This window comes from Saimiri boliviensis, chromosome 1 (genome assembly GCF_048565385.1).
Source record: "Saimiri boliviensis isolate mSaiBol1 chromosome 1, mSaiBol1.pri, whole genome shotgun sequence".
Classification (NCBI taxonomy): Eukaryota; Metazoa; Chordata; class Mammalia; order Primates; family Cebidae; genus Saimiri; species Saimiri boliviensis.
In genome coordinates, this window is record NC_133449.1 from 143,134,422 (window position 1) to 143,278,600 (window position 144,179).

General features: G+C 45.0%; 1 long non-coding RNA gene across 1 annotated transcript; it reads right to left on the reverse strand.

Moving 5' to 3' along the window:
- Positions 1 to 17,838: 17,838 nt before the first annotated feature.
- On the reverse strand, positions 17,839 to 55,560 carry LOC101036484 (uncharacterized). The gene is made up of 4 exons (XR_167563.3): positions 55,127 to 55,560; positions 40,832 to 40,838; positions 18,970 to 19,107; positions 17,839 to 18,565 (listed from the first exon to the last, which is right to left on the reverse strand). It is a non-coding gene; the product is annotated as an uncharacterized LOC101036484 (long non-coding RNA).
- Between the last annotated feature and the right edge of the window lie 88,619 nt (positions 55,561 to 144,179).

The window sequence follows — 144,179 nt, forward strand, 5'->3', positions numbered from 1 at the left end:
TTGGCACAAGTAGAGGTCCAGATAAACCGGACTGCAGGATTCCATTCTCGTAATTCCTAAACGCGCACTTCATCTCAAGATGAAGGTCAGTTGCAATAGCCCTCTGAGCTCAAAGGTAGCAAAAGGAGATGAACAAAACTGGCATGAAAAAACAGAGCCACTAATTCATCTCCCAGGTGGCTCTTTTAATATTCCAAACTGTGTTTCTTCATTCAGCACCCTGTTCAACTAAGGAGCGCGATCAGCATCACCCTTCTGCCGACTGACTCTTCTAACTTTCTAGCAAGTAACGCAGCTGATGGATTTCTTACCCCGCCTCTGTTGCTGACACTAGACCCTCAGAGAGTTTTTCCAGGAAAGAGAACGCTGGCTTCCATTAATATGCTTTCATATGGGGAGGAAGGCAAAAACCCCCAAGGTTGTATAGCCTGTGATGGTCTGAGACAGATGTGCTGCTCCTGTCCAAATCTCTATTCCTTCCTTTTTGCCTTGCTATTACTCCCAGGTTTGCACTCGCAGTGCTATGGGAGCTGCTGGCTTCACTGCTTTGTGCCTCTGTCACCTTTGTCTCTGGTCCTGGCTGTCACTTCTCTTGCTGTTTTGTGAGTCTGATTTTCTCTCCAGTAGAAAACACCGTCACTCTCTAGGTAGGTAGGAAGTTTCCATGAAGGAAATTGTTGGGGCAATTACCACACGATTTGTTCTCAGATTTTCAAGAGGATGCTGAAAAGATGGAAAGAGTTTGTAGGATCTGAGATTCTCATTTAATACACATTTAGTAATAATAATTAAGGGTCGTCATAAATATATGATTATTCCTCCACTTCACTATATCAGAAATTTTGCTTCATTCTTGAACTTTGTACGATCCAGAGGCAATGCATAGATGCGTAATGTAACTTGCATTTGATGTTTATTATTTTTCCCTGTCAACATGAAAAAGTATTAATCCATTACAATTTAAAATACACTTGGATGGTTCTTTCTTTTATCTAATTATGTGTGTTTTGTAACTTGCTTCTTAGGCTCTCTTTTTCTGATTTTTGTTGCTTTGGTTCAAATGCCCAAGATTGTATTTGAGACATTATGAGTTCATAGTGATTGATGGACTTATCCCAGTGCCTGCATTATCAGCATCCACCCTTCTGCAGAGAAACATCTTTACCAGGGAAGAGCCCATTTTTGTTTTCTTCCATTTGCTGTTAATCTGACTTTGTGATAATGTCATCAAGCCTGATTCTGTACTTTTTCTTGATGAGCTGAAATTCTCTGGAGCTACGAATTGCAGGCATGGGAGAGAGTGATAAACTGGAACCACAGAATTAGGCAAATACACTTTGACATTCCTCTGCCTTCGACATAAAATTGATGGACTCACATTTGCCATTTTTTAAGGTTTAGAGCAATCCCAGAACCACTTGACATTCAAATCAAACTCTATTAGAATACCCAACTCAAGAAAAAGAAACCAAATCAAAAGTTGAACGTTGATGTTGAAAGAGAATATCATCCTTACTATATTTGGTGTCCAGTGGTTTAAGAAAGTTGCATGATGATAAGAAAGACTACAGAGGAGTTTGCAAGGACCATTTTGGCTTTTAAATATTTTGAAAAAGTTGAAACACATTCATGCTTAAAGGGAAACTTTGCAAACAGGGCTTACATGGGAAATAGTGAGATGTGACTTTGTTTTGATTAGTATTTCCTACTTGGAAACAATTTTAGCCTCCACATACTTGTAAACATAGTCTTGTCCATGAAAATACCAACAATAACTATGTCATTTATATAGAAATTATAGATAGTCATTTTGACTATTTGGAACAAACTTAAAACGTCAAAAGTAGTGGGGAGAAATGTCTTATAGGAAGAAAAGGATGTCATGCAAAATGCACACACTGATATTGATTAGGTAAAAATCTTTGCGGTGCTCCCATTTAATGTATCTTAGGAATATTTCATTGAAATATTTAAAATAAAAATAGCACTTTGGGGCACGAAGGGATACGCTTCAATTTTCTACCACAATCATATATGAAAATCCCTTATACCGGTGTCAGATAAAAAGGCATGTAATACAAAACCCCTTTCCTGAAATTAATTAATTGCTACAGTACTTTTTGCAGTTTGGCAGTTAAAGATAGACATCAGCAAGGGAACTGAGCATTTTGCCCTTGCCTTTATTACTAGTTAGTTGTGTGACCTTGAACCAGTCAGTTAATCTCTCTAGCCCTGAGTTTTTTCATCTGCAAAATAAGGTATTAGGTTGGTGTAAAAGTAATTGCGGTTTTTGCCATTTAAAGTAATGGTGGGAGATGAGTGAATCATAGAGGTGGCTTCTCCCATACTGTTCTCGTGGTAGTGAATAAGTCTCATGAGATCTAATGGTTTTATAAGGGGCTTCCCCTTTCACTTTCCATTGAAAGTAATGACAAAAACTGCAATAACTTTCACACCAATCTAATATTACTCCAAAATTAAGTTTCTACTATTCGTAAGAAGTTGCGTGCTTCTACGCCTTTGAGGCTCCAGATGGGGGTATCGGACAGACTGCTGAGCTCCAGGCCTCCCCAGAGCCTGTCTAGCCAAACAGCTGAAGAAGCTTCAATCTGAGAGAAGCAAGACCAGCTTGAATCAGTTCAAGGCATTCGCGGAGGGAAGAAAGGTGTGATTTAGAACTCAGGGGAGTGTATGTCACTGGAGAATCCTGGGAAGCCCTATGCCTCATCCAGAGAGAAGACGGGGTTACGCTGGTGTCCATCTACCAGAGCACAGAAACAAACAGGCAGGAAGCCATTCCTTACTCCACCCTCCCCTGACTTCAACCAGGATGTCACCTGGCCTCCTTGCATCAAAGTCACAAAGAACAGTGCAGTCAGGGCAAGGGAGAGTACTGGTGAGCTGGTGGTAGCAGAATTCACAGCTCTCTGTTAACCATAGTAGCAGTGGCAGTGAGTGGGTAGCTGATGTGGTTTGGCTGTGTCCCCACCTAAACCTCAACTTGAATTGTGCTCCCATAATTCCCACGTGTTGTGGGAGGGACCTGGTGGGAGATGAGTGGATCATAGGGGTGGTTTCTCCCATACTGCTCTCGTGGTAGTGAATAAGTCTCATGAGATCTAATGGTTTTATAAGAGGTTTCCCCGTTTACTTGGTTCTCATTCTCTCTTGTCTGCTGCCATGTAAGATGTGCCTTTCACCTTCTGCCATGATTGTGAGGCTTCCCCAGCCACGTGGAACTATAAGTCCATGAAACCTCATCTTCTTTATCAATTACCCAGACTCAGGTGTGTCTTCATCAGCAGCGTGAAAATGGACTAATATAGCAGCCATCGCCAATGCGCTGGGCCGTGGGAGCACTCGCCACCCATTCAGGGAGCCTCAGCTGGTAACAAGGCTCTGGGGCAGACACTGGTGCTGGGAGGATGCCCTTGAGGTCTGCAGAGGCCACGCAGTAGCAGATGTCCCTGACCTCCAATGGCAGATTCCTAGGGTCCTGAGGGTGACTCACTGGTGAGTACCTGTGAGCCTCAACCCAGGACAGGGGAGAACTTGAGTGGAGGCCTGTGTTCTAGGACAGCAGGTGAGGCCTGAACGGAGAACTATGACTCATGACCATGGCTTTATCCCAGAGCTTCTCACCCCAGGCAGTTTTGCCCTTCAGGGTGCATTTGACAATGCCTAGGGGGTATTTTTGATTGTCACAAATGAGGGGAGAGAAATGCTACTGGCATCTAAGGACACGAGGTGCTACGGAGTACCGAACATCCCACAGCAAAGACTGAATTGGTTCAAAACAGCAAGAGTCCCAAGCCTGAGACACCTGCTTTACCTCCTTTGTGCCAACGCTTTTTGCAGGTGTGACCTGGTAAAACTCTGCCTAGGTGTACCTGAAAGCTGAACACAGTGCCAGCCAACCAGCCAGCTAGCCAGTTTAAAAAATAATGAGGATAGGCTGGGTGTGGTGACTCACGCCTGTAATCTCAGCACTTTAGGAGGCCAAGGCGGGTGGGTCACAAAGTCAGGAGTTCAAGACAAGCCTGACCAACATAGTGAAACACCGTCTCTACTAAAAATACAAAAATGAGCCAGGCATGGTGGCAGGCATCTGGAATCCCAGCTACTGGGGAGGCTGAGACAGAGAACTGCTTGAACCCGAGAGGTAGAGGTTGAAGTGAGCTGAGATTGCATCACTGCTCTACAGCCTGGGTGACAGAGCAAGACTCTGTCTCAAAAATAATAATAATAATAAGGATGATCCCATGATCCTCATAACATCAAAATACCGCTAATAACAGCTAACATGTATTGATTGCTGTTTACTGTCTGCCAGACACTACTGATGCATTTCAGAGCTATTCATTCATTGAATCCCCCCAGTAACTAGTAGGTAAGTGTGACTCCTATCTGCAATGCCCAGCATAAATAGCCATGCCAGCCACTGACTGGAAAGTGTTAGCCAAGCTGCTTATTTTGCCAGTTTGAGTGGGCACCTCAGATCTACCCAGAGGACTGCTAAAGTCACTGACCTTGCTTACCTTCCCCATCGTCCCATCAACTGGAGGACAGAGGGCCAGCCCCGCACTCCCAGCCCCCATTCCACGTCTTGAGATCATCCCCTGACATCACCTGACCACCTCCAAAAACATTGTTTTCTGCAGGAAAAAAAACAAACAAAAAAACGCCATCTGTAGATGAGTCAACAGGAGCCAAGTCAAGTGGAAAGGGATAGGGAGAGAAGTCAGGAACTTGAAATTTCTATTAAAATAGATCGTTAAAGTCTCCAGCATCTGTTTTTGCCTCAGTTATTCAAGTAGACGCAGATTGTTTTTAAATGACACAGATAATTGGGGCAGGGTAGCCCTCCCCTGTTTCCGTAGGATCTTAGTAGATAAACTTAATGAGATGGACTAATTAGTCCTCAGCTCCTGCTTCAGCGGCTTGGGTGTCCTTAGAGGAACACCATAGACCTCCCGTTCACCTTTCATCTCAATCAATCCTCTTGTATTTACTGAGGGCCCCAGGAGTGGCGCTTGAGAGGTGTAGATCATTCAATTTGTCACAGCACATATTTTCAATATTATGATAAGAAGACAAGGGACCCTGCATTTTGTCAACTTTCGAGTCCAAGATCGATCCGCAAATAGATGGGCCTCCCCCTATTCTGAATTACAGTGCGTATTTGGGCGGTTTATTGACAGTTGATAACTACTGACCACTAGTCCTGATAGAGTTACAAAGGTCAGGTCAAGGGAGGTCAGAGCCACAAAGGATGCTTCCTGTTCTTCCAGCTTCTCCTCCTCCCAGAAGGGACACGCAGTTCAATAACTAACCCACCTGTAGGGTCTGAAGCTTTTCCCAGGCTTTCTGCCTCTGGCTGTGCCATGACATAACCCCGGCACAGCCTCATCCTCTCCAGCTTTTACTTTGGCCACTGCTCTGGGAGTGACACAGGTGGCCAGAAAGCCACGGCTCACCCAGGAAGCCCCGTGCAGCCACAGAGTGGGATCAGCTCTGTCTCCCATGGCAGGGTCGCTCCTCAGGCCCTTCCAGAAGCATCATTGCCAGCACAGGCTGGGTTTCTGCCTCGCAACCTCAGAGAGTTAAAGACACACAGGGGCAAAGGAAGTGGCAGTCTTTATGGCTCCCCGAGGAGCGTGGTCCCCCTGTGTGTATGCAAACTGCTCTTAGCAAGCAAAAGTTTAATTAAAAGCCTCTCAGAATGCCTCTCCAGCTGGGGTGGGCCTTGGTTGCCAGGAGGGGCCTTTATCAAGTGGATTTCAACACTTAACAAATGATAGGCCTTGTTCCCAGGAAATGTCATCTGGTCTGCCTCATTGGGTGCCTTGCTGAGGAGGAGAGGGGGGGGATTGCGTGTGTCTTTGATGTGTTGCCCATTGTCTACCTGCAAGATGCAAATGATATTCAAATTTGGTTCCAGTGTATGGGCTGCGTCCCTATACCCCACAGCAGCCCTCAAGCAAGTGACTAATGGGAACATGTGTTCTTTCTATTTTTATAAGTCTGGGAGAACAAGGGGGGGGCGGGGAGGGCTGAGCTTGTGGGGTTTCCAATCTCTGTTTGCAGGGGATGTGCTGCTGTCTGGAGTGATAGTGAGACCCAGTGGCGGCTCCATGGCAGCGGGCCTGGACCTGCCTACCTGTTCTGCTCCACAGACGACCTTGAGCTGAATAAATGGTCCTTCCTGTCCCTTGTATCTACCCAGCCAGGAGAGAAACTCAGGGACACGGCAGGGCTCTTAGGACAGCGGCGAGGCCCCAGCCTCTCCCTCCTGTGGCTTGGCTGGGTGTTAGTCACAGCAGGACCTCAGCGGCAGCTGGTAGAGTGATCATCTCGATATAAGTCTAGTTGGTACTGCAATGATCTGTGTTTTTAATTAGATGATTCCTAACTGTCTCTATGTCAGGTCAGCTGTGGGGAGGCAGGAGAGCTTGAAAGTGACTTCAATAAAACCTGTCTATCTGGAGCCTCATGTACCGTCTTGCAGTCCAAGGTATGATTGATTCTAAGATGCTCTTATGATCACAAACGGTTTCTGCTGCTCAGTCCCTGTTGCTGACATTGCTGTGGGTACAGCAGTGGGTCTTTCTATATTTTAATGGCATCTGCTTATACCTCGATCCAGTGAACGGGAATGATGTGGCAAAGAGGCACGAGGTGACAAACAAGAGCTCCTGCATGGGGGAAACGGTCTCTTTGTATGTGAATAACAGGATGCATGAATCTTGAAGTGCTGGGATTTGGAGGGTTAAGAACAGATCGACTCAATCAGTGGATCACATAGGATGCTCAAGAATCTTTTCAGAGGGGAAGAAAGTGGGTTGGGCTCTGGACTCCTCACCCCTTCGTCAGAGGCTAGCTCTAGTTGAAATGGTTTGTATTGTGTGTTTCAATAGCCAGTCTGTCGAATGGAGTTATATGCTAACTCCAGCCACCTAACAGGGGCTGCCTAGATTGCTGTGCGGAAGTCTCCAAGTCAAGTCTAGGATGTAAGAGAGAGAGCTGTGACCAACAGGTACAGGACGGGAGGATAATAGCCTGGAAACCATGTATTTGCTATCCCCAGTGTCAAATTTCTTTTGAAAAAAGGGCTCTGAGATGGTAAAAGTTTGAAGACCACCAAATAAACTCTATTTATGGCACTTAGGAAACTTCATCCACACCTAGGCAGAGACGCATTTTGATTTTAAAGACGAACTTCGCCTGTGCTCAGGGTAACCTCGGTTCTCAGAAGTCAGAACTCAGCAGTTCTGAAGAACCTCTTGATGTAAGGAAAGCAACCACTCTTTCTCTGTCATTAGATGTCTGTCCTTCTCTATCAGGACACTTGCTTTAAATGTCCATTTCTCTCTGCTTCTGTGGAGACAGTGAAAATCCACACCTTATGTTCTACAGTGGCCATGATTGTGACCCACTAGCCAACCCATTCCGCCCCCACTGTGCGCCAACAACGTGCTGGGAGCACGAAGGTAATTAGTGCACCATCCCTTCCTTTGAGAGACTTCTTGGGCTAAGGGGGGCAGAGAAATGGAAACAAAGGATCGTGTCATGTGTCACCAGGTTCAATGCACCTGCCACCTACTTCATGCCAGACGTGGTCTTAAGCATGTATGTGTCACCTCCCCTGTTCATGACCTACAGTAGAGGCACTGTCACTCATTTCAGTGATGGGGACGTTAACACCTCACAGCCTCCGCAACACGGCTGGCAGGAGGTAGAGCCAGGGCTCCAACCAGTGCTACTTGTCCTTACTCGTCTTACAACTTTTGAGCCAAAATGATGTTGGAATAGAAAAGGAAACCCTCTCTTCTGCCTGCAGAGCAGAAGCGCCATGTGCAAAGGGATTTTCTTTTCTTTTTTCTTTTGAGAGATAGTTTCGCTCTTGTGGCCCAGCCTGGAGTGCAAGAGTGCAACCTCAGCTTACCGCAACCTCTGCCTCCCAGGTTCAAGCAATTGTCCTGCTTCAGCCTCCCAAGTAGCTGGGACTACAGGCACGCACCACCACACCCGGCTAATTTTGTGTTTTTAGTAGAGATGAGTTTTCTCCATGTTGGTAAGGCTGGTCCTGAACTCCAGACCTCAGATGATCTGCCTGCCTTGGCCGCCCAAAGTGCTGGGATTACAGGTGCGAACCCCTGCACCTGCCCAGGATTTTCTTTTGATTCATTTTGTTTCCTGCTATATCCCCAGCACCTAGAACAATGCCCAGAAAGAATGCAAGGTGGGTGTGGTATAGCCGAGGTAGGTTTGCCAGATTCAGCAGAGAAAATAAAGGACACCCACTTAGATTTAAATTTTAGATAAACAGTGTATCATTTTCAGTCTAAGTATGTCTGATACAATATTGAGGGCCTACTTTAAATCGATTCATTGTTAACTGAAATTCAAATGGCACTGGGCATACTAGTGTACCTGGCAGCCCCGAGCCAAGGCAGGAGATGGCACATTGTACTGAGCTGAGTGGAGGAGGGCCAGCATGGTGACCCGTGCCTGTGATCCCAGTGCTTTCAGAGACCAAAGCGGGAGGACCACTTGAGGCCAAGAGTTGGAGACCAGCCTGGGCAAAAGAGCAAGACCCCATCTCTACAAAAAAATGTAAAAAAATTAGTCAAGTGTGGTGTGCGTGCTACATCCCAGCCATTTGGGAGGCTGAGGCAGGAGGATCGCTTGAGCCCAATAGGTCAAGACTGCAGCGAGCAGAGATCACGCTGCTGTACTCCAGCCTGGACGACAGAGCAAGGCCCTTTGCCAAACAAACAAACAAGAGTGGAAGAGAAGGCTCTCGTCAATTACACAAGTCAGGGAAGCAGAGCCCAAGACAGCTGTGGAGGAGTGAGGATGGTTGGTTTTCCCAGAGCTGTGAGCAGACTACTAGGGATAACCAGACTAGTGAGCAGAATTCCCACCGGGGGCCTGTGGGTCGACGTGTTTTGTTCCAGCTTCGAATTTTAATTAGTTCTCAGCATTTAAAATCCGGCAATTTTACATTTTAAAAAATTGGCTCAAAAAAAATCTGAAGGTCTTGGCAGGGCATGGTGGTTCATGCCTGTAATCTCAGCACTTTGGGAGGCCAAGGCAGGTGAATCACTTGAGGCCAGGAGTTCGAGACCAGCCTGGCCAACATGGTGAAATCCCATCTCTACTAAAAATACGAAACTTAGCTGGGCATGGTGGCAGGCACCTGTAATCCCAGCTACTCAGGAAGCTGAGACAGGAGAATTGCTCGAACCTGGGGGGCAGAAGTTGCAATGAGTCAAGATGGCACCACTGCACTCCAGCCTAGGCAAAAAAGCAAGACTCTTGTCTAAAAAAAAAAAAAAAAAAAAAAAAAAAAAAAAAAAAAAAATCTGAATGTTTTTATTTCCAAATGATATTTGATAGGAGATGAGTAGCAGCTGTCCCTTTGGGCATGAGGGGAGGCTGGACTCTCCTGTCAGCTACACTCTCCTATAGCTGGCTTTATCTACTTTTTCCATTTGATCCATAGAACTTCTGTGCTGCTATCCTCAGAATAGGGCGATTGGGAGACTTTCTAGATATGGTCTATGAAATTGACAAAAGATGAAAAAGGAAGGCAGGCCCTCCCCCGGGTGTAAGAGCCTGTAAACCACACTAAGACTTTTACCACGGGGTATTTTGTAAACCAGGCCAGTGGCATACCCAGATGTCCTTTAGAATATGACTCTGGTGGCCTCGTGAAGGACAGACGGGAGCAGGCAGTGGCTAGAGTCAGTCCGGGACCCCCGTAGTATTCACTGGACATTTAATATGGTGAGGATGACATCGAGAACACAACGGAGAAGACAATTCAAGTAATTACTGTCTTCAGATCCTTCTCGAAGGACCTCAAACCCTCTGGAATCCACAGGATTGGATTCAACTCCTGAGCAGGTTGTAAACTTGTGAGCATCAGTGGAGAGCGTGGTAGGTTTAAGGGAGAATGACATGTAGTGATCCATATTTATTCCATCTCTCTCTGTCTGTCTATTAATTTATTTATGGTGGGGAGGGAGGAGGAAGGCAACAGATGGAATTGGAAATGGACATGACCCTGCATTTGTTCTGCTAACTCCCCTTGGTTTAAGGAAACGTGGCTGTTCCTCGGCCCTGCACGCCTGGCTGACCCAGGCCGTCCTCTGTGGGGGCTGGGGGCTGGGGGCAGATGCATTCGTAATGGAAGAGGTGAACTCACTGTTGGGGGTTGGAGGGAGTGCAGGGAGGTGTTTTCTTCTGCAGTAATAAGATTGTCAGGGCCCCTTCCTGGCCCGTGCGTTGCAGGGACCGATGCAGCCTGCCAGAATGGGAAGCTCACTCTTCTTAATTAGTCCTAATGCAGCCGAGGCTGTTTTCTTAGCCTGACCAAAGGGAATAGTAATTAATATGGTGGGAGAGACAGACGGAGAGTTCAAGGCCGGCATGTGTGCCCCGGACCCTGGGGTCACTGGGGAAGGGGAACCTGGAAGACAATAGCCCGGCTCCCGCAGGCCTGGACAAAGGCTGGCTCCAGTTCTCCAGCCTCCGCTCACTGTGGCCTTCCCATTAATGAGACATTCTGTCCTTTCACTCCTGGCAAAGGGACCCGGTTTAGTAGACCTCCCAAATCATATGTGTATGTCTACATTTGTGCGTTTGTGCGTGCGTGCGTGTGAGACGGAATCTCACTCTGTTGCCCAGGCTGGAGTGCAGTGGCACGATCTCGGCTCACTACAACCTCTGCCTCCTGGGTTCAAGCAATTCTCCTGCCTCGGCCTCCCAAGTAGCTGGGATTACAGGTGCCCGCCGTGTGTGTATGTTTTAAGGGGTAATTTTTCTTCCATTTAAATAAATTCACAAGGCCTAGGGGGAGTACCAATCTTATTGCTAGTCAGTGGCTACCGTTGCTGCTGGTAGGGCTGGATTTGTACCACCAACACGTAGGTCACAGGACTCATTCACCCTACATCTGGCATAGCATCTTGGAGCTAGGAGCTTGTAAATGAGCATGGCCTTTTGCCAGCTGGAAGAGACTGTCTGGGTGGGGGCAGTTAGCTGGTGCCCAGGTACTGCTGCCATCAGTGAGCTGGGTGGCAGGTAGGCCACCAATACACAGTGAGGACAGAAACCAGAGGCAGTGACAGCTCCACCTCCCAGTGAATCCCCACAGAGAGAGGGAAGGAGAGCCCTGGAATGATGGTGAATGGGATGCGAGCAACTGTCTCATTCATTAAGGATGACCTTACCACTGATGAGTGACAGGGAGACATAGCACCACAAATAAGTAAAAACACATTGCATTTGCAGTGCTCTTCCTTGTTTGGAGATGCTGATCTTTCCAGCCACAAAATTTAGTTCTTTTTAGATTTTGCCCTCTCCTTTCCTTTGGCTGCTGCTGCTGCTTCTCTCTCTCTCTCTTTTCTTTAATTAAATATTGCTGCCTAACTCTTTCAGGTCAGCAGCAATGTCACCAGCATCAGCCATGAATCACGGCTGAGCTGACATTTTAAAAATGGCATCGTCAGGGTAGCAAGTGCAGGCCAGACACCCAGGCACAATGGCTGGACCCCGTAAATTACACTAAAAGTCTAATCAGAATAATCAACACCCTGACATCTTTATGCATGTGGGCAGAACTCGGGGAAGGAAAAGGCGCTGACTTGGATTGCTCTGAGATTTTTGCTTACAGCAGACTCTGGCGCTTTCTGAGGATGCAGAGAGAATCTTCAAGGTGTGTCTTTGGAGTATGCAGTGACTGCTTTCCTCATGTGTACACATTGTGATTAAAAACAGGTATAATGAGTATCTGTCAATAGCATGTTGGTTTCTATGCAGCTCATGTCGTCTTCATTTTTTTTCCTACAAACCTCCCACATACACGTATTTCTTCATCAGTGCGTGTACACCTGAGTGACTCTCTCTGTCACACACACACCCTATGAATATGATTTGAAGACATTCTTGGGTGCTCTGGCTACAGAACTGCATTCAAACTCTGTGACCATCAGAATGGTTTTCATAATTCTGCCTGGTTCTTTCCTGATCCTCATTCACGTGATTTCCTGAGGCCAGACAGGGCAGCCACCCTCCAGCCCAGGCCATTTATCACCTTTCTTGCTCCATTTTTCGTTTTTGACCTTTTCTTTTTCTCGAGTCTCTCTCAAACCTCCCCCTACCCCTCCACCTCCTTTTGTCTCTCTACTTTGCAAACAAATAAACAAACCAACAAACCTTCGTAAAGCTTTGGCCTTCCTGACTCTAAGGGGTGCTCTTGGCCATATATAATGCAGAAAGAGCACCTCCTGGTGATTAATTGTCCCCACCAGGTCACAGGCACAGAGAGCCCATTTGTCACTAGTGAGCTCTGGCCATCACAACCAGGCTGGCCAGGGCTCGTGGGCAGCCCAGTGCACACCAGCTGGGGCTCGCCAGTTAGCACTCACCGAGGTGTGGCCAGCCAGGCCCAAAGGTGAATGCTGTGGGTTGGCCGGAAGGAGGAAGTGGGACACAAAAGGAAGAAAAATTGAAAAAGAAGAAGATCACAGTTGACAGATGAGAAGCAGAGCATTTCTTTTAAAGACATAGAAGTAGGCTTTGTTTTGCTTTCATTGGTTTCTCATTTATTGAGCACCTACTGTGTTCCAAGAGCGAACAAGATATGGTCCCTGCATCTGGTGCCAGAGGCTGGTGGTACTACATGTGCTTTGATAGATTTGACCCATCTGATTTTTGCAGTGATCTCAAGAGAAAGATATGGCTGATATGTGTCAGCAAATTTTTCAGATGAATAAACAGTGCCAGGATCTCTGTGATCTGCCCAGGGCCAGGTGATCGCACCTCCTCCACTAGAGCTTCTTTCGTTCTATCACGCTCGGGAGGGTCCATCAGATTGACCCATCTGCCATACCTCTGGGTCCTCCTGCAATGCCCTGACTACTGAACAGCCATCAAACTCATTAACTCCTGGATATAAACACCCAGGCTCTAGTATTTGCCTTTTCTACAAATAAGGCCTTGAACAAGTCACTTTAGTCCTTGGATCCTTAGTATTTTCATCTATAAAATGGGTTTCTTGTGCTTAGAATTATGACAGTTAAATGGGATTATAAAACTTGGCATATTGTGCCTGGCGTAGATTAAGCAATTAGTAAGTTGCTAGGTGTGTAAGGAACCTATGTACTTGTATAACCATTCTGTAAGGGCTGGGCCGTCTGGGCACCCTCAAGTTCCCCCAGCATCAGCAAGCATCCCAACTTTCAAGACTGGGTAGAGAGAAGACCAAAGAGATTGATGACTACAGAGCACTTCCCGGGAATGTACTTCCTCAGCTTCTCCCTCTCCATCCTCCTGCATCCATTCCCTCCTCAGCCTGGGCCACAGGGGTTCCTACAGCCAAGCATTTGCTCAATAAGTACTTGCTGATCATTCCTTTGGGAAGCACTGTATGAGGTGCCTGGTCCAGGCAGAGAGGGCAGGGGGCGGGGAGAGGACAGTGGCAGAAACACAACAGAAGAGAGGGTGGGAAAAGCAGGGCGCACTCCCGCTGGTGGTCTTTGGCCCAGCTGTGAGCCCGGCATAAACATCTCCTGCATTAGAAATCTCCAGATAGGGAAGTCCAGCCCAGTGAGCAATTTCAGGCAAGGGAGATTTCTATAGATTAACGAATTCTTTTTGCTTTAAAAAAAAAAAAAAAAAAAAAAAAGATGATGGTTACTTTTAGGTAGATAGTTCACACTAGTTCTTTTTTTCCCACTTATTTATCTATTTATTTTCTGAGACAGGGTCTCGCTCTGTCTCCCAGGCTCAAGTGCAGTGGCGTAGTCATGGCTCACTGCGGCCTCAACCTCCTGGGCTCAAGCATTCCTCCCATCTCAGCCTCCCAAGCAGCTGAGACTATAAGCATGCACCACCATGCTCCGCGAATTTTTCGATTTTTGTAGAGACAGGGTCTCGTGATGGTGCTCAGGCCAGTCTCAGACTTCTGGACTGAAGTGAACCTGCCACCTGGGCCTCCCAAAGTGCTGTGAACCAAAGTACCAGTATCCCAAATTGTTGAGCTGCTCTGCTTGCGAGTCCACAGGCAGGAGGTACAAGGAGAGCCATGTTCAAGCTGCTAGAAGCCCCTGGAAGAGCAAAAGCTAGAAGTGGCCTCTGTGTATTAGATACTTTCTCTTTATGAGGCTCTGAGCTGGGCACCTTGCCTGACACATTTCACTCACGTTGCGCAGTGATGCCACAGACTAAGTGTCATTACCTCTGTTTTACAAATGGGACAACTGAATCGGGAAGCATGAGTGGTGACTGAGCAGCAGCAAGCGGTTGGAAGCCTTTCTATTGGTGAGTATGCTTTTGGGGTGAAAGTAGTAAAAATCTGTTTCAAGTGGATTCAGTCATATGAAAAAGTTTTGTCTCACCAAATAACGAATGTAGCAGTAGGGTGGGCGGGCACTCAGATGGGTGGATTCAGTGGTTCATTGGTATCATCAAAAAATGTTTCCATCTCTTCCAGACAATGTTATTCTTGATGTGTTAGCGGGCCCTTTCTTCAGGTCCCCTTTGGATGGCAATATTGGCACAGAAGTTAACATCTCACAGAGACCCAATATTGTCTAGAGATACAAAGGAAGCATCAGTTTCTAGATCTCTCTCTCTCTCTCTCTCTCTCTCTCCCTCTTTTTTTTTAGATGAAGTCTCACTCTGTCTCCCAGGCTACAGTGCAGTGGTGTGATCTTAGCTCACTGCAATCTCCACCTTCCAGGTTCAGATGATTCTCCTGCTTCAGCCTCCTGAGTAGCTGGGATTATAGGCATGCACCATGGTCTACCAGGACTGGCTAATTTTTATATTTTTAGTAGACACAGGGGGTTTTGGCATGTTGGCCAGGCTGGTCTCAAACACCTGACCTCATGATCCACCTGCCTCGGCCTCCCAAAGTGCTGGGATTACAAGCATGAGCCACTGTGCCCAGCCAATTTCTAAACCTCTTAACAGCAGAATTTCCCCCCAGAAACCCCCAGCAGACCTTCTTCCTTCCATTGGGACACATGACCAGACCTAAACTCATCACTGACAAATGCATGAGATCATGGTCTGCCCAGTCTCACCAGCACCCAGCATGGTGGAATGTGGAGGACAAGACCAGGGCAAGTTGAAAACGGAAGAAGGGAAATTGGAAGTTGAGGCGACAGTTACCATTGTCAGCCACAGTCAAGACTCCAACACTCTCTGATAGGAGAAGAGGAAATCTTAGTCTTCTAGCTGTAAAACTGTGTCTATACACTACTCAGCAAAACGGATGGAATTCTGATTACTTTTTTCCTAACAGCTCTTGAATAGCAAAGGGTGGTGTTATGGGCTGAATTTTGTTCCTCCCCAGCCCCTGCAAAAAATCGTATGTTGAAGTCCTAACCCTCCGTATCTCAGAATGGAACTGTATTGGGGGCTGGAGTCTTTGCAGAGGTAATTAAGTTAAGATGGTGAGCCCCAATCCAATGTGACTGGGATTCTCACAAGAAAGAAGGGAGATGTGGGCTCAGAGGGGAGACCATTTGAAGACACAATCAGAAAACGGCCCAGGAGAGAGGCCGCAGGAAAAACCAGCCCTGCGAACACCTTGATCTCAAATGTCCAGCCTTCCAGAACTTGTAGGCTTCTTTCCCCCAGAGAAGATGAGTTTCTGTTGTTTAAGCCCAGCAGCCTGAGCTACTTTGTTATGGAAGTCCCAGAAAACTAACCCAGAGGGAATGTCTGTTTCACGTTGTCCTTCAACTGCGTCATATTCACTGGAGATTGGGAATGACAGAGATGGTAGCAGGAGTTGGGAGGATGACTGCAATTATCAAGAGGAAGGAGGGCACATGAGTATCAAAGAGGAAATGTGAATGCCTTTGGAAATTTGACTCATCGGGCAGTAAATCTAGACATAAGTCTGGGTGCCAGGAAGAGTCATGAGGCCGCTGACTTCTGGCAAGTTGAAAGGGAAAGTTGAGGCCAAGGGCCGTGGCTGACACCTGTAATCCCAGCACTTTGGGAGGTCTAGGTGGGCGGATTGCCTGAGGTCAGGAGTTCAAGACCAGCCTGGCTAACATGGTGAAACCCATCTCTACTAAAAATTCAAAAAGTAGCCGGCCATGGTGGCACATGCCTGTAATCCCAGCTACTCAAGAGGGTAAGGCTGGAGAATTGCTTGAACCCAAAAGGCAGAGGTTGCAGTTAGCTGAGATCATGCCCCTGCATTCCAGCCTGGGTGACAGAGCAAGACTCTGTCTCTGGAAAAAAAAAAAAAAAAAGTACCCCCCCAACACCAAAAAAAAAAAAAAAAAAAGAAAGGGAAAATTGCTTTAGGCAGAAAAATGACTTTGTTTTTGGAAAAGTCTCTTGACTCTTCATTAACTATGAAATCAGTAATTTATATGTTTTCTGCATGCTAGTCACTGTGCTTGGGCTGTGAAATGGATAGACAGAGCCTGGAGTGGTGACTCACACCTGTAATCCCAGCATTTGGGAGGCAGAGGTGGGCAGATCATGAGGTCAGGAGATCGAGACCATCCTGGCCAACATGGTAAAACCACGTCTCTACTAAAAATACAAAAATTAGCTGTGCATGGTGGTGCGTGCCTGTAGTCCCAGCTACTCGGAAGGCTGAGGCAGGAGAATCACTTGAACCCAGGAGGCAGAGGTTGCAGTCAGCCGAGATTGTGCCACTGCATTCCAGCCTCATGACAGAGTAAGACTCCATCTCAAAAAACAAACAAACAAACCAAAAACAGGAATAGGTATAGATAGACAGGGAGACCCCTGACTTCAGGGAATTGGTATTTACTAAGAGAGAGTAAGTTTAGCATGAGTGGTGGGAGGAGGATTAGATTCAGACATTTGATTGCCAACCTCCAAATCTCTGTTGTTGGGAAGTTTAGGATGTGCCAGAGCCATTGATTTGTGAAGACAAGTGACCCCATCGCAGGGTTGAGCAGAGGAAAGTGTCCACAGAGGTGGCCTCCCAAATAGAAAAAAAAAATTTTTTTTTTCTGAAAACATCCTGTTTTATTTCCACAAATTATCTCCTTCGGCTTCTTAAATGAGAAGAAAAGAAAAAGATGCTTGGATTTAAAGTGGAAATAGGTAGAAAGCATGAAAATCCAGAAAATAAACTACGCTGCCTGTTTGCCCCTGGAGCGTGGTAGAGGAAATGTACCTTTCTGATGGGGAAGCTCCAAGCAGGTGCCAAGTGTCATTGTATGTTGTGATTTGTCCTGGAATCTTGTAGACCTTACTGGCAAACGTCAGGAGGTTGCTCAGACGGGAGGAATCGAGGTGGGTTTCATGCAGGCTATTCTGAAGTTCTATGAAATCTAGGGCTTTATGCCCTCATTGTAGGTCAAGGCAGGGTTTTGCCTCAAGTTTTGCCCTGGGCATGTGTGCTTCTGAAGAGAAAACCAACTCCTACCCAGCAAACCCGTCCCCCACCTGGATGGAAGCCCTGGAGAGATGAAACAAGGGTGGCCCATCTATCAACAAGCCTCGGTTCTGCCACCAGTGCGGATTCTCTGTCAGTCAGAGGGGGAGGTTTATGCAGATCCTCAAATATGACAGGGTATGTAGGTTCTCCTGCCTAGAATTTGTCTTTTTTTCTGTTGATTTTTATTGGCATAAAATGTTGTACGTTTACTTTTGTACGTTTATCACTGTGGCATGGATGTTTAGATGATGACTGTAGATGACATATGTATGTATCCTAAAGACATTTATGTAATTTAGCAAAATGATTTTGCAAGTTCATTCAAAAGCATGTGCTCAGTGCATGTCTTCCTAGCATCACCAAACATTTCACAAATCACGCCTTAATGTGGGAACAAGTACACATTACTTAAACATACCAAATTTGTGAATGTACAAATAGTGTTTAAGATATCTTACACAATACATTGCCATCACTGTGTTAAAATACAAATTTCTAGAGAAAATTGATTTAAGAAAAATACCTAGTTACGGTACCCCTTGGAAGCTGCCTTTTTTCAGTATCATTTAATTTTCAAGCCAAGAGATTTGGACGGTTGTCTCATTTTGTGTGTGTTTTTTCCCCCATTCATTTGCTGAACAATCATCTTCTGAAACATCCCACTTCTGCTGTGGTATCAACTGGCATGTTACCAAAAAGATGTAAATGATTTAATTGAATTAGTTTAATTAGGTAAATTAACAGTTAAGCATATCACACACAAGCTTGTTCTGTTTATACTATGTTATGGAGATAATTTAGTGCAGAAGGAGAATGGGCATGACCAAAATTCCAATGAAAGGAGCCAGATTAGCTGGCAGAGGGGAAAAAAATACAAAGATAACAGTTGCTGGAATTAAATCTGGGTAAATAATTTATGTGCTGGATTCATTATGTAATTTGAGTTGTAGACAACCAGTTGATAGTCAATGAACGTGAAAAACATTGCCACTGAGCGGAAGTGTGAAGGCGACAGAAAGTCCTTTCCCGAAACATATTCCCAGCAAAATTCCAGCAGTCCTTAGTAATTGAGACAAATCGACACAACGCTAGCCAGTTTGGTTAATCAGAAATCTGGATTTTAAAAAAATGAGCCATAGTTTGACTACCTTCAAGTATATGCCACTAAATCAAACAAAACAGGGTTTTTCAATCTTGGCACTGTGGCCGTTGTTTGGGGTAGAGGGGGTTTCTAGGGCATTGTAGGAGACTTAGCAGCATCCCTTGAATCTGCCCAATAGATGCCAGTGGCACCTCCTTCCCTGGGTTGGTGACAACCAAATGTCTCAAGACGTTGCCAAGTGTCCCCTGGGTGGGGCTGTCAAAGTAATCCTGGTTCAGAACCACTGAAATAAAACCATTAAATATTATCTAATATGAATCTTTAGTAATTCTCCTTCAGTAAATTTTTCACAATGAGTTGTAACATTCATAGCACTTACATAGAATGTTATATAAAATTTAAAAGTATTTATCACCTCAAGTGTTTGAAGCATTTCCTAGCTGGGCACAGCAGTTCATGGCTGTAATCTTAGCACTGTAGGAAGTTGAGGCAGGCAGATGGCTTGAACCTAGGAGTTTGAGACCAGTCTGCACAGCATAGCAAAACCCTGTCCCTATAAAAAGTTAGGCCAGAGTAGTGGTGGGTGCCTTTAGTCCCAGTTACTTGGGAGACTGATGTGGGAGGATTACCTGAGCTCAGGAGGTCGAGACTGGAGTGAGCCTGATCATGCCTCTGGATTCCAGCCTGGGTGACAGCGTGAGACCCTGTCTCTAGAAAAAAAAAAAAATCTGTTAATTCCTATTCATTCATTCATTCATTCATTTGGCAAGAAGCAGGTATTAACCACTAAGCATGGCCAGGCGCAGTGGTGGCTAACGCCTATAATCCTGGCACTTTGGGAGGCCTAGGCGGGTGGATCACCTGAGGTCAGGAGTTCAAGACCAGCCTGGCCAACATGGTGAAACCCCATCTCTACTAAAAATACAAAAATTAATGGAGCATGGTGGTGTACACCTGTAATCCCAGCTACTCAGGAGGCTAAGGAAGGAAAATCTCTTGAACCCGGGAGGGGGAGGCTGCAGTGAGCCAAGATTGTGCCACTGTACTCCAGCCTGTGTGATGGCAGTGAGACTCCATCTCAAAAAAAAAAAAAAAAAAAAAACAACAACAAAAAAAAAACACGACTAAGCACATAGTATCATTTCATTGAAAGAGTATCAGCGTCCACGTGGACAAGGAGTTCCAGGCAGACTCGTGAATGAAGAAACCACATAGCCAAAGCTTGGCACAGAGGGGCGCACCTATGATTCCAGCTATGTGGGAGGCTGAGGGGGCAGGTAGGACTGATGGCTTGAGCTCAGCAGTTCAAATCCAGCCTGGGAATCATAGCAAGACCCCGTCTCAGAAAAAAAAAAATAATAACAAGGCATAAATAAATGCTGGCAAAGGTGGGAAGAGGGAACCACATTCTTAAGAGAGTGCCAGCCTTAGGTAAACAGCTTTTAGTTCTGTGTGTGGCGGCAGGGGTAACCGCCAAGGCTTCGAAGGCTGAGCTGGGACATTCACTGATCTAGTGGCTACGAGAGCAATTGGGAGGCTTTAAGCAAAGTAATGTTACATACAGTTAATGTTGACTTCAGGAAATAGTAAAGGTTTTAAAGTCACATGAGTTTAATACTGATGTTGTCACTTGCAAAGTGAGGCAAATTGCAGATTTCTGAGCCTCATGTTCTTATCCATAAATAATAGCTACCTCATTGCAAATGGTAAGTGAGACTGTGGCAGTAGAGCACTTTGTATACTATCTGCCCCATCAAAGTCACTCAATAATGATGAGTCCTTTCCTTCATTAGCGGGTCTGTCCCACTCACCATCTTGCTCGTACGAAATGCAGTGGAGAGCTTACGTTTACAAGATTTGTACTTCCCAGCATCTGGGTTGAGTTGTCAAACGTTGCTGAAGTTGTCCAAAACCTTGCCACTGGATTTTGTTTACTCTAGAGCTGAGTGTTTAAATCCCTTAAATTGGTAACGTCAGTTAGACATCCATGTTCATCTTCATGAGACTTTAGGATCTGGAATCTGGAGGTGGCTTTCTCTGCCACATCCCCAGGTTTGGAGCCAAATGTGGTCATTATTACCGCAAAAATCAGGGAGGACGTGGAAAAGTACCCATTGGAATAAATGATTTTTAAAATATATATATAAAAAAGGAATGTCAGTGTTTTGCCAAGTAAGTTTCTGGCAACAATGTCGCCAACGCCGGTATTTTTGTTCTGTTAGGAAACAGCAACAACCAAGCGAGGGGAAGGGAGACCTGTTTTACATTTGGAAATCCCAACAAAACCACATTCCCACCCCTTCTGCAAATTTATCACTAACGTACACAACGCTTTGTGTCTATAATGGAATGCAGGGCTAAGCTGTTTTCTCTGGGATTCTGACATGTCTCTTTCGCTTTCTCACACACACTCTGGAGTGATACATCTATAAATGAAGGGGACATTTCCAAGAACACATTTCATTGTCAGAAACATATACACACAATGTAGAGCAAACACAGCCTGAATGAAGATGTCCTCTTCCCCCCGCCCTCCTTCCCCGGGTACTGTCTTCTCATCCTTTCCTGTGACAATGGGACTCCCCATTCCAGGTGATCAGGCCAGGTAGTGTCTGGAAGCTCAGCCTCTAGGGTGGCTGCCCCAGAGTCACTCGAAGTACAGCAGTCCTGGTACCACCATTTACCAGCTGCAACTGATGAGGAAATCAGACTCTTCCTTAATCCCTTTCGTGCCTTGAAGCTTATTCTCAGAAGTTTAACTTGTGAATGTTGTGGCTATAATAATGTAATAATGTACAAGTTCAGATTAACCCAGAAGGGAAATGGTGACTTCCCAGTGGCCACTGTCCATCTTTTAGGATTTAGAAGGTTCTAGAAGGAATGGTCAGCTGCTGTGCTGTATAGCTGCATCCCATTACCAACTGCCTTTCCTCTCCTTGCATCCCACAGCCTTTTCTTTTTCCTTTTTAAAAACTGACTTTGAAATTATTTTAAACAATAGTAAAGTCACAAAAATTGTTGAGTGTTCGTGTATTCCTCATCCAGCTTCCTTGATGATACCATCTTAGATAACCATGGTGCAACTATCAAAATTAAGAAATTAGCTGGGCATGGTGGCACGTGCTTGTAATCCCAGGTACTCAGGAGGCTGAGGTGGGAAGATCACTTGAGCCTAGGAGTCTGAAGACAAACTGGGCCACATAGCAAGACCCTGCCTCCAAAAAAAAAAAAAAAAAGCAATTGCTTTTCTTTTTTTTTTTTTAAATATATATTTTATTGCGTTTTAGGTTTTAGGGTACATGTGAAGAACATGCAAGATAGTTGCATAGGTACACACGTGGCAGTGTGGTTTGCTGCCTTCCTCCCCATCACCTATATCTGGCATTTCTCCCCATGTTATCCCTCGCCAGCTCCCCACTCCCCACTGCCCCTCCCCTAGTTCCCCTCAACAGACTCCAGTGTGCGATGCTCCCCTCCCTGTGTCCATGTGTTCTCATTGTTCAACACCCGCCTATGAGTGAGAACATGCGGTGTTTGGTTTTCTGTTCTTATGCCAGTTTGCTGAGAATGATGGTTTCCAGGTTCATCCATGTCCCTGCAAAGGACACGAACTCATCGTTTTTTATGGCTGCATAGTATTCCATGGTGGGTATGTGCCACATTTTCTCTGTCCAGTCTATCATTGATGGGCATTTGCGTTGGTTCCAGGTGTTTGCTATTATAAACAGTGCTGCAGTGAACATTCGTGTGCACGTGTCCTTATAATAGAATGATTTATAATCTTTTGGATATATACTCAGTAATGAGATTGCTGGGTCAAATGGAATCTCTATTTCTAGGTCCTTGAGGAATTGTCACACTGTCTTCCACAATGGTTGAACTAATTTACACTCCCACCAACAGTGTAAAAGTGTTCCTATTTCTCCACATCCTCTCCAGCATCTGTTGTCTCCAGATTTTTTCATGATCGCCATTCTGACTGGTTGGGGATCGTATCTCAGTGTAGTTTTGATTTTTCTTTTCTTAATTAATGGGTACAATACTAATACCAAGGTACAGATTTTATTTGGATTTCACCACTGTTTTCACTCGCGTCCTGTTTCTTTTCCTGGATCCTATATGTAGGACAGCTCTTAGCTGGGTTTCCTTCGTCTGCCCTAATCTATGACAGCCCCTCAGTCTTCCCTTGTTTTACATACCTGGACACTTTTGGAAAGTATTGTTCCATGACTGGATGGAACGTGTCTAAAGTTTTTTTTCTCATGATTTGATTGAAGACATGCATGCGTTTTGGCAGGAACGCTAGAGGTGGCATGCCCTTCTCAGCATGTTATATGGGGGAGTGCGTGATGTCAGTGTGGATGTAACTGTTAGTCACTTTGGTCACTTGCTTAAGGTGGTGTCTGTCAGGTTTTCTTGCCGTAAAGTTACCACTTTTCCCTTTGTAACTGTTAAGTATATATTGGGAGATACTTTGAGATGGTGATAATATCCTACTTCTCAAACTTTTATCTGCTAAATCGAGCGCCCCTGGCAGCATAGGTCTTGCCTACAACATTTATGACTGTGGTATCCTCACAGGGTCTTTACCATTGTGCTCCCTAAAGTTAAGAAATTAATTTTCTTAATAAATGAGTCCAGTACTTACTTTCTGGTCCCCGTGTTCCATCTGCGTTGATTCATCCGCACTCCCACAACTTTGGGCTGACTGTCTACGTTTTTATTTTCACCTTGGAGAATTTCTCCTAATTTCCCACCCTGGTTCCTAGAAAAGATTCTGTATATATTTTCAGAAGTAGAAAAGAAGAGCAGAAACAAGGCAAGTGAAGGAATAAAAGCGCCCACAGTGATCCTAGTCTGCGCTCACCATGTGACTTTGAACAAATCACTGTCCTTTGAGCTTCTGTTTTCTCTCTCTCTCTCTTTTTTTTTTAGATGGAGTTTCACTCTTGTTGTCCAGGCTGGAGTGCAATGGCACGATCTCAGCTCACTGCAACCTCTAACTCCCGGGTTGAACTGATTCTCCTGCCTCAGCCTCCTGAGTAGCTGAGATTATAGGTGCTTGTCACCACACCCTGCTTTTTTGTATTTTTAGTGGAGACAGGGTTTCACCATGTTGGTCAGGCTGGTCACTCCTGACCTCAGGTGATCCACTCAACTTGGCCTCCCAAAGTGCTGGGATTACAGGTGTAAGCCATCACGCACGTCCCCATTTTCTTTTCTGAAAATGTCATCTCTACACCCCTGCCAGCTCTAAAATGCTGTGATCCTATGACAGGCGGCTGGGTTGTGATGGAATCTGTGGCTGGCATCACCAAACTGCCCAACAGTGAGACGAAAGAACACAGGGCAGCGACACGATAGACAGGAATTCCGGAAGGGGAGGAAATGGTCTATGAATCTTTTACAAGCATGAGTGATACTGACATTATAATACTTTCCACGCAGAGAAATATGGTGGAGAGGATGCTCAGGTTTGAGGAGGAAGCAGCTCCATTTGGGATGAAGTCTTTTATCTTTTCCTGGCCCTTGAAACAGATGAATCAGCCCTTTTCTCCCCAGATTGAAGAATCCTTAGTGTGTGTTTCCATCATCTGTTTCATTACTTTGAATCAGGCTTAATACCCATTTCAGACTCAATGGTTGCAGAATTACACTGGATGTAAATATAGTTTTTAACAGCATGGTTTAAAAGCTAGAGTTTCACTTTTTTCCTCTATCTAAAGCTCAAAAAACATGCAAGCCTCAAGACTAAAAATTTTCTTAATGTCACATAAGCTAAGTCTGTTTTTTCTAGTTTGCAGCCCAGAGCTAATTTGTCTTGATATTTTAAATACACAATTAGAAATGACTGATTATTTTGCTTATCTTGCTAGCTAATTTTAGAATATTGGGAATTATTTTAAAAACAAACAAAAATGGAGAGAAACATCTGGAACTATAAAAGGGAAATTTGGCTCCCAGGAGTGAACTGTGAATTCTGATTTGGGCTGGACACCGAGGAGTTGATCATGGGTAGTGGTCTTCTTTGTAAGTTACAGAGAGAGAAAATCCAGAGATGAGTAAAATCAAAATTTGTCCCCAACTGGGGTTATTTGAGCTGGTTCTTATGCCACTCTTTTCCCAGCTAGTCTGTTCTCACATCTGCTGGCTGATGGAGGAATGTGCTGGTTTGGGATCCAACCTGTCTGGTTTGGTTTTGTTTCGAGATGGGAACTCACTCTGTCACCCAGGCTGAAGTGCAGTGGCACAATCGCAGCTCACTGCAGCCTTGACCTCCCAGGCTCAAATTCTTCCCACCTCAGCCTCCCGAGCAGCTGGGACCACAGGTGCGTGCCGCCATGCCTGGTCGATTTTTTAAAAGATTTTGTAGAGACGGGGGTCTCCCTGTGTTTCCCATGCAGGTCTTAAACTTCTGGGCTCAAGCAATTCTCATCTTGGCCTCCCACTTACCCCTGTGGGAGTCTACCTTTTAATTACCCTTTTTAAATAGAAAACTTTTGAACTATTGCGGTAGTAAAACTGCTTTGGTAAATATAAGTTGAAGAATCAGAGGGAATGTGAGGGTGGGAGAATGAGCGGCTGGTTTGTCACACACTGAGTGAAGATTCTGTGTTACTGATCAAACTGTGAGTGGAGTGCTTTACAGACAGGGCTGTACGTCTCTCGGTGACTGCTGGACTGCGAATTCCATGCATAGTGCCCGTCACATAGTAGATGATCAATAACCCGTGATGCATAAATGTTTAAAGATAGAAATGGTCTCTGTGTGGGTCATACCCTGGATTATGGTCCCTTTCATTTACCTTTCAGGTAATGGTTGGACGTGGAAGTGATCTGAAAGGCATGATGACACTTGAAGGTCTATATGTACTACTTTGTAACAATATTTTTCATAATGTGTTTCTTGGGAGGTTAGTAGGTATTATTCAGTAAAAGAGTCCTGTGGTCAAACTGTGAACTGTGAAAGGTTAAGCAAAATATAAATTTTGTTTACTTTTGTTTCTAACTGCAGGACTTGTCAGGGCCTTTGATCATTTGCACAGGTGTGGAGATTTACCAAAGGAGGCATAAACACTTTGAATATTGAATCTTTGTTTTCTTAAAGTATGCTTCATTCTAGTGATCAAATGATCATCACTTGAGAAACATTGTTTATAATATTCAGAACATTTTACTTGGGTAAATCTTCCTAGAACATTTGGGTTCTCCAGTCTTTGACCTTGAACTCATTACATATGTGTAGAAACATTTCCAAATCCAGTGCATAATGTGAACAATGCCCCTAGGTACACAAATACTTGTTCAGTAGATGGATAGATGGATGGATGGTTTAGTGATAATAGTGGAATAATGTTAGATAAATGGCATCCTCAGCACTAAGGTCTGGGAGAGTTTTTGAGATTTCCCCAAAACCACAATGTTCTCATGTGTAACTTTTATTGCCATTATGATTGTCTCTCTCCTCTGCCCCACTCCCAGCATAGAGCTACTCATTGCCTTTTGCTAATTGCAGTAGCTTCGAAGGGCTATTTCCACGTCTGGTCTCACTGCCCTCCAATCTGTCCACACCCAGGCTGGCCATTTGGTAAATGTAAGTTGGAGAATCACAGGGAAAGTGAGGGTGGGAGAACGAGTGGAGAGTTTGTCACGAATTGAGTGAAGATTCTGTGTTAGTGATAAAACTGTGAGTTGAGTTCTTTACAGACAGGGATGTACATCTCTCAGTGACTGCTGTCCTGGGAATTCCATACATAGTGCCTGGCACATAGTAGGTGATCAATAATCCGTGATGCATAAATAAATGGTTAAAGGTAGAAATGATCTCTATGTGGGTTATACCCTGGATTATGGTCCCTTTCTTTTACCTTTCAGGTAATGGTTACATGGTCAGGGTCAGTTACATGGTCATGGTCAGTTACATGGCAGTACTTCCACAAGGTGCCTGGAGAGAGTCCCAACTCACTCTTCCAGCCATATCCTCCCTCACTCCCTTATGTACAGGTCACATTTCACCCAAACCAGCCTTCCCCCACCCCCACCTCCACCCCCCACCTCCCCCCACCCCTATTTCCGAGTGTCCTTTGAAATTTCTCACTCCTGTGCTGTTCATTGTTCTATTTCATCTCTGAATGCCTGGGGAATCCCACATCATTGATGGCAAGGGCCTCTTGAACTATTACCTATTTTTTCACTTTCATTCCAAACCATCTTCATACGAATGTCTCTAGTCCTGCCATTTTCTGAATCTCCATGGCCTTCTCTGATATCACTCATAATCGCCTAGTAATTCCTCTGTTTGCACCATTTCCACCCCCTGCCCACCCTGCACACTGTACTGTGAAGTCCTAGAAGGCAGCATTTTATACTTTTTCTCCCCAGTACTTTGTACACAGTGGGTGCTCAGCTAACAGTTGGTGAGTTGAGTGTGCCTGTTAAGATCTATAAATGTGCCGGGCGCAGTGGCTCACGCCTGTAATCCCAACACTTTGGGAGGCTGAGGCAGGCAGATCACCTGAGGTCACAAGTTCAAGACCAGCCTGACCAACATGGAGAAACCCTGTCTCTACTAAAAATGCAAAAAAAAAAAAAAAAAAAAAAAAATAGCCAGGCATGGTGGTGCATACCTGTAATCCTGCATACTCAGGAGGCTGAGGCAGGAGAATCGCTTGAACCAGGGAGGTGGAGGTTGCAGTAAGCCAAGATCGTACCATTGCACTCCAGCCCGGGCAGCAAGAGTGAAACTCTGTCTCAAAAAAAAAAAAAAAAGAAAAAGATCCATAAATGCGCCTGTATTATTGCTCTTCAGTAGAGTAGCACAGAGAGATAGACATAGATCTTGCCCTAAGAAAACATGTGGCAAATGAGAAAGCCCGATTATCTTCTGGAATTTGGAAGAATCAAATGTACTAATAGGCTGTGATGTCACAGAAGTTCATTTTAAGTCTGTTGTTTGGAACCCGGGTTAAATGTTCCCCTAGAAACCGTATTAGGCATGGTGGTTGAGTCTCCCAGCCAGCCCGCAAAAGCCTATTTAACTTGTAATGTGTCTAAAGTCCGATACTAATAGCAGCCCCAGGGGTTCACCGGCCTCTTCTCTCAGGCCATCCGCAGTCTTAACACTACGGACCTTGCCCTGAGGCAAAGTAGGAGGCTGGGATGAAAGAGGATAAGGTGGATGATGGAGGGAAAGGAAGGGGAGGGGAGGGAGTCCTGTCCTGTAAGCAAGAATGAGGTAAGCACAAAGAACATGGCCGTGAGAAACTGAGCAAAGGGGTCCGGAGGGTCTGCCACGGCAATTCGGGCAGAATGAGTATAATGTGCGCTAGTGCACGGACTCGAGGGGACAAACATGTTCCCTGACATTTACATTTATGTTTTTTGAGATAGTGTCTCACTCTGTTGCTGAAGCTGGAGTGCAGTGGCACGATCATGGCTCACCATAGCCTTGACCTCCCAGCCTCAGATGAGCCTCTCCTCTCTGCCTCCTGAGGTAGCTGGGATGACAGGGGTGTGCCACTACACTGGCTAATTTTTGCAGTTTTTGTAGAGACTGGTTTTCGCCATGTTGCCCAGGCTGATCTCAAACTCCCAGGCTGAAGCGATCCACCTGCCTTGGCCTCCCGAGTGCTGGGATTGGAGACACGAGCCACCGATCCTGGCTGATACTTATTTTTACTGGAAAGTCTTTGGAAAGCTGGCTATCTCTGCCTGTCTTGGAGGTTTTTAAATGCTCTTCCTTAATTTTTAGCCCCAGTAGAAACTAAATACATCCACCAAGAAACCAAGGAAAGACTTATTTCAGCACATGGAAGGACCTACTATCATGTCGACTGAGTCACAAACTCAAATGTCTAAGGGGCAAGGCAAGCTACGGAAATTCCTGAACTAGGACAGGATAAAGAACGCTGCGTGCTGTGGAAACCTGCTGAGCACATGCCCCGTGTAAAGGACCGACTTGAACTAAGCTGCAGTCAGATGTCTACCCAGGGTTCAAAATAGTCCCTGTTTTCGGCCGAGCACAGTTCGAGACCAGCCTGGCCAACATGGTGAAATGCCATCTCTATGAAAAATACAAAAAAAAATAGCTGGACATGGTGGTGGACACCTGTAATCCCAGCTACTTGAGAGGCTGAGGCAGGGGAATTGCTTGAACCTGGGAGGCAGAGGTTGCAGTGAACCGAGATCGCACTACTGCACTCCAGCCTGGGTGACAGGGTGAGACTCCCTCTTAAAAAAAAAAAAAAAAAAAAAAAGTTCCATGTTTTCTAGAATCTCCCGGATTTTGTATGCTGATAGTTAATTTTCAAAATTTCAAAAAAAGAAAAACGTAGATACACACTCCCGACACCCTCACAGGCATACAGACACATCGTGGGTCTTAGCTATGACATCTTTGCTGCCTATGGTCATATTTCACTTAATGTGGTCCTAAAAAAAAAAAAAAAGTATAAATGGAATTTTTGTGGAGAGAATCATATATTCCCATTTGATGGCCATTAAAATTTCAGAAAGGCATTCCCACAGATAAAGATTTTTATTCACCAACACTCTTGAAAAATCATACTTCAGGGAATAGTTTATGAACATATTTCAAAGGGCAGGTGCCAATTTCTGATGAAATTTTAACAATAATGCACCAATCTTCTATTACATTTAATTGCTAACCTCTTTAAAGCCCACTGTACAAGTCAGAAAATTGAGGATAGTTTTTGGCCAAGGACAGAGATTCTAAAGATGGAAATTCACATCAGCATTTCTGAAATCAGCTCCAGCATGTGGTTATTCCCAGTCTCTTTGGATTCTCTATCACAGGGCCCTGTCTTTAAAATTCCAGCAGCATGACAGCTGTCCAGTTGGTGGCCATCCGTGACATATTCAGAAGTGCTCAATGCCACCGGCAGCTCTTGGAGAGCAGCCCATATCCATCTTACATATCAGAGCCCTGCGCCATGTCGGCAGGATGACAACTGGTTGTGAACAGCCTGGCATTCTGATGATTCGGTCCTGGGCTATAGTTCTAGGGTTGCCTCTGTGAACCTGGGCAGGTTGCTTTGAGTCTTTGGGCTTTAGTTTCCCATCACCATGGATTGTTATGGGGAGATGGAATCATGCTTGTGTGTGTAGCACACATGTTTTATACTCTGTAGATAGTAAGCACTGTAATTATTCCCTCTTAGGAATACCATCTGTTTCATCAGAGGATGCAGCCTCTCTTGCTGGTCCTTCCTCCTTCTACTGGATACAATCCTTTGAGCTCACACTGGTCCGGGAGCAGGAGATGGGACAGCACTCATCTGGGCTGTGGCTACAAACTGAAGACGTACTTTTTTTTTAAATTTGTGGATACATAGTATGTGTATATATCTTTGGGGTACATATTTTTATACAGGCATACAGTGTGTAATAACCATATCAGGGTAAATGGGGTATCGGTCACCTCAAGCTCTTAACCTTTCTTTGTATTACAAACAGGCCAATTATACTCTTGTAGTTTTGTTTGTTTGTTTTGAGACAGAATCTCTCTCTGTTGCCCAGCCTGGAGGGCAATGGTGCCATCTCAGCTCACTGCAGCCTCTGCCTTCTGGGTTCAAGTGATTCTCCTGCCTCAGCCTCCCAAGTAGCTGGCATTCCAAGCACCTGCTACCATGCCGGTTAATTTAGATATTTTTAGTAGAGATGGGGTTTCATCATGTTGGACAGGCTGGTTTCAAACTCCTGACCTCAAGTGATCCACCTGCTGAGCCTCCCACGTGCTGGGATTACAAGTGTGAGCCACCACGCCTGAGTTCTTGCAGTTATTTTTAAATGTATGACAAATTATTGTTGACTTAAATCACCTATGGTGCTATCAAACACTAGATCTTATTCATTTTATCTGACTACATTCTCATACCTATCAACCATCCCCACTTCCCCCCTACCCCTGATTACCTTTTCCTGCTTCTGGTAACCATCATCCTATTCTCTTTCTCTCTCCATGAGTTCAATTGTTGATCATTTTTAGCTCCCACGGGCAAGTGAGAACATGTGAAGTTTGTCTTTCTGTTCCTGGCTTATTTCATTTAATGTGATGCCCTCCAGTTCCATCTATGTTGTTGCATATTATAGGATCTCATTCATTCTTTTTTATGGCTGAATAGCACTCCATTGATTGTGTGTGTGAACCACATTTTCTTTATCCATTCAGCATGGACGTGTAGGTCGCTTCCAAATCTTGGCTGTTGCGAACAGTGCTGCAGTCAACATGAGAGTGCAGATATTTCTTTGATCTAGATGTCCCTTCTTTGGAGATTATACCCAGCAGTGGGATTGCCGGATCCTATGGTAGCTCTATTTTTAGAGTAACCTCCAAACTGTTCTCTGTAGTAGTTGTACTAATTTGCATTCCCACCAGTGGTATATGACGGTGCCCTTTCTCCACATCCTTGCCAGCATTTGTTATTGCCTGTCTTTTGGATAAAAGCCACTGTAACTGGGGCGTGAAGATAGTTCTTAAAATGAGAGACACAAGCCTGTTCCAGGAGTCAAGATTTCTTACTACTTTTCCAAGTCATGGCTGCCCCCGGACCAAATGAAACCATTTTTTCTCATCTTTGGCACCACATCCAGGGTTGATGACTCAGCCAGGATATATATTCTCCTTGCTGAGCTATATCATTGGGGTCTCCAGGGAACCCTAACCTTTTAAAGGTCAGGACATGTCCTCCTGTCTTACTGCCTGCAATGCCGTGTCTTAGCACTGTAAACCAAAAGGTGCTGATAGTTGGCTTAGTAGCAAGTAAGGTACTGATTTTTTGGGTGAAATGCTCATCTAGCAGGTAAGTTAACACTTCTACTTTACTGTGGCTGCTTCTGACCAAATGGATGAATCCCCGTATTGAATGCAGAGAAAGAACTGTTTAAACTAACAGTGGGAATCCCTTGCGCAAGGCCATGCTGACATGAATGGGGAGAGAGCCAGCCTGTTTTTTGGCAGGGTTGTAGGGGGGCGGTCATCTCTGGCGCTTAGCTTATGTCTGTAAAGTGTGAGCAAGTGTGGCAGCTGAGGAAAACTTGGGTTGTCTCGCTGGAATTTGAGGCCACTTGTGGTCCTCTTCCATGGGGCTATTTGGCGAACACACGAGTTCTATGCAAGGTCATGACTGTCTCCCTTCTGAGCAGGGGCTCAAACCCTGGCACACAGCAGCATCTGGGCCAGTGACCCACCCCTCTGGCCACTCCCTGGAAATGTCCAGGCCACTGCTGTCCTGATTTCAAGCCTAGAGGGCCCCAAGTTCAGCTAGCTGGGAACCGGATTTCCAAAGTCCCACTCCACTCGTGTTCCTCTCATTCTCAAAGGAGTAAGTATTCCCAGCCCAGAGGCTTCTAGACACTTGCCACATATGGAACCGCATATGTGGTTGGGATTCCAGCTGTTGGGATTCCGAGCTGCCTTTCTTTCTTGATTGGACTGCCCTGGGATGAAAAGGAAGGGCGGCTGTGTCAATGAGGAACCAGTAGCAGCTGCAGCTGCTGCTGGTTACAGTTATTGGCATCCAAATCCCTTTTTATGTCACCCCATTGGCTTCAGACCTCAAGACCCTGTCAGGGACTCCGGCTTGTCCGGGTTGATTTCTTCTGCCCGAGTTCCCCCTCTCTAGTCGATTCCGCTCCAAGATCATTTCCTCTGCATGTCTGTTTTTACGGTGGACACAGCAATAGACTTCTCTTTCCCCTGTATCCATGCTCATATCATTTAATGCAGAAATGCCTATTGGGGCCTGAGAATGAACATCCATCTGTTTGGGTCCCAGGCCAAATCCCTCTACCGAGCAGAAAACAGCAGCCCCACAGGCGTCTGCGACCAGAACTTCTTCTCCGCCCACCCCCCTCCACTCCCGCAGCTCACCCTGGATGTCCTTTTCACTCCCATCCTTCTTGGCCTCCCCAGAGATCCAGGTCTCCTGTTTCCATCTCAAGAGAAGGTGGTGGGGATCAGAGGTTGGGGTAGGAATTGATAAAAGCCAGCATTTTGCCATAAAAAGAATCTAAGAGGGCAATGGAAGGCCATTCATGCGATTCCCCAGGCTGTCTGTCTTTGAAAAGGAAGATCTGGCCAAACCTATGAAACTTGCTGCCTCTGGAGTGTACTCTTCATTTCGCTCTGTGCTGCACATCCTTGTGTATGAATTAAAGATTAAAGTCAGCTTAACCTGCATTTTGCTATAGCTCTACATACAGGAGAGGAGGAAGGGAGGGAGTGAGTGTAGGTGTTCAGTATGATCTCCTGGTTCTGACACCAGACTGGGAGATGGGGACTAAACATGAAAGGGTCAGTGGTCTCCTCCTGACCCTGCCACTCCCTCATGCTGTTGTGTCTTGCAAGTCACTAAACTGGACTGTGCCTCCATTTCTCGAACCATGGAATGAGCACCTTCTTGGACTCCTGCTGTGTCCTCTGCCAAGCTGTGTGGGTCTCAGAGCAGTGATAACATCATACCCCAGGCCATGCCACAAAGCACCCAACGGGTGACTCACCATTCATTGGAAAAATCAGCATTTGGGCCCCTCTCTCATTTTCAAATGCAATCAGTTTTGGATTGTACACAGCTGAACCATAATTCCAGCTGCTTTTCGTCACAAAGCATAGCGGCCACATTGACAGTCCCTTAGAACATGGTTTCTCACCTCTGCACGACTGACGTTTGAGGCTGGATATTCTTGGTGGTGGTTGACGGTGGGAAGGTCCTTTGTGTTGTAGGATGTTTAGCAGCAGCCTTGGCCGCTCCACACTGAGTATCTGTAGTACTCCCAAGTTGTAGCAACCAAAAATAACTTTAAACATTGCCAAATACGCCCTGCAGGACAAAATCACCCTGTCTGTTGAGAACTGCAGCTACAGGATCAGCCACCCTTGGAGGGGGCATCACCAAAACCCTGATTCAATTAATTATTACTCTAAGACATTGAAACAGGAATGCATAGGCTAATTGGATGCCATATTCAGAAACAGGCATGCCGCCAGATAATATAAACCAGCCCCAGCCAAAGCTCAAGATGATAAGGCTGTAAAAAGAAAATACATTCCCAAGCCCTTCTCTCTGTTCTTTTGGAGACATCTTCATGCCACTAGTATCCCATTAGTGTAATTCACAGATCATTGACCTGAAATAGACCATCCTTTGGCCCTAAACTTGTAGTAACATCTGAGCACTCAGAGTGTTCCAGGTACAGGCAGGATTTGAGCAGGACAGTATTTTACAGATGCATATGGGTTAGGTGTGCCCACTTGGCTCTGAATCTGTAAATAAGTATCTATGTAACAAATGTTAAACAGATTTTGTAGCATTCTGTATGAATTGTTGTGCCTGGAGTGTCTACATGAAGCTGTTGGTATCTACAAAAATGGCTATGTCTTTAGAATGAGACTTTTTTTTTTTTAATTATACTTTAAGTTTCGGAGTACATGTGCAGAATGTGCAAGTTTGTTACATAGGTATTCACATGCCACGGTGGTTTGCTGTATCCATCACCCCGTCGTCTACATTAGGTATTTTTCCTAATGCTCTCCTTCCCCTAGCTCCCCAACTCCCCAACAGTTCCCGGTGTGTGATGTTCCCCTTTCTGGGTCCATATGTTCTCATTGTTCAACTCCTAATTATGAATGAGAACATGCAGTGTTTGGTTTTCTGGTCTTGTGTTAGTTTGCTGAGAATGATGGTTTCCAGCTTCATCCAGGTCCCTGAGGATGAGATTTCTTAAATATCAAATAGTAAAAAGACAGAAGCAGGCCCTAAAGGTGGACGCTGTGGTCTTCTGAAATTGGCTTCAGTTCCAAAAAGGCGGTCCTGCCTCAACTGTAATTCTGTGATAGCTCTTGGGGCTGCAGAAACCACAGGGAAGGGTTTTGCAGAGGGAGGCAGTGATGCCTCCGTTATTTACAAAGGATAAGAGAACCCACCTGGTCAGTAAGTTCTGTGTCCACCACCAGAAACGCTTTAGAAATGTGTCAGCACAGAAGGAAGCAGCTCCTGGTGCCAACGTGGGGGAGACTGTGAAACGGGGGAATTAGTTCGGGGCGTTCTTTGCAGCTGATGCTCAGGCATCTGTTGGGGCATCCTGAGGCCAGCTTCCCATTCCAGATGTTGCTCCGCTCCGTCCTCCTAGAGAAGATGGAATGTGTGTTCCCTCCACCCCTCCCCTTGGGGTGTGCCCCTGCGGGCGTCTACGTTGATCCTGCTTGGAAAGCACACACCCTTAGGAGGAGTTGTTTGTGTGGCACTCTCCAACCTTCCCTGGGGCCAAGAAAAGATTTACATTTTGCTGTGGGTGTTCCACAAGTCCCAGGCATTTCCGCTCCTTTCAAGAAGATTCCAAATGAACATAAATCTTACTCCAGCTCTGACAGCCTCCAGTCATCTGTTTACCAAAATAAACTTTAAGCATACATTGAAAAATAATTCCTAGTGAAATATGCATCCCCATGGCATTCAAGCCTGGTATTTAATGTCTTTTTTATGGTTAATAATGCATCAAAAGCATCCCTAGTCTAAAGCTGTCATTACACCACATACATGATGTGCAGGGCCCCGTTGCAATGACTAAAAAACTTGGAGTTAGTTTTTATTTCTTTAAAAAAAAAAAAAAACAAAACAAAAACTAATGTATAAATTACAGGGGCCTGTTTCCCTCTATCTGTGTTTCTTTTTAATAAATCTGTGTCTTGATGAGATCAATCCACTGAAAATACCTGGAGATGTTCTTTGCTCTATACAGATAAAGAGACATGCTATATAAACAACTCCAAAATCCCCTCATTAGATCTGGGTTCTGTTTGGAGAGCATCCTGGCCTTTTTTTTATGTTATTCTACTGAAAAAGAAAAATCAGCCAGGATTGTAGAAGGCAGTACAGCTAAGCCTTAGTCCTTCCTGGTAGATGTGGAAAAAAACAGAATCATTTCCATTCTGGCCCCTACATTTAAAAAATTCAGGAAAGCCCTATTTGCCTTTGGTTCGTTTTAAAATGCACATGACTCTCAAATTCCCTGTTTATTTCCTTTCTGGCTTTGGTGGCTGATACTGAGAACAGCATGAATAGTCATCACAATGAGGGTTAAAAGTTTCCTTCCGGAGTTACCTAGAGGCTCCTATCAGCCTTGAAGAGCAACAGCCCCAGGTCCCTTCACGGCCATCTGTAATGACCACATTCATGCCCAGAAGTGATTTCTCTACCACCCTGGACCATTTCAAATCATCTAAGGATGATGTGACTCCGTGGGAACAACCAGCTCATAAGTGCTTGGAGGTTGGGCAGTCTGCTTACCTTGATTTGTGGCTCTGAGGACTGAATGAGATAATTAGATAATGTATGTAAAGTGCTTCCAATGGGCCTAGCACCTGGGAAACACAGGAAATGGTAACAGGACTTGGAGGAGCTGCAAAACAAGCTGCTAAGAGCGTGGCTGTGGGCTCAGGTGGGGTCTGGGGTTCGTGGGGACGTTCTGAACTCAGAGACTCAGTGTCCTTATGTGTAAAATGGGGATAATAATAGTACTCGTCTTTTCTCTCTTATATGCTTATAATGAAGATAAAAATGAGATACTTGTGGCCGGGCGCGGTGGCTCAAGCCTGTAATCCCAGCACTTTGGGAGGCCGAGGCGGGTAGATCACGAGGTCGAGAGATCGAGACCATCCTGGTCAACATGGTGAAACCCCATCTCTACTAAAAATACAAAAAACTAGCTGGGCATGGTGGTGCGTGCCTGTAATCCCAGCTACTTCAGAGGCTGAGGCAAGAGAATTGCCTGAGCCCAGGAGGCGGAGGTTGCGGTGAGCCGAGATCGCGCCATTGCACTCCAGCCTGGGTAACAAGAGCGAAACTCCGTCTCAAAAAAAAAAAAAAAAAAAAAAAAAAAAAAAAAAAAAAGATACTTGTAAGATGTGAAATGTCAGCAGATGGCCTCTATTAACAATAACGATACCAACAACAGGAACGGCAGTTAGCTCTGCCTATCTCTATATTTGCAAGCATGTAGGTGATATGATTTAATGGTCTCTTTGTGGCTGCTACCTCTTACAATCTACTAATAATGGAAGATTCAGACCCATAGCCCAAACTTGGAGCCAAGAGGCATCCTAGGAAGTCCTACGAGTTTTCCTTTGCTGCAGACAGACTGCGTCCCTGTTTTAGGAAGTAGGAAAAGCACTCAAAGATGGTCATTTTCATGTCTTGCAGGTTTTACATTTTGATGGTTCATTCCAGGAAACCATTACAAACCACAGAATAGAGGCTGAAGTCCAGCCCTCTCCTGCGCCTGAAGGACGATCCTTGGGCCAGGCTTTTCCAGGACTGAGTTGAGTGGGTTGAGGGGGTGGGAGGGGCTGGCCTCCCTTCGATGGTGGGAGGGGCTGGCCTCCCTTCGATGGTGTTAGCTTTTCTCCAGCTCCTGAAGCTGGATTCTTGGCTAAACCAGACAGGCAGAGCACTTAGGAGACGGAATCCTTAGAGTTCCCACTGGTGCAAAAAGCATTTTTGATTTTTTTCCTAGTGCTTTTCTAAAATATGAATTTGTGGGGTTCCCAAAGGGACTCCTACCCTTAACACTCCCCACAGGAGTCTTTCTTTTATTTTTGCTGGGGAAAAAAAATCCCAAGATCCAAAAGCAGAGCAACTGTGACTCCAAATGCCACCAGCGCCCAGATGTTGCGGGCAGACTGCACGTTTGGCAGATTTGCCGATCTATCCTTCCTGGCTCTTGGCCTGAACTCCAGTTTCTGGGCTCCCACCTCCCAGGGGCTGACAGGCCTCACAATCCAGAGACAAACGCTGCTCGCTGTCCCTTTCAGGGCTGGTTTAAGAAGTTACCATTTGGACGTGTTCACCACCGGCCAGCCTTTCAATGTTCGGCTCCCTCCTGCCCGCCCAGTTCAGACCCTTTCTTAGCTTTCCTATTGTTCGACTCCACGGTACTTTTTAAGTGTCAAAGCAAATTTGTGTTTCCAGTAAGAAAGCACCTTTTGCTTTATGCCTTTAAAAAAAAATTGCATGTGGCCTTCCTGATTCTAATTCCCACAGAAAACTTAGCTGTATCCACAAGAAAAGGTACAAACGTGCGCACAGACCCAGCCCGCAGACGCTCCTGCGCCTTCACACACACCCTTGCGGACGCACAATTGCATACCGCAAAGCTGGCTAATGTTGATGCATCCAGGTTGGAAATGACAGGATACAGTGGAGGGCCAGTCACTTAATGAACCCCTGCGGGACTAGTCTTGGTTACTAACAATTTCTCTCCAACTCATCAAGCGGGTGAATCGCAGCCCTCGGTGCTTCACTCCATCACGTCCCCCACTGCCCCTTCTTCCAGCTCTACACAAACAAACCAATTACTGCAACGGATATAAATTGGACCCCCTTTCTGAAAATGCTCCCGCAACCTTTTTTCCACCCTTCCTTACTCAGCTCCAATCAGCCAGCCTGCCAGGTGGACCGTGTGTCCACACATGCATGCACCCGCACACACATGTGCACACACATGCACGCACACGTGCACGCACACACATGCACACATGTTTGTGTGCCTGTGCACACTCCTATGTGTGTCCTCTGCTTCCAGTTCTTTAGTCCAGCTGGTGTCAGCTATCTCTATTACCCCTTAATCTACTGTCTGATGGAATATAGATTAAGAATTATTCTCTGTAGTTTTTTTTTTTTTTTCCATATGTATGACAGCCACCTCCAAGGCCTCCCTTCCCTCTGCTGTACGTTCCTGATTAGGGTAACTTCCTGATTTATTCTTGGACAATGCCTTGTGTAACTCATATTGACATTAACAGCCCTCCCTCTCAGTTACCAATTGATTACTTAGCTTGGAGGCTTTGTATACAGACCTGTCCCTGCTTTAAAAAGCTATTAAAACATTGGATTGACAAACTCTTGTAAGTTAAGGAGTGAGCAGTTTCATAGCTGGAACATGAGCCATCATGGGTAAGATGGCAGGACAGTTGTCTCAACCTCAGTGATACTCAGAGTCGTGTCTACAGGTTGTTCCTGGTCTTTGAACCGTTTGTTAGGGATTCTCAACAAGGACAGTATAGACATTCAGAGTAGGAGTTTAAAGACTTTTATAGCCATCTGACATGACTGCAATATTCAAGCAACATTTTATTTTTCTAGTAATTCAACTTTTATGTATTTTACGAAAGTATCAGGCCATGGGTAATTACATATTAGCAACAAAAACAACAACAAAGTTGCCTTCATGTCAGGTAATTTGAGAATCAAGGTTCTCCATAGTCAATGAAGACGTTCAAGTTTTCCCAAGGAAACAAGGGGTCCCTTTGGAAGTTAGATCATTTGGGCTCAATTAAATCTTTGTTTACAGATTCTTAACTGTTTGAGTGGATGGAGTGATCAAGAAAAGGCAGAAAAAGTTAAAACTAATATGGATTTAAATAACCATCACAAAGAAATGAAGACCGATGCGGATATGTGGGAAACGATCCTATTTTGCAAAGACTCTGCTTTGAAATAAGTTTTGGGCAACAAATCTATGCTTTTCCTTTCCTGGACTAGTATTTTGACCCCATATCCATAGAGGGTGACTCTTTTATAGTTCTGGAATCAGTTGATCTTACTAACTTGCCTGTGCAAAGCTTGATGCAGTTGTTTTTCTGAGGAGGTTATTGTTAGTCTTTTGGCATCTACAAATCTCTGTGGAGTCAAACCCTTGTTACAACAGGGCTCTCTCTGTGTGTAAGCCTCCACGCAGATGCACACAAATTTCAAAGAAAGACTTTTGTTCCCTCTGGCATGAGGAACAATTACCCAAATATCTAAACAGAATGATAGGTGTCTATGACAAATCGTAGGCTGGAGACATTTTAGAAATAATAATAACTTTGAATTTGTAGGCACTTTCCAGTTTTTACAAAGCACGTGGCCCTCTCTTCATTCTCAGGATGATCAGAGTCGGCCAGGCAAGGGGACTGGGCCAGGCTTTGTGACTCCCTTTTAAGGTGAGCGTCTGTTACTTAGAGCTTAGCGCTTCCCCTGTCTCTGTGTGTCTGTCCATCCAAATGCTGCGCAGGACCAAGGAAATTCCTAGGAAATAGAAAGAAGCTCCCCCTTGCAGCCATTTTTGCTCTGTGTGTAAGGAAAACCCGCAAGGGGACATCAGTGGAGTCCGGTAGTCCTCTGGGCTTTTGAGGTGTGGTTTTTGGTTTTTTTTTTAAATACCTGTGGGTTTTATTGGCTGGATCGTGACCCGAGGCAGTGGGGGAGGAAAGGAACACCGGGCATTAAAAATGACAAAGCACTTTCATTTGTGAGGGCCATCTGAGGAAGGTGGAAATGAACATATTTTTCTGAGGGAAAAGCAATTTCACAAGCCCTGGCTGTATACAGATGAGCAGGACCACAAACTGGCTCGAGATGGTCACCGACATTCCAGGGAAAAGACATAGATGATGGATGTTTTCTCATTAGGTGGCTAGGGAGGGAATTTTATGCAAAATTCAAAGAAAGAACAAAAAAATCCCAGTTCCTGCGCTTCTTCCTTTCATGAGGGCCTTCCTGTACTGGAGCCAGACAGACCCAGGCATGGAAGTGACCCAGAATTATTGGGAGGTGACAGGGATCGCTCCTGGGGCAGGTAGAGAGAAGCCAAACACAGCAGATCTGGTGGCTTGGAGAGTCAGCGTCCCCTCTGGGAAAGAACACAAGGTGGCTTTTGCAGCAATTAAACACGAGAGCAAAGGTGAACCTCCCAGTCCTCTGCGTCATCCCTTTTTTAAGGACAACAAAAATGACCAAGAGCCACCAACCCAGGAAGAACCTTGCCCCTAGCCCAGGACACAGGCAGCTGTCCGATATTTTTTTCAGTGAACTTTTCACTGCAGCTCCTTGCGGGTTTCACAGATCAGATGTTTGGAAGCAGCCCGGGGAGTCCCATTCCATCTTGCATTTGCTAGAATGCATTTGGAATCACATTATTATAGATTAGGCAAGACTGGAACATGGTGAAGATGAAAATACAGCCTGGGATGCTTCTGAGAGAGGAAGTCAGACTGACCCCTTGGAGACCAGTCTGTGGGCTCTTTGTTTGCCACAGATCTACTTGCCTGAGGGAATGCTTCAGCTCTTCCTTCCTTTTCATTCCCGTCTTGGGGGAGATGTGAAAACATGAAACGGGGAGAGAATATCCCCACAAAGTCCCATCACACACCAGCAGCTCATATACACACACATGTGCACGAACAAAATGGAGCCACGGTTTTAGCATTTTGCTCAGACCTGCCACCTTATTCCTGGGGAAGCTTGCCTAAGAGAATTGGCAGTCAGGAAGGCAGAAACTTATATCTTCTATCTCTTCTCTGGTTAGCTGTGTGTCTTCAGGGCAATCACTTAACCTCTCTGGGTCTCAGTTTCCTCATCTGAAAAAAGGCAGCAAAGCTTTGGATTCAGTAACCTTGGTGATTTTATTTAACAGATTTGATATTTTCTGATTCACTAAATTCATCTCTGAAGAAAAGCCTCACTCAGGAAAATTCATGGGTTTTACACATATGCATGTGAGCGCCTATGTCTGTCTGTTACTATGTGCAGCCTCAGCTTGGCACAGGCAATAATGCAATAATTCCATTTCATTCTTTCTCAAGCCCAGCCTCTGGGAATGTACCCTCCGCTATCTACACACACACACACACACAGACACAGACACAGACATAGACACACACTCTCTCTCTTTCTCTCTCTCCACGCACCTTTGATGGTCCCGTTATATCCAGACAGCTACATCTTCTGAAAATCATAATTAGGGTGATGCTGGAATGACAAGTCTCTCCAGCCCCCCAGCACAGAGGCAAGCAGCACTCGATTCCTGCTGGAGGCAGTGGGGTAACCACAGCCCACTCAAGCGTGCAGGGAGATTGGCTGCATGCTCCGCTGCACTGTAGCATGTCAATACTCCTGAATAAACTAATCAACCCATTTGCACCTTCATGAAAACGCATCTTCGAGTCAATGAAATAGGTGTGGTAGAGACAATACCAAGACTGAGTGGAGGGAAAAGAAAGAAAGATTATAAAAAGCGAACTTGCTTTCATGGGGTGCTGTGTGTCCCCAAGGTTTGAGAGATGTCTCGAATGTCCTAGTAACTACAGTCCCCGCTGCTTGCTTTCGCAGGGCCAAGCATTTTCCTCAGTGATTCCACCCATGCCTCAGATGAAAGGAACTTCCCACGTTCCCAGATCCTTTGTGATGATTGTTTAGTAGAGAGAATATTCTACCTTTATAAGAATTAATTCCACAAAAATTCAGATACTCGGGTTTCCAAGCCAGCCTTTTAGCATTTTCCCAGGGCTGCTGGAGATCCACCGTGGCCAGGCATGGTGGCTCACGCCTGTAATCCCAACCATTTGGGAGGCCAAGGACAGCGAATCACCTGAGGTCAGGAGTTTGAGATTGGCCTGGTCAACATGGTGAAACTCTGATTCTACTAAAAATACCAAAACAAACCAAAAAAAAACCCTTAACGGGGCGTGGTGGTACATGCCTGTAATCCCGGCTACTCGGGAGGCTGAGCAGGAGAATTGCTCGAACCCGGGAGGTGGAGGTTGCAGTGAGCTGAGATTGTGCCACTGTACCCCAGCCTGGGCAACAGAGTGAGACTCCATTTAAAAACAAACAAACAAACAAAGACCCGCTGCTGCTTACCGTGTACTTGTGCTGTCAAGAAAGCAATGCTGGGTGAGGTTACAATGTTATAAGAGTTCCCGGGTGATAGGATTGTGCCATTGTATACTGTAAATGATGTGCTTATGGGTCAGCTTATGTAAGAATGAGGTCCCATAAGTGAGTCAGATGGCATCTGGGAATCACATGCCATTCCTCTGTTAAGTCGGGATGCAAAGTATGGGGAGACAGACCAGTGCTGTGCTGATAAATAGGTTCTCAAGATGTTTTAAAGACCCTCCTATGGAAAATTTGCTGATCTCTGTGTTATAAATGCTCCACCCTGACTTCCACAATAATAGCTGTATTTAATAACTGGCTCACACAACTCCTGAAAATTTAACAAACAGCTCTCATGAGCCAAGGCAGGCCAGCACCAGCACTCACAGAAAGGAATTCTCATGGTGCCCACTGGAATTAGCAACAGTGCAGGCTCTTCCCCGCTTCCCTAGAAATGCTGATGTGTTGTTTATCCTAGAGGCTGGTGAGAAGATGCTTAAATGTCTGCTAGGCACTTTTTCCTGGGTCTTCTCCTCTTTTTCTCTTGTTTCCCTTTGCCTGAGAGGACACATCTAGGTTTATGGCTTTAAATTCCATTGATTTGCCAAAGACTCCTCAGTAATGTCTCCTGAACCTCAGACTCCCCATGCCAGCCTCTAACAGGCCTTTCAAGCTTAGCACTTTTAAAACAGGCCTCTTGGCTGGGTGGCTCATGCCTGTAATCCCAGCACTATGGGAGTCCAAGGTGGGTGGATCACCTGAGATCAGGAGCTCAAGACCAGCCTGGCCAACATAGTGAAAACCCATCTCTACTAAAAACGCAATAATTAGCTGGGCGTGATGGTGGACACCTGTAATCCCAGCTACTCAGGAGGTTGAGGCAGGAGAATCGCTCCAACCTGGGAGGCGGAGGTTGCAGTGAACCAAGATTGTGCCACTGCACTCCAGCCTGGGCAACAGAGGGAGACTCCATCTCCAAAAACAAAAACAAAAACCTGGCCTGTTGATGTCCCCCCATTTCCAAAACCCCCCCAAGTCTTGCCCAGCTTAATAAATACCACCACTGCCCACTTGCTCAAGATAAGAACTGTTTCACCCTGCACTTCTTATCTGTCAGCCAGATCCATTGACTATCTCCAAACACATCCCTAAATCCAGCCCTTTCCCACATCCCCTCTACTAATATCCTGGTCCAAGCCACCATCATTGCTCACTGAACCACTGCAATTATGTCTTCACTTTTCTCATTTCTATTCTTGGTCCTTGCAATCTATTTTCTGTGCCATTGACAAAGGTAATCTTCAACATGCAAATCAAATCAAATGCTATCTCTTTCCTTCTCTCCCTCTTTCTCTCTACAAACACACGGCTATACCCAGTTTAAGACACTCTAGTGGCTTCACATCACTCAGAACTGCCTCCACCTCTCCTCTGCCACCTCTCACCCTCACCCAGTGCCACTCTGACCCCATCACTGCATTCCAGCCCTATCACTCTTCTTCTGTTCCTCAGACACAAGTCAATTTTGGCCTTTGCATTTCATTTTCTGTCTGTCTGAGTGCCTAGATCTTAGCATGGCTAATAATCCTTACTGTTCAGGTCTCATCCTAAATGTCACCTCCTCAAAGAGGCCTCCCTGATCATCTTTGGTATTTACTGTCTGTCTAGATTATGAACTCCATGAGTGCATAGTCTGCTATTAGGCATCCATGTAAGTACAAAGGCCTTGACAAAGATGCCCCCAGACAGAGCAGCTGGATGATCAAAGAAGTGAACTTCTTGCTCTCAAGAGAACCACTTAGGTTCATCCCCTTATGCTGCTTCCACACTGCAGGGGGCATTGCCACCACCTGCAGGATCAGTGTTAAGGGGAGGGCAGAGAAGTAGCTGGCATTGCTTAGGCTCCTCTGCTACTGGTAAGAACTCATCCACCTGGTCACACCTCACCACAAACGAGGTTGGGAAATGTAGTGCATCTCTGTACTCAGGAGCATGCCCTGGTGCTTAGTGATATGGTTTGGTCTTGTGTCCCCACCCAAATCTCATCTTGAATTGTAATCCCTGCATGTTGTGGGAGGGACCTGGTGGGAGGTGGTTTCCCCCTGCTGTTCTCGTGATCGTGAGGGAGTTCTCAGGAGAACAGCATCGGAAAACCAATTCTCCTACCTCAGCCTCCTGAGTAGCTGGGACTACAGGTGAAAGCCTCCACACCTGGCTAGTTTAATGAGTCTGGCACACCTCCCCCTTCATTCTCTCTCTCTCCTGCTGCCATGTAAGACGTGCTCGCTTCCCCTCTGCCTTCTGCCATGATTGTAAGTTTCCCTAGGCCTTTCTAGCCATGTAGAATTGTGAGTCAGTTAAATCTCTTTCCTCTGTAAATTACCCAGTCTCAGGCAGTTCTTCGTAGCAGTGTCCGAACAGACTGATACACTTAGTATGTGTTGAATGAATGAAAATAAATGTAAAAGAGTCTTCTAGTTAACAATTAAACATTTCAATTTCCCTTTGAAAACTTTCACTAAAGCTGCAAAAGGAGGTTTAAGAGGATAAAATACAGCCCTGTCCAGTTTGAGCCTATGGGGTACACTTGCACCATGCAAGACATTCATAAATAAGCCAATCTTCAGTTATCATGGGTGTGACCTAATTCTCTGTCCTGTCCTCCGTATAAGCTTCTACCCATCATACAAGCTAGTAAGGCATGGAGAAAGATGCCCGCTGGGAGGCTAACAGGGAATATTGTGTCTTTCCATTTGCTAACTCCCCATCTTCCACTTAGGCCCTTCAGCCACTTTCCCATAACTTCAACGGAATTGCTACATTCCTCTAAGGCCCTGGCCTATTTATTCCAGGTAGGGTGATGATTATGAAATAACAAAGGGGGGGAAGGAAAACCAAGAATTGTATAGCAAGCATTGTTTTCTTCTAAACCTTGTTAAAAGTATAACTCTAAGATGTACATATGAGCATACTTAACAAAGCCCTGTGGGACAACTGGTATGCAGGGCAACGGATCGGTAGATGTCTTCTATGTCTGCGCTTAATGTAAGTAACTAGGGTCTATTCATGGGACTTCTGTACTATCCCTGGGGAGTTTTACACATCAGGGCCCCTGTTCCAAGCACCAGTGGTGAGGTTGAAGTCTATAGGCCTTTTTAAAGTATTAGACGCGTAATCACTATATGAAAGAAATACAATTGGTGTCTTTTTATATAGTGGTATAGGGGCTTTGATAATTTCAGAAAAATAATCCGTTTGCTAATAGGAGACAATTAACAGAGTGCTATGTGCTACACACAACTCTAGAGGCTGTGGATAGGATAATGGGCAATTAGTTCAGAATTTCTTAAAGAAAAACAAGCAGAGCACAGTGCAGGGTTCAGCCATCGTGAGTTGGCATGGGGGCCAGATGATTGGGTTTTTTGTTTGTTTGTCTTGTTTTCGTTTGTTTGTTTTTAGATGGAGTCTCGCTCTGTTGCCCAGACTGGAGTGTAGTGGTATGATCTAGGCTCACTGCAACCTCCACTTCCCAGGTTCAAGCAATTCTCCTACCTCAGCCTCCTGAGTAGCTGGGGCTACATGTGAGAGCCTCCACACCTGGCTAGTTTTTGTATTTTTAGTAGAGATAGGGTTTCGCCATATTGGCCAGGCCGGTCTTGAATTCCTGATGGCAGGTGATCCATCTACCTCGGCCTCCCAAAGTGCTGGGATTACAGGCGTGAGCCACCATGCTCAGCCCATATGATCTTTTGTTGTGGGGTTGCCCTGTGCCTTTTAGTATGTTTAACATTATCCCTGGCCTCCACCTTCTAGCTATTACCCTAAATTGCAGGTGCACTGCCAGCCCCAGGCATGGCAACTAAAAATATTTCCAGATTTTGCCAAATGTCCTCTATGGGGAAAAACCATCCCTTACTGAAAACCACTGCTCTAGTGATAAAGAGCATGGTCTTTGGGATAAGAGCTGGGTTCAAGTCCTGGCCTTACTAACGTGAATTTTCAATCCCAAGGCAAATGTCCTTACCCTTCTGGGCCTTAAGTTTCTTTATCTGTCAAATGGGTTAATAGCAATGTGACATAATACAATGAATGTAAGAGACTTAGGTCAGTGCCTGGCACATAGAAGTACCCTGGAAGTGTTATCTAAGGAGTATGGAGTTTAGTTTACTCTGGGACCATATCAAAGCCTCACTTAATATAAAATCTAGAAAGTTACTTACCATACCAGCTTTTAAGGTTTCAGCAGGGTTTTCTGTACCATTACAAACATATCTGTGACCTTGTGTCTTTGTTCATGTAAAGTATTGTTTTAAAATATTAAATAAGACCAGGTGCAGTGACTCACGCTTGTAATCCCAGCACTTTGGGAGGCCGAGGCAGTTGGATCACGTGAGGCCAGGAGTTCAAGTGGAGCCTGGCCAACATGGTGAAATCCCATCTCTACTGAAAATAAAAAAATTAGCCGGGCGTGGTCATGAGCACCTGTAATCTTAGCTACTTGGGAGGCTGAGGCATGAAAATCACTTGAACCCAGGAGGTGGAGGTTGCAATGAGCCAAGATCACACCTCTACACTCCAGCTTGGACAACAGAGCAAGACTCCATCTCAAAAAATATTAATCTGTATTAAATAGGATATCATATATATATATATATATATATATATATATACACACACACACACATACAGAAACCCTGTTTAATACAGATATCCTATTTAATATATATCATATATATGTGATATGCATATTATATATATATATTATGTGTGTGTGTGTGTGTGTGTGTGTGTGTGTATGTGTGTGTGTGTGTGTATAATAGGATATCTATAGTGTTGGCATACAGGTAGAAAACCACTAAAGAATTCTTGTGCTGGGTGTGGTGGCTCACGTCTGTAATCCTAGCATTTTGGGAGGCCGAGGTGGGCGGATCATGAGGTAAGCAGTTTGAGAGCCTCCTGGTCAACATAGTGAAACCCCGTCTCTACTAAAAATACAAAAATTAGCCGGGTGTGGGTGGTGCGTGCCTGTAATCCCAGCTACTTCAGAGAGTGAGGCAGAGAATTGCTTGAACCCAGGCAGCAGAGTTTTCAGTGAGCCAGGATCACATGACTGCACTTCAGCCTGGGTGACAGAGCAAGACTCTGTCTCAAGGAAAAAAACACAATTCTTGTTTTTAGCTGGGCTTAGTAGTATGCCTGTAGTGCCAGCTACTCAGGAGGTTGAGGCAGGAGAATTGCTTGAACTCAGGAAGCAGAGGTTGCAGTAAGCCAAGATTGTGCCACTGCACTCCAGCCTGGTGACAGAATGAGACTCTGTCTAAAAAAATAGAATTCTTATTCTTAATTGAACAGTTCCATATTTTCTATAACTTATACCTTTGAAACAGTGCTTTGACCCGCTGGATACTGTGGCGACTCCCAAGAAAATGTGTTTTCCTGCAGGGATCTTTGTCCTCTCTTTCTGAAGATAAGGTCCCAACTTTCATAGTTTATTCAGTGTGATCAGAGCTAGCAAACAGCAAAAAGTATCAGAAGGAAGACTCGTGCAAGAAGGAATGCATACTTCCAGTAGCAACTCGATTTTCTCACCAGTGACTTTAAAGTTGCAAATAGCACCAAAATACTTCTGGTGTGTTCTCATCTCTGCTTCAAATTTGAGTTCATAATTTTGATCTCAAAGGAACTAGTGTATGAACAGCTGTCTGGATTGGGAGTGCTGAATGTAACATTCGTATGGAAGAAGCGGGAGGACCATGAACTGCAGTATCAGGGATAGTAAAATACTGTCAGTGATCATGGGGGATGTCATGGCCTAATCATCAGCCCATTGAAACTGACAAAATTGTACTGACAAGCAACATACTGACTTGATCAAAGAAATGTTAAGCTTAAATTGGACGGAGGGGCGAGGTACATTGGTTCCCATCTGTAATCCCAGCATTTGGGGAGGCTGAGGTGGGGGAGTTGCTTGAGCCCAGGAGTTTGGAAGCAACCTGGGCAACATAGTGAGACCCTAACTTTACCAAAAAAAAAAAAAAAATTAGCTAGGCATGGTGGTACCCACGTATATAGTCCCAGCTACTCAGGATGCTGAGGTAGGAAGATGACCTAAGCCTGGAAGGTCAAGGGTACAGAGAGCTATGATTACACCATTGCACTCCAGCCTGGATGAGAGTGCAAGACCGTGTATCACAAACACACACACACAACTGGAGAGATGAGAAGAAAAAATATGCATCAAAATAGATGTTTGAAAATTATAGCCAGGTGCAGTGGCTCATGCCTGTAATCCCAGCACTTTGGGAGGCGGCGGCGGGCTGAGGGGGGCAGATCACAAGGTCAGGAGTTCAAGACCACCCTGACCAACATGGTGAAACCCTGTATCTACTAAAAATTAAAAAAAATTAGCCAGGTGTGGTGGCACGTACCTGTAATCCCAGCTCCTCAGGAGACTGAGGCAGGAGAATCACTTGAACCCTGGGAGGGGGAGGTTGCAGTAAGCTGAGATGGCGCCATTGCACTCCAGCCTTGGCAACAGGAGACTGAATCTCAAAGAAAATTATGTAAGGCCAGAGGATCATTAAAAGACATTAAAAGAATAATACAAGTTTTGTGATATTTTTAAGAAACGATACAAGAATGATGATCAGAAATAGCCTTTATGCCTCCAGGTATCTGTATCTCAATGCACCTTATGTGGCCAATAAACAAAGGGAACTTGAAAGTTTAATCTAGGTGTGTAGAGACTCTGTGAGATCCCAAAAATTGACTGGTAGGTGTGGGATCCTTGAGTTAGTTAAAACGTGGTAGAAAATACATGCATCTGGATAAACACAGAAATAGAAGTGACATCCTTATGGGAATCTACCGTGGACCACTCAGACAGACAGACCTCTCAGCCAAGGCATTTTACCCATTAGTATGACCTTCGCATATGCAAAATGTGCCAGTCGTAGGGTTTGTGAACTCTCCATACATTAGCTATGCACCTCCTTCTGTTAAAGATACACTTCCAGGCTGGGTGCTGTGGCTCATGCCTGTAATTTCAACACTTTGGGAGGCTGAGGTCAGGAGTTCAAGACCAGTCTGGCCCACATGGTGAGACCCCATCTCTTCTAAAAATACACAAATTAACTGCAGATTGTGGCAGGTGCCTGTAATCTCAGCTACTGGGGAGACTGAGGCAGGAGAATCGCTTGAACCTGAGAAATGGAGGTTGCAGTGAGCTGAGATTGTGCCACTGCACTTCACCCTGGGCGACAGATCAAGACTCTGTCTCAAAATAAATAAATAAATAAAAATATACACTTTTGGAAACACTCTTGACCCGCCTTATTTGACATTTCATCTGTTAGAAGGTTGAGAGAGCCAGCAGAGAAACTGCTAAATTTGGTCTTAATGCTAATAAATCCGGAGGAACTGGCTGATGGGACCCATTTCAATAGGATTTTTAATTTAGTTTTATCAAAGTTACTTATATACAGTTTTTAGATTCATACAATTGTACCAGCCTTGTAAAAATATGCATAATTTCTCTCCCCAAATCTCCCATCTAGCTCCTACTCTTTTAGGGTGAACTCGTTTAATCTTTAAATTGATTCCGTAGAACTTTACCTCCGTATCACTCAATAAAATGCTTTTGTTGCTGTTTCTTTGTTTCACTGTCTTTTTTTTTTTTCTGGAGACACGGTCCCACTCTGTTGCCCAGGCTGGAGTACAGTGGCATGATCTAGGCTTACTGCAACCTCCATCTCTTGAGTTCAAGAGTCTCATGCCTCAGCCTCCTGAGTAGCTAGGACTATAGTCACATGTCACCACACCCAGCTAATTTTTGTATTTTGGGATAGAGATAGGGTTTTACCATGTTGGCCAAGCTGGCATCGAACTCCTGACCTCAAGTGATCTGCCCACCCCAGGCCTCCCAAAGTGCTAGGACTACAGTGGTGTGAGCCACTGTGCCTGGCCTTGTTGCTATTTCTTGATTTCTATTTGTAGGCATTATCTACTGACTTCCCACTGCGAAAAATGAGGGCCAAGCTCTCTTTTAAATGCCCTTTCAAAAAAACCTCATAAAATTCCCATCTTGCCAATATTGTGATATTGTCATTTTTATCCGATCAGTAGTTAGCCTAGTTGAGCCATGTAGTACTCTGTTTACTCTTCCTTTCCTGAATAACTGGTTTTGGTGGTTCTATTTTTGCTTTTCTTAGTCTTCTGTCATTGACACATACCTGAAGTCTCCCCGGTAGGGGAGGCCATCTCTCAATGTATGCATACCTACTGGGCGTTCTACCCATTTTGTCTTCTTATGAAAGTTCTCCCAGAGCCCCCCTTGGCACTGCTTGATCTTTAAGCCTGGAGCCCAGCTGTTGCTTCCGGATGTCCCTCCCTGTCCATCATCCTGTAGATTCCTTTCTTCTCCTTGATATGTTAGAGTCTGTTTTCTGCATCCTCTTTGATTTTGTCTCCCCCTGGGAGTAGGTACTATTCTGGGCTCCATTTCACAGATGAGCCAAACCAAGGCATCAGGAACTTAAGTAAAATTCCCTAAAGTTGTAAAGCTTTGTCACAAGCAGCACAGCTAAGCCTCAAACTTAGAATCCAACACCGAACTTAGACTCTTTTTTTTTTTTTTGAGACAGTTTTACTCTGTCACCCAGCCTGGAGTGCAGTGGCATGATCTCGGCTCACTGCAACCTCTGCCTCCTGGGTTCGAGTGATTCTCCTGCCTGAGCCTCCTGAGTAGCTGGGATTACAGGTGCCCACAACCATGCCTGGCTAGTTTTTGTATTCTTAGTAGACCCAGGGTTTCGTCATGTTGGCCAGGCTGGTCTCGAACTCCTGACCTCAGGCGATCTGCATGCCTCAGCCTCCCAAAGTGCTGGAATTACAGGCATGAGCCATCGCACCCGGCCCAAACCTAGGCTCTTCATTATTCACTGGGCAGTCCTATATACGCTGGGCCCCACCCCACCACCCTCGGTGGTAAGGGCTTTGCACAGGCTGTGCCTCCCACAGTTCCGGTCAGTTTGTTACCACATTCCTCTCCTAAAGCACTTTTCCAGGCCCTGACTCACTGTCCCTCATGGCAGTTTCTTATTTCTAGGATTAGCTGGTTAAAACAAAAAAAAAAAAACTTCTGGGCATGTGACACTATTCTGGGGCCTTTAATGTGAGAAATAATGATCGAGTTAAATTGGAGCTCATTACCACAGAACGAGACCTCATCGAGCCCTCTTTTGGGGGGGTGGTTTAAGGATTTTTTTTTTTAAACCTCCTCCTCAGTAACTCTGACCTGGTACACCGGGGGAGAAGTGGGTGTTCAGAGTAGCAAATTTTTAAATAATAAGAAAGATCTCCTTTCATCAATGAAAAAAAAAGGGTCCATCCTCCATTGTTCTCACCAAATGCTGGCTGTTCCTTTGTTACGGTCTCATGGAAATTTCCTGAGCCCCTTAAGCCACTAATACCAGTTGTATCCCCAGCAGCAACAACACATACTTAAGGCATTATTTTCAGTGCAGCTTTTCCCATAATGAGTCTGACAATCCTGCTTTATGATTTGTTGAGTGGTTAATTCAAAATATACCATTCTCTAGAACCAGCTTTCCGGTGGAATCCCCGCTAGGCCTCCAGCCATTGGTGCGAAGGCTTGGCATATCCAGCTTCAAAGGACATCTGATTAGATGACGGAGTGGCCCTGTGCCTTGTGCTCCAGAAAGAGCAGCAAGCCTCTGCTCCTGCCCTCCGGAAGCTTCTAACACGTCATTGGTGAACTGTCAGCACCATGGTGACCAGGAATGAATGCCCATCTTGAGAAGGCACCTGATGTCTTCATAGTACTCATAGCCCTCTAGGTTTCAAAAGGATATCGACCACCAAGAGAAGCTACAGAGGTGGCAGGCCTTGAGATCAGACCACCTGAGGAACAGATAAAGGGACTGGGGTTATTTTTTAATCTGGAGAAGCAAAACATAAAGGCGAGGCATGTCAATTACCTCCAGACATTCGTGCCCTATTTTTTTTATTTTTTCTGTTTTTTGAGATGGAGTCTCACTCGGTCACCCAGGCTGGAGTGCAATGGTACGATCTCAGCTCACTGCAATCTCCGCCTCCCAGGTTCAAGTGATTTTCCTGCCTCAGCCTCCCAAGTAACCAGGACTACAGGTGTGCACCACCATGCCTGGCTAATTTTTGAATTTTCAGTAGAGATGAGGTTTCACCATGTTGGCCAGGCTGGTCTCGAATTCCTGACCTCAAGTGATCCGCGCACCTCGGCCTCCCAAAGTGTTGGGATTACAGGTGCGCGCCGCTGTTCCTGGCTGACTTTTAAAAGAGGATTGTCCTCCTTTTCCTGACTGGCCCCGAAGGGCAGAATGGGAATCAGTGGGTGGAAATGATAGGATGTCAGATTCTCACTGCAGATAAAAAAGAACTTTCCAATCAAGCTGTTGGGAAACTTCACAGCTTCCTTATGAGTATCTGTGTTTCCTTTTCCTGGAAGCATCAAGAGAGATGAGATGTCCACAGGTATTCTAGAAGAGAATCAGGTACTCGGCCATAAGTAGGACTAATAATCTCAAATACACCTTCTAATTACAGGGCTCCATGACTCTAAGAGGTAGAGGTTTATGAAACACTTATAAGAGAAAGAGCTTTTGACAATTTTTAAGAAATAGATTTTCTAGATATAAGATGCTGCTTTAGACTAGGGGGCAGCAAACTTTTTCTTAATGGGCCAGTGAGCAAGTATTTCAGACCACATGGTCTTTTTTGTGAGTACTCAACCATGTTCTATCGCAAAAGCAGCCATAGACGATACACAAACGAATCAGCAGGTCTGTGTTCCAGCGAAGCTTTATTTACAAAGCAGGCAGTGGCTAGATTTAGCATATGAGCCAGAGTGTGCCATTGCCTGCTTTGGGGGATGCTGGGTGCTGGGAAGCTCAAGAGAGACTGTGGGGAAAGGCTGTGCTAACGCCCCACGTGTGTGAGAGTGTCACATGGATAGACAACATTCATATGCGCATCTCTCTTTATGCGGACGTCTATTTGTGTGAGTGTGGTTTGGAGAGTGGTGAGGAAAGAAAGAAAAAGAGCACATGGACACCCACAGAGAAACAAAAGCTCTAAGAAAAGACACGGTGGTCATAGTCTGTGCGGGCCAGTTCTCTGTCACAGTGATGTAAAGACGCCAGCCCCAGAGGTACCCCAAGGGGAGTTGTTCACAGTGTCTGAAATTCTGACTGCTTCGCTCTCTTTGCTGTGGGCATCGGCCTTGAGAAGGAAAAGACCTTACTAAACGTAACCATGTCCTGAAGGAAGGAAAACACAGTTACTCAGATCGGTGTGTGGGCTTGGCGGGTCGTCACAGAGCCCTTCTAATAGGGAAACGGGGCCAGATCAGTGTCTGATGTAACGGGGAGTGTCAGGAAGTCTTCGACGCCCGGGAGGAAGGGAGCTAACAGTGGGAGCTGGGGGAGGGCAGAGACCTGTCTGCTGTCCTAGCAGGTTGGCTTAGGGATACCCCTCCATGGGGCCTCCAATCCCCTGCCCATTTACCCGTGGTAGGGATGGGGTCATTTTAAACAGAGCATTTCAAAAGCAGCTGCTGAGCGTTTGCAGAGACCAGGATACTTTTGGTTCCTTGCGGTGGCATGGTTATGTAGATTCAAGATGGCGAAAATACTGTGAATTCTAAGTTCCTTGGGGTCAACATGCATTCCTGGAGCCTTGGGTGTTCCCAGATCATTACCGTTTGGTGCTTTCTGACCACTTTCCTTATCAATTGTCCGTGTCTTCTAAACGCATCCCTTTTGTTCACCCTGACTTTAAAAGCCTGCTACCCCAGGAACACCCCACACAGATCTGGACAGACACAGGCACTTCCTCAAACATCCAAGAAGCCCTGCAGCCGCCATTTGCTGCTGCTTCCTGTTCCCATGGTGGCCATTTTGTCACATCCAAGGAGAGGGCAAGAACAGCCCCCCCTACTGCTTCTCAAGTGCACCGTGTGGTACTGATTTTTTTCCCAGTCATCTCTAAACAGAGGTTTCTCTTCCCCTCCTCCACGCTCAGCATCTGAGGGCACCATGAGCGTGCCCTGCATTTGAAATCTGACATCTCCCTCTCTCACTCATTCACTCCGTCTTCAGCTTGGCAGAGCGCCTAAAAATTGGTATCCCTTTAACTAGGCGAGCTGTTCTTCTGCTGGGAGATGACCTTTTACACAGAAGATAGGACTGTCATACGTGATCTCTGATAGATGGAAGTTTCCTGGGTGCTCCGACAAGGAATGGTACCACAGCGAAAAGCAGCACGGTGTTTGCAGGGTGCTTCTGTGCAACATGTATATAAAGTTATCTTACTATACATGGTCCTAAATAAATTATTATCAGTTCTTGAAAGCGCTGCTAGCCCTATTGAGACACAACTGTTTAATTTTTTTGTTTTCATTGAAAAGAAAAATTTTGTCAGATTTAAAGACTCCTGGGGAAGGATGGGGGAAAAGTCACTGAAAAGAGGCAGTTTTTCTGTGGGTTTTGCAGAAATTCATTGTAGTCTCAAAGTTGTGAAAATAACCCCTTTTTGAGAAAAACAATCCATCCCACAGACTTGGGGAGTGAACCACGGAATGGCTTTTTCTTCTCCAAGATATAATATCATGAAGTCTTCCACATCACTTCTTGTTTCTTATAAGAAGCCTAATGTCTGATTTTCCTTCAAGCAGAACATTAGTTGTTATTGTTTTGCAAAATGTTCATCTATATTATCATGCAGTGGGGGGAGTCACAAAGCAGAATGAAATGTGAAATTTCCAAAATGGGCAATGAAAAGGATCTGCTCATCTGGCACAAATCCACTGGGTACCACTCTCAGTGTTAATGAATCTGAACTTCAGAAGCTTGTCATTTACGCCAGTGATGCAGGTGCCACGGGTCTTTAGTGCACTGTGGAATCAGGGCCCACACAGGCTCGTATCCTATGCGGGAAGAGGGAACAGGCTGTACCGGGGTTGTTTTGAGTCCCTGCATTTCTCTAGTTTTTAAGTAATACGGCTGCTCTTGGGAGTGGAAGGACCATCCTCTTTGCCGTCGGTCCCTTTCTCAAAACTCCTGGAAAAAATGGATCCTGAGGGAATTCCTAGCTTATGCAAGAGAGATCACTAACACATGTCCTCACTGGATGATGCTCCCCCTGACCAAATAGAAGGAAATTCTGTGTGGCTGGAGTCTGTGTAATCCCACCCTAAGCCAATTCCAGGTAGCCCAGCAGAATTCAGTGATGACAGCCCGATTGTCACTCAGCAACCCCTCCAGTCTCTGGAATCTTTCTTTTTTTACTTCCACATACATGGCCTGAGTTTCTGATTCTCAGGGTCATTGCCTAAGGACTGTGCAGGGCTCCTGAACACCTTCGTGAAGTAGCCACCTGTCAGGCAAACCCAGCAACAGGTCTGTTGCCAGGACTGAGATTCTGACATTACGCTTCCTAATGTTGGGTTAGGAAGGAATTGTTCCCTATGAAAATGCAAACCCCTCCAGGAGGCTAAAACAGTATTAATGTTATGTCTGTAATATTAATTTTATGGTTTGATGATAGCCTTATACCTGACCACTATATGCTTTATCTCATCTCTCTGCGATAACTCAGGAGAGCTTATATTTTAAAAATAAGCAAACTGGGATTCAGAGCTTTTAAGTTGCTTACTTATATATACATATCCAGTGAGAGGTGAGCCTGGAATTCAAATCCAGATCAATCTGGTTAAAAAACTGGGGAGACTGACTCCTGCGGGTTGTTTGATAAGATCCTTTCCTACCTGTTTACTGGTTGAACGCTGTTTGGGTAAGAGAGTTAAACAGAGACAGAGAGAGAGGAAGAGAAAGAGAGAGAAAGAGCGTACGAGCGAGCTGTGGTTAATTTAGGGTCAAGAAGATGCTAAGAGAACATGGAACAGTGCTAAAGAAAACATGACCTGGTGTCGTTTTGCCTGAGATGACCCACCCTTCGGTAGGTTCTTTGGTGGTTCTTTGTGTTAGTCCAAACTACACCATTTTGTAAACCCCCCACCATTTCACAGACCTTAGTGAAGTGAAACATTCCACGGGGGTTCAGGCCATGAGAGACATCCTGCCCATCTGCCTGACGCCAAGACACAGGAACATCCTCATCATAACCTGCTGGAAGAAAGTGCAAGGAACATGACATTCCATGCGAGCAGAAGCCAGACGGCCTCATCATGGGAATGTCTCATCAGTATCATCCCAGGCAGCAAGCCACACTGCCTAGGCCCCTCCTGCCCATACCTATAAGTATCCCGGCCTGGAAGCAGTGGTAGGCACTGGCATAGGCTGGTCCTCCACCTCTGTAGGGTCTTACGCTGGACATAAAGGCTGCATTTGCTGTAGCGCTGCCACTGTCTCGCTGTGTGTTTCTTTAACTCTCAACTTCCCTTTAAAACCTAACACATAGCTCCGTTGACTTGTGGCAGGATTCCTGAACCCTTTCCCAGGATTCTTTTTCTTGAAACTGAGGGACTGTTTTGACATGAGCTGGTTGCAGTTGGAGAGATCCGAGCTCCCGGGGTCTATAAGTGATAGCAGCCGTGGTGATGGTCAAGGCAGCAAGCGTCCCCGCTCCAAGAAAGGCAGCTGTTTACTAATGCTCCTCCTGACATGTGCCAAAACGCGTCCAAACTTGCAGGATTCTCATGCGGGAGTGTTCATGGCCCTAGCTGCTCAGCCACAGTTAGATGGCAAGTTTTAATAACTTCCCATCTGAATTTTTTTTTCAGCTGCAAAGCACAAAAATTGTTAACTCCAAATGGCAGAAGCAAAAAGGGCTGTGTGGGCTCACATAACTGAAAAACCCATGGGAACATCTCGGTGGCTAGAGGTAGCATTGGATTAGGAGCTTAAACAAAAGTTACCAAGCTTCTTCTCCCATCTGTTGCTTGGAACTATCCCCTCCATACTTGTTCCTTTCCCTCTCAGAGTCCCCTCTTAAGGTCATGAGATGCCTACAGCAGCTCAGAGTCTATGTTGTCTAATTACAGATGCTCCAGGAAAGAACATCATTTTCACAGAAGTCTCTGGGAAAGTCCCATGGAAACCCAGTGGGTCACATGCTCACCCCTGAACCAATCAGGGTAACTTAGGCGGGAAGCAAGGTGCTGATTGGGCTAAGACTGGAGTCAGCCTGGCCCAAAGCACGAGTGGAAACGGGAGGAGAGAACTATTTCAAAACGGCTGCCATCAGGAGCAGGATGAATGGATGCGGGAAGTCAAAAGGCAATGCAAGTCCACTGAGCTGTCTGTGTAGATTTGTGGCTATCCATGAACTAAGCGGGAGTGTTCCCATCTCTTCCTTGGTGTATGCTGCTAGGCTCGTATCAGTAAGTGAGGCCAGTGAGGAGAGAAATGGGGATTCCCAAGACTTTTTCTTTGATTGCAGCCGACTCAAGTTATGTGATACTGCAGCGTCAAACTCGTGCCTTGTACAAGATTGGTAGCTAATGTTTAATGGTTCATCATTTTGTTTGTTTTAGAAAAAGAGAGTGCCTAAAACCTTGCATTGCAAAGGGTGACTCCAAGACTAACTGCATCAACATCAAGTGAAAGCTTCTTAGAAACATGAACTCCTTGACCTCCCCTCAGACCTGCTAAATCCAGGGAGTTGCCTAGAGCAAGAGTCTGCAAATTTTTCTGTGAACAGCCAAATAATAAATATTTCAGGCTTTGCAGCCCATGTGATCTCTGTTGTAACTACTCAAGTCAGCCTACCATCAACAGCTCAAAAGCGGCCCATAGACTATATGTAAACACAGGGGTATGGCGCTGTTCCAATAAATCTTTATTTATAAAAACAGAGTGCAGGCCAGATTTGGTCCTTGGGCTGCAGTTTGCCAATCCCCGGCCCAGAGCATCTGACATCATGGCAGAAAGATGCTCTCATTCACATGGTTGTTGCCTCTTTTGGGGTCTGTATCCAGATGGATGATTAGAATGTGATTCCAAAATAATCTGCTCATTCATTCGTTTATTTCTTTGAAGCGTGTGTATGGAGCACCCGCGAGTTGGGAGGCCTTTGGGCAATGCAAAAACGATTGCAGGATCCTGAATTTCATGAGTGTCTCCCACATGGCAGATACTTGTTGGAAGGCATGCGTTCTTCCGGGTGTGCAGAAATGTGTGCTTGCACAGAGCACAAGGCACGGCTGTTTTGTTAAAGACCAGCATCCTTGGCAAGCAGAGTCCATTGTGCCCATCTCCCTGGGAAACCAGACGCAAGCTCAGTCATGGAGAATAGAGCATCCTCAATTTGCCCAGATGCAGCTGTGAGGGGCAGAGTTGGAGGAGAGCTAACACTGCCCACCCCCCAAGCCCCCAGTTCCTTTGGATCCACTTTCTTGTGCTTGCTCCACAAGGGATTTCTGGCAACAGAGAGGCCTCCACAAAGATAAGCCGCAAGAGCTCTGTTGCTGGATGCAAGGTCCCTCTGTGGCAATGCTATTCTCTTCCCTTTGCAGAAAATGTCAGCTCCACTGCCTCTCCCAGGCAGCTCTCGTCTGTGTGCGTTCTTTCGTTTTTCTCCAGAGATCCCTCCTGTCCAGATGTTTTTTATTTTACATTTGAAAAAGCGGAGGCTCTGCACCAAGCCACAGGGCTGCTCTACAGCCTGGGCTTTTTGCCTCAGGCTTCCTAAACCGAGGGAGGGAGGGAGGGTGGGAGGGATGTTCCTTTGTGCTGCCTGTCACTTCAGCTGCTGTCCCTGCTGCTGGGTGGGTGGCTGGAGTTTCCAATCCCGCTTCCTAGCTGAGGAGAAGCAAGTCGTTATTTCATTCTGACCATTTATTACTTGAAAACTGTTGGCTTCATATGTGGACACACGACTTCAGTTAAGTCATTGGGTCCCCAAGCCTCAAGAGCAGAGAAGAGATTATTCAGTGCAACCCCATCCTCCCCATGTGGGCATGTGGGGGGCGGCCAGGCACGTCCTCTGTCATCTCCTGTGTTAGTTTAGGATCCCCCTTCCTTGTCAGTTTCATCCACATCCTCCTGTGTCCTCCCTCTCATTAGACTAAGAATTCACTAGTTTCTTCAGATTGCAACAGATATTCTTGCCTCCCCTTCTATAACCAAAGCTAAGAGGAGCAACCGTCCTGAGCTATGGACGAGTATGGCAGGATTTCTCAGGGACTGCCCTCATCCAAGCTCTTGGGTTTCATCAACCAGAGACACACGTTTGTTTATATTGAAAGCTGGGGCTGGACGTGGTGGCTCACTCCTCTGATCCCAGCACTTTGGGAGGCTGAGGTGTGTGAATCACCTGAGATCGGGAGTTCAAGACCGGCTTGACTAACATGGAGAAACCCCATCTCCATTAATAATACAAAAATTAGCCAGGCGTGGTGGTGCATGCCTGTAATCCCAGCTACTTGGGAGGCTGAGGCAGGAGAATTGCTCAAACCCAGCAGGTGGAGATTGGAGTGAGCTGAGATCATGCCATTGCACTCCAGCCTGGGCAACAAGAGCAAAACTCCACCTCAAAAAAAAAAAAAGAAAACGAAAAAAAGCTGAAAAGAGGCCTACTATGTTCTGAACCTCACATACCCTCAAGGGAAGGATCAGGTAGTCAGCTCAAGGATCCTTGGTCTAGATGCCATAGCAGAGCATGGTAAAAATGTTTTCATCAAAAATCAGCCTACATTTATTGACCATCTATTAACCCTTCTCTTGGGAAAAGAGGGGTAGTCTGCAAAAACATCCCAGCCAGCTTCCCTGGTTTCCTGATTGCATCCTGCCCCCCACCATCCATTCCCTACACAGTAGCCTGAGTGGGCTTTTTAAAACATAAGTCATATTACTCTCTATCTGGAAACCTCCAAGGACTCCAATTGCACTTAAACTAAAATCCATACCCTTGGTCCATTTTTCTATTGGGTTGTTTGTCTTTTTCTTGCCAATTGTTAAGAGCCTTTTGTAGATTAGAGACATCAGTCATCCGTACTGCAAACATTCTTCTTAAATCTGTTATCTTCAGACTTTGTATATCACATCTTTGTCGTATAAAAGTTTTACGTTTTTATAAATTCAAATAGGTCCAGCTTTTCTTTTATGGCTTCTGAATTTTCTGACTTAGAATGGATACCCTTCATAATATGACCATACCTTATCACACCTGGATTTTTCTTCTAAGAGGTTTATATTTTACATTTAAGTCCTTGCTCCATCTGGAATTTATTTCTGTATTTGGTCAGAAATGGAGGACTACTTTATTTTCCTCTAAACCAGAGGTTGACAAAGTATGGCCAATAGGCCAGTTGCCTGTGTTTGTAAATAAAGTTTTATTGGAACACAGCCATGCCCATTCATTTATGTATTGTCTAGCTCTGCTCTCACGCTGTCATGGCAGAATTGTGTAGTAGCAGCAGAGACCATAATATTTTAGAACAAAGTCTAAATAAGCTCATCCAACCCGCAGCCCATGGGCTTCATGTGGTCCGGGATGGCTTTGAATGTGGGGCCTAATACAAATTTGTAAACTTTCTGAGAACAACATTGTGAGATTTATGCGTGGCTTTTTTTTTTTTTTTTTTTTTAGCTCATCAGCTATTGTTAGTGTTAATGTATTTTATGTGTGGCCCAAGACAATTCTTCCTATGTGGCCCAGGGAAGCCAAAAGATTGGATACCACTGGTCTAAAATATTTACTATCTGGCTTTTTATAGAAAAAGCTTGCCAACCTCTGCTCTAGATGACTAGCCATTAGTACTAGCGTAGTGTTTTAAATAAACCACTTTCTGCCCTCTGAAATGAAATTCTGCCCTTGTAGTAGATGAAATTCGAATGTGTCCTAAGACCTTTCCCAAGATTTTTCCATTCTGTTCCACTCATCTCTTTGTTTATCTCTCTCTGCCTAAACCACTTAGATTTGATTACAATGAGTTTATATATGGCTAGTCATATCTCTCACCACAATTTTTATTTTTCATGCTTTTCTTAGCTGTTCATGTAATTACCCTACCGTCAGAATTTAAGATATTTTTATCCATTTCCAAAAATAATGGAATTCTTACTGGAATTCTAATTAGAATATCATTAAATTTATATATGTTTACTGGGAAGAATATTTTACAGTATTAAGTCTTTCTATCTGAGAAAATATCTATTTAGTTCTTGTTTAGGGGTCTTTCAATAAGATTTTATAGTTTATTCATACAGGTCTACGTCAGTCAGGGTCTGGAGAAAGAAACCACACCAGTAATTTAAATGGGGAAAATTTATGGAAGATTTTAACTAGTAAAATATTGGCTAACTACTAAAAGAGTTAAAAGAAGACTCTAAGGAAGATAGGAATAGTACATACAAGAAGCAGCTACTATTTCTTGGACTCAAAGAGAGCAAGCAAAGATAGAACAGAGAGCCCAGGGTTGAAATTCAGACCTCACTAGTGAGGATACAGTGACCCCAGGAACATATAACTCAGCGTCCAAATTCCTCTTGTAGAAATAGGCTCTCATTATGTTTCCCAGGCTGGACTCAAACTCCTGGCTCAAGCGATCCTTCCACCTCAGTCTCCCAGACAGTTGGGGATTACAGATGTAAGCCCCTGCTCCTGGCCACCCAAGTTTCTCTTAGGTTAAATTTATCTCTAAGTATTTTTAAAGTTTTTTTTTTAATCTCTTAACCTCTCGTCATCTTTTTTCCCGTTCTCGTTTCTGGGTACTTCATGCTGGGAGAGAGCGAAGCGTTGGTTTTTGTGTATTTGTCTTTCCCTCTTTACTAAGTTGTCTCGTTTGTTTCACTAATGTTTCATTAGAGTCTCTTGGGCTTTCTAGGTATTCAAATATACCAACACAAAAGTGAGAATTTTATCTGCTTTTCTCAATGTTGATGCCAGTGATTTTATTTTCTTGTGTCAGTGCATTTCACTAGTTCCTCAGATAATGTAACTTTAGCAAGTTATCTACCCTGCGTTCTTTAAAAAATATTGAATTCCCTCTGTTCTTATTTTTTGTCTCGTAAATATGTCTAATTCTGAGAGATGTGTATGGATACCTCCAACTCTTACTTTGTTTTCATTAAAATCTTGTGTTTTTGTTTTTGTTTTGAGACAGAGTTTTGCTCTTGTTGCCTGGGCTGGAATGCACTGGCACGATCTTGGCTCACTGCAACCTCTGCCTCCCAGATTCAAGCGATTCTCCTGCCTCAGCCTCCCGAGTAGCTGGGATGACAGGAATGTGCCACCACGCCCGGCTAATTTTTATATTTTTAGTAGAGACGGGATTTCTCCGTCTTGGTCAGGCTGGTCTCGAACTCCCGACCTCAGGTGATCTGCCCACTTCAGCCTCCCAAAGTGCTGGGATTACAGGCGTGAGCCAATGCACCTGGCCACAATCTTGTATTTTAAGCTGTTTTTTTTTCCCTTACATATTTAACTGTTGCGTTGTATGGTGCATATAGGTTTATGGATATTATGTCTCCTTTATAAGCTGTGGTTTTTTACATTATATGATGTCATTCTCCATTCTTTTTCATACCTTTAACCTTACATTTCATTCTTTCTGATGTCCACATTGCTCCTTCTGCTTTCTCTTTTGCTTGGTTATGCGTCATCTATGCTTTTCATTTTCACCCGCCTTTGTCAATTTCTCATTGTTGTATCAATTAATGTAGCCATCCTCTAGAGTTTCTCCCGGAGTTTCACAGTTACTGTGTTTTTAGTCTCCAGAATTTCTGGTCGCTGTGTTCAGTGACTCTCAGTAGCCCTGAATGCTACCTTTGTTCAGAAGTAAGCATTGCACAATCCACGCTGCAATTTCCATCCTAATTTACCCCTGAATTGGCCCTGGAATCAGTGCCCTACAGAGTAGGGTAAATGCTTTAGCGGTGGACCCCAAATAAGACTCCAGCCTTTGTCCCTTATTACCTTGGACATGCCTCGTCTTATTTTTGCTCATGTTGACCCAACCTCTTACTTGATAGAAAGACGGAAATGACCAACAGGGTCCTCTTCCTTTCTGCTTACATTAATACCTTCCATGTGTTGAGTTCTGGTTCTGTGGCAGTAACTTTGCATACTCTGTATATATTGTCTTACTTCATTCTCACAAGAATCCTGGGGAATAGATTGCCGTCTGTGGTATGTGGGTGAAGAGAGTTAGGTAGCCTGCCTATCTATGGAAACACAGCCTGTAAGTAGCCGAGATGGAACTTGGCTTTTATTCCATTTTACCTTGTATCCTGCTTTTTCTGTGTCCAGAGTCTCCCAGCCCACAATACAGCACTGAGATTGGGGCTTGTGGAGTGTGGAATGATAGACTGGGACCTGGGCTGAGATTGGGGCTTGTGTGTCGATAGGAGCAGAAAGCCAAGGCATTCCAGAATGACCCAATAATGGCTACTTACCAACTTGGGCAGACTTCACTATAATATCTACTTGCCCTTAACATCTTTACTCCTCCATGACTCAGAAATCAGGTAATAGTGTTAAACATCTGAAAATTCAGTAAAAACATTATCAGAATATTTGGAATTATGTAGATGTAGGAGTATAAAACTCTCATCTCCCCCTCGCCAACATGCCATTGACAGATCCTCCTGATCGTCAGAATCATCCACACGCGGAGTTCTTGGGACTGTACGAAACACTAGCATAAAAGAACCTCAAGGTGTGCTGTCTTCTTCCTTGAGAGTTTTACACTTCAGTTAGAACATGTGCCCCCAAAAGAACAATCTTAAAAAGGCAGATGGCACGAAGCATGGGAAGGTACTACAGTAAGTATCTCGGAAGGTCAGAGGTGATGTTCTCCCAGGGAAAGATTTAAGGGGATAATGCACTTGAGCTAGGCATAAAGGGAGATAAGAAACTGAGCAAGTGAAAAGAAAATTCTGAGATGAGAGCAACGAGAGCCAAAGCATGGGGGGAGGAATATGTCACATAGAGAAGGAACAGAGAGCAGACCAAGTTGGTCAAGGACGAGGGTTATGGTGGAAGAGAATGCTGAGGTTAGTTTGGTGCAGATCAACCTCTGGTTAAAGACTTTGGCCCTTGTCCTGCAGGAAGCAAGAAGCGTTATCTTTTATAGTAAATTTATCTGTACGTAATTTTATAGTGTTTTTTTTTTAACCGTTAGCATTTCTTAGAACGGTGAAACCAGGTATACAAGAGTTGCTGAGAGATATTAATTTCACAGTGGCATACCTGGTGGATTGGAGTGGTGTGAGAAAGCGCAGTTTAGTAACCATATGAGAACAAAAACAAATGTTTTCAAAAAGAAAAGCTTTAAAGGGCCCATCATTTGGTGGGGAGGAATGATTAGCTTTATATGTTATCAAGTAAATGCAAATCAAAACAACTATAAGTTACCCTTCCTTACTCGTGAAATGCAAAAAGATCTTAATGATATTCCGTGTTGTCAGAGGAAGCATGTTGACTCTTTCATAGGCTATTAGTGGGAGTAGCAGACTTTTCAGGAAAGAAATGTGGACCATGCTTTTCCAAAATATCTGAGCCCTTTGACCTGTTATCCTCTGAAGAATTAATCCTGAGGATATAAGAATTTGTATAACATTTTTCAATACAAAAATCTCCATCGTAGCATTGTTTATAATAGCAAAAAAAAAAAAAAAAAAAAAAAGGAGTCACTTAAATGTTAGGAGATGGGGATTTGTTAAATGAATGATGGTGCCATGATGGTACATTCATATGGCTGAGTACCATGTAGCCACTAAAAGTGATGTCTGTGAATGGCAACTGAGATGGGAAGATGTGCATGAGAGAATATGCTCATCTTTACACATTGATTTCCAATACCACCTCTGTCATGAAATAAGCATCTAAATATGCAAGGATCCGTTTCTGTGCTCTTGGTTCTGTTCCATTGATCTAGTTGTCCATCTCTGTGCTGATACTGTCTTAATCACTATGGCTTTATGGTAGGTCTTAATACCCAGTAGGTCTAATTCCTTCTTGATGGCCACTATGTGAAGGACAGATTTGGGCGAGGGGGACAGAGTGAAAGAAGTGGGACCACTGGGGACACTGTTGCAGCAATCAAAAGTAGCCATGGGCTGGGCGTGGTGGCTCACGCCTATAATCCCAGCATTTTGGGAGGCTGAGGTGGGTGGATCACTTGAGGTCAGGAGTTTGAGACCAGCCTGGCCAACATGGCAAAACCCCATCTCTACTAAAAATACAAAAATTAGCCAGGCGTGGTGGTGGGCACCTGTAATCCCAGCTACTGGGGAGGATGAGGCAGGAGAATCGCTCGAATCTGAGGGGCAGAGGTTGCAGTGAGCTGAGATGGTGCCACTGTACACCAGACTGGGTGACAGAGCAACTCTGTCTCCAAGAAAATAAAAAAGCAGTCATGGTGGTGAAAATGTTTCTGAAAAAAATTGAAGTTATTGTTTGCCAAAGCCCAAGATATTAAAGGGCAATATTTAGAAGGTATTATCCCAATATATTGGCAGCTAAGTAAAATGTCTTAGATCATGGAATGACTCTCAAACCAGTTTTACAATTATCAAGACAGAAAAATCAGTTTTCAGTGGGACGTTGAATGTAAGGTGGGTCATCTGTATCTTCCACTGACACAGAGGATGTACATCCTCCTCCCCGTGACTGCCACGTTCTATCCACCTCTCAACCACGCCTCCGGAAAGTGTAAATCTTCTCTTATAGTTCTTGCCATGATAAACACCATGAATTAAGATTTCAACATTGATTGACTCCAGCCAATGATGCAAAAAGCGGGACATGGCTGTTCACACAACAAACATGAAAAAGTCCCAGGTGGCTGTGCCTTTTCAGAAGAACTAATAAATGATTTCAAGGGATTTCTTTCCTTTCATGAAAATGAAATGAATTTAAGTTCAGCAAGTAGGTGGTAGAAGCCTTGCCGACACGGCTGAAAAATTCTATGGACGAGCTGAGTAAAGGTCAGAGACAGAAAATGGTCCAGAACCTAAAAGAATTTTTGAAGCATTTTCTACACTGTTAAAGAACTGTAACAAGTCAGTAATGACATTCTCAAATTTGAACTGTTCTAGGCTTTAAGACTGTACCTTCAGCAATTATGATCGAGCCACAGCTTGGAAAACTCATTGATTCTATAACGAAAAATTATGTAAAGTCTAACATACGAAAGCAGCTGTCTCTATTGTTAATAGGAAACCAAATGAAGAATAAGCCATAACTTATCTTAAAGTTACCTACGGTGAAAAGGAGGAGGAAGAGAATAGCCGTGATGGCCATGAGATAGACTTCTCTGAATAGACTTCTCTTGTTTTGTACATTTGACTTTGGACATATGTAAATATTTACAGAGGTATAAATCAAAAGTAAAATTTCAAAAGCCATCCTTCAAATCAAAATGAAATGAAGGAACCCAATGGTGTATCCAGTGGATGGTGTTATCACAGAGAAGGAGCCATCTAAATTATTTTATAGTGTAGAAATTTGATGTACATCCTTTAGGACAAAAAGACCTATAAAAAATAGTAAGCTGTAGGCCGGGCGCGGTGGCTCAAGCCTGTAATCCCAGCACTTTGGGAGGCCGAGGCGGGTGGATCACGAGGTCGAGAGATCGAGACCATCCTGGTCAACATGGTGAAACCCCGTCTCTACTAAAAATACAAAAAAACTAGCTGGGCATGGTGGCGTGTGCCTGTAATCCCAGCTACTCAGGAGGCTGAGGCAGGAGAATAGCCTGAACCCAGGAGGCGGAGGTTGCAGTGAGCCGAGATCGCGCCATTGCACTCCAGCCTGGGTAACGAGCGAAACTCCGTCTCAAAAAAAAAAAAAAAAAAAAAATAGTAAGCTGTTTTCAGTAATGATATTGCTGATGACTGGATTTTTGTTTTTCTGGGACTGTTGGGTATCAGATGTGGGATAAAGCAAATGAGTATTTACATCATTGTCATGGAGAACTGAGATTTTTTAGCATGAAGAAAAGAAGATAGAGCTGAAGGATCAATAAAGTTAAATAAAAACTTGTAACTCTGAATTTGAGTGAGAAGTATCAGTATAAATTTACAATGTATTTTATCTTAAATATTTATAAATGCCTATATAGTTATATAATTTTATAGATTAAAGAGTGTGTGTGTGTATATAATTTTTGCTGTGTTCACTGCAAAGACTTGGAAACAGTGACTAACCCATTGGCAGTGACCAACCCTGACATCCAAATCTAAATAGTGCTTCTCACTAAAAGGACCCAAGGCTTTTTGGAGAAATGGCTAATTTCAAGTCTGAGGAAGGAAATACGCAAGATGAGCCTGAAATATTTTGTCACATCAAAAAGCAAGAATGGGTCAGGCGCGGTGGCTCACACCTATAATCCCAGCACTTTGGGAGGACAAGGCAGGCGGATCACAAGGTCAAAAGACGGAGACCATCCTGGCCAACATGGTGAAACCCCGTCTCTACTGAAAATACAAAAATTAGCTTTGCTTGGTGTTGTGTGCTTGTAGTCCCAGCTACTTGGGAGGCTGAGGCAGGAGAATCGCTTGAACCTGGGAGCAGAGGTTGCAGTGAGCCGAGATTACACCACTGTTGCACTCTAGCCCAGTGACAGAGCAAGACTCTGTCTCAAAAAAAAAAAAACAGCAAGGATGCATGAGTCAACTTGAAGTGTCATTAGCCAAAGGTGACACAAAATGATTACCAAAAATAATAATAACTGCCATGAATTTCAGTGGATTGAAGTGCACAGATCAAGTATGCCTAAATCCATGAGTTTATAGTGATTCAAAATGAATAAACAAAAACCAAAAACTCAAGGGAACCAAAAGGGGGGAAATTTTCATCTATAAAGCATTCCAGCTTTGTCAATTAAAAAAAAAAAAAAAAAGGAAAAAGAGAAGGAGGAGAAACAGGAAGAGCAAGAATGATAGAATTAAAAGATGCCCATTTTGTGAACCTTATAGAATTAATGGATGTAAGCAATGATGAAAAATAACTGCTCATTTCAAGAAAAGAGATTCAAGCAGGCAGTGAATCCCCCTGATAGAGATACCTACAACCACCTGTAACATAGTCTTGCCAAAGAAGTTAACCCGGTCAAGCCATTGAATCTCTCCACGGGCTTAACAGCGAGAAAGGAGACAGCAGAACATGTAAACACCACCATAAAAATGCAATCTGCAAAATCAGACTGTGTGAAACTCTATGGCACTCATGACCCAATTTCTTCAACAACAAAAGTTTTTTAAAAATCAAGGACACAAAGAGATGGAAAGGTCACCTCATTGATTAAAGAGACTTAAAAAGAGACCCATCAACCATTGCAATGTATGGGCCGTATTGGCTCCTAATCCAGACTTCGAAAGTAAAATGTATGGGACAATGAGAGAAATTTGAATACTGCTCGGATGTTAGATGACATGAAGGAAATCTTTTTAGGTGTGATCATGGTATTATGGTTACGTTTGTAAATTGTTTTATTGTGTTTTAGAGATGCATGCTGAAATAGTTACAGATGAAATGAGAAGTCTGAGATTTGCTTCAAAATAATCAAGCGAAGGAGAGTGGGAGGAATAGGTGAACCCAGGCTGGCCTTGAATGGCCGGTGACCCAGGCAGACCTTGATCATTGTTGAAGCTAAGTGATGAATACATGGAGGTTTGTTATTTTCAATAACAAAAAAATTTCAGGCATAATTCATACAATTTCATATTCTGTACAATTACATATGTCTGTATATATGTTTAAAAATTCCAAACATGTCATTCTTTTTTTTGTTTTTTTGAGACAGAGTCTCACTCTCACCCAGGCTAAAGTGCCATGCTATGATCTAGGCTCAGTGTTACCTTCACCTCCCGGGTTCAAGCAATTCTCTGCCTCAGCCTCCCGAGTAGCTGGGATTATCACAGGCACCCACCCCTATGCCCAGCTAATTTTTGTATTTTTAGTAGAGACGGAGTTTTACCATGTTGGCCAGGCTGGTCTCGAACTCCTGACCTTGTGATCCACTCACCTCGGCCTCCCAAAGTGCTAGAATTACAGACGTGAGCCACCACGCCCGGCCAAGATATCATTCTGTGAGAAATAACCCACCTGCTCTCTTTTCGTTCACATTTGTCCCTTCGCTGGCTCCCTCTTTTTCTCTGCTAATTGCTTTTCTTGCCTCTACGTCGATAGGTGATTCTGATGGACCTGCAGAAGGGTTAGAGGACCAGACAAGTCTGCTGCATCCCTGTTTACCCCATGCATGCTGCAATCCAGCCCTGTTCTCGCCCCAAGAGTGCATGTACTATGTAGCTTTGATTTTTGCAGATCCCGTCAATCTCGTGTGCAGTAACATAGTATTTATTTTAGCAGCATAACTTTGTTCAATAGCTTTGTAAGTCATTTGAGTCCAAAATTTGTACAATCATTAATAGTCTGAAGGGTTAACTCAAAATTTCCAGCTACACTTTCTTGTATTGTATAGGGAAATTGTACATCATAGTAATGACAGAGATGAGAGTTTGTGAAGCCCTCTTTGTAAATTTCTGAACCAAAGACATGTTCAGAGGCATGGCCTGAGGCACAGAAGGAGAATTTTATCATGTACCGCCTCATTTTGTTCTTTGAACACAGATAATCTCGTGCACCTGTCCTTAGCGGAACCTGTACTTTTTGCTTTCCTTCAGCAATCCAGTTCGTTCGGTGGTAGCTTGGTTTTCTGGCTAGCAGGAGTTGAACTGGGAACAGGACCCTCGGGAGTTTCCACATCCTGATCCTCTAAGACACCCATAAAGGAATCTCTCATGGGCAGGAGAGTATTAAGAGGCTCTTCCATATTGCCCCACATTGATCCGTCTCCTGAGGACCATTTGCCACGGCATGCTCATGGCTGCTGGGTCAGCAGGGGTAGAACACACTTGGTCTCTGCCTGTCTGATCCATCTTACCCAAAATTCCCGACCTGAGAACAATGTTTCATAAAACACAACACAGTTCAGCCAAAGGGCTAGGGAATAAATAGCCACCCAATTGGTGAGAAGTGGAAGGTGAAAAGCAGTCTCACAATTTTTCTCTCTACAGAAAATGGATCTGGAGACTTTGAACCCCCGCCCCCACACTGACCCCACAAATTTAAGTCCCCAGGCCTGGGTGTCTCTAATTCTTCACACTGGAAAAGTTAGAAGCCTCAGGACCAGTGGCAACTACAAGTGTGTCTCTGGATGTTCAACTCATTAAACTCTGTGAAAGCAATTTGACAGCATCTGGGATGTGTTTTGTCATTAGGGGTGGGATTGGCACTACGATTTATTTTAGCCAGGAAGAGGTGTGTGTGAAGGTGTCTGCATGCAAGGGTGTATGTTTCGAATGTAGGTGTCACTGAGTTTCTGTTAATGGATGGGTACGAGTTTTTTCAGGGTTTCGTTACTGTTTTTGTTTCATGTTGGTCCTACGGAAGAAATGCCCCTAAGCCCCAGGACTTTGATTCATTTGAAAATTCTGTGCTACTCTCCAATGTCACTGGAATTGCCCAAAGTCCTTTCCTTCCTCAAAACCATGGGCCCTTTTGGCCGTGATTATTCAGAGCAGCCGGAGAAAAATCATCTCTGAAATTTACATTTCCCTTTCCTTTTACCAAGAGAAGCAAGTTGTCATTCTAATTCAACAACAACTTCATTACAGGATGCAAGGAGTAACACCTTTGAATTAACTTTTACTAAATTCTAGTTTAAATAAAGTCTTGCAAATAATTGCTTGAGTATAAATTATTTACCCATTGATTCTGTATTTGAATTTGGGGGAATTCAAACACGTTTTCCGGCAAGAGCTTCGTGATAAATGACTTGTGTAATTAGTAGTAAACGTGTTATTCTTATAATTTCTAATGTATAATAAGCAGAGCTCCGACATTTCTGTTTCACATGTTCCTTTTAAACCCTTTATCGCCCTTAAAAAAAAAAAGTCTTGTTTAATAGATCACAGACATGATCTTTTAAACTGTTTTCAGTAGTTATGCAAAATCTTCACAAAAGTACTGGTAGGCGGACTACAGGGACTTCTGGACTTTAATCAGCCATGAGAGTAGACAGGATTTAGAAGTCATTTCTCAACTCGGGATCACCTGCAGAAAATGAAAAAGTCCCAGGGAAGACTGCTGAGTATAAAATGCCATTGTGTACATAGACTTTTATGGACTCTGAAAAGCCCTTTGACTCCTTGGAAATAGAAGCGATGTTGGAAGTGGAAAGAGTAGAAAAATTCGCGTGACATGTGCATGTGAACACAGCACTGATGTTTAGGCTTGAAAAAGAGTGAAGAGGTCCGGGAAGGGGGCTCGTAGCCACTGAAAATCTTAACTGCTCGCCCAGAGGGGCTGGGCCGAGACCTTGAATGGGAGGGAAAGGGCATCGCGATCAGCGAGAGAGACTTTGAACTATTTACCGGCGACATTGACTTCAGAACCCCAAACCAGGCAGCAATAAACCAGGAAGTGGAGCAAGGTACGAAAAATGGGCTTAGCATGAGGATGAAGAAACCATATTTAAAGGAAGCCTGATAACGGATAACTCCTTTTTCAAGGAAGCTGCCTCTGTGAGCCTCCCTAGTGCTTGCTGCAGCAAAACCAAGATGGGCCGGGGCTGAGCGGGAGGTGTGCACAGGGCGGACAGTTCTGTCGGTGCATGGAGCTTCTTGCCCTGCCTGTGCCACTTACTATTATTTAACATTTTATAGGTAAAGAAACCGAGGTCCAGACCTCACTTCACTTCTCTGGGTCTCGTTTCTTTGCCTATAGAATTGGGGGTTGGAATGACTGACCTTAAGAACCCTTGCAGATGCAACGTTCTACGATTCAGTGAGGATGTCTTTTTGTTTTGAGACAGAGTCTAGCTTTGTCACCAAGGCTGAAGTGCAGTGGCGTGATCTTGTCTCACTGCAACCTCCACCTCCCGGTTTCAAGCAATTATCCTGCCTCAGCCTCCAGAGTAGCTGGGACTACAGATGCACGCCACAACCGCACCCGGCTAAGTTTTGTAGTTTTAGTAGGGACAGGTTTTTGCCACATTGGCCAGGCTGGTCTTGAACTCCTGACCTCAGGTGATCCACCCATCTTGGCCTCCCAAAGTACCACACCTGGCCACTACACCTGGCCGGTAATGAGCCGGGTAATGAGCCACCACACCTGGCCGGTAATGAGGTCTTAAGAGAGAAAAACTTGGTTTTGCAAAAGGATTCCAGTCAGGAGAGCATTATCTTAAAGAGCTTTTTTCCTCCCTTTATTCCTAAGCATCTTGCATTTCTGGGTAGTCAGCCCCCCATACATCCATCACAGATTGTCCAGAAAACAGGGAAGAACCCATTTCATTGGAGATGACTGGAAAAGCAAAAGTGAATGACGGACCTGAGGCCAGTGAGGCATGTATATCAGTTGAGTTTTTAGGCAGTCACGTAGCAAAAGAAAGGAGTCAGCAGTCTCCATGACAGTCCAAGATGGCCGTTTGATTGGCTCAGGGCGGTGAGCTGTGCGTGGCACCATGAGGTTGAAAGCCACCTGCAGCTGGCCATCATAACCTGCTGATCACACTGACAGCCCCAGTATACAGTGTGGGAGATAAACTACAGCCTGGAAATTTGAGTTGAGCTTGCATCATGTTATGGGGTTAGCCCATGGGCTTTGCTGGCCCCCAGCGAGCCACTCCAGACAGCTCTTAGCCTCCTATTCGTGTTTATGTACCACCCAAATGACAGCCCATTAATGGTACATGCATGTGCCAGCTTTGCCTTGTCACCACTGCCTAGAAGCTCTTAAATGTCTCAAACCTGCCTCCTCATAGGCTTGAACCTTCATTAATACTTCTGTTCAGGGCGAATGCAGTCTGCTATTAAAAAAAAAAAATCAAATGGCTCTGATGAGAGGATGCATGTGACTTGTCAGATGTGGCCATTCTGTCATTCCCGAAGCCGACACCCAGGTGAAAATGCAGCTGAGTTCCAGCGGCATGTGCCAGGTGTCATGAAAGCCATTGCCATATGATCAGTTTCCTCCCTGCATTGACGTGTTTCCAAAGAAAGGCTGCTGTGGTTTGTCCATTCTCACTGGCACTGGTCTGTTGTGGTTATATGGCAACAAGAAACTGGAAGATTGGGGGTGGGAGGCACTGAGTTCAGTGTGAAAACTTTGACCTTGACGTTGCAGTTGCAATGGAGGAATCATTCCATGCTTTGTGATATAAAACAGATCTTTTGTGTGTCCTGAAGCCATATCACAGACCGTCTGACCAAGTGATATATTGAAACAATTTCATAAGGTTTGTTTCAAAACAAACGGCCCTTCAAATATGCCTTGACTATAATCTTAAAGAGAGAGAGAGAGAGAGAGAGAGAGAGAGAGAGAGAAACGACCATCCTAATTCTAGGCTGAATGTTCTTATGCTAAAGAATATCTTCAGCTTGTTAGCACAATCAGAATTGCCTTGAGCTTTTTAATAACACAGGAGTACCTCCCTGCCCTCTTCCATCCAAATCTTCAGGAGCAAGAGCTGCCAGAATCCGCATTTTCAGCAGGTTCCCAGGTGGTCCCGCTGCGTGGTCAGGGTTGAGGACCGCTGGCATGCTGTGTTGTGGGGGAGCTGGACATTTTCATCACACAGCTTGTTTGGTTCTTACCATAACCTGTGAGGCAGGAATGGTCTCCATTTTACTGATGAGCAATCAGAGAGACTCAAAGTTCCACCGCATTGCCTAAGACCACAGATTGTGTAAGTAGCTAAGGCAACCTCGATTCTCACCCTGGGTGCTGGCTTCACGGGCATTCAGTTTGTGGACTTGTAGAGATTCTGGTGCTTCGCTTAGCAGCCACATGCTTGGTTCAGTGCTCTGCCGTCACCATCTTGAAGTCTGTGATGGTTTTTTTGACGAGGACGCCACATTTGACTTTGCATTGGGCCGTGGAAATCATGGAGTCAGTTCTGCTGTCTAGACCTGTGCCCTGTGTTGCTTCAACCCTATTAAATCTATACTGGCGAGTAGAAAGTATTTCTCTCCAAAGCGAATCCCAGCTCTGGAGTTGTTGGCTTAAGTGTGCTAGCATGGCAACCTAGGAGACAGTCATGACAGTAGGTCATAATGCTTTCATATACTGAGCACTGTGTTATGGGCTTCTCATAAGTCATCTCATACAGTCCTCACAAAAACCTAGTATAATTACTGTCCCCGTTTTATAAGTTAGGACACTGGGGCAGAGAAGTCACAGAAGTCACATTGTATCTGTCTGTGACAGTGGATTCTGGAGATGGCATTCCCACATTCAGATCTCAGCTCTGCCATTGATCAGCTGTGTGACCTTGGGCAAGTGACTTGACATGTCTGAATTTCAATTTCCTTACCAGTAAAATGGGGCTGGTAATAAATGCCTCCAGGAGTTAATTGTTTTGAGAATTAAATGAATTAATGTGGACAAAGTACCTAGCACATAATAGATACTCAATGAATGTTGGGTCCTTTAACAACCTTTGCACTCAAGGATATTACCCATTACATACCGAAATAGGTATTTAAATGGTACCTTACTTAAGGATCTGAAGTGTTTTCACAGCACTGGATAATATAGTCAAGGTGCAATTAGCCATACATTATAATATTTTTAAGTGATTCAAGTGACACTTCTTATGTCTAAGTGTAATCTTTCCCACTTTAGCATTTATCATAGTTTAATAACTACTGAATGCTGTTGAATTAAAATACGATTCTGTCTGGGGATATGTTGACCCTTAGCATGATAAAACTCATCCAAGGCTCAGCTAGAGCCTAGAAAAAAAAGCTCACCACAGCCACTGAATTCACACACTCTTTGGAAGACAAGAAAAGACCATAAGTAAAATGGAGAGCCTGTGACCTTTGGGAAATGAGGCAGCTTCACACCTACACAGGCTTGGAGCTTACTCATACCACGGTCTTTCTGTAACATTTTACAGAGGCTTTGTGTTTTGTTTCGCAGTTCTTCCATACTTTATTAATTCATTTAATCTACCCAACATCTTGGGTGGTAAGAGGGAATGTAGTGTTAAGACCTTCTTTGCGGCTGGGTGCAGTGGCTCACGCCTGTAATCCCAGCACTTTGGGAGGGCAAGGCGGGTGGGTCACCTGAGGTCAGGAGTTCAAGACCAGCCTGGTCAACATGGTGAAACCCCATTCTCTACTAAAAATACAATAAGTAGCCAGGCGTGGTTGCACATGCCTCTAATCCCAGCTACTCAGGAGGCTGAGGCACGAGAATTGCTTGAGACCCCAGGAGGTAGAGGTTGCAGTGAGCTGAGACCATGCCACTGTGCTCCAGCCTGGGCAATAGAGTGAGACTCTGTCTCAAAAAAAAAAAAAAAAAGACCTTCTTTAGTTATTCCCTCTATGTATATGCCAGAGTAGACCTACTATGTGCTTGTATCTTGTGTTTGCCATGCATACATTTCACTCATGGAGTTCTCATGTGACTTGTATGATAAGTAATGCCACCCATTTTACAGATGAGAGGACTGAGGCTCAGAGGATACAGTTAATTTGCCTGGTGGCAGAGATATTCAAACCCAGGGTGGGCTGGCCAGCATCTGCAATGCTTAAGTTCCTTTCATTCTTTCTGAACCCACAGACACATGATTTTCTTGTTCTTTGATGGAAAGGAAGAACTCAAACGTGTGGGAGGTCAGTATTGGTGACCGAAGGACTATAAGCTGGCTCAGAATAGCACCAGAATGTTTGAATGTCTTTGTGAGCTGGCTTGAACACATGACGCAGTCAAATGTACCATCATTTTAAATTATTCAAAAGCCGTGAAACATTTGTTTTCCTAAGTGGCTATTTTTCTTTTCTTTATTGCTCGTTGTTCTTCCTGCTCCACACTGTGAAGTGTGCCAGCTCAGTTTAGGGCATGTGGTCTTCTAGGTGGTGAGCCATCTTGGTTCAACAGTCTTCATGGGATCTCTTTCTGCCTTGAGTATCTCAGACTGGTTCTAAAGCCATGGAGCTTGATTTTCCCGTGACCATTCATTGGGTGGCGATTTAATGTTTTGTAGAGCCTTGTGAGGTCCCTGAAATGATTTTAGTAAAAGACTCCTTCACTCCTCAGAAGAGTTCCCTGGTGAGGGAGAACAGGGAAGGAGAACTGGGAGACCAGATGAAAATTTCTCACTGCGCAAGACAAAGTGTGTGCATGCCTGTGTGTGAGTGTGTAGGAGTGTGTTTGCATTGACTCCAGCAGAGAGAAGGCATGGACCCACACACAAACCATGTGTAATGTGGGCTCCCAGACTGGGTCCTCTGAATGTTGGGAGTTAGGTATTAGACAAAAACACTCTAGCTATTTCAAAGAACTTTAGAATCCCAACCAAAAATGAAGATCCTCTGTGGTACAATGATTCAGTTTCCTCTATAGTGTTAATGTGATCATAGACATTTTTGGGAAGTAATGAAATCTTGGAGCTCTCAGCTCACCTCAGGGAAAATTTACGCATGCAGTGCACACCCACACACACACAGACACACACACACACGCATGTGCATGCACTTTTGCCAATAATACCAAGTAATTAATGGGATTTGTGGGCTATTCTGGAACCATTGCTCCATGGACTGACTTATCTGTCTCTTTCTCTTTTTTTTTGGCGGAGGTAGGGGTGGGTGGTTTGGTTTTAGTTTTGTATTTTCGTAGAGACAGGGTCTCGCTACATTGCCAAGGCTGGTCTCAAACTCCTGGGCTCAAGCAATCCTCCTGCCTTGGCCTCCCAGAGTACTGGGACTATCATTGTTAACCACCATGCCCAGCCCCTGTCTTTTTCTTTTCATCGATTTCTCTTTTTTTCCACTTAGAAATCAAAATAGGACAGAATTCTATTTTCTGTAGTTTCCCCCCAACTGTATTACATCGTCAGCCTTTTAATGATGGCGCCATAAAATCTTTGTAATGATCCCTAGCTATGTAGTATCCCATCCAGTATCTGTCTCACAGTTCTCCTAAGTACTCCCCTGTTGCTGGACACTAAGGTCGTTGCACTCTTTCGCTCTTTTAAATAACATTGCAGCAAATGATTTGCCAATATCATTCCCATTTCCCATTCAAGCTGCCAAACCTTTCCTTTCTCTCGAAGTATCCTAGTGATCAACACTTGGATTTATTTAATTTAACTGTTCTTGCATCTAACCTTCCTGCCTGCGCAGGAAACATCATCTTTTATCGCTTCACCTGGATGTTTGGTTTAATCCCATCTTGCCACCTTCAGTTATTCTTTTTTTTCCTCTTGTGCCTTTGGTTTTCTCCTTTCCTGGACTCCTTCTTTTTCGCCAGGCGCGCTCAGGTCCCCTCTTCTGGATAAATCTCTGTTGCCTCTATGAATTTGTATGTGTGGGTTCCCTTGCTGGGATACTCTTTCCTCTTGCTGTATCTGGGAATCTCTATCAAGCTCGAGACTAAGAAGAGACTTTTTTAAAGAAGAAGGCTTCAGGATTGGATGGGGAAGAATGTAGCTTTCTATAGACTCTGTTTATATTGGTGAGCTGGGGACAGAGAGCTGATAGCGATCTGTGCCCATGTTTGAGGATCTCAGCTTGTGTAGAGGTGGAGAGCTTGGCATCTTTGTCAGATCCTGAAGCAGAACTAGAACTATCACAGTGTTTAGAATTGGGCTGCCACCAAACGAAGTCTCAGCTGCACCGTTACTAACTCTGTGCCCTTCTATCTGTCACTGGACAGCAGTTTCTTCATCTGTAAAGGGATTAATGAGATATTATTTGGCTTGGTGCTGAGCCCCATAGCGAGTGAGTCATAAACAATTTCTCTCTTCCATTATCAGCTGTCATGCCCCAGCAATGTCTAGACTCATGAAGGGCTCATAGTAGACACTCAATAAATATTTGTTGAAAGAATAAACACGGACGGATAGCTCAGAGGTGTGGGCACCAGATCTCATCTGCATCCTTGCCTGTTGCCTGCTGCAGCCCCAGGCAATCTGTATGTGAAGCAGAAAAGTCTGTGATTGCAAGTGCACAGGCGGCCAGGCGGCAGCTGTCTCCAGATAAGGGGGTGGCACCATGCCAAGTACCGGAGGTCTCTCTGCAGAGGCTCTGTAATCATCACAGTCCCTCATGGAATTCCTCTGGAGAATGCCTCTCTTCTTGAAACATGTGGCACTTCGCAAACATCATCTCAGTCATCTTTGCCACATGCCTGAGCGGGGGGCAAGGTGCCACAGGACACCCCAGATGCCCCAGGGGCACACAGCAAAGGAGGGCCAATAATGAAAAAGGAGGGAGTGGGGTGGAGGCAGCATGTGTCCTCATTCTGTAGGTGGACAATGGCAGAGAGCGATTTCAGTGGCTCACAGAGGAAGCAAATCCAAGATCTCTTGTCCCAAGGTCTAGACTTTATCTGTAGCATGCCCATGAATGGAAAAATTCCCACCAAATGGCCACTGTGAGATGAGAGACAAAGGGAGATGGAACCACGCAGTCCCAGGATGCTTACAAGCCAACATTGCCAGTCCCTGGACTCTGTAAAACTCAGTACCAAGTTCTTAAAACCTCAAATACCAAGAATGTCCTAAAGCTCGCCAGCTGAAGTTGTGATCATCACACCAAGCTGCTTGCTGAGCCTGAGTTCCCTGGCTAGACTGTGCCATGCTACCCTGTGAAAGCACTGTGTGCCTTTCCTTTGTGGTGCTTGGCTAATTTGTAATTATTTGCTTAGAGTGATTACACATATAATCCCTGTCTCCCTGACCAGACCAAAAGCACTATGAGGTCAGGGAACACTTTTGTTTAGTTCCTCGTATGTATTACTACCAAGCTCAGAACACTCAATAGATATTTGTTGAATGGCTGAATTTGTTCTAAAATTTAAATAGACAAGAAAAGAAGACACCAGTCAGAAATCAAATTACGGCAAGAAAACACCTTGTACCAGGATGAGAAGGCTTTTTTTAATGGTAATATATTTCCATAACCTTACTTGTGGTTGCTACTGAAAGTTTCTTTTTTTTTTTTTTTTTGAAACACGGTCTCACTCACTCTGTCACCCAGGCTGGAGTGCAGTGGCACCATTTTGGATCAATGCAACCTCCACCTCCTGGGTTCAAGTAATTCTTGTGCCTCAACCTCCTGATTAGCTGGAATGATGGGCATGTGCCAGTATGCCTGGTTAATTTTTGTCTTTTTAATAGAGATGGGGTTTCACCATTTTGGCTAGGCTGGTGTCAAACTCTTGATGGCTAGTGATCTGTCCACCTTGGCCTCCCAAAGTGGAGGGATTCCAGGCATGAGCCACCGTACCCAGCAGCTACCTACAGTTTTAAAATGAAATTAATTCTGTGTCAGGCAGAATTAATGGTGTACATTTCTACAGCTCCATGAGGCCAGGGATGCTATCCGTCTTGCTTATCCATTGTATCCTGGGGGTGAGCATAGTGTGAAATACAAATTATGTACTAAATAAATGTTTGTTGAAGGGTGGATAGAAGGACCTCACAGATGCTTTAAGATTCATCAATCCATGCCCCATTAATTAAGCATATTGCATAATTATGACATAGTCTAATTGTGTTTTTGCTTTCTATTTTATTTATTTATCTTGTATTTATCTTTATTCCCTGCTTCATTTAGGGGGGAAAAAGTGCCAACAAGATAAGTCTATTTCACACTATTCTTTTACTCAACAAATCTTCATTGAGTGCATACTGAGGGATATGCACAGGATTAGGATATGGAGATCAAATGGGAGGAAAACAGTGCCCAGTGTCTTTCTTCATAGATTGCAGTGTTGAAATGATGTTGGCTAAACCAGTCAATAGAATTTGGAGTCGTTTTTAAAATATGTAACAGTGAGCTTTTGCTGCGTAACAAAACACGCTGAAACTTTCTATATTGAAACAACAACCACTTATTTAATTTGTGATTTTGTGGGTTGGCAGTTTGATCTGGGTCATCTGAGTTGTTCAGCTGCTGCCCTGAGCGAGGCTAATCACAGCTGGGCTCATTTGTCAACAGGTAAGTTGGCTGGGGACTGGCTGACCATCAGCCTGGTGCCTCAGTTCTATTCCAGGTGGCCTGGACACCGGGACTCACACAATATCACTTTTGCCCTCCTCTAAGGCTGAAAGAAAGGCATGAGGCTAGCCCAGATCCCAGGTAGAGACTCATGGAATGAGTTACAAAGTATTGTGATCATTTGTTTAATCAAATGTAACATCTTTACCAAAAATGTTTTAAGTCCTATAGCTTACTTTAGTAGTTCTCACTTCGATATGAACTAAGTGTGATAATTAAAGAGATAGAAAGTTGCCAGGAGTTTTATTTCACAGTACTCTTTTTGCTATTTTAGATTCCTTAATTTAGACAGTCTATCTGCCCTCCCCCTAATTTCCCATTAGAGTGATGTTATTATTCATTTTCACCTCCAGGAGATAGGGACGGCTTCATAATAGTACAGTCCAAGGGCAGTGCCACTGGCTGGTGGGCAGGTGCCCTGTTTGCCCTGCCTTGTCTTACATTATGCCACACATTCTGCTCACATTCTAGGTACTGAAGTATTAGATGAATTTGTGGGTGGTTCTGAATGTTTCCTTGTGACTCATTTGCAGGATGTTCACCGATCCTTCTTTACACTCTGTGAAGTGTGCGGTGTGTGTCTGTTGAGGCCTAACACCCATTAGCCGCTCCTGCTGTAAATTGGATGCGCCATCCCCCGTGAGCTGGTGCCAAGGTGTGAATTAGATAGAGACACTCTCAACTGTTCCTCCGGCCTCCGACTCTGCTCCTGGGTCATCCCGTGGCTGGCCAAGCTCCCAGGCAGCCAGCCTGACCTTGGCTGCTGCAGCATAAGCAGATTCCAAAGTAGATAATGGGGGGAACTCCAAAAGCCCCCGTGTCCCATTTGCAAACTCAGACAAAATACTGTGGCTCCCGGAGACCTGAGCTTCTCCTGCTTCCTCTCCCCAGATGCAGATACGCCTTACGTAGGGCATGTAGCAGGGAACAGAGGTACTGGGTGGGGTCAGCGAGGAAGGCAAAGAGGCACGAGGCCTGGGGTGGAGAACGAAGCTGCTCTTGGCTGTCATCCTCCCAAATCGTGCTGGAATAAGTTGCGCTGGATGGATTTCTCCTCCGTGAGGCTATGAGAAATGAGAATTGGCTCCGAAATCCCCTGGCTCATTGATTTAGGTTCATGACAAGCGTGGGGGCAGACGGACGGACAGCATGATTAGGGGCAAGTTGAGTTTTTTCAGACCTTGTCAGTGTTGAAGGAGAGAAATCCCTCCTATTGACCGAACTGTACCACGCATCATGGGGGAGAACTGTCACCTTCATCTTCAGATACATCAAGGCAGTCGCTGACAGTGTTGTCCCAAAGTTGCAGTAGGAAATAATCTCAAAAACCATTGTATTAACTATGAGTTCATGTTTGTGTATGTGAAAGTTTTTTTTTAATCTTTTTGGGGGACTCGGTGCAGTGGCTCATGCCTGTAATGCCAGCACTTTGGGAGGCCAAGATGGGTGGATCATGAGGTCAAGAGATTGAGACCATCCTGGCCAACCTGGTGAGACCCTGTCTACTAAAAATAGAAAAATTAGCTGGGCATGGGGGTGCACGCCTGTAGTCTCAGCTACTCAGGAGGCTGAGGCAAGAGAAGTGCTTAAACCAGCGAGGCAGAGGTTACAGTGAACCAAGATTGCACCACTGCATTCCAGCCTGGCAACAGAGCAAGACTCTTGTCTCAAAAAAAAAAAATTCTTTTTTGATGCACACCAAACCCCTAATTTGCTTATTTCTACAAAGTGGGAAGGACACCAAGATTGGGGATGGCACTTCAGCCTTTATCTGTACTATTCTATTTTTAAAAAAGAGAAGAGGAGGTTCCTGCATATCTTGTGTAATTAAAAATTATATTTAAGAGAGAAAATGAAGTCATTGATTCTATTATTTATTTCCATATAACCAGACACCTCAAGATTTAGTGACTCAAAACCACATGGGGTATTATTCCTCATGATTTCAGTGGAGCGATCAACTGTGAGCTGGGCCGGAGCTCTGCGGTCCCTCTCCACGTTTTCTCTCCTGCCACTCAAGCCGGAGCACCTCTGCAGAATGGCGGCTGCCTTCCAAGGGGAGAGGCCACAAGTGCAAGCACATTTTAAGCCTCTACTGGCCTCGAGCTTGCCACCGTCTCATTGGCCAAAGCAAGTCTCACAACCAAGGTCAGAGTTGGTGTGGGAGGAGGCACACACAGGCATGAACCCCAAGAAATGGGGTTGACTGGGAACCACCAGCGTGCCAGCCTACCAGATACCAGAGCCTTGGAGTTATTCCAGACCAGTAACTCTTGGGGATGGAACTTAGGCATGCAATGTGGCATTCGCTGACCCTTTCCAACCCTGGTTGAGCTTTCCTAGATCTCAAACTCAAAATGCTCAAACTGCCCCCATTTCCTTATTTATTTTTATATGTGGATTTTTGCTTTTTCATTATCTTTCTTTTTCTCTTTTTGTCTCCATCATCCGGTATGGGGGCTAGGGTGGCTCATGACCCCTCCCCCATTACCTTCTTTTGCATTGCTCCCTGCACCGTCCCATCAGAAAAACAGTGAGGCCCTCCAGAATCACAACTGTGACTTCCGCGGCTTGCAAGGACTTGATGTAAGAGACAGAATGGGCCTCTAGTGCTCCCGTCAACATGTATGGCTCTCAGTTATTCAGTATCCATTTAGCGTCATATATCAGACAGTGCAGTCTTACGTTAAAACTGTATTCTCCGGAGTTAACAGTGCCAGCTCTGAACACAGATACCCAGCTTCAAATCCCAGCTTCATAGGGCCGAGCATGGTGGCTCACACCTGTATTCCCAGCACTTTGGGAGGCTGAGGTGTGTGGATCACTTTAAGCCAGCAGTTCAAGAGCAGCCTGGCCAACATGGTGAAGCCCCGTCTCCACTAAAAATACAAAAATTAGCTGGGCGTGGTGTCCAGCACCTGTAATCCCAGCTACTCAGGAGGCAGAGGCAGGAGAATCTCTTGAATCCTGGAGGCAAAGGCTGTAGTGAGCCCAGATCGCACCACTGCACTCCAGTCTGGGCAATAGAGCAAGACTCCATATCAAAACAAAACAAATCTCGGCTTTGTGTTGTGTTGTTGCAATTGTTATTATTATTATGCTACAGTATTATTGTCACCTGTACCTAGCTGCTTAATTCTCACGATGACTTCATGCTGTAGATATTAACTCTTACTGTCCCTGTAAGGAACTCGAGGCACAAAGAATTTGGGTAATGTGCTACCCGACTAATAAATGATAAGCTCAGGACTCAAACCCATGTCTCTCTGTCTCCAAAGCTGTGCACTCAATCACTGCATTATGTCTTGCTCAGGTTTACAGCGCCTCAAACAAGGCAGGTTCAGGTAGGTAATTCTTACTTAGTTTTCTACCAATAGTTATTTGATCATTCAAAAAAATCCCATTTAACAAGAACTACCCCCATGATCAATACCCATCCACACTGAATCTTTAATGCTCTGTCTTATCAAATTAGCGGCTTCCACCACAACTCGGGGTGGAAATCAATGTTCCCTTGACCTTACACATGCACCAACTTGCAAACACTCACGCCTCGGGTCTTCAGTGGCTTGTGAGTAATCGGAGCTCAGACTCGCCCAGTTCCAGAGAGAAGATAGCTCTGGACGTGCCAGCCACAGCTGGTCCAGCAGGGGTGGCCTCTCCACTCCTACATGGGGCCTTTCCTTCCCAATGCCCCTGGGCTCACAGACACAGCCAGCCAGCCAGCGTCTGGTCTCCAATCCTAAGAACATGGCACCTCTCAGCCTTCAGGTTCTTCTCCTCCTAAACTCTCCTCTTTGCAGCGCTTTTCACAAATACTGAGTTAGCCACAGAGGTCCCCAGTCCTACACAGGTGAGACTGAGCCTTTGCCAAATATGTAAGTTTCTACCCTAATCAGTATCCTTTCCCCCCAGTACTCACGTTCCACTCCAGCGAAGCCTCTTGCTCTGTTGTTCAATCCTGTCCCTACCGCTGCTTCTCTGCTCACGCCATTCCCTAGTCTTTCCTTCTGTGCCCACTTGGAGTCTACTAATCTTTCTTGCCTAGTTAAAGCTCCACTGTGAAACATTCCAGGAGAGTCTAGCCCTTTTTGTTAAAAAACAAAGCAACAACAACAACAACAAACCTCTTCTACACTCATTCTTCTAGAACCTAAAGAACACGATGTAGCACCTAATTGTCTATTACCTTGTATCATCTTCCTTTATGTGCTGTAGCATCTCCCTAGGCAGAAAGCAAGATCCTCAATTTCCAAAAATTATATTATGCCCTCTCTTATCATCCCCGTAAAAATGATAATAGGCAGCATTTATTAAATGCTTATTATGGACCAGGTACTGTTTGGAACAACTTACAAGTGTTATCTTGCTTAATCCTTGCAGCCGCTTTATAAAGTAACTGTTGTTATTACCTCTGTTTTGTAGATGAAGAAGTGAGGTCCTGAGGTCATGAAACTGACACAGGGTCCTCTGGCTGGCAAGGAATGGAGCCAGCATTCAGATCCCGGTGGTCTGACTTCAGAGGCCCTGCTCTTGGCCCCTAGGCCATTGTGCCTCCCACAGCTGGACACAGAGTTGTTGTATGGTCCATACCTGTTGCAGAGTTGTTCCCTAAAGCATACACTGTCTCTGACTCCTCTGTGGAGTGGCCGCATGACAAGAGGTCATCTGCATTAGTTATCTATTCCTGCCTAACAAGTTACCCTAAGACTCAGTGGCTTGAAACAACGTTTACCATCTTAGCTTCTATACAGAGCAGGAATCTGGGCCCAGCTTAGCTTGGGTCTAACCCTGTAACCAGAACCAGATCTGCCCCGTTGATTTGCACATACGGAGGAGCCCTTCTCTTGAGCCACAGACACCTTCAACTAGGGGCAGAAAGGGCAGGTACGTGGAGCTTTTTGGCTGCTCCCTCTTCCTAAACAGGGGCACTAAAGAGGTGATGGCTGCCATCATCTCAGGGCTTGAATGGGGGATATGCTTCTGAACTCACCCACTGGGGTGTTGGCAAGATTCAGCTCCTCCTGGGTTCTCGGCCAGAGGCTGCCCTCGGTTTCCTGCCATGTAGCCACTTGACGTTGCAGCTCGAGTCAGAGCCACGTGATGGAGAAGAGAGCATGAGAGGCCACCGTCCTGTGTGACCTAATCCTGCAGGTGACTCACCATCACTTTTGCCATATTCTGTTCATTAGAAATGAGTCACTAGGTGCAGCCCACACACGAGAGTGCAGATGTCAGCCAGTGGACAGCGCTGGGCCATTTCAGGAGCTGCCTACCACGAATCCACACAAAGCAGTGCCTCCTGAAGAAGCTCCTAAGCTGGTACTTGACGGATACAGAAGACTTGGCCCAGGTCCATGCCTAGGGCAGGGATGCCAGGCAGAGGGAGGAACTGGTGGGAGGGCCTGGAAGGAGCAGGGCTGGTTCACAAAGCAGCAAGATGGTTTCTGAGAGGAGAGGGGAACGGCCGCAGGGAAAGATCCAGACGTAGCTGTGTGGGCCCAGGGTTCCTCTCCTTCTGAGAGCAGTGTGAAGTCCCTGAAGGACTGACGAGTTGGAGCAGACCACCCCAGAAGAGGGAAATGGACCCTTCCAGATGGAGCGGAAGGGATGTGAGGAGTCTGAGAGAGATGATCGTCCCTGCTGCTGTGTCGTTCCCCTGTTGGCTGGGGTGAGACGGCACAGTCTAGCCTAATTCCGATGGGCTATTTTAAAGGGAGCAGGGGTATGAGCCGGCGTGGCAGGGTGGGCAGGTTGGTGGGAAGGACGGTTATAGGCAGGTCAGAGCAGGTAAGCAGGGGTCAGGGCAGGTGACCAGCATGAATCAGGACAGAGCAGGGGACTGGGGGAACAGATGTGAACTACTGGTTAGAACTGGTGGAAAAGGCTGTTTCTGTGAAGAGGAATCCACTCAAACCGTGCACCTCCCGACACAGGCCACAGTTCAGATTCTGACAACCCAAAAATTGCTGCCACGTGCATCCCGAACCCTACCAGTCTGCTGTCCAATGGGAACCTATCATTTCAGGCTCCTTTTAGAACCTGGAGGAACAGGGTTATAGGGTATGCCCTTTAGTTTTCTGGCAAAACCACCACAGCATTGAAGTAGGTTATCTGTAATAGGGCCCAGTGTGCCTGCAGGGCCTCTCGCGCTCTCTGTCTCTCTCTTTCTCTCTCTCTCTCTCTCTCGTTAGCTATAGTGAACCCCAAGTTTCTCTTCAAAGAATCAGTAGGTCAGTATGCAGCTCTCTTATTAATTCTCTATTTTAAGGTTTAACTTCCTTGTAGTTTCAGTAAACAGCCTTTGCCACCAGTTCTAATCAGTAGTTCACATCTGTTCCCCCAGTCCCCTGCTCTGTCCTGATTCATGCTGGTCACCTGCCCTTGTCACCTGCCCTGACCCCTGCTTACCTGCTCTGACCTGCCTATAACCGTCCTTCCCACCAAACTGCCCACCCTGCCACGCCGGCTCATACCCCTGCTCCCTTTAAAATAGCCCATCGGAATTAAGCTAGACTGTGCCGTCTCACCCTAGCCAACAGGGGAATGACGTAGCAGTAGGGACGATCCCCATCAGGCATAAGAACCCCTTCCCCTCCTTGTCCAGGTGTGTGCTCGCCTTTGCTCCAGCTGTGAGCCACACCCTTCTATAGAAGTAAATTGCCTTGCTGAGGAAATTTATATTCGAGTGCTACTTCTTTTGCAGTATTGAAAATTCTGCTGGTCACACTCTCAATTCTGGAAGGCTCTGGCCTTCCCTCTGCTCTCCTTCCTTGCCACCTCACTTGTCCTATGCTACTTCTGTCACCATTTGTTTGCTCCCCAAAGACTTTACCATTGCTTCTCCATGCTCCTGTTTTCTCTCTCAATGTTTATCGTTTTTGGTAATTAACTAATTTCACTTTAACCTTCTTCCCAGATGCAAATCTGCTTACGCATTTTGTGCCCGGAATTGTCGATTGAGTGACAAGTATTCTCGCTGGGGTTTTGTGGTGGGCGGTATTATTATTAAGATCTATTATTTTAGTTTGAGTTTTCCCAAGAATAGAACCTGAGACCCCCCCACCCCCAAAATGGAGAAATCGTCTAGTTGGAAGATGAAGGGCTAGTAGAGGAGTGGGGAAAAGGAAAGACGGGAAGGAAAGAAGCCCATAAAATGTGTATTAGCAAGCACATTTCCACCAGGGCCAGTTGGAGCTGAGCCCTGCTGGGTAACTTTGGGAGATGGTGTGTGACACGCACTTGGAGTTGTCCCATCCGAAGGAGGAGGAAATCCCAGTGTATCTCTAACCAGAGACAGACTTCCCACCCTGTTAGCTCTTGGTCACCTCTCAGCAGAGGCCTAGTGGACTCCCATGTCCACGAAAAAAAAAAAAAAAAAAAGCCCTCAGCTGGTGAACCTCATAGGTGTTTGCAGCAAACAGCCTTCATGTGTAGGGTTAGTGTTGAGTGAAACCGAACAAAATCTAATGCTAATATTAATAGCTACAAATACTTGCAGGTAATTAGTCTACTTAATCCCCACGGAAATGCTGGCTCCATCCTTGACACAAGAAGGTGCTCAGCACGTGTTAATTAAACTTGTTAGCATCGCCGTTGTATTGTCCAAGGTCGCTCGGCTTGTAAGTGTCGGAGCTGGGACTCCCACCGGGTGATCTGGTGCAAAGTCCATTGGTCTTTAGCGTGTAGAGCAAGGAATGTGTCACTGCAGCGAGGGGTCTCGACTCAGCGTGGGGACAAGTTGAAGACAAAGCTGGAGCTGGTATAACAGAGCACCGACTTTGCCAACATCACTATCTTGCTCTAGGTCAGTCCAATTAGCAGGGTTTGTCTGATAAAATTATGAAGAGGAAAACCCCAGGATGACCCCTGGGGCTCTACATGAGATTGCAGGAAGAACAAATGAGGGTGATACAAAGTGCATGCCAGCTGTCTCCATCGGGCCAGCAGGACCAGACTGAAAAGCAATCAATTAGATCCTGTCTTGTGTTTGTTTCTGGAGACCCAAGTTGCTTATCCAGTAGGTTGGCATTGGTTGGCTGGTGGGGGGTGGTGGGTGGTGAATCCACCATTCAGAAAGTGCCTATTCAACTAAAACCTGGTTGGTTTCTTGGCTATGTTATTCTTGGCCTGGATCTCTTCCTTAATTCAAAAGCCTTGATGTTATTTCAGACATGTGGGTCTCTGGGATGAATGCTAAGCAGAACGGAAAGTGTGCAATGGAAGGATTGCTGGAGCAGCGGCGTGAATGCGGGGGAGGAAAATCCCTGGGCTTGGGAAGGACAGTGGCTCCACGCTCAGCTCTCTCAGTAAGGAGTCGGGTGACCCTGAGTAACAGAAAGGGAGGGGAGCAAACCTAGCAACACACGCTCCTACTATGCATCAAGCCTGTCCTTGGTACTGTCGTGCTCTGTTGTAACTGATGAGCAGCACAGTCCTGGAAAGTAGGGGTTATGGTCAGCTTTGTACATAGTCTGAGATGTGAAGCGACTTGCCCAAGGTCACCCAGATATAAAGCAGAGGGAGCATTTGAACTCAATGCTGCCTGACTCCAAGATCCTTGATCTATCCTCCCTGCTGTGCCTCAGTTTCCTTATGTCCTTTATAGGACCCTTGTATCACAGAAAGTGCCTTTTCTAAAGTGTAATGTGACGATGTTGAGGATTGGATGAACAAGACCACCCCAGCTTCCGCCCTGCTCTTTCGTGCTCCTGTTTAGGAAGAAGTAGCAGCCCAAACGTTCCGTGGCACCTGCCTTTTCTGCCCCTAGTTGAAGGAGGCTGTGGCTTAAGAGGACTCATTGGTATGTGCAAATCAGTGGGACAGGATCTGGTTCTGGTTACAGGGTTAGAAAAAACCCAAATGGAATTTTTAAAGCCAGGTTTCCTTTTATTATTATTATTCATGTCAGGAGTCCACTGGGAAAATCTTTATCTGCATTAAAACATACATAAGAAGAGGAGAGACGAAAAGGCAGAAAAGAGTGTGTCCTACAAAGCGTTTCTTTGAGGCCAGCTCTGTTCCTCTGTAAAGTTCTTTGCTGCGCTCTCCACAAAGATGGAATCTGGGTTCAAGGTTGAATGGAAGCCGGCTCCTAATGGAACACGTATCCCCTGAACACACCTCTAGGAGATTAGCCCGTCATTAAATATTTGTAGGATAACAGGAGAAGCCTAATTTAGTTTTTGTTTCTTTCTCTCTGTGGTTTAATCACAGATGAAAGAGACTAATAGCACTGCAGAGCTTTCTGGTGATCAAAGGCCAATCAATCCTCTTTGTGGAGTAATTAACTATTTGCTAAACTTGCAGAATTGATTTCCATTTAGGGCTAAGAGAGAGGGTTTTAAATGAAGACCGATTCACCAGGCGAGAGGAGGGAATCTCGGGGCCGATGCCAGGAGATACTCAGGGTGATGAATTGGAATCTGCTAATTAGAGTCTGAAAAATACAGCCAGAACCTGACCCTATTCAGGGGTACTTTAGGGGAAGGACAGGCAGGAAGAAGGGTGGATGAGGTCGCTGTCTCTGGCTGCCAGGCAGCTGTGCACACTGGAAGTGGGAAAATCCTTGCCATCCTGTTTGGGGTAGAAAGACCTTGACTGCAGCAGACCCTGGACCGGGGGGAGCTCAAATGCATGTGGTCCAGAGGCCATGCTGGAGTCTGCAGGTAACAGGCTGTGGAAGGGAGACCTTGTGAAATGAGAACACCTTACAGGGATGCCCCCCCCACCCAGCACAGAGCTGGGCATCCCAGTCATTGTGCATGCCTGAGATTCTACTCGGGCACTTAAAACTTGCATTTGCAACCAGTTAAGCATTTGGTTCCTGTTGGCGTCTATACAGATGCTCTGAGAATCTGAGCAGATGAATACACTTGGGACCTTGCATTTCAAGTTCCTGCCAGCTTAAAACTATAAAAACTTGAGACAACCTCATAACGCCTCTGTCTAGGGATGCCAGATGAAACACAAGACACCAGCTCAGTTTGAATTTCAGATAAATGAATACATTTTTTTTTTTTTTTAGTATAAGAATGTCCTAAGTGATCTGTAGTTTTAGTGTAAGTGTGTGCCAGATGATTTGGGGTTTCTTTGGAATTCAGATTGAACTGGGTGTCCTGTATTTTTATTTGCTAAATCCCACAGCCTTACTCTGATTAGATTTTGGTCCCATACTGACTGAGTTACAACCTCTCTGAGCCTCAGTTTCCTTCTCTCTGAATGAGATGCATAGTAATAACTGATTGCTTCATTATGAATATTAAATGAAGTAAGTGAATGTGAAATGCTTCATCCAGTGCAGTGTGTGGCGTATTTTATGCTCTCCATAAATGTTACCTGTCATTATAGTGAACACTATTTATTTGATAAATAAGAATAACAGTGTTAAGCATTAACAATGTATCTCTCTCTTTTTCCTATCTTCTCCTGTTCTTGACGGCAAGCCTCCTCCTTCCTTTTTCCTCCTGCCTCTTTTTCTCCTGCTTCCTTTCATTTTTCACCGTAATCAGGGTCTGTACTAACACCATTCCTGTGCTTTTACAAACGGCCGTGTCTCCATCCACTTTCCTCTCTGCAGAGGGGCAGATGGTCACGTGGCCACGAGTTGGTTCAAAGCCCCAAATCTGTGATCTTAGCCATGCTCTGTCACCTCTCTGTACCTTGGTTTCCTCAGATGAAATGACAGTGATGTTCCATGTCAGAGTAAGTGAACTAATAGAAGCAGAGAAATCGTATCCAGCACATTATCAGTATTATTGGTAATAACACTTATGTGTTAGTTTGGGCTTCTTTAGAAAGGATCTAGTGCATGTTCATTTCGCTGGAGCCAAGTAGGATCCTGGGTCAACCCAAGAGAGTGAATAAATGGATGAGAGTCCTCCTGTTGGTGTTCACAGTTCTGCCGCAGCCAGAGGAACTGAGTGAAAGCCAAAACACCTTTTGTGAAAGGAGCCCCTGGATGGTTTTAGTGTTTTACAGCAAATGGGAATATTTCTCCTGTTTCTTGCAGACTGGTTCTAACTGTGTCTTACCATGTGCCTGAGCAGACCTTCCCAGCAGGTCAGTTGTGATTGAACAGTGTTTCTTGAGAACTTAGATAATCAATTTCCCTGATACTCACTGCCTCCATGAACTCACCGCCACCGTTTGTGTGGATTCTCCCTGGAACTAGGGCAGGGCAAGCAGGGACATGGCTTCGTGTCCTGCCCAACATCTCCCCGTCAGCAACTCTCCACCCCTGGACCATGAGGCTTCTGGTCAGGCACACACGCAGACTTGGCACCCCGGCCCTGAACCAAGCCAATTGAGGGAGGCCAGGCTGGAAAGCACTGCTGATTGATCAGCAGGCTGAGGATTTCACAGCAAATGCGCTCCCAGATGAAGAGAAGATTCAGGAAGGCTGTTTCTTTTGGACACCCCTTGTACCACCCTGTAAGTGGCTGATTGCATCCCTTACTTAAAGTTTCTTGTGTCCCAGGTGCAGTTCCAACAGCTTGATGAATATTGAAGCCTGGGCAACATAGAAAGACCCCATCACTACCAAAAAGAAAATGTTTTTAATTAACCAGGTGTGGTGGCACGTGCCTGTAGTCCCAGCTACTCAGGAGGCTAGGATGGGAGGATTGCTTGAACCCAGCCAGAGGCAGAGATTGCAGTCAGTTGATCTCGCCCCTGGCCTCCGGCCTGGGTGACACAGCGAGACCTTGTCTCGGAAAAAAAAAAAAGAGAAACCAAAGGCTTAGCAAATACTGACTCAGTTTATTTTTGTAATAGCCACATGCTACAGGAGCTGTTATTATACTCATTTCACAGCTGAAGAAATTCAGTCCAGGAACAGAGAGGTTAAGCTATTGCCCATGCTTACCCAGCTATTTGATGTTCCTTTTGTCATTAAAAATCGCTTTAATTCAACTCCACACAGAGTTGCTGAGTACCGCTTTAGGCAGTGCAGTGCACCGGGTGCCAGGAGGGCAAGGATGCTTCAGACCTCACTCCTGCCCTCTCTGTGGATGAGAGGCGTGAGCTAAAAATCTGTGTTTAAGATAGTCCCAGTATGGTGAGGCTCCAGACTGAGAGAAATATGTCAGTTTCCTTAAGTCTGAAGGGAAGTGATGAATCGAAAGGAAAATTGTGGTCTTTGAGGCTTGCCAGTATTCCTGCATCCAGGGAGAAGGCATTTTATTTGGATATCCTGGAAATGGTATACAAGTTCTCATACTCCTTATATTGGATCTCCCAGCTTTGGGAACCCATTGACATTTACATAGTTTTATAATGTTCAGCTGAAAGTTTGAAGGTCATACTACATTTGATAGACAAGGATCTGGACCAAAGGCTTTGAGTGACAGTCTTCTGGGGGAGTGAACTATGCTGGTCACTATCAAGGCTACCCCCATGGCCCTCCCCCACCCCCAGAAGGCTGGAGAACACGGAGGTAACGGGAACTGTACTGCTGAGAAGGCTTTGAAGAAAGGAAGAGGTTAAACATTGAAGCGTCTTAAAAGGATTCCATTTGATTCTTTATCGTAAATTGAATTCACCTATCAAACAGCCAGGACTTGATATTCATTGGCACATGGGACCAAGGCGTCTAACCACTCCTTGTAAACGGGGGCAAGACAATGCCCACTTAAGACGAAGCTGTGTGAAATCCCCATCGCTCTTTAAATTATTTAGGATGTGGGGAGAAACGTGGCTGGGGGGGGAAAGAAATGAGTTCCCAAGTGATGTTTGGAGAAGGCCCCTCTGCACAGCTGGCCCCTCTCCCAGGCTGACCAGCAGCGTTTAAATGCAGGGGCCGCCGTGAACTGACTCACTGCTGGATAATTACGTTAGGGACCAATCCGGCCTGTTGAAAATCAATTCTGTTGGACCAGTGTGTTTGTTCGGAAAGCCACTCAGCCAATTCAGGAGTATATTAGGTAGCAGGCCCAGTGCGGTGACCTCTTCCGGATTGGGGTTGACACTTGAACGAAGGCGTTTGTCCAGTTAAAGGACAGTACTAGCAGCAGGCTCTTATCTCCTCTAAATTGGATTACTCAGATCTGCTTGTTCTCTTTAAAGATAGCTACTCTTGGGGTTTTTTTCCCCCTCTCGTTCTATCCGTCTGAGATGGTTACCTGGTGATTACTGTTTAACTTGCCATCCTTGCGTATTCTCGGACAGTTAACGCCAAATGCCACCAGTGTCACTTCCCTTTCCTATGCGGGGAAGGTCATCGGATGCTGACACCTCCATTTTTCAGGTCACTGGCTGGACCAGCGCATGGGTTTGGATCCGGATGAGCTGGCCCGCATGCTCACTTGAGGAGCTTGTGATATGCTTTTCCAGGAAGCCGCACTCAAGCTCTGGGATTGCACAGACTTGCCTGCATGCATGCTGCTTCCCTGCAAAAAGATTTCTCCCAAGGGACCATCTTGGGCTGGCAGACTCAAAGCTGCTCACCAGCCAGTGTCCCTTGAGTAGGAGTGCCGCTAGTCACCAGGACCATGAACAGCAGCCAATCATCTCCAGTCTCTGGAACATTCCAGCACTCCGCCGAAGGGTCAGGATGCAGGAGAAATGATGAGTGAAACAGGAGCCTATATGAGAAGCCCGAGAAATCCCACATAGGGCCAAGTCTCCCAGTTGAGTCTTGACTACCCGAAGCTCAACAGCTGCCTTCACCACACCTGACATTGTATGGGGTGTCAAGGAGACACTCAGGAGTCCCGGGAATCCCGAGTACCACTTCCTGGAAGAATCCGGGAATGATGTTTCTTTTAAGGACACATAAAATGAACCACTCCACACATCCATTTGCTTTGACAGCTGAAGATTTCACTGTGATAAAAGTAGGGCCATGCATACTGTCAGCAATTTACATTTCACATCCCAAACCCTGTCAGCCAATTAGACTGCAAGAAGGAGCGGCCGCATTTTCTAATGAGGCTATCATCAGGCTGCTCCCTCCCCCAGAAAGAGCAGATATTCTTGTTCAGAATGGAGAAGGTAATCATCAGGGAAAAGGGGTTGAATAAATCAGATGTGATTTCAGTGCAGCTTGCTATAGGTCCTTTATAATTGAAATCTAGGCTGATGAAGACTCAGCATCCCCCCTCAAACTGTTTTGTTTAAAAGAAGGCAGACTTCTCTGTGTGGAGCAATGCAACTTTCCCTACACAAGGAAAAAGGCTTCTGCCTTTCGAGTTCTTTATTTCAGAATAAAGAACTGGAAAGGCAAAAGCCATGGATGTCAGGCCTGAGTTCTCAAGGATCCATGGAGAGGGGAGAAAAGGAGAGGAGGGGAGAAAGGGGAAGGGAGGGAAGAAGAAGGGGAATGCAGAGGAGAGGAGGGGGGAAGAAAGGCAGAGAGGGAGGGAGCAAGGATGGGAGGAAAGAGGGAAGACAGGGAGAAAAGGAGGAAGAGAGGGAAGGAGGGAGGAGAGGAAGGAGGGAAAGAGGGAAAGAGACGGCGGTCTGCCCAAGCTTCCTCACTTACAAAAACTGACTGCAAGCATTTATACTTCTTATCTCTTGAAATGATTGTGAAAATTAAACAAGATCACCCCGATGAAAGACACACTTACAGTCACCTTTTATTAACACAACTGCTAATGGCACCTAGGAGCGCACACTAAACAGTGGGTGGGACCTCACGAATCCTGCGTGAGGCTGGTGACTGTGCACCTGGCTACAGGTAATGCTTCTGATCAGTTAGTTCTCCAGCTAGGTGTCGGGATTCCGGTGTGACTCCAGGGAGAGGACGTAAGGACGCTGTGCGACGAGCAGCTGGGGGAATTCTCAGGGAATGTTGCCTTCTAAGCCTTTGCCTTGCGTCCTTTCCAGATATTAAGATTTTGATACCTTTGCTGTGGCAGAACGAAAGTCTAGAGCAGGCGTCCCCAAACTACAGCCCGCGGGCCGCATGCGGCCCCCTGAGGCCATTTATCCTGCCCCCCCGCCGCACTTCAGGAAGGGGCACCGCTTTCATTGGTGGTCAGTGAGAGGAGCACAGTATGTGGCATCCCTCCAACGGTCTGAGGGACAGTGAACTGGCCCCCTGTGTAAAAAGTTTGGGGACGCCTGGTCTACAGGTACCAGGAAGCCACAAGAGCTCCCTTGGGAGATCTTTGGGTGGGAAGGTGTGAAAAATACTCCTTGGGAATCTGTTTTGCTTTGTTCTGTGTTATTAACTGATGATCCATACAGAAGGCTGAGATACACAAGATCCTGTGGAGACCCCTCAGGCCCCCAGGATGGTGAAACCATCCCCATTCTTGCTTCGAATTCTTTTAAAAGTATATTTTCCCACTGTGTTTAATAAGTCATTGATTTCCACCAACGTACTGAAATGCCACAAGATGGTATCTGATGTGCTACATATGCACATAAGCCTTGCCTCCAATGAATGAGAAGTCCCTGGGCTCTGGCAGCTGAATTTGCCCTACACCTATCTTGGTGAGGGTCTGTCATCCACAAGGAACTTTCCCATCTGGAACTGGGAATGTGAGTCCCACAAGAGCCTCCGAGATGAGCACCAATGGTTCAATGCAAGGAACATATGAGTGTGTTGCTTGTGCCAACTGGGCTTGTGTGACTAATGGCACCATGTACAGAAAATAACACCCGCGAAGATCAGTCTGTCCTGTGAACGCTGGACTCTCAAAGTCAACGACAAAGCTCTCCAGGTGAAGCCCGCCAGTAGAAACGCCCGTGAAACATCAAACACGGCTTCAAGTGGAAGGTGACTGAGAGTGAAACTTTAAAGATGAATGAGAAGGCCAAATTGAACGGAATTCTTTCAGGGTCTGAAGAGGATGGAGGATGCGGTTGGGGGGCTGGGAGGGGGGCAGATGACCCACCTCAAGGGCGAAGGACCCTTGCCAGAGAGGTGACGAACAACCCATCACTGGGAGACTCAGTGGAGCTGCTCCCAGTTGCGTGGAAGATTCGAACAATGCTAGGCTTTTCCTCAGGACCTGTTTTCTCACCAGCGTCAAGTAAACTTGGAGTAGCCGAGTGCTTGGGATGTAATTACATGGAATATGTCTTGGTGGCCAGCAGAAAAATAAACTGTGGCTTTGGCTGGTTGGAGGCAGTTTCCTTTTAAGCAGTCTGCCTGCCCAAGTTCAAGAAGATTAGTAAACAGAGATGGAGAGACCTTGTTTGTAGTGAGAATGAAGCAGGCCACACGGCTCCTTTAAAAGGTGTTTGTGAAGCTGTGTTTTTCCCCCTTAACCAGTCAACTGCCTAAGGAACAAGCTTGATATTCTGCCTGCTTTTTAAGAAAATACTTAAATATCAAAAGTTTTCACTCTTTCTGTGTGTGCAAAATATCAGCTTCAAGCCCAATGGGAATCAGAGTTCTTGCTTAGCATACAAAGGCTTATGAGTTTTATAGTGTTCAGGACTTTAATCTACAAAGTATAATTTAATCCTCTTTGAGCTATCTGCACCATGGAGCCCTGGTTGTAAATAAACCATATGGGTAGTGGATGCAGCCACAGCTGCCTGCCTCCATCACTCACCCTTAGTAAATATTTCTGCAAAACAGATGAAATTAACTACTGTAACAGACAAATAGAGAGTGTAGTTCTCAGAGCAAATGTGTTACCACGGCAGTCATGCTTAAACACAACTGATAGCTTCAAGTCGAGCCTCAGCCACCTGCCAATACCAATGACTTTCTCTCTCACTGAGCCTCACGGCTTCTGGTTGCTGGTATCTACCTCTGAGAAAGGTGAGGACGGCCCAGAGACACCCACTAGGTGAGGAGGTTATGCGTGAGGAACAGGCTGCCTCCCTGATGCCCCAGATGGAGCCGATGCTGATATCGAAAAGTGTGTTCCCAGGACTGGGTATCCCAGCAAAACTGTGGACACCATTGTGGGCTGCAGGAATACCTGGCACAGGGCATCCAGGCCTGGAAAGCAGATAGGAATGAAGCCAAGAAAAGGCAGCAATTCCCTCTGGGCTGAGGGTGCTCCCGGTAAAAGGAATGGTTGTGATTGTGGGTCCTGCTGTATCAGGAAGTAGACTCAGATGGAAGAAGTTTGTTTGGGATGACGTGAATTGGGGACTTAACCGTAAACAGACTTTGCAGTCATTTGAAAGAGCAAATATTTATTTAATTGTGTGTCTTCTCTATGTCTCTGGCATCACAGAGACCTAGATTTGAATCTGAGTTCAGGCACGCAGCCATTCCAGGCTCCTGTGCTGGTTATTTTATGGCTCTGAGCTTCCGTTTCTGGCCCTTGCAACATAGGAATGGTCGTCCCTCCTTATGGTGAACATGAGGAATAATTGGAATCATCGTCATTATCATCATTGTTAAATGAAATGATAAGGATAATTACGGCAATGGTAAATAGCTTGGTGTTTGGGAGGAGAGAAGTCTCCCTTTCTGCCTTAGGCTCGTTAGGTCACAGGTCTCTGGCTAGATCTGTGGTCCTCATTCTCAGTGTCTAAAGCACATGGCAGGCTGCGCACAGTGGCTCACACCCGCAATCCCAGCACTCTGGGAGGCTGAGATGGGCAGATCATCAGGAGTTCGAGACCAGCCTGGCCAACACGGTGAAACCCCATCTCTACAAAAAAATACAAAAATTCGCTGGGCATAGTGGTGCATACCTGTAGTCCCAGCTACTCCAGTGGCTGAGGCACAATCATCGCTTGAACCTGGGGGGTGGAGGTTGCAGTAAGCCAAGATCACACCTCTGCACTGCAGCCTGGGTGACAGAACGAGACTCTGTCTTATAAATACATACGTAAATAAATAAAGTGCATGAGAACTTGGGGTGACCCATTCCATAGCTGTTTCAGCCAACCAGTGATTCCTCTTCACCTCAGATATCACAGGGCTGGACTGAGTGGCCAGAAGCTGCCTGCCCAGACAAAGGGGGCCCTGTGCATCCAGTGGTGGCAAGAGAACAGATGGTGGGAGAGCCCAGAGTGTTAAACAGGTGTGTGAGGCTTTCAAAGACAAGCTATCAGGGGTCTGGGAGGGACAGATGTTTCCCGAATGCTGGCAAAGTTCCAAAAGGCAGGCAGAGGGTGTATCTTTGGCTCATCACACTTGCTCTGGGCATCCTAATATGATGCTGAGATGTGGATGATTCTACTGGGGGCCTCTCAACACTTGCAGCCCGAAGAGGGGCTGATCACAAGGTGCAGGGTCCCAAAGCCTTTAGGGAAAGAACCCAAGGGTGAGAAGGGTCTCAGACAGAGGGACAGCTCTCTCATTCTGGCCTGGGAGCCCTCCCCATGGAATAATACACAGCCCAGAAGGGGCTGAAGAGAGAATCTCAGGGTCCTTATGGCTCAGTTTCACAACCCAGAACAAAGATGTTCTAAATCCTGGCCATGGCTGAGTCAGGAAGCCATCTGTGCCTTAGGGAAGCAGGGCCCTAGGCTGGAGTCACTGAGTACCACAGCCCTTCAGGGCAGCTTTCGGGACTTCTCACTCACAGATCAGCATCATGTTGAAAATAGCTGGGGATCAGCCATCCCATTACTGGGATGCATGTATACCCAAAGGGATGGAAATCATCTTATTCGGAAGACACGTGCAACCATATGTTCATCGCAGCCCTACTCACAATAGCAGAGACATGGAATCAACCCAAATGCCCATCAATAATAGAGCAGATAAAGAAAATGTGGTACACAGACACCATAGAATACGATGCAGCTATAAAAAGGAACAAGACCGTGTCCTTTGCAGGGAGGTGGATGGAGCTGGAAGCCATTATCCTCAGCAAACTAACCCAGGAACAGAAAAGCAAACACTGCATGTTCTCACTTATAACTGGGAGCTGAACAAGGAGAACACATGGACACAGGGAGGGGAACAACACACACTGGGGCCTGTCGGAGGGTGGGTGGGGGAAGAGAGAGCATTAGGAAAAATACTGCATGCTGGGCTTAATACCTGGGTGATGGGTTGATAGGAGCAGCAAACCATCATTGCCCCATGTTTACCTATGTAACAGAACTGCACGTCCATGCGTACCCTGGAACTTAGAAACTAAAATTTAAAAATAATGTAATTCTTTTATTGTCTGAAAATAAAAGAAAATAGCTGTGTCTAATTGGATAGTATTCCTAAATAAAAAGGACTTAAATCCAGGGCTATGAAAAAAAAAATGCTGTTAACTAGGAAAAAATTTTGCTCCAAACCATTCACATTCAACCCATCTGAGTAAGGCCGAGGAGTTCCACGAACAGGACAAGGGATGCAGGGCAAGTTGGTGCAGCTTGTAAAACAAAGACCCAAGGGCCTCAAATGCTCTCTGCAGCTCCCCAGATTCCCAAGCAAGCGGCAAAACTGCGATGTAGGCCGGGCACAGTGGCTCAAGCCTGTAATCCCAGCACTTTGGGAGGCAGAGGCGGGTGGATCACAAGATCAGGAGATCAAGACCATCCTGGGCAACATGGTGAAACCCTGTCTCTACTAATAAACAAACAAAAAATAGCCAGGGTGGTGGTGCGCCTGTAGTCCCAGCTACTCAGGAGGCTGAGGCAAGGGAATCATGTGAACCCAGGAGGCAGAGACTGCAGTGAGCCGAGATCGCGCCACTGCATTCCAGCCTGGCAACAGAGCGAGACTCCGTCTCAAAAAACAAACAAATGAAAACTGAGATGTAGCACTCCGCTCTCAAAGATCCGTGAGCAATGCTTTCTGGACTTTTCATTTTTATTGTCAAAGTTACAAAAAGTAGGCCGGGTGCGGTGGCTCACGCCTGTAATCCTAACACTTTGGGAGGCCGAGGCAGGCGAATCACGAGGTCAGGAGTTTGAGACCAGCCTGACCAACATGATGAAACCCTGTCTCTTCTAAAAATACAAAAATTAGCCGGGCATGGTGGCGGGCACCTGTAATCCTGGCTACTCACGAGGCTGAGGCCGGAGAATTGCTTGAACCCGGGAGGCAGGGGTTGTAGCGAGCCAAGATTGCAACACTGCACTCCAGCCTGTGTGACAGAGCAAGACTCCCTCTCAAAAAAAAAGTTACAAAAAGCGGCAAGTATAGCAGAAAAATCTCGGACGCACTCCATCCAGCTTCCCCAGCAGTTTACATTTTGCCCCCATTCCCTGATCATTCACGCCTTTTCTCCTCTTCCCCACTGCCCGTTCTCTCTTTCTCTCTCTGTAGATATGTAATTTTTCTCAATCATTTAAGAATAAATTGCTGGCTTTGTGCTTTTTTTTATCTCTAAACACGTCGGTGTATGTTTCCCAAGAACAAGAACACTGTTTTCCCTAATCACAGCACAATTACCTAAATTAGAAAATTGAACATTTATACAATACCATCAATTAATCCACAGTCCAAATTCAAATTTTTTCCAACCCTCCAGTTATGAGCTTTATCCAGAAACACATATTGCCTTTTGTTGTCACGTCTCTCTAGTTTCTTTCAAACCAGAACAATTCCTCATTCTTTTATCTTCACCGTTCTTTTGCTTTCTTTAACCTTGACATTTTTGAAGAGTACAGACCATTTGTTTTGTAGAAGGTTACTCAATTTGGGTTGGTCTGATGTTTCCTCATGATTAGATCCAGGTGATGAATTTTTGGCAGAAACACCCCAGAAGTGATGCGGTGTCTTCCTCAGTGCCTCAAGTCAGAGGATTTGATTTTGGGTCAGTGCCATTATTCGTGATGTTATCTTTGATGTGTTGGCTAAGGTGATGTGTGCCAGGTTTCTCCATTATAAGGTTGCTATTTTTCCCTTTGTAACTAAGAAGAAATTGTGGAGAGATACTTTGAAGCAACATAAATATCCTGCTCTTCCTCAAACATTCTCCCACTAGTTTAAGCATCCATGGACACTTCCCTGTTTGAATCAGTTATTATGGTGATGTCTGCCCAGTGATTTCCTAATTCTGTAATTGCATATTTTTTAGTTAAATTCTGCTGCAAGAAAGAGCTTTCCCTTCTCCCCATTTAATGATATATTTATGCATCCATTTTTATTGTATGAATTCATGGATTCTGATGGATTATTCAAGGGCTTGTAAACCATTACCGTAATTATTTATTTTGATGCTCAAATTGTTCCAGAGTGGGGCAGCAGGAGCTCTCTCTGTTCTTTCCACGTCTTTTTGTTGCTGCTGCTGCTGCTGCTGCTGCTGCGGTTGTTTTAGAGATGGAATCTCACTCTGTTGCCCAGGCTAGATTGCAGTAGCATTATCATGGCTCACTTGAACTCTTGGGCTCAAGCAATCTTCCCACTTCAGCTTCCTGGGTAGCCAAGACTACAGGTGGGGCACCACCATGCCCAGCTAATGTTTTTAAAATTTTAGAGAGATGGGATCTTGCTATGTTGCCCAGGCTGGTCTCCAACTCCTGGGTTCAAGCAGTCCTCCCCTTGGCCTCCCAAAGAGCTGAGATTATAGGTGTGAGCCACCGTACCTGGCCTCCCCTTCATTGTTTGAACATGTTCTTGTTTTCTGGAGCAAGATGTTCAGGATCAGCTATAACTTACCTGCCCTGGAATTCAGCCATCTCTCCAAAGAGTCCTGGATTCTTTTGGTGAAGAAGAGAATTTTAAAGATCCGAGCATCAGGGCTACTGGGATATCATTAATTCAAGACTCTCTCAATGGACAGAATGCAGATATACATACATATACACACATGCACATACACAGACACAGACACACACACACATGCACATATATATATAATTTTATATCTGGAACACATTGATACTTTCCATTTCAGTCCTATAGCATTTTAGCTTTCCCCTGCCTATTTGGATAAAAAAAATGTCTTCACTAAAATAAACTAGACACCTAGTTCTCATGTTTCTCAATGTATTCATTCATTTGCCTACTGCTGGAATACATAGGAAGTCATTTTGGAATGGCTCATGCTTACGACTGTGAGAAACATACCTGCTAATTAGTCTTTATTAAAGACTTTATTCCTTTTCATATTTACACTGAGGGTACCTGGTCATAACTCTGTGTTGGAAGTCACTTGGGCCAGTTTCCCTACCCCCACGCAGTGTCACTGTGTTGCTCATTTGAAATACTGTTTAGTTCATTTGTTTCTTTTAGGGGCTTTCTCCCCGTCCGTGTGGATTTTTTGAGTATATAAAGCATTAGCATGATTATAAAAGTCAAAACTAAGTAAAAAGGCATATTCAGACAAGTGCCACTTTCCTTCCTAACCCTTCCACCTGTCCCCATCCACCTCTTGCGGGAAGCCAATCTATTCCATTTCTGATTTTCTTCCCAGTGTTCCCTTTTGTGAAAATAGATTGATACGTGTATAGTTTATTTCCTCTTCTTAGGAAAAATAGAGAATACTATAAATGATCTTTTGCACTGGGCTTTCATCCCTCAACAACACATCTTGGAAATCACTCCTCAGTGACTCCTGGAGCTCGTCCTCATTCTTCTTTAGCCCGATAGTACCGCAGCGTCTGACTGTACCATCGTTTATCCAACCAGTCTTCTATGGGTGGGTATTTAGATTGTTTCCAGTATCTTTCCATTGTGAACCATCCTTCAATATATAACTGTGTGAATGTGTACTGTCATATTGTTGGGCAGGTATCTTCAGAGTAAATTATCTAGATGAATTACTAAAAGTGAGATTGCTGGGTCACTAGGTGTAAATATGTAGTTTTGTTAGATATTTCAAAGCCCCCCTCCTTAACTGTGGTACCGATTTGCATTCCCTCTAGCAAGGTATGAAAAGGCCTGTTTGCCCCTAGTCTTACCCACAGAATGTTCAAGCTTTCTAATATTTATGAGTCTAATAGGTGAGAAATACTATTTCAAGGTAGTTTTTCAAAAACCACTTCCTTTATATAATTCATGTGCCATACAATTCACCCATTTTACATTGCACAATTTAGTGAATTATAGTGTATTCACATGTATCTGCAACCACCACCGTGGTCGATTCTAGAAACCTAGCACTATTTACCTATCACTCTCCTAAGGTCCCATAACCCCCGGCCCTAAGCAACCATAAATGCGTTTTCTGTCTATAGATTTGGCTATTTAAGGCACTTGGTATAAATGGACTCATACAAATGTGACTGGCTCCTTTTCCTTACCATTATGTTTTCAAGCCTTATCTGTGTTACAGTGTATATCAGTACTCCCTTCCTTTTTATGACCCAGTAGTATTCCATGTGTATATATACTATATCTTGTTTATCCATTTATCTGTGGGATTTATCCATTTACCTCTTATCTTTCTAAGCTGTTTCCACCATTAGTTCGTTATGAATAATGCGACTCCAAGCATTCAAACATGTTTTGTGTGGACAGACATTTTCATTTCTCTTGGATCTAGGAGTAGAATTTCTAGGTCATATGGCAACTCTATGAGTAATCATTTGAGGAAGCGCCAAACTGTTTTAATATAGTTTCATTTGCATTTCACTTATTTTTCTTCTTATGTGTAAATGCTACTTATATATCTGGTTTTGGAATCATCTGTTCACATCCTTCATCCAGTTTTTATTGGCCTTTTCCACTCAATTTTTAAGAAGCCTTTGTATATTTCAGAAATTAGCCTTTGGTCTGTGATACATAATGCAAACAATTTTCTCCCATTTGTCACGCATCTTTTGATTTTGCTTATGATGTTTTTTCCATGCAAAATTCTAAAAATGTTATATAATCAAAAGTATCGTTCTTTGCTTCTTTTGACTTTGGATATTGACTCAAGTTAGAAGTCATTTCTTCATACCCAAGAATTCACACATGTTTTTGTCCAGTAATTGTAGGGTTCATTTATTGACATAGCTTTTTGACCCACTTCGGAAGATAGTCTTTCATGTGGTTGGAGGGATAGATCTAACTTTATCAACAAACTGTCTAGCCAGTTATCCTAGCACCACGTAGTAAAAAGATCAGCCAGGCATGGTGGCTCACATCTGTAATCCCAGCACTTAGGGAGCCTGAAGTGGGAGGGTTACTTGAGCCTGGGAGTTCAAGGTCAGCCTAGGCAACATGGTGAGACTTCATCTCTACAAAAACAAAAAACAAAGTAGCCAGGGGTAGTGGCATGCACCTAGAATCCCAGCTACTCAGGAGGCTGAGGTGGGAGGATGGCTTGAGCCCAGGAAGTCAAGGCTGCGGTGAGCCGTGACTATACCACTGCACTCCAGCCTGGGCAACAGAGCAAGACCTGTCTCTAAATAAATACATAAATGCATGTATACGTATCATCTGCACCCCAGTAACTTCCAATGCCACCTTTATTATGTCCTAAATTTTCATATGCACTTGGCTCTATTCCCAGACTTTCTGCTCTATTCCAGTAGTCTGTTTATTGAGGCAGAAACACCATGCTGCTTTACCTCTTATGATCAAGTTCAGTAACCTCCTCTGAGCGCCTGTTCCTCTGCTAAGACCCTAAGTCTTGGGAAGTTCTTCCTCGTGTCTGAGCATGAGTCTCCCCTATTGCAACGTAAGCCTGTTTCCTCCAGGTCTCCCTGATCCTCCTTGCTTACCTCCTTCTGAGCTGTCAGGTGCTGGGAGCTGTCTCTTTTTATGCAAATATGGCCACTGCTTTCTGGCCCAAAGGTGATTCTCTCATTGACAGCTCTGACTGCCAACTTTACAAGTAATTTGCTGAGTTTGTCGAGCACTGCTGAACCATATAAGTGCCATTATCGTTTTTGTCATTATCATCATTAGCATCAGCCACTATCTTTCTTTCATTTATTGTTAAGAGCAAATGAAGGAACTGCTGATGCTCCAAAGGTAGGCTTTATTTGTGGAACATCGTAAGCCCTTGTAGGTCAGTTTGTGTCTGGAACTGCCCAGGAGAACATTCTGCTAGGATGCATATTACCATATAGCTCCTACTCTATGTGGTTGATGAATTGACTTATCTTACTCCCACCCCAGTGAATTCTCTTTCCTACTCTTGGTGCGATGGCAAAATGTCTAATAGAAAAATACATTTGTACTTAAAAGTTGTTGTGGAACAAAAGACAAAATAGACTTTATACACTTATTTCTCCCACTGTTAGATGGTAGAATATAAGGTTACATGCTTGGAAGGATTAACCGCTATTTGAGTTCATTTAACAAATACCTGGTGAGCAGCTCCTCTGTGTAGAGCTTTGTAATAGAACCTGTGAGGGACTCAAAGATGAAGATGACAAGATGGTGTCTTCTAGGAGTTCACTCACAACTGGAGGAGATAATGAGAGAAGAGAGATGGGCACAAACAACTTCATTACAAGGCAGATGAGAGCAGATGAAGAAAGAAAAAGTTGCCAAGGGCTATGGAAGGGTAGAAGAAAATCTCCACATCCTGGAGGCTCTTTGGTAGAGATGAGACTTAAAATCGGATTCTGAAGCACACGTTGGATGGCCCACAATGTATGGGTCCCATCTTGCATTGCTCTAAAGAAATACCTGAGACTGGGTAGTTGAAAAGAAAAGCAGTTTAATGGGCTCACAGTTCTGCAGGCTGTGCAGGAAGCATAGCACTGGAATCTGCTTCTGGGGAGGCCTCTGGAATCTTACAGTGATGGTGGAAAGCGAAGGGAAACAGACACATCACGTGACGAAAGCTGGAGGAAGAGAGCAAGGGGGTGGGTGCCACGCAGATTTTAAATGACCAGATCTTGCAAGAACTCACTCACTGTGGCAAGGACAACACCAAGAGGATGGTGCTAAACCATTTATGAGAAATCGGCCCCCATAATTCAATCACCTCCCAGCAGGCCCCTCCTCCAACACTGGGGATTACATTTTAGCCTGAGATTTGAGCAGGGACACGTATTCAAACTATATCACACAGAAAGATAATCTGGCATTTAAAATGGCTTAAGCAAAATCACAGAGGCAGAAACATATATTGGTGGGCGGAGTGGGGCCAGCATATGAAATTGCTCTTTTGTAGGTCAAAGCAGTCACATATTGCAGGTTCACATGATTCCATCTAATCTATCACATTTTGGGATACTGTGGTCTGTTTGTAGACCTAATAGAACTAATAGACTAATTTGAAGGGGTTAAGAGGCCCCATATAGGAGATGTGGCTGAACCAAGTTGCAGGGGATTTTGACTGTTTAAATGAAAAAAAAAAATTGACCTTTATTTAGTGTGATTCATTTAATTACTTACATATCAAATATTTGCTAAGGCCCTCTGATGTGCCCAGCCTCCCTGTTGGGGAAGCTCTGAGAGCTCAGCCATATTTCAAAAGGATGAAACTGTCAGTAGTACGTGTGGTGGGCTGGAGACAGGGTGACAGGGGGTGACAAGACTCCTTAGGGGCTGCCTAGCATGGTGTGGTGGAGATTGCTAGGCAGGGCTGATGGTCCATGTGACACTCCTGGTCATACATTTAAAGTGAGGTCAGGCAGCCTGGGTGTGCTGTTTTCTTTGGCACATTCTGCTGCTTACCTGAAGTTTGGGGGGAAAAAATTGGTCAATCAGACTTAAAGTTTTGATGAGCAAGATCAGTTAGGGTTTTGATGAACAACTTAGGGTTTCGATGATCGAGGCCGAGGGTATGCACGAGTTTTAGTTTTAGTTATGAACTTTGAAATCTGAACTGGGTGAAAGGAAAGCAGAAGGCAGGGAATGGGCATCAAAAGGGCGTTAAGACCCCCCAAGAGGAGGTGAAGACTTGTTGAAATTCAAAAACTGGAAAGAGTAAGCTGGGAAGATAGAAGGTTCAAAAAGAGTGGGATGCTTCTAAAAGAGCATTTTAGAAGTGATGACATGGCTGGTGATGACAAGGTCCAGGGTGTGGCCAGGACGGTGGGGACCTCGAAAGGGTGGGAAAACAGGTCATTAGAAGGGAGCAAGTCAAGCAGTGGAGAGGCTGGCACATTAGACAGATCGTCTACATGAGTACCGAAGCCATCAGGAGTAACGACAAGCAGGGATGGAGACAAAGACGGTGAGCCAGGCATGAGAAGATTCCATGAGTCAGCAGATGTGCTACACAACGTGCTCAGTGGCTGCAGTGAGGAGGGGGATTAGGTGCACGGTGTGATGGAATGTGCCTCAAAGGACGTTTTGGGGAACAGTGGCCTGGAAGCAGTAATGAGAGGTGATGAAGACAGCCACCCACCTCCTGGCACTATGGTATTTGGGATGTGGAAGAAACAAAGCTCACCACTGAAGGGGCCTGCAGAGAAAGCGGTGGCCTGCAGAGAATACTGGGGCAAAACAGTCAAGCGAACACATAGAGGGGAGGTTCAGGGAGAGAGGATTTTGGTGATGGCAGATCAGGAGTCCTACAGGACATAGGATGAGGATTTGGGGGCTTAGGAATGGATGGAAGATTGGGTCAGATTAGGAGCACACAGCCATGAAGGGTAAGCACCTGGGAACACGTGGATGATTCAAGCCTGGGACTAACAAGTAAATAGATATAAACAGGGATTTCGAAATGTGATAGTGTTGAGTCTGATGGTCTTTTAGGGGAAAGTTTAAATTATGCCTCAGTTTTGGGAGGTCCCTTTGGCAGGCAGTGGTGGTAAGAAGTGGTGGTCAGACCAGGAGTCCAGGGAACTTTGTTGGTCTGCCTTAAATCTTTTTGGGGGTGATACTAGGGATGGATTTTGCTCTTATGGAGATACACTAGAGACTTGGGGAAGTGGGGGAAAGAATCATGAGAAGGAAATTTGAAATTGTGATGATTTTAAATTTGGTAAGGGTTGATGACCATTGAGAGTGCAGAGGATGAGGTTGCAAAGATGGCAGAGAACAGAAGGCCAGAATTGTTAAGAGGGTTCAACGATTCTACCCTAACGATACATGCACACATATATTCATCGCAGCACTGTTCACAATAGCAAAAACATGGAATCCACCTAGATGCCCATCAGTGGTAAACTAGAAAAAGAAAATATGGTATGTATGCACCATGAACTACTCCACAGCCATAAAAAAGAACAAGATCGTCAATCTTTTGCAGCAACATGGATGGAGCTAGAGGCCATTATCCTAAGCAAACTAATGCAGGAACAGGAAATCAGACACCACATGTTTTCACTTGTAAGTGGGAGCTAAACAATGAGTACACATGGACATAAAGAAGGGAACAGACACCAGAGCCGACCTGAGGGTGGAGGGCAGGAGGAGGGTAAGGATCAAAAAACCATCAGGTGCTATGCTTACTGCCTGGGTGATGGATTACTCTGTACAGCAAACCCCATGACACGCAGTTTACCCGTATGACACACCTGTACATGTACCCTTGAAACTAAAATAAAAATTAAAAATAAAAGAAGATAATTAACACCCAGTGTCTTTGCTCAGTCCTTGGTGCTTCGCAAGTTAATGGAGTTGGTTCCCTTCCTCTCTACCACCTTTCATGGTCAGCAACTGTGCCCTGCCCCCTGCCGCTCCATACACACAGGGGGACACCCCAAAACTGATGGGAACCTACGTGTGGAGCAGTAAAGATCCATCTCCAGCTGTTAACACAGCTTAGAACATGTGTACTGCTGCAGATGGCTGGAGGCAGAACTGGGCATTGAACTAGAAGGAAAAGAATCTGTGATGTGCCATTTGTAGAAATGTGGTCCAGACATTTCAAAACATGGGAAGGGTGTGAAGGCAGTCAGAGTTGAAAACTCATTCACTGCCCTAAATGCTGACAGCAAATAGAACAATAAACTTCTAGGCATGAATGAAATGCACTTGCTTCCAGGAGATCATTTCCACTCTCGGGGCTGAAGGCAGTGGGTCTCTGTGCCTTCCCCCTCTGTCAACTTACGGTCCCTTTCACTTCCAATCGCAAAACCTCTTGATGTTGAATCCAGTTACTGGGAGAACCAAATGGCCGGACCTTGGGTACATTCAGGGACATTATGGTTACATACATGAAATTTAGCCAAGACAAAGGTGATTGATAGTCTCATCATGAATCTTCATTGGCAACCAATAGTAGAAATAGCTGTCCGAGTCATATCTGAGTTTGTTTTGATGGCTACAACTCAGTGCCTTAAATATGTCAATGAAAGGAGAAAAATATTCTACCGTGGAAACTTTACTCCTAGAAATATTTAGATAGATTCAGGAAAGTTGCATGGGGTAAAAGGTAAGCCCTTTACTGAGTTGTTAGGTTTTTAAAAATCACTTTTTATCTTCTAAGTTCTAATTCACTCCAGTGTTTGTTTAATTCAGAATTGTAAAATTTCTGGAAAAATTGAAGTCATAGGGAAGAAGAAACCTGTCTTTGTGTTTGATTTCTTTGTTTTCTGGGAAAAAATCCAGGGCTTAGCACATAACCCTTGGTAAATAACATTATTGCAGCTATTGTTTCAACAATTTGCACTCTTTTCTTACTAAAATTTATCTTCTTAACATAGAAAAAAAACGACATTATGTATGTCTTGTCTTTTCTGAGAAAGACTTACATTTTGGATGTTGAAAACTGAGTTGGGTCACCTAATAATTGGTTCCACATTTGCTAATTGAATGTACCTTTAAATGTTTTAAATTTGACCGTGAATAGAGCTGCTGAGTTCAGTTTAGTTTGGGGGATATTTTCCCCCCTTTGTGCAAAGCAGGCAAACTCAAGAACAAAACAAGCCATCAGCGTTGGGGTGGAACAAAGAGAGTTCTTATGTCAAGCAGATTCAGAAAGCATTCATTTTGTTTAAAAAAAAAAAGGGGGGGGGGAATGAGAAAGAAAAGGAGGAAAAGAGATCGCCTTATCCAATTTAATGGGAGATCACAGAACTGAGACGAGGAGGGGCCAGGTTCAAACCTGGGGACTCTGAAGCGGTTCCACTGGCTCCAGCGTCTGTCTTGGAGCCTCTTGAGCTTCAGTTCCTTGTTTCTAATCTCTCTAGGCACAAAGAAGAGCGACTGCGAGTGGCCACTCAGCCACAGTCCTTTGAGGAGCGGGCAGAACAATGGCCCCTCTGCCAACCTCATGGGCTGCAGGGAACAGGAAGTTGACAGTGGGGGAAGGCACAGAGCCCCACTTCCTTCAGCTCTGAGAGCTGAAGTGGTTTCCTGGAGGCAAAACTGCATTTCATTCTTGCCTCGAAGTGTATTGTTCTGTTCGTCCTCAGCATTTATGGCAGTTAATGAGTTTGCAATTCTCACCGCCTTCATGCCCTCTATGTCCTCTTCCTCCTTAACCCCCTGCAGTCTGTCCTCTGTCCTTACCTCTGTGAAAATGGCCCTCCCACGGATCAGCAAATTCAACAGCCTCTTCTCCCTGCTCAGCCCATGTGGCTTATTCCCGGCAGAGAGGCAGCGGTGAAGCTGGTGACCCTCCATGGCGCCCTCTGCTTTCCTAGAACGATGTCCTCCTCTGGCCCTGGCGACTCCATTCTCCCTTTCTGTCTCCTTTCTCTTTCCTCCTTCAGTACCTAAGGCACGTCCTTGAACCCGTGTTCTTCTCTGTCTGACTGCATTCTGGACATTCTCCCCACCTCATGAGTAGGTACATCACCCATTCTCAAATCAGCATCCCAGACTTGACTTATCTGAGACTGCCTGGCTCCGCATTCCCACCTGCATTGGCAGCAGGACCCTCCTTCCGCCTGCCGGATACCAGGTGGAAGTCAGCAGCTGGCCCCGGACCTGCTCCTCCCCTTGTGTACCTTCTGACTTGTGAAGGAACACTTTTTTTTTTTTTTTTTGGTCACTTGGGGTGAAAACCTCCTTTGACCTCATCCCACATCTGATTTGTTGCCAAGTCTCACTGTTTCTGATTGAAGCAGATCTCCCATCTGCCTTCTTCTTTTCCAGTTCCTTTGCTGGTTATGCCTAGTGTAGAACCCTTGTTACCCCTAGAAAATCCAAATGCTTTCTGACCACCCCACACATACACCCTCATATTGTCCCTTGTCAACTCATCCTGTACCCCACCATCAACGGAATAGCTCTTCAACGAGATTATGATCAGGACACCGGTAGTGTGGACCTTCTATCTGTCTATCTGTCTGTCTGTCCATCCATCCGTCTGGCCATGAATCTGTCTGTGTCTGTGTATGTATCTTTATGTCTATGTAAGTATGTATCTATGTCTATCTGTCTATGTGTCTATGTATCTGGGTGTCTATATATCTGTATTTATGTGTCTACTACGTATCTATGTAACTATGTATCTTTCTGTGTGTCTACGTATCTGTATCTGTGTGTCTATATAGCTATCCGTCTATGTGCCTATGTAACTATCCATGTGTCTATGTTTGTATTTATCTGTCTATCTTTGAGAGATCGATACTAAGATAATAGGCTTAGGACGTGATAATTTTCCCAGTGGTCTGGCTTTGCCCCTTCTGAAAGGGAGAATAACATCCGCCCCATACTCATTGGTGGCTTTCCTCGTTGCTCCCCATGCTGGCCTTATTCTGATGAACGCTTATGCTTCTAATGTTCGTGTTGGTCATGGAGTATCTTAGTAATCCTCAGTTTAATTAGTGACTATTAGTTAAATATTCATTAACCTGCCCAGTCTATCTGCTATGTATCTACCTATGTAACTTTTCATCTGTGTATTTATCTATGTGTCTGTGTTTCTATCTGTATAGCTATCTGTTTATCTATCTAGAATTTTTCTCTCCTAAGAAAATGGGAGGGGGTGGACAGAGAGATGGAACGAGTGAAGGAGGGAGTAAGGAGGGAAAGAAGCCAGGAAAGAAGGAAAGCGGAAAGAAAGGAAGGAGAAAGAAAGCAAAGAAGGAAGTACAAGATGGCAACCATAGATTTATTTCTAGGTTTGTTGCTAATTTGGCCTCCTGAAAATCACCGGTCTTCACTGTCTCAGTTTCTCTCTTGGAAACTGTACAGACCCTTGCTGCCACTCTTGTTGCATGGAATACGGTCTTCACTGACTACCTTGAGGGCTCTGTGAGCTCTTCAAGGAACAAGATCACTATGTTTTTATTCATGCCATTGCCTCATCACTTTGGTTGGTGGTTGGAATCAGTCCCAGGTCCACATAAGTTTTTGCTGCTCTTGTGGTCTTCTCACATCCAGTACAATTAATATTCTGAAACACCAGCAAAGGATTTAGTTTCTTCTCCTGACAAGATGAAAATCTTGAGAGGACTTTATTTGGTAAACGAAACTGAAAGAGGCAAAAATCAAGTAAGTTTTTCTCTGGATGGTAATTCAGCCAGAGACCTGTGCTACTGGGAAGGTGTACAACCCTCTGTAACTCCAGGTGCTCAGAAACATGTGCAGCTAGTGGACGTGGCCAGGTCGGGCATCCTGACTCACCATCACGAGAAGAAAGGGCAGCTCAGACCCCTACGATGTCATGTAAATGATTTAATCACTCAGAAACACACGTGAGGTTCTTTTCATTTTCTCTCTAGTAGATACAGAGCTTCATTACATAATTCTTTTCTACCAGCATGTAACCTCTGTCTCTCAGTGAGTTCTTACTGGTTTAATAGCGCTAGTGTTCCCCAAACTTCATTTTTATCATCATCTGGTTTTATTACATAGTCAGTTTTTTCAGGATACTGGAATTGTCTCCCAGCCAGCCCTTCCTTGGGAAGGAACCTTGAGAAAGAGAGAATCAATATTTACTTCGATGGCTCAGGCTCTGTAAGACACATTGTCCTAAGCCATTTAGCATAAGGCATGAAGTTGAACATGGGTAAGAGAATCTTGAGAGATGTCATTTTTTTTCTTCTGCCTTGTTTTTCTTTGGGTGTGTGTGGTATAGGACTTTTAACCACTGATTTCCCAGCTCTTCCTGTGTGACCCTAGCTGTCGTCTTTTAGAACGAGGATACTATGGCAGATGAAAGTTTTACTCATGGCAGTCTTCTTCTAACCCCCAGATATAAGTTGTTGAAGAGAAATGTCATCATTTAAAGTACAGCCCCTCTATTGTTTTTAAATATTGGCATCTTCTCTGCATAAGACTCAGATTCCAGGTCCCTGGAAATGTAGCAGAACTTGCATACACATGTGTTATTTTAATATACCATCTCAACAGCTCATGATCTTCTACAGAAAGCACCAGGACTTCTAGGCATTTTCACCATGGATGGAAGTTGGAGAGTTACTCCTCTTAACTACATCTCATGGGTACATCATGATACTTAGGAAAGCACAGTAGTGATGTATTCTCTGTACAGACCAGAAGACATGCTTTTGTTCTGTGGTGAGAGCAGAATGAAGGACTCCAGGCAAAGGCCAGGGATGAGTCAACTCAAAGCCTGGCTCTTGTCACTTTGTGGAAGGCTGAATACATTCTTCCCAATCATCTCTCTTGGACATTTTCTACTCTCAGGATGCCCTTTCTACAAAAGCTGCTGGTTATGGTTTGGCTCTGCCCCCACCCAGATCTCATCTTGAATTGCAGTTTCTGTAATTCTCACATGTCGTGGGAGGTGATTAGATTATGGAGGTGGTTCCTCCATGCTTTTCTGGTGACGAGATCTGATGGTTTGATAAGGGGCTTTTCCTGCTTTACTCTGCACTTCTCTTTCCTGCTGCCATGTGAAGACGGATGTGTTTGCCTCCCCTTCCACCATGACTGTAAGTTTCCTGAGGCCTCCCAAACCATGCAGAGTCAGTTTAACCTCTTTCTTTTATAAATTACCCAGTCTTGGGTATTTCTTCATAGCAGCGTAAGAATGGACTAATACAGCTGCCCACAGCTTTTCCACTGAGGGTCACTAAGATAGTCCAGGACCAACGGGAACACTAGAAGCATAAGGATCCATCAGAATAAGGCCAACATGGGGAGACAGGAAGAAAGCCCCCAGTGAGTATGGGGTTGATGTTACTCTTCCTTCCAGAAGGGACAAAGCCAGACCACAGGGAAAATCATCATGTCTTAAGCCTATTGTCTTAGTATCTATCTTTTAATTACCTCCCTGCCTCCACCAAACCACAATCATAAATATTTGATAATGACCCATCCTCCCCTCAACCTCAGCATGCCCTTGCCTCCCCCTTGTTCAGTAATCATAGTAGCTGAACCTATCCACATCCTGGAAGCTTTTCCTTGCTCAAGGCCACCTCGAAATTCAGCCAGGCCATCTGTGTCTTAAAGAAGGCCCTTAAATAAACAACCAAGGCAATTTCCGACTACCAAATCCTGACATTTGCCCCGTTCCATTCCGCATGTGGTACTCAGTGCAAAAGACTGTCTTCTAGCAGATACATGAATGGTTGCGTTCACTTTGCGTGATCCTCTAACAAACACCGTCTGCAACTACCCTTAACCACACCTGTAATCAGTCCCCTTTTTAATACCCGTATTAACCAGAACCTGATGGATACCATCCCAATAACTATATTCATTAACCTGCCGAGATTAACTATGAAATCTACTTTATTTGACACTTCTGCTTTCCTTTCTTCCCTTCCTTCCTGGTCATTAGCTACTGCCTGGGCCACCTGGCCTATTTCCCTTGTTTAGCAGTAGGTGGCTCAAAACTCTCTCCTCTCTTGCCCCTTCCTGCCCTAAGTGTGAGGCTCCTTCTGCTGCTGGAGTGCCTGCTCAGACTGACTCTACTTGATCCCTCTCACATTCCTCTGGGCTTGTCAAAGGTCTGCATTGTGTCCCTGAGTAGCTGGGGCATGCCATGCAGAGTGAGCCCAGCACAGCCCTAATCATGACAACCCCAGCCCCAGTGAAAAATGAATAATAACAACTGCTCTAGCCAGTCCCAGAAGAGCCCACTGAGGACGTTTGTTTTGGAATAATGAATATGGAAATTTGGAATCCGTGATAAACTGCAAGCAGTCTTTCAACTCACTCGTGCCGAAAATTCACACTCGCCTTTCCCATAACTTGTCACTTGTGTTTTTTATTGTTCGATATGTAAACAAGGCCAGGAAGGCCTTTGTTCCTTGGTGCCTACTTAGATTTGCCCATTAATCCCAAAGCAGCCCCCGCCCCCGCCGCTTTCCCACCAATGCATGCAGGATTACACAAAGCAAAAGTCATTAATTTTTATCTCTGACTATCTGTAGGGTTTTTAATGTGGCCTGGCTTGCTTATGCACCACCAATTACATGTCATAAGTGCTTGTAGATGCTGGAGCAGTATCATGGGCTGATGAATCACTGCCTCCTCTCCTGATTAGTATGCAAGGGGCCATGCTCCTCTCGGAGCAGCTGGCATGCCAATGGGGATCTGGCCCGGCCGGTCAAGGCATCTGGACATGAATTCAATATGGATCGCTTTAATTAAATGGCTAAGCACACAAGACACTAAGAAACAACTCCATCATAGAGTGAAACTCGAAAATATAGTTGACACAAGCAAGAGAGTGGAAAGGGTAGGAAGATATTTCATCAACACCACCCACTGTCTAAAATCCTTGAAATCCACCCCCCGCCCCGCTTCCCACCATGTGCAGTACAACCACTTGCTAAAAGCAATGATGGATTGTGGAATCCACAATGAAACACCAGCGGTGAATCTAGTTCATCACCCTTAAATTTAGAAATCAAAACAGCAGCGCAAAACCTACTCTTCTGCCCTTTGGAAAGGTTTTATTTTAACTAGACATTTGCTTGCCAACTACCAATGAGGCTGATTTTGAGAAGGAAGGCAGCAATGAAAAGGGGGTAAAAAGTCTGACCTGAATATACCTGTGACCAACAGTACTGGAGGAAAAGAATGGGTTCAGGTAGCTTTGCAAATGTAAGGAGGCCAGAGAGGTCCGTCAATGTGCTAATTTGCTGAAGAGGAGAAGGGAAAAGCAGTGTGGATTTGCACTGCCCACTTGGGATAGGCTTTGCATAGATCAGAAAGATGAAGTATCTGCTTGCTTATATTTGCTTTCAACCTATCCCTCGTTAGTCTGTTTCAATAGGAAGCAAATGGAATATTTTCATAAGGAATAGATATTGCAGCCATCACCCTGGTTTTATCCTTCTGAGCACTGATCTTTAATTCTGTTACAAGTCTCCTCTTATTTCCACCACACATTGTATTTGGTTTGACTGTCTAGTTCATCAGGAGACAGGATCAAATAATGGCTGAGAGAGAGCGCTGGATACGGGTGAGTCTGCACTCTCATTCCAGCTTCATTCATTTCTAGCTATATGGTCTTGGGCAAGTTATGAGGCTTCTCGGAATCTCCTTTTCCCCATATTTAAAACAGAGATAAGAACTAAACCAAAACATTGTGAAGACTGAGTTAATCCACACCAAACCTATAACTCACATCTTAGACTCACAAAACGATGGCTACTACTAGTGTTTTGTGGAATGCAATCGGTCACGCAGTCATGTTTCACTGACCAAATGCAGGGAATGCTATTTCCTGATATTGACCAGATCTACCTATCGGATCTGCTTCTGGGGAAGTTGGTGGGGTGGGTGGGGAGTAGAAGAGAGTTGTTTGGTTAAGCACTGACTCTTTGAGGGGTGGGAGTGGGTGTAGGGAATGAATTGTCATACCTGGTCTCGTGGAATACTTGGAATATCGGGCAGCCATCACTGCAGTTGTGGTGGGTCATGGCAGCAGACGCCAGTCTACTTGGGCCTTAAAGTCAGCTCACATGCCATGGATTGCTTCTCCCTGTTGTAAGTATATTAGAGAAATGTAGAGCATGTGCAGAACTCAAGAACAACTAAGCCAAAAGGCTTCTCAGTGCCCAGCTCTCCCAGCAAATTACAACCAAAAATAGTTTGAGCCTTAAAACCCATGACCATTCGTCTGGGCTTCATTCCTGCCAAATGTTCTGTTTTGTGTTATTTATACAGAGCCTTTCAAGGAGCCTTTATGGGATACGGTTTTCTCAGGACTGAGACTCCTCTTATCCTCAGGAATGTTTATGTCCTATTCTTTAGAAACACAATTATGTGTGGAGAGCTATCTAAGATGTCAAAATATGGAACTTGATAAGTTTGGCAAAGGAACTGATGGCATTGTCTCCAAGGTATATTGATGTTGGGAGTTTTAATACTTGAATAAATACACTGGAGATCCAAATAGGGGCTGTAGCTTCAGGTTTTGTTAAGAACTTTACTGAGATATTATTCACTTACCATAAAATTCATCCATTTGAGGTAAAGAATTCAAGAGCGTTTAGTATATTCACAGGTTTGTGCAACCATCAACATAATCTAAGTTGAGAATATTTTCATCACCCCAAAATAAAACCACATCCCCATTATCAGTCACATCCTATACCTCCCCCGCAAACCTGGGCAACCACTAAACTCTCGTCTCTGTAGGTTTGACTATTCTTGGCATTTCAAGTAAATAGACTTATATGATTTGTGGTTTTTTGTGACTGGTGTCTTTCTTAGCATGGTGTTTTTAAGGTTTGTCCATGTTGTAGTATGTGTCAGGACTACTTTCCTTTATGACTTCAGTTTTAAAACTTATGAGCACACACAGCATTGCTCTGAGAACTGGAAAGTCTGCTCAGAATGGATTTCTGAACTTACTGATGGTCGGACACTAGCCCATTGTTGGACTTAAGGCTTTTTGTATGCAATTCAGTGTCTTCTGGTCTGTTCCATAGCTGCCTTCCAGATTCCCAAATTCTTAAATGCCCGTTGTGTATATTATTCTTTATGATTTATCTATGTTAGGAAGTACAAGGTATCACTGTATAAAAAGTGTTTTACAAAAAGCAATGACATTGGATAGTCCCAGTATTCTAGATTGACAGAATCAGTGCTGCAGACCTTGAGACCATGGCCATGCCACTCAGCCTCTCAGCTTCTATCTCTCCATCTGTAAAAGGACCATCCCTTTCCTGGGCTTCAGATCTTCATGATACTTCCATAACTTGGCAATGAAATGCCACCTTCTTAAGGTACTTACGTGAGACCCTCATAATACAGCCTCAGCTGACATCCTCAGTACCCTCTCGTGTGTGTGTGTGTGTGTGTGTGTGTGTGTGTGTGTGTGTGTAAGTATTAGACCAAACCCCCTAATTCTGGAACTCATGCATTTCTGTATATGCTGTTCCTTCTAACTAGCATGACCTTCCACCTTTCCCTTCTAGCAAAAGTCACTTTGCATTTGATACTGCTTTGATATTGCCGGATTGCTTTTTCCTAACAGCATCACTCTTGGAGGTGAAGACGCTTAGCCCATGTTATAATCGTTCTGGACAAATGAGCAGTGGTATGTGTTTTGTTGTAGGCTTGTTGGATTGATCTTTGAATGTGGTAGACATGACTGTAATTCACCAGTACCCATTCATTCTCCTCTACTTCTAGGTGTTTGAAGGAATACTTCCCACCTACCTCGAAGTAAGGTATGGCCAAGTGATAGGAAATGAGAAGGGATGTGACCCATGTCACTGTACTGGCCACCCCCTCTGTGGAAAGCTTCTCTAAATTCCCCAGGCAGAACCACCAGACTCACCCGAGATACGAGGGCACTTAGATCATTAGAGCCATCCTCTTACTGCGCCGCAGCTGTTTGCTCACTCATCTGTCTAGCACTGCCCTTGCCGTTTTTAGGCAGTCTGAATACAGAGCACCTCTAAGCACCCAGAATGTAACCCCATACCTGGGCCATGGCAGAGCCCCATAAATGTTTGTTAAACTTATAAATGAATTAGCTTGAGGGAACTGACCTCAAATGAACCATCGGCCTTTCCCCCATCTTCACGGCACCCTCCTGGACTGAGCTGCCACATTGCCTCTTGCCTGGATCAATCCCGGGCCCCCGTGTTCTTTCTTCTGTCCTGGAATCTATTCTCTGCTTCGCACCCAGAGAGGTTGTAAAAGAGTCCAGTGAGCCCTAACATACACAAAAGACATTTGCAAATTCCAAAAGCACTATACCAAACATAAGGCTTTTAATTGTTTAATTTTACGCCTGACCAATCTTGATTTTTAGAATAAAAATGATCAAGAAAAGAGCTAATGTTGATCTCCTTGAGATCACTGGAAGCACTCTGGGCCATCACAAAACCGAGGCTGAGAGCTTCAGGATGCATGATGATTCTATCAACCCTGTGCTCCACACCCCGACCTAGAGACTCTCACTTCACCCTTCTGGTCCTCATGGATATCTGTTCTGGAAGTTCTGTAATTCCTTCCAGCGGACCTGAAAGCACAGAGTTCAGGTGAAGACTCACTCATTTGTACACTTTCTGAAGCCCAATACTCCCTCGACCAAAGGCCTCTCCTGTGTGTCATGTTGCAACTAGTTGCGGGTGCCACACCCATTCGCAAATCTCCAGGCCAGCTTTCTTCAATCCGTTTTCATCATTGCACTCTCTTCTCTTTTTCCATCATGCCTTGAGGAGCTCGTAGGGCCACCATACTTACTTAGTTTGCTTTGTGAAAACTACCCTATCACCTCCTCTCTTTATGATCTTCCCACAAAAATGACCTTATTCTTTCTTCTGCCCAGAATTTTGGCATCTTCTTATGTCAAACCCTATAAATCAAGCTTATTCAACCCACGACCCAAGGGTTGCATGGAGCCCAGGATGGCTTTGAACACGGCCCAACACAAATTCATAAACTTTCTTAAAACATGATGTGCATTTTTTTTTAGCTCATCAGCTATCGTTACTGTTAAGTGTATTTTATGTGTGGCCCAAGACAGTTCTTCCAGTGTGGCCCAGGAAAGTCAAAAGATTAGAGACACCTGCTGTAAACAGAATTATGAAATGTCTGATAGACTTGCATCTCTAACACTGATAGCTACTCAAAGAAGAAGCTCATGGAATCAAAACACCCAAATCCATCTGTTTCTCTCCACCCGAGATCCAGGCACCACCAGTATCTCTTGCCTAGATGACTGCAAGAGTCTCATTGTTTCCTTTCTTCCTTCCTCCAGCTCATCCTCCACACAGAAGTCTGAGTGATCTCCTTAAAAGCAAACTCAATTAGATCTCTTCACTTTCTTGCTTAATGTCATACAGTGGGCCAGACATGATAGCTCATGCCTATAATCCTAGCACTTTGGGAGTCTGAGGCGGGAGGATTGTTTGAGTCCAGGAGTTTGAGACTAACCTGGGCAGCATAGGGAGACCCTGTCTCTACAAAATAAAATAATTAGCCAGGCATGATGACATATGCCTGTAGTTTCAGCTACTTGGGAGGCAGAGGCAGGAGAATTGGTCGTGGAGGGTTGAGGCGGTGGGGAGCTGTGATCACATCACTGTGCTCCAGCCTTGGTGATAGAGCAACATCCTATCTCAAGAAAGAAGGAAATCACAGAGTGTTTGTTTACAGCATATCAGATTGAGTCCAGATTCCCTAACCTTGCCTGTGCCTCTGTGTGATCTGGCTTTGGCCTGCCTTTCCACCTCATCTTCAGGTCTTCCCCATCACAAGCAAACCGACGGCTTTGTACGAGCTACTCCATCTGCCTTGAGCATTCCTCCAAGTCTCCAATAGCCAGCTCCTGCTTGCCCTTCACTTCTGAGATTCAACATCATCACTTCAGAGGGCTTGTTTCTGCCAACCAAACTACAGTACCTTGCTGTATTGGTCAGGATGAGCATGGTTGTGCTGCAGTAACAGGGAGGCCCAACCTCTCAGTGGTTTGACAGAGAAAAGGTTTACCTACTATTTAGTTTGCTAAGGCTGCCATAACAAAAAATGCTACAGACCAGGTGGCTTCAACAGCAGAAATTTATTTTCTCACATTTCTGGGGTTAGAAGTCGAGATCGAGGTGTTGGCAGGTTTGGTTTCTCTAGAGCCTCTCCTTGGCTTGCTGATAGCCACTTTCTCGCTGCATCCTCCCAGGGTTTTTTCTCTGTGTGCACTCCCTTCCATGGTGTCTCCTTGTGTGCCCATTTCCTCTTCTCTTCTAAGGGTATCAGTCACATTGCCTTAGGGCTTATTCTAACTGCCTTTCAACTTAATCACCTCTTTAAAGGCCACATGTCCAAATACAGTCACATTCAAGTTAGGGCTTCAGCATAAGAATTTAGTGGCAGGCCTGAGGTCAGGAGTTCAAGACTAGCCTGACCAACATGCAGAAACCCCATCTCTACTAAAAATACAAAAAATTAGCCAGGTGTGGTGGCACATGTCTGTAATCCCAGCTACTCGGGTGGAGGTTGTGGTGAGCCAAGATCGCACCACTGCACTCCAGCTTAGGCAACAAGAACAAAACTTCATCTCAAAAAAAAAAAAAAAAAAAAAAAAAAAAAAGGAAGAAAAGAAAAAGAACTTGGTGGCAGTGCGGAGGGGACACAATTTAGCAACACACAAAGTCTGCTGGGATCCCGGCAAATCCCCAGGACCCTTGTCCCCCACACTTAGCAATCCTTTCTCCTACCAGCTCAACACAAGTCTTCCTCCATGACTGCCATGGCAGAGTTCAAGAGTTCTAGAGGGTCTCACTCTGAAATTAAATGATCTTGCCCAGAAGAGACATAGATCATGTCCATTCTCATTTCATTTCATATGGCTATGCCTTACTTCAAGGGAGGTGGGCAGTACAGCCCTTCAAGTGTCTAGAAGTAGAGGAGAATGGGTATTGGTTAATTGTGGTTAAGTCTACCACACTCAAAAATTAATCCAGTGAGCCTTCAACAAAAGACAGACCCCTGCTAACTAACTCAGGATGATTGAAACATGGGTGAAGCCTCTTCACCTCCAGGAATGACACTGTTAGGAGAAAAACAGTCCATCAATATCAAAGACTAAGCCCTAGGTGAATTTCAGCAAGCCTCCTCTCTGACTCAGTTGCTCTGTGAGTATGAGTCCATTCCTCTTCATGTAGTCCACTAGATCCAGTCTGGCCACACTTGGCTCCATGCCCAACTCAAAGGCTCTTGTCAGCTACTCCAGTTCTTTTTATGGGACTTTCTCCTGGGTTGACATCAACCTGAACCACCTCCAGCACACACTCGGATCCAAGCCAAAGACCTCTGTCAAGAGGTGTTCTCACAGTAAGCAGTCATGGCTCCCACAGAGCGATGCTGTGATGCTCAAACAGCTCTTCCAGCCCCTAAACGGATCTTTTATTCACTTGCCAATCCTCTTAAGCCCAGATGGGCCTGTCACCTTTGCTTTTAGCTGACATCCTTTATGAGATGAAGCAGACCATCTGGAAACATTGCCTAGCTACCCTCTGCTCTACCCAAAATGTCTGTTTGCCCTCTGAGTCTTCACTGATCTTAGAGGCAGGAAGTGATCCTCCTTCTCCATTCCCCTGACTTTCTAGCTTTCTAGAGCCTCAGTCTCTTCCTATCTGCTGTTCCTCTTTCACCCGAAGACACGCAGAGTCTCTATTAACCCAGCAGATTCTGTAGTCAGCTGTGCCATTTACCCAAATGATTAACCTGCATCTCTTCTTTCATGTCTTGGTGAAACTTCTCCAGCAAGTGGTCCATACTTACTGCTTCCATTTCTTCATTTTCTGTCAATTCCTTTATCTTCCACACTCTTGTTCTTCTCAACGATAGCACCAGATACTGCTTCCCTCCCTTGTTCCCTCACTTCTTGAAAATCCGCTTCTTCCTTTGCTTCAGGAACCCCACACTTTTTTGGTTTGCCGCCCACTTCTCAGACCTTCCTCCCTGCCAGCTGCTTTGGAATGAAACAGGCCGCCCTAGCCAGATGGTGGTTCTTGCCGTCCCTCAAACACTCATGCCGCCTCTTTCCTTTGCACCATTTCCTGTACTGTTTCTCCTACCAAGGATGCCTTCTTGACTCTGCTCGGTTTGTCCAGGTCCCACCAGGTCCTCTGAAAGGCCGCCTTTCCATTATCCTTTCATAGTCCCCCACCCCCAGCCACGACGATCACTCTCCTTCAAAACCTAGAACAACTCTTGCTCTCGGCAAACCCTTTTGGTAAAGGGCCAGATAGTAAATATTTTAAGCGGGTCCTGGGGTCTCCGTTGCAGCTCTTCATCCCTGTCACTGTAAGGAAAACGCATCCATAGACGATACATAAACAGTGGGTCTTCTGACACATTGAAACTGTGTTCCTGTAGGACTTAATGTACACAGAACAAGTGGCCATCCAGTTCGGGCCCATCCAAGCTGTAGTTTGCCGACCCTCTGCCAGACCATTTTATTTTCCAACTAAATTATAAACTCCTTGAAAGTAGAAACTCTTTTTCATACTTCTTAGTGCTTTGAAATGCACTTAAAGAGATTTTATATACATTAGTGGGCATGCAGACAACGGAGAATGGTTGAATGTGGACACAGGCTTTCTAATGGTCTATGTGGTTGAACGTTTCTTAGAGCACCCAGCATAGCTCTCAGCACACATTAGGAGATCAGCATTTTCTGTTTGCTTTTTGTCCTACAAAACCACTCCCCAAACCAAGGGCTACTGGGGAAGATTGGAAACCAAGAGCAACTCTGCCTACGAGATAAGGGTTTTTCTCCTGTTTGCTGTTCCTGCGTTTGCTGTGCGAGGCCAGCAGCTGAACATTCTTCTCTAGGTGTCCTGTTCAGATTCAATATCACAGCGTATTTCCGTCACCATCCTACCTGATGGGACCGTACATCAAGACCTGCTGCATAACCTTATGATTCTGTTATGGCATATTTAAATGGGAAAGTTTCTTTAAACCTAGCCGCCTCGCCGTTAAATGTGTGAAAAGTATATCATGAGCTGCAAAAAAAAAAAGTCATGAAGATTGAAATGCCTTCTCTCTTTTCAGTGCTTTCTGGCTGATTTCATCTGCCTCTGGGCTCCCCCACACCCCCATGCCTTCATTATGCAGACCAGGCTGGTGGACCAGGCAGGTCAGGGGCCCAGTCTTCCTCCCTCTCCTCTCCAAGCTGTGTGTAGGGCTAATGTTGCCAGCTTACTGAGCAAAGTCAGATCGACAGAGGGAAGCAAATGAACTGTGAGGGCTGGGCTTTGATGCCTTTTGGTTGGGAAATCACGAGTTTTATTCTCAGCGTCTACCTCCGGGATTTTTATGTGCTTAACGATTTCATACACTTTGTAGTTATTTTGGTCCTCAGGAGGGAACACGAGTGCAGCTGTCATGGAAAGCTGAGAGGCACCAGAAGGTTTCCTTCTTTCTGTCTCAATCTCTCTCTGTGTGTGTCTGTCTTTTCCTCTGCATACAGTTTACCACGCTTAGAAAGAGACACTCGCCCACCATTTGGGGGAGAGGGACAAAGTTGGTATTTTGTCAGCAGTCAAAACATAAAACAAAAGGAAAGACGTCTAGCAGAAGGAGGCAGGCTGAGCTGTATGCGAGGCCTTCTTCTCTCTGGTGGCCTGTGGCACGTGGGGAGGATGGTTCTGCAATAAATACGTCCAAACTTCGTTGAAAAGTGGACCTTCCCAAAAGAGGTGAATAGTTGTTGACCTGTTGTTCGAAAGCTTATCATCTGAAAATTACGTTTTTGTCTGTTGCTAAAATGGCAATGGAAACAAAACAGTATCCCACGACTGGCTGGATCTAAAGGGAATGACAATAATTCATAAAATGTACATGCCCTGGACTGTCTTATGTCCCTTTATAACTATTCCCTCATTTAATTCTCCCAACAACCTGAGGAGGTCAGGCACTGCTATGCCCCCATTTGTCAGGTCAGAAAATGGGCTCGGAGGTCACTGAGCTAGCTAGTGCCAGAGCAGGCCTCTGCTGCAAAGTTCACGGTCTCGCCTCCTGAACTAGCCTGCTTCCTGCACTGCTTATACAGACTCCTACGGAAGCTGGAGCATGTTACCAAACCCTAGAAAATTTGAGAGAGCAATGTTCCACCACCTAAGGCTCAGGAGAATTGTGGGGATGGGAGTGGAGAAGGCAGTTTACAAGTGGGGTTGGTTTTGCTCTCTGTCCTAGCACTCAGCTCCTTCTGTGGGTCTTAGAGTTCTATGCCCTCTCCCTTCTCTGCCGCAACAGGAGCTCCAGGGGCTCAGATCTCTCTGTTGGCACCCATGCATCTAGAGCACTGGCACAAAGAAGGAGCTGAGTCAGTGGCTCATGGTTAGAACTGAGCCCCGTGCTGGTAGGAGAGCTGTCATCAGAAACGACGACGATGTCAAGCTCATCTTCTGCCATGTGTCCGATCCAAGAGACATTTGCAGTATCTGAGGCCTTCCCTTCACTTGATGGCAGTGAGATTTCAAAGAAGGCACAGCCAAGACATAGAGAGGTGGGAAGGGGGCAGAATAAGTGAGGGGTATGGGAATTTCAGGGGCTCAGGCATCCCACAGATGGTTTTTGGCATCACTGGGAGCCCCCGTGGGATGACAGAGCCCTGTGACTTCTGGCTGTCTCTTATATATGCCACAGCAGTGCCTGCTAAATAGGAAGAAATCAAGCACAGGTAGCTAGGTAGGGCTGTTGCGATAATATCTGCTGAAATATCACCACCCTTTCGACGTCAGTAGGAGGAAAAAGTGTCGCTACATTAAAGGAAACATAAAACCCGATTTCCAAAAGGAAATGTTCCCCACTCACTCTAATGTGAGATGATGTGGATCTGTAGCTGTCAGTGGACTTTACATTCAATAAACAAATGCCGTGTAATTTGCCACCCTCGTGGTTATTAGAGTATTTTATTTAAGTGGCAGTCACGCTTGGCTGTTGGTTACAGCGCCAGCTCATGGGTTGGGTTTTGTTCACTGTGGGTGTTTTCTAGAGCCAAGGTACAGTGGGTTCGTCTGGAATATGTTTTTTTGTTGTTTTTTTGTTTTTTTTTTTAAATAAGGGGTCATTAGCCTGATGGGCCGATGCGAATGATGAATTCCATGTCAAACAAAACTCATTGTCCACCTTCTGAATCCCAGGCCCTCGACTGAGACACAGAACCGAGGGTCTTTCTTTTCGCAGTGATTGCATCCCTGCAGTTCTTCCCTCTTCCAGACCTCCAACCTTTTCCTCCTCCTCCTTTTCTCCCTCGTTTGTACTGGATGCCAGTCTCTGTCCAGCTCTCTCTGGAGATAAAGACTCGCTTTAGCATACAGCACACTCTCCTTAATGCAAGCGAGTTCACTCTCATCATTTTAATAGTGGACCTAAGGTATGTTGCCATGTGAACAAACCATCACGTCGCCATAGCAACCAGCCAGATTGCAGCACACCAGTCTGAGGACTGGACCTTTCTCTCTCGCACGCTCGCTCGCTCTCCTCTCTCTCTTCTTCGCCTGGGCTCTTTCTTTTGTTAAATTTGCTGAAGTGCTCACAATAGGAAGATTTAGTCTGCTTTTTCAAGCGGGCTTTCGTTTAAACCTATAAATTGTTGTATAAACAGAAAGGCCAGGGTGGCACTAGACTTACTTTCAAAGCCAACTTGATGAGGACTTTGAATGTGGACCCCACCCCCACTCTCTGCCATGCCTTACAGTTTGATCAAAAAGAGATGATCACACATATTGGTGGCATTTGGACTTAACCATCCCCCCGCCCCTGAGTTTCTTCTTAGCTTCCCCCAGCGGGACTCCGTGACTCTCCCGTCTGGGCCTGGTGACCACGGCTAGCCCTCGACAACGCTCGGAAGCCCTTTACAGTTTCTGAGCTCTGTGGGACCTGAATTAGACCCAATTAAAGATGTGGATTCTCCTTCCCCATCCCCTATTGCCAAGTAACCTGCACTGGTTCCAATTCCAACCGCGTGGGGAGAGTGGGGATGTTGAAAGGATAAAATGATAAAGGGACATGTGTCTCGTCTGCCTGCCCATATTCATCACCGTTGCTTGGCCTTTGATGCCCCTAACCTTCTCATCTTTGTTCAGGGAAGCATAAAGAATCATTCTTCCAGGGCCTCACATCTTTTCCCATTTGATTCCCTGCTTTCTTGCACATGGCGCATCTATTACCTGCTCTGGTCCTCGTGCGTCCCCTGTCCCCCACCCCAGGCCTCCCCTCAGCGCCTCGCCCCTCCATGCTATTTACTACCGAGCTGGTCCTGAGAAATGCACCAGTGGGCCAGGCTGCGTGTGGTGGGCCGACCGCAGGCCCAGCTGCAGACACGTGTCGGGTGGGGTGAACGGCCCTCCACACGCGAGAAGGGCCAGTGGGGCTTCGTGCATAAAATTACAGCAAACAAGCTTCAAATAACACAGGACACTTTCATAATTGATTTATGCAGGGGCGCTGAAAGTTCTATTACCTTTTGTTTAGCTCAGGGGGCCTGACTCTCTGCAATCCATTGCTGAAACTAATTACAAGATATAATTAAACTGTGACACAAAGATATTATACCGTTAGTTTACTAATGACACCGCGAAGCTGTACCACCAGCACAGGACAGTGATTACGCTTCATTTATTATTTATCCTTTTGCTAAATGAGACGCTGACATTTTCAAAAATTACTTTGAGGTTTCTTAATTGTCGGCAGCAGGATGGACTGGAAGGAGATCTCCTTCCTCTTAGTTACTTATCCAAACCTCAGAAGCATTATTAGCCAAAAGAAAAAGGAATAAAGAAAAGAAAAAAAAAAAAGCAAAAACAGTCACCCAATAGTAATAAGTAAAGCCTAATTGCATCTTTGGACATTTCAGAATTTTTGCTAACAGGGCTGTACAGCATATGGGGTTGCTGATCTGGGGTTTCGGTCCAGGGGAGAGAAGCTGTGTTGTGAGATTAAAGGTGACTCTAGTTCTGTAACCGGGACAAGTGCGGGTGGCCCTGGATGTGTGTGGGAAGAGGCCAGGCCCAGAATGGCTGGAAGAAAACTGACCCCATGATTCCAGCTTTTTCCAGGAGCCCATTTCAGCAGGTAGGGCTCTGATGTTATATTATGATTGGGTTTGGGTTTTTTGTTTGTTTGTTTGTTTGTTTGTTTGCTTTTTCACCTTCTCCATTTCCCCAAACAAAACAACTCACGGGTGTCAATGACATGGAGACTTTTGCATGTGAGACACTCCGGTCTGCCTGGCAAGGACCAAGGCTGACGTGCCCTTACATTTGGGCTTTGTGTTCTCCTCCTCCAGAGCTTGGAGGATTCCCTGTACGGACTCATACCCCAAGTGGATGCCTTTGCTTCACTGTAAAGGTTGTCGTCCTCCTTGGCCTTAATTGTCAGTATCACTCTGGCTATTGGGAGGAAATGCTCTGGAAAAGATTGGGAATGGGCATTCCCTCTGTCTGCTTTTAGGGCCAGAATTCTCTGGGCCCATTTATCTGCCATCTCTACATCTCCATGCGTGATCCTGCCTTTATTACCGCTCTCATTTATCACATTCTCTGAACAATGAAAGATTAATTTACTGGCTGCCGTTTGATGAGTATTTGACCCCTCGCATGTGTATGTGCACGGGTGGGTCTTCTTAGGGCTCATCTGGATCAGGCATCCGTACGAGGTATTGCTGGCCCCCAATGGCCACTAACCTCTGTGTAACCCCAGCGGTGATGCAATCACAGCAGCCGCTGGTCGGCTTGAGACAGGGTTTAATTTCTTCTGAGTGTAATGGCATCCGGCATCTATAATTATGCTATTTTCTCTCCTGTGCTGATTAAATACGATTTACCCAGAGAGCTAAATGATGAATATTTGAGTGTAGTGTGTTGAGCCAATAGCTGGTAAAATAGCCACAATAAATAAACTTGGAGTCAGGGAGGGACCTGGTGATGCCTGTGACTCAGCCAGGTAATATTAGCAGGTGCAAGTGGAAAGAAAGCAAGATTAATACTGCAGCCAGAACACCACCACCACCACCACCACCACCACCACCACCACCACCACCACCACCCGGCTTCTGTTTAAGGGGAAAGTGACCCTCGATCATGGAAGTCTCATCTTGGGAACTTCCTGAACCTGAGCAGTAGTTATACAACCGGGTCTGCCCCTCAATATCATGGTTGGGTGCTGCTTTCACCACCACCCACCCACCCCCCTTAAGAATAATCTTTATTCCCTTGTAATACCTGAGAAATGAAATTCAGTATAACCTCTTCCCATCACCCGAAACTTGCTCATCTCATGTCTTCTGTGTTTATTAAAAAGAGACCTGGCTAGTCTGGAAGTTCCTCTGTCTATAGCAAAGGTTCTCACAGATGGAGTAAAACATCTGTACACATCTCACAAAGGAACCAACAGCAGGATACCAAAACCAGCCAGGAAACACTTGCAAGCATTTCCCTCCTTTTAGCTCAAGACACAAATCAAGAATCTTGGGAAGTGGTGCTTCCCTTCTCCACCATATTCTGATTTTTCTGCAAAATGATGCCTTGGGTGTTGGTATTTACTGCAGGAGTGGAACGTGAATGTGAAGGCCTGAGCGTCGCAACTGTTTGGAAGTGTAGGCTTGGTAAAAATCAAGCACTGTATCAGCAAGAATTTGCTGAGGTCACCAATGTACTAGAGCTAGTGGAGTGAGGGGATCCCCAACAAGTATAAGACTAGATCCTTTCTTTGAAGACACATGGAATATTATTTGGTAGAAAAGAGCTGTGTACATGAGACCACTGGAAAAGAGTATCAAAGAGTATCTACTAAGTAGGAGGTTGAATGGTAGAGATTACTTAAATCATCTGAGGTCAGAGAAGGATCAGGGCATTGTGAACTGGGAGTGACAGGGAAGACCCAGTGCAGGTGATGACCTGTGGACAGTCAAGAGTGTTGGGGTGAGGATGGGGCGGACACAGAGGGGCAGGTCAGGATGGGCTGCCACTTGGAGAAAGGAAGGCAGTCTGTGCCTGGAAGCAAAGCTTCATGTCCTGTCACCTTTAGATTGTATTGCCTGAGACCCTGCTTTTTCTCTATATTCACGTTGGTTTTCCTCAATGACATTCACTGACCTCAGGGTTACACTGAAAGAAAGAGATTTGCAATGGGGATTTTTTTCCTGGGGCAAGAGACCCGCTGTCTTTGATAGAACCCCTGAGGTTTGGGTTAGACTAGAAGCTTCCGGATTTATTTTTCCTATAGCATCCACCTTCTTTGTGATGAGACATCCAAGAAAAGGAGAGACTGTCCTCTGAGCTCCTCTCCCCATGGTCTGGCCAGTGTGGGCCAACGGTTTGCAGCCCTCAGTATGAAAGGTCAGGGAGGGCTGGTCCAGGCAGGATAAGTAGGCTGATGGGTATGCATCTTATGTATCCTTGACTTTCAAGCTGAGCATCGTCTACTTCAGTAGCAACACCTTCTTTCCTTGCAACTCCCAGGGGGTGCTGAAAATAGATTTAAAAGCTTCTCTTACACATAACTGAAAAGGGGAAGTGAGTGGGCAATGACACCCTTGTAGGGAAATATTCTTTGAGCGTATGTTGATGCATACAAAGAAAACACCATTTCCTTAGGCACTTTGAGTTTGTTAGTCATTTTGCTTTCCTTCCTTCTTTTGCTAACCTTGCTTTTTTCCTTTTTCTTTACTGCTGAAGGCTCATATAATAAAACCATTGTATTTCTGTTTGGGTCTGTTACAATGCTTTTTTTTTTTTTTTTTTTTTTTTTCAATACCAGGTCCCATGGCATGTTTTTGTGTGGCTTTTGTCTGTGTTGTCTTTTTGTTTGGAAATTACGTGAAAGATAAACCTCCAGAGGGGAATGTCTTTGGATGGTCCAAAGAGATACTGGTGTTAATGGAAATCTGGCAAAAGTGAAATTAAACTGAGACTATCAAGCGCGTTTTCCCTATCAGTGAGACATTTAGTACACTAAAAGGTAGGAACCTTACCATGCAAATTGCTGACATCAGGGCAAGGCTTCAAAACTTTGGAAAAGCAACAATGTGAGTACTTGAGCATTTCTACCAGGTAGGGGAAGTTGAGGAAACATCATATGTAGTTTGAATTATTTTAAATGTTCTTTTTTCTTTTTCGAGATGGACTTTTGGCTCTTGTTGTCCAGACTGGAATGTAATGGCACTCACCACAACTCCCGGGTTCAAGCCCTTATCCTGCCTCAGCCCCCTGAGTAGCTAAGACTACAGGTGCGCACCACCACACCCAGCTAATTTTTGTATTTTTAGGAGAGACAGGGTTTCACCATGTTGGCCATGCTGGTCTCGAACTCCTGACCTCCGGTGGTCCGCCCGCCTTGTTCTCCCAAAGTGCTTGGATTACGGGTGCAAGCCATCATGCCCTCCCTGAATTGTTTCAAATATTCTATGTTCACATCACAAATTATCCAACAAGAATCAAGAGTCAAGGGACAAGACACTTGCCTCTAACTTATGGGAATGTGGAAGGTGCTCAGTAAATCCTTTTTCTGTCGAATTGAACAATACCAGGAGGAAGAAAAGTTGTTGGGTCTTCTATTTTTCATTCTGTTAAATATTAAGAAATATCCTAATGTGACAAGGGCTATCTGGAAGCGTGACTAAGCGGACATCTGGTAGGAGGAGGAGCCCAGGGATTTCATTCTTTCTCTGCAACTAGCACCTTCTCCTGCCTTGAGAGGTTACCTTTTTCGTCCCCTCATTTCATGTCATCTAGACCATAACACACACAGCGGTCACGAGAGGAAGGAGCTCCAGCGAATGCCGCATGGAAGTGCGGACTGCAGGGCTGAGCAGTTGGAGTTTCCATCCTGGCTCTGCCATTGATTAGTCATGTGACTTTGAGCCAGTTTCTGGATGTCTCCGGATCTCTGTTTTCTCATGTTTAAAATGAGGATAATAGTTGTACCTAGCTGTGTCAGGGTTCTCCAGAAAAACAGAAGCAATCAGAAGTGCATAGGCAGAAAAGGAGAATTATTATAAGGAATTGGTTTACAAGGGGTGATTATAGAGACTGGCAAGTCCAAAATTTCCAGGGTTGGCCAGCAGGCTCAAGATTCAGGAGAGTTGATGGTGCAGATGAAGTCCAAAGACAATCTGCTGAAAAATTCCCCCTTGCTCAGGGAGGCCTCTCTCTCTACCCTATTCAGGACTTCAACTGATTAGATGAGGTCCACCTCTTATGGAGGACAGCTCCTTATTCAAAGCTCACCATTTTTTTTTTCCTTTTGAGACAGGGCCTCTCTGTTGCCCAGGCTGGCATGCAGTGGTACAATCTTGGCTCACTGCAAGCTCCACCTCTTGGGTGGAGCCATCCCCCCACCTTAGCCTCTCAAGCAGCTGGGACTACAGGTGTGTGTCATGTACCTGGCTAATTTTTGAGATTTTTATAGAGATGGGGTTTCCCCATGTTACCCAATCTGGCCTCAAACTCCTGAATTGAAGAAATCCACTGGCTACCACCTCCCCAAAGGGAGCTATCTGGGATTACAGGCGTGAACTACCAGGCCTGACTGAAGTTTACCAACTTAAATGTTAATTTCATCCAAAACACTCTCCAAGCTGACACATAAAATTAACCATCACACTACCTTCTAGGACTGTCATGTTTGCCTGACAGACAGTGTGGGCTATGTTTGTTTGTGTTATTATTATGACTGGGAAGACAGCAGTGATGATGGTGAAGATTCTTAGTACCCTTGTTACTGATACCACTATGGAGTCTGAAATGCCAGATTTTAAAACCCAGCTCTATTGCTCGTTAGCTGTGTGAACTTGACCCAGATCTTTGACCTCTTTGAGTCTACATTTTCTCGTCTATGAAATAGGGACCATAAGAGAGACATCTCCTAGGATGTTACAGTAAATGAAGTTTTATAGGTGCACCATTCCAAACTGTGGTATTTGACATGTGATACATCCTATCTGAGGGCTTGTAGCTGTGCTTGTGATGATGATGACTATACTCTTATAGCATTACTACAGAATCTGGCTGCATTAGTCTGTTCTCACACTGCTATAAAGAACTACCCAAGACTAGGAAACGTATGAGGAAAAAAGGGTTAACTGACTCACAGTTCCACAGGCTACACAGGAAGCTTGGTCAGGAGACCTCAGGAAACTTACAATCATGGCAGAAGGCAAAGGTGAAGCAAGCACGTCTCACAGTGGCAAAGCGGGAGAGAGAGAGAAAAGGGGGAGGTGCCCCACACTTGTAAACCATTAGGTCTCAGACAACTCACTATCACAAGAACAGCAAGGGGGAAGTCTGCCCCCATGACCCAGTTACTTCCCACCAGCCCCCTCCTGTGACACACGGGGATGACAATTCAACATGGGATTTGGGTGGGGACATAGAGCCAAACCATATCATTGAGTCAGTTTTGGCCTTGGACAAGATTCTTGACCTACCCAAAACTTATCTGTAAAATGAGGACAGAGGCACAGCGTTTTGAACTCTGATGCATAGTACACATTACACAAATGCTCGTACCACAGTTGTGAGGATGATGACTATTACTCTTATTGCCATTACTATAGAATCTGATACAATAACTGGCCGTCGACCTTGAGTGTGACCCTAAACTTCCCTGAGCCTGCATTTCCTCATCTGGAAAACGAGGCAAATGTAGAGTCGTGCCTTTTGTGTGAGGTGGCTACTATGAGGAACAAGGCGGACAGAGCGTGTGAAGCAGTTGTCACCTTTCCTGGCCCCTGGCCCCTGGCCCACTGAAAGTGCTCAGTGTGTGTTGGCCCCTCCGCATTGGTTCATGCACTGAGCAGCAGGCCTCAGGAACGCATCAGCAGCATCACCACTGTCTCATTTTCCCTGCCCGCCATCCTCTGCGCGACGACCCTGGCATATGATCATTAAGTCAGTGATCAGGACCGGAGGACTTCCCAATTTAGCCACTCTATTTTTGGACAACTCTACGACTTAGAAGAGTTTTTTTTTTCTTTGTGTTTGGAAATTATGTGAAAGAAGATAAGTGATCAGTTCTCATCAGTGATTAGTGCCAGCGCTGTGGGCTGAGCCCGTGCACAGCACGCTCGTCCCTCTCCTTGTGACAGCCCTCCAAATATTTAAAGATAGCTCTCACACCCCTCCCAAGCATGCTTGTTGTCAGACTAAACATCCCAGCCTCCTTCATCCTTCTGTTGTGTGACACAGTTTCTAGCCCCTCGCTACTTTGGTTGCTGTCATCTGGACCTGCTCCAGGTTTTCAAGAGTCCCCTTAAAATACGTCACACACGACTGCATTCAGCAGTCCAGATGAGCAAACGTGCCCCACAGAGGACTGCTGCATGTGTCATCCTGGTGCAGACTTTCATGAAGGGGTCCTAAGTTTGGAGTCACTCTTTCAGCAACCTCATCGGGTCTCTTCTGTTTGATTTCGAGCTTCCACTGACTCACCCTTTTTACATGAATGGGTGATAAGCAAAAGTATCTTACTCCTGTCTGTAAGTCTGTCCTGCCTTAGAAAGTTGACACTCTAAACCTATGTGTAAATGTTGCACAATCCAGTTATATTTCATCATGTTAAGTTCAGCCTATGTTTCAAACCACTGAGGTGTTCTGAAAAAACATGTATTATATTTTGATCAGAAAACTAATTCATGCTTATCATATTTCAGAAATGTAGAAAAGTACAAAGAAGAAAATAAACGTTTATGTCTACCAATCCAGAGACAAGATAACCATTGTTGACTTGCTTTTTGGTGACTTTTTTTTTTTTTTTTTGAGATGGAGTCTGTCTCTGTTGCCCAGCCTGGAGTGCTGTCACATAATCTCGGCTCACTGCAACCTCTTCCTCCCAGGCTGTAATGTTTCTTGTGCCTCAGCCTCCTCAGTAGCTGGGTTTACCAGCATCTGCCAGCACACCAGGCTAATTCTTGTATTTTTGGTAGAGACAGGGTTTCACCATGTTGGCGAGGCTGGTCTTGAACTCCTGACCTCAGATGATCTGCCCACCTTAGCCTCCCAAAATGCTGGGATTACAGGCATGAGCCACTGTGTCCAGCCACTTTGGTGACTTATTAACAGTACTGTGTCTTGGGGTGTTTGTGTTTATGACGTGTGTGTGATGCATTCGTTGTTATAAAATTGGGACTGCATTGATTCCTTTTTTTTTAATTTAATATTCATGGTGAGCCTGTATCAAGTTATAATGGAAAACCTGACAACAAAGTACATCCTCTGAACATACGATAATCCATAATTTACTTAACCATTCCTTTATTGTTAGAAGTGAGGAATATTTCCAAAATGTTGCTGTTATAAATAGTGCTTCAGTGAGCACCTTTGTATATATCAGCATTTCTGAGCCTCAGTTCTATCGACATCCAGGGCTGGATAATTCGTGGGTGTGAGGATGGTCCTACATACGCATATTTGGCCTCTGCCTACTAGATGTCACTGCTACCACCCCAGGTGTGACAACAAAAACATGTCTCTGGACAATGCTAAATTTCTCTGGGGGTAAAACTCCCCCCCATGGAGAACTACTGGTTTTTGTATTTTCAGTGGCATATGTGGGAAAGGAAAGAGTGGGAGCAGTGACCCTAAGCACAGACAGTAAAGGAACACATTACCAGGAGAGAATTTTACAATATAAACCAACTAAGAATTGGTCACTTATTATTCTCATCCTGTGCCAGTAATGTCAATAATAAAATTTGCCTTCCTGCCAGGATAGAATAGTCCCATTTCACCACGGCCTCAAATGGTTTTGCCATTGTCTCTGTTAGCAAGAGTCCCAAAAGTGGCCAGGCTCACACCTGTAATCCCAACACTTTGGGAGGCCGAGACAGGTGGATCACCTGAGGTCAGGAGTGTGAACCAGCCTGGCCAACGTGGTGAAACCCCATCTACTCAAAATACAAAATTAGCTGGGTGTGGTTGCACATGCCTGTAATCCCAGCTACTCGGGAGGCTAAGGCAGGAGAATCGCTTGAACCTGGGAGGTGGAGGTTGCAGTGAGACGCAATCACGCCACTGCAATCTAGCCTGGGTGACAGAGTGAGACTCTCAGAAAGAGAGAAAGAGAGAGAGAAGAAAGAGAGACAGAGAGAGGGAGAAGGAAAGAGAGAGGGAAGAGAGAGAAGGAAAATAAGGATTCCCAAAGCATGTTTATGCCTCCTGAAGTTTTATAGAATTTTGACAAAACCACTCTCTTGGTCCTCACAGGTCTCCGACCACTCGAGGGCAGGGCCGGGAGACTGTGGCTGTACTCAGAATCATCTTGTCCCGATGTTAAGCACTGTCATCCTCCCGGATCAAATTCAAAGGGCTTAACTCTGTTCTCTAGGTACCTGAGAGTACATGCTTGAGGCTCTGGGACCCTGCCCTAGTTGGTCAAAACATATTCCCATTATAATTATCTTCTGATTAAAAATAACTTTCAGTGTCTTGGGCTAATCAAGTGTAAACCCCAAATGTGTCGCTTCTCAGATCATCGAATTTGACTTCCCACAACCCACTCTTGGGCTCCTTCCACTGCTGTGGACTCGTCTCCTTGGAGGAGAGCATATTAAACTCCATAAAGAAATTGTGGTTCATATGCAGTGTGGAATACTATGCAGCCAGAAAAAAAAAGAAGATTATGGCCTTTGCAGGAACATGGACGGAGCTGGAGGCCATCATCCTTAGCAAACTAACACAGAAACGGAAAATCAGATATCACCTGTTCTCACTTACAAGTGGGAGCTAAATGAGGAGTACACATGGACACAAGGAGAGGAACAGGGGACACTGAGGCCTACTGAGAGTGGAAGGTGGGAGAAGGGAGAGGATCCGAAACATTAACTACGGGGTACTAGGCTTAGTACTTGGATGACAAAATAGTCCCTACAACAAACCCCCATGACACAAGTTTACCTGTACAACAAACCTGCACATATACCTCAAACCTAAAATAAAAGATTTAAAAATCATAATAAAAAATCACAAACTTCATAGCTTCCCATATGTGTTCCATGATCTTGGAATACTCTTGCCTATTTTCTATATAAGCCCTGCCAGTGGGGAAGCCTTTCTTGGGCTCTAAATTCCTCATTGATATTCTGCGCCTCCCAGCTCTTACCTTGGTGGCAGCTCCTATCATATCATGCCATGTAATTTTATGCTTAACTTACATATCTATATATTTTTAATTGTTTTAATAACTTAGTCCCATCTCAACAATTAAGAATGTAAAAGTTCCTGCAGGAAAAAGAAATGTCTCATACTCATACATCTTCTCAAAAATGGAGTCTGAAGACAGTAAATGGTTGCTAATAAATGTATAAGTTGTTTCATTCTAACATTACTTAATCAACATCCTCATTCCCTAGATTAGAGCTACAGAATTCAGTGCAAGAATTGGAAAACAGGCCATGCATGGTGGCTCACAACTGTAATCCCAGCACTTTGGGAGGCTGAGGTGGCGGGATCACAGGAGGTCAGGAGTTTGAGATCAGCCTGACCAACATGGAGAAACCCTGTCTCTACTAAAAATGCAAAAATTAGCCAGGCGTGGTTGTGGGTGCCTGTGATCCAGCTACTTGGAAGGCTGAGGCAGGAAAGTTGCTCGAACGCAGGAGGTGGAAGTTGCAGTGAGTGGAGATTGCAGCATTACACTCCAGCCTGGGCAACAAGAGTGAAATTCTGTCCCCAAAAAAAAAAAAAGAATTAAAATATATATGCATGTGGCTCAGATAACTCAATATAAATTTAAAATTAAGTAGGTAGACATCCAAACCTAAATCTCAAAATATGTGCTAGATTTTTTTCATTACTTATCTCTCTGACAAGTATTTTCTATAGGAATCGTATGATCAGTAAGTATCTCTAGTTCTCGGCACCTAGAACTAGAATTTTTAATTGTTTTAGTAACTTATTCCCATCTCAACAATTAAGAATGTAAACTTCCTGCAGGAAAAAAAAAATGTCTTCTACTCATGTATCTTCTGAAAAGCTCTTGAGAATGAGCCTTGTCCTCGCTCTTTGCTTGTTCATATCCTTCAGTCTTCAAACCCAAACCATCATTTAGCGTGGGTTGCAGAAATCATGGGAGCTGGCACATTTTGGGGGCGAGTGCTGGTCCACAGAATTAAGGAACTTCCTGAACTTTCTCTTCAGTGTTCCTGTAAAGGTAATTGCTGATCTTCAAGGTACCTGGTGCCCATTTGCAAATGTCATCCCGTAGTTTATTTAAATTGAAAATAATGCCTAATACATCTTGTGCCTTCCCCCAATTTTTCAAACTCTGAACTTCTAGGAAATTACCATCACCTTGTGGATATAAAATTTTAAGGAAAACTCAATTGTGAGTTTTAAATTTTAATTTTAAAACTCGATTGTGAATTCAACCCAGGATACTAAGAAACCAAAAAGATTTAAGAGAAGGAAACACAGCCAAGGATGAGAAGGGAAGAAACAAATGATCTCATCACTGGGTTTCTCTTGAGAATGAGCCCGTTTCTCTTGTTTCTCTGGCTGTGGTACCCACCTGTGTACACCAGAACAAAATGAACTTAGCCTTAACTTGGTTACTGGCATGACTGTTTCGAAGGGCTGTCCTAGAACAGACCAAATTCTATTCCGAGAATATATTTTTGCATGAACAAGCAGTTTTTCCAGTTTCAGAGAAACAAGAGAGTTCTTTTAAGTCCAGCCTCCAGAAGCTCCTTGGCCAACGCCCTTTAGTGCTCACCGTCCTCGTGGGGTCAGCCCAGATTGATTTAGCGATTAATTCCAACATTTTTCTGGCTTCTCCACTGCACCAGCACATTTCAGGTTTCTAAACATAGGTCAACCCAAGCAATTAGGAGACAGCTCTGCTTTTCAACGGTATTCACCAGGCAGGAAGCCTAGTTTGCAAATGAGTGATCACGTGTACGATGGTTGGCTTGACGGACAGGGGCTGCCATCTTCTCAGCTACTGTATTTGAACATGTCGGGACGTAGAACAAGCTTCTACATTTCTTACTCCAAAGATCATTTTAACCATCAGGAACTTTATCATCCCAAAAGGCACTTTCCAATGATCTTGTTATCACTTCCATTTTATTTGCCAGTTTTGTGGTCTTGCAGTTCTTGCTGTGTAGGAGATGAACTTGTCCCATTTAACAGCCTGCCATTGGCAACTTGATCAGTGAAGGTTTTCACTTAGTCTTCACTGAACTCCATACGCTTCTCTCAGTAATGTCCAAGCTGGGAAATTGATCATACTGCCCCAGGAGGCTAGAAATGATTATGTGGCATTGGCTCTGGGTACAACAGTGGCCACCACTCGAAGCCAACATTCTGCATAAACCATCTGATTCCCTGTGGGCAGGGTCCAGCAGCTTATCACTGTCCAAGGGCCAATTGGCCGCCATCTTGCCCTCACAGAGAATCTCAAGTATGGATTCTTGTCATCATCTCCAAGTAAGATGACATTCCATTTGCAGGCATTAAAAATACTCATGTGGTGGTGGAACCCTGTCTCTACTAAAAAATACAAAAATTAGCTGGGCATGGTGGCATGCACCTGTAGTCCCAGCTACTTGGGAGGCTGAGGCAGGAGAATTGCTTGAACCCAGGAGGTGGAGATTGCAGTGAGCTGAGATTGCGCCACTGCACTCCAGCCTGGCACCTGGCGACAGAGCAAGAGTCTGTCTCAAAAAACAAAACAAAACAAAACAAAACAAAACAAACAAAAAAAAAACTCATGTGGGTCAGGTGCAGTGGCTTATGCCTGCAATCCTAACACTTTGGGAGGCCAAGACAGGTGGATCACTTGAGGTTAGGAGTTTGAGACCAGCTTGGCCAACATGGTGAAATCCCATCTCTACTAAAAAAAAAAATATATATATATATATATATATATACACAAAAATTAGCCAAGCGTGGTGGTGGGCACCTGTAAGTCTAGCTACTTGGGAGGCTCAGGCAGGAGAATTGCTTGAACCTGGGAGCCAGAGGCTGCAATGAGCCGAAATGGTGCCACTGCACTCCAGCCTGGGCAACAGAGCAAGACTCCATCTCAAACAAACAAGTATTCATGAGTTAAATGCAAATATTCAAACCATCACAATTTTTAAAACTCTGTTTTGATCTATATTGATTTTTTTAATATGTGAAGAAGAATAAAAAAAATATTTGAGAATAGTGAAACAGACTGGGTTCTCTTGGGTTTGGAGCCCACATCTAGGGCAGGAGAGCAGTAGCTATGCAACAGAGACTCGGTAGAACCTAAAACCTCATTCCCTAATGTGTGGGCCACAGGTCGCATCAACATCGCCTGGGATTTTGTAAGAAATGTGAACTCGTGGATTGCCCTGAACCAGAATCCACATTTCAAGATCCCAAGGTAGTTCCTCCTTGATTTACAGTTGGCCAAATGTTCATTTAAAAGTCTGCCACAGTTTTGGTCTGTGATTGTATTGCTCTCCACACACAGAAAAGCTAGGCCTCGGTACCATTCCTGCCAGGACACTGAGCAGTACCCTCTCCAAAGAGGAAGTGGCTTGTAACATAAAATATTCTACCATCATGAGATGTTAACATACCAAAGCCAGCTTTGCTCTCTTCTATTCCTGGGCACCTCGCCCGCTGTAATGGATATGGCTGGCAAGTTAGAAATCCAGAAACTCCCAGGGACTTGGACTGTTTCAAGGAAGCGGAAATTCCTGGACATCGGTGAGTTTTGGCTTTACTCTGCCAAGTGGTGTCAAGTTGCAGGGCTGATAACTAGTAAAATGCACACGGCCATGTGAGCAATCACTTCTGGTTCAGCAAAGACATGTGAGTTCGTGAAATCTGGGAACCAACTGATTGTTATTCTTAAGCTACAGGAGTGTCTTTCTTCCTCGTCTTTCAGACCACAACAACGCATCTTGGAAGTCATCTCTGGGCTATTTCTGAATCCAGCGTCCTCTTTGCGTGGACTGATTGCCCAGAAACTGACCAGGGCAATGACCACCTAATTGATGTTTGGGTATGAATTCTTTTGTTGTCCTTTAAAATGATGTATTGACCCACAGTTGGGCTTTCTTCTTATCTGACAACTTTCCCTAGTAAGAAACCCCTTCCTCCAGGCTCCCCTGGTAAATTGCCTCCATCCTGAGGACTCTGAAATTGCCTAACTTACAGCCTCCTTCCTCCCACCTGGCCACACCGCCTCATGTTGGCAGCTCATGCTGCTGCTGCGAGGTGAACACGGCTCTTTCTCTCCAATCTTGGGCCATTTTTCCTAGGCTGCTTTTTTAAAAAAAAATTTATTTTATTTTATTTGTGGTCTCTGTCATTCTGCCAGGGCAAGGGGGTAAAGAGATCTGACACTAAGTGCAGGGAAATGCTGAATCTGGAATCTATCTTCCAGACGGCACAAGAATAAAAATTCATAGCAGGACAGCAGCTACTGACACGCTCCCAAAGACATATTGCAGGTAGCATTATTTATTGTGGCAAGGAGTTCATAGAAGTGCTACCTCAAAGCACCCTGAGAGATCCTAAAAAGCCCATCTCCCATCAGGTGAGGCAGATTTATGGAGGCTGCTCTTAGAGAGGTCAGGCGGTGCGGCTCAGGAAGCAGGCTCCTCACAGAACGCCTGGATTCCCTTAACATATTCAGTGCAGTTTGATTGGTTCAAAGGAGGGCTTGAGTCTGTAATGTTGACCATAAAATTGCAGTGACATGCTGCTTTAGATAAGAGGGCTGGAGGAAGGGGGCAGGGAGGCTGTGGGCACTAGAGCAGCCAACACAGGCGAGATCGGAGCATGCGCTCATATTTTACTTAATGTGCGGGGAAAGGGTGGGGGATGGGACTGGGCAGATTAATACTTGCACAAAGGAAAACTGAACCCACCAGCCTGGACACAGCAGACAACCCTGCTTCTGTGCACAGAACGCCACATGCACACAAACACGCAGAGGCATGCGGGGACCTCGAGGTGTGTGTCCCCACCCAGATAGAAACAGCATGGCAAAGCCTAGCCATCCAGTTTGACCTTACTATTATCCCAAAGTCACCCAGAGGAAGAGCTCTTTTCCCATGACCCCTGTGAACTTCATCAGGGGTCTCCCAGCTCTTTCTCTCCCCTATTTATATGACATCATTTCCCATGCTGCTGGCTAACGAGCCTTGGAGGCACCGACTCACACTCTGAACCCGGACACAGACCAGAAATGAGGCTTTTCTACAAGCTCCGTGAGGCTGAGACAGGTGGGAGGCTGCCAGAGAAGGGCACTAAATCCCTGTCTTCCGGAATCAGTGACTTTCACGCAGGACCGAGGGTAGAACCAGTAACCTGAGGATGCATAACACAAGGAGATGACTTTGCTGCATTTTTTTTTTTTTTTTTTTTTGCATCTAGGGTTTTTGAACCTCTATCAGATCGGGAGAGCATCACTTACTGATTCAGAGCCAATGTCTTCCACATCAATTTCCTAATCCTGGTCAGTTTCCACTGATCCTGTGTCGAGGGCACCACGTTTGTAGCCCAAATCGGTGGCCCCCTGTGGGTGGCCTGGTGAAGAGATATAATTGCTGTCGACTTTCCACATCCAAGTTAGAGAGATGGAGTATATAAGAGAATGAGATGGCCATCTAAATAATTGAGATGATTATCTTTTTCTGAATTATTCAGCTAGGACCTAAATTGTCCCATAAATTCAAAGGAAGGTAGGTTTTTGGTTTGACTTACACAGATAATAGATTTAATTCTTCACTCAAACCCAGAGGTCCGGTTGTAAAGGGACTCTTTCTCTTTTTGTTGCAACTGACATCATTGAGGCCTTTGGCTCCACCTGTTTTTAAATGTGCCCCCAACCAGGTGTCTTATTTGTGTGAGGTGTTTGGAATGTCCATCTGAATTGTAAGGTCAGCCTCCAGAATGTGAACCATAGGAAGTAGGAACATCAGAGTTTTTATACATTGAAATGAGCTTTCTCTCATTACATTCTGATCAAAGTGAAGAAGTTGTGAAAATTTTTCCATTGCTCGGCCCAATATAATGGCTCATGCCTGTAATCCCAACTCTTTGGGAGACCGAAATGGGAGAACTGCTTGAAGCTAGGAGTTCAAGACCAGCCTGGGCAACATGGCAAGACACCATCACTAATAGAAATTTAAAATTAGCCAGCACGTACAGGTACGTGCCTGTAGTCATAGCTACTAGGGAGGCAGAGATGGGAGGATCACTTGAGCCCAGGAGTTTAAGGCTACAGTGAGCTATGATCACACCACTGTACTCCAGGCTGGGCAACAGAGCAAGACCCTGTCCCCTCCCCCCCAAAAAAAAATTTCCATTGCTTTTTCTTCTTCAGAATCCTGCCCATTTAGAGAGTCCCGTAACCATTTGCATACTCTGTTGATCTCTCCCATTGGTGATTTTAAAAATGTCAACACCTGCCACCGTTTAATGCCACCTGCTCACAGCCGATAGTCCAAGGCGTTGCTGTTTTTCTATTTGGCTCTCAGTTCTAGCCTCCCTGCAAGCTTGGTCCTGAGGGATGTGCCCACTGACTTCTCCAAAGCAAGGAGGATGCTCAGAGCCTCTGAATGCCACTGCTCAGATGGTCATCCTCACCCACCGGCCTTGACAGTCGTTCCTCTGAGTACCACTGTTGACCCCCTGAGGTCCCACGCTTGACCTCATTAATACAAAAGGGGAGAAAGCTAAGTGAATGTTTTCACAGCCTCCTCTTTCTCCAGGCCAACTGGAGGTTATCAAGGCCAGAGGCTGCTCTCTAGTTCATAAACCTGTTAGGGTATTCGGAGTCATGATTCTCTTATTCAACTGTCTGCGCTTTTCCTTGGGACAGCTAATCCCTCAGCGTGACTGGTGGAAGCCGCAGTATTGATTTCTGTGTCTCTCTAAACCTCAGTTGTGTTCAACGCTTGTTAGACATCTGAAGGAATATCCAGTGGGCTCTGGGGGCAATTTGAGAGCCAGGCTCAATAGGCTGCTCTTGAGAGAAGCTTCTGTAAGGTTGCTGGGCAAGCCAATTGAATGGATTTTTAAATGAGATGGAGACAGAGAGGAGAAAGGGAGGGGAAGGAGGGGATGAGAGAGAGGAGAGGAAGAGAAAGAGAAGGGAGGAAGGGAAAAAGATACAACGGAAAGAGAGAGACAAGACAGGAAAAATAAAAAGGGCGAAGAAAGGGGGGAAGAAAGAAAAAAGGAGCTTTCTTCTAAGAGAGATCATGAAGGATTTCCACCTTATCCTTTTGTCTTCTGTCTCCCTTTGTGAATAAAAGAGGATTTTTTTTTTTAATTTTCCTGGTCAAAACTAGCTGAAATGAGAAGAGGGCATCCCCACGTGTGACTGGTGCCAGGTTGGGGCATGCCTATGTGGGTTCGTGGCATGCATGGACTCTTTCAGGCCTTGTGGTTACTGCAGCACCCATGGACCGTGTCCACGTTTCATCTCTGCTTCTTTGCAA